Source organism: Notolepis coatsorum (genome assembly GCF_963971535.1).
Source record: "Notolepis coatsorum genome assembly, chromosome: 8".
Lineage (NCBI taxonomy): Eukaryota > Metazoa > Chordata > Actinopteri > Aulopiformes > Paralepididae > Notolepis > Notolepis coatsorum.
In genome coordinates this window covers 65128621-65272799 of record NC_140172.1, presented here as the reverse complement: position 1 = coordinate 65272799, position 144179 = coordinate 65128621, and the positions used below count along the sequence as shown (strand labels likewise).

General features: G+C 45.1%; 1 protein-coding gene across 1 annotated transcript; it reads right to left on the bottom strand.

Annotated features, from left to right (window-relative positions):
* Positions 1–32472: 32472 nt before the first annotated feature.
* Positions 32473–99600, bottom strand: LOC311233315 (rho GTPase-activating protein 35-like). The gene is made up of 8 exons (XM_084320264.1): positions 99317–99600; positions 98978–99043; positions 72970–76904; positions 69593–69734; positions 65695–65772; positions 53267–53398; positions 45596–45701; positions 32473–33602 (listed from the first exon to the last, which is right to left on the bottom strand). Exons 3-8 carry the CDS (start codon positions 76687–76689, stop codon positions 33170–33172), a joined length of 4611 nt encoding a protein of 1536 aa, XP_084176390.1. The 5' UTR covers positions 76690–76904; positions 98978–99043; positions 99317–99600; the 3' UTR covers positions 32473–33169.
* Between the last annotated feature and the right edge of the window lie 44579 nt (positions 99601–144179).

Sequence of the window (144179 nt, the reverse complement as noted above, 5' to 3'; positions counted from 1 at the left end):
TGGTCAGTCTCCAGGCTGAATCTCCTGCCCAACAGGTAGTATCGGAGAGAGTCCAGTGCCCACTTGATGGCAAGGCACTCCTTTTCCACGATGGAATACCTGACTTCGTGAGAGTTGAGCTTCCTGCTGATGTAAGCAATGGGCTGGAGATTACCCGGTTTCCCTTGCAACAAGGCGGCTCCAATACCCAGATCCGATGCATCCGTTTGGACTGTGAATGGCTGCTCAAAGTCAGGACTCTTAAGCAGGGGCTCACCGCACAACGAGGTCTTCAAACCCTGGAAGGCCTCCTCACACCCGTCCGTCCACCGCACTTTGTTGGGCTCGTTCTTCCTCGTGAGGTTCGTGAGAGGCACAGCAACAGTTGAGAAGTCAGGTATAAACCGCCTGTACCAGCCAACCAAACCCAGGAAGGACTTGACCTGAGTCTTGGTCGTGGGCCTCTGAGCGGACTTGATAGCATCAACCTTCCCCACCTGCGGTCGGATCAGTCCCTTCCCCAACACAAAACCCAGGTACCTGGTCTCCTGCTTGGCCAGTGAGCACTTGTCAGGGCGCAACTCTTCCTCTCCTTCCCTCCCTCAGATATCCACGTCTCTGAGCGGATCTCGGCCTGTCTGTCCGACATCTCCGCCTGGATGACGACCAACCACCTCAAACTGAACCTAAGCAAAACAGAATTGCTCCACCTGCCGGCCAAATCCTCCCCCCTGACCGACCTTTCCATCACAGTCGAGAATGCAGCTGTGACCGCGTCCCCGACCGCCAAGAACCTTGGTGTTGTCCTCGACGACCAGTTGAACTTCTCTGCTCACATCGCAGCGACAACCAGAACCTGCCGATTCCTCCTGAGCAACGTCAGAAGGATACGCCCCTTCCTGACAAAAGAAGCCACCCAACTCCTCGTCCAATCAACAGTCATCTCCCGCCTCGACTACTGCAACGCACTGCTCGCTGGCCTCCCGACCACTGCCACTAAGCCTCTTCAACTCATTCAGAACGCAGCGGCCCGCCTGATCTCAAACCTACCGAAGTCGGCCCATGTCACCCCACTTCTTAGGGACCTGCACTGGCTCCCCATTGCTGCACGAATCCGCTTCAAGGCCCTTGACCTAGCATACCGTGCGGCAAAGGGAACTGCTCCCGCCTACCTCCGGTCAATGGTCTCTAACTACACACCCTCAAGACCCCTACGCTCTGCATCTTCTGGCCGCCTCAGACCTACTCCTATCCAAGCTCCGGGAGGGTCATCAAAGAGAAGTCGCCTATTCTCAGTCCTTGCCCCACAATGGTGGAATGAACTACCCACCCCAGTTAGGACAGCTGAAACACGTCCAATCTTTCGCCGTCGACTAAAGACTCACTTCTTCAACCATTATCTGAATTAAAAAAAAAATAAAAAAAAAAAAATCTAACCCTAACTAACCATACTGTCATGCACTTGTCCTAATAAACTAACCTACACTGTAGCACTCAACACTTTGATGAACATTGTTACTCAGCTGATAGAGTTGTGCTCTTCCTGATGGCTTGTCGTACAGAACTTGTAAGTCGCTTTGGATAAAAGCGTCAGCTAAATGACTAAATGTAAATGTAAATGTATGGTGAGGCCTGCTTTCCTGATCCTCTGCAAGACCTCCTCGAGATGACAGGTGCTCCTCCCAGCTGTTGCTGTAGATCACTATATCATCCAGGTAAGCAGCGGCAAAGGCCTCTGTGCCCGACAGGACCTTGTCCATCATTCTCTGGAATGTCGCCGGCGCTCCATGAAGGCCGAAAGGAAGGACTGTGAACTGGAAATGACCAAAGGGGGTTCGGAAAGCTGTGATCTCTCTGCTCCCTGCTGTAAGGGGAACCTGCCAGTACCCTTTGCAGAGATCAAGAGTGCTAATGAAGCTGGCGCCTCCTAGCCTCTCCACCAGATCATCGATCCTGGGCATGGGGTACAAATCAAATTTACTCACCCCATTGATCTTCCGAAAGTCCAAACAAAACCTCAGGGTGCCATCCTTCTTTGGGACCAAGATGACTGGGCTGCTCCACTCACTGGAGGAGGGCTCAATCACCCCCAGTTCCCTCATCATTTCCAACTCCTTCCTCAGCACCGGTAACAGACGTTCTGGCACCCTATAGACTGGCTGACGAAGGGGCTTAGTCTCCTTCAAAGTGATGTGGTGGTGCACCATGTCCGTGCGCCCCGGAGTCTCCATGAAGAGATGGAGGGGCAAGATCCGAAGGAGCTCTTCTCTCCTTCCTGCTGAAAGGTGGTCCATGTCCAGCTTCTTCCCCTCCTCCCGACCGGGTAGGTACTGCTCCATGGGTTCCTCCTCTTCCTCCACTGCCTGGATGAAGAGCGAGTGCGGTACAGGTGTCACAGAGACTGGGCGGGGGTGCCATTTCTTGAGCATGTTTATATGGAAAATCTGAAGTGGCTGCCTCCTCTCTGGCATGTGGATCTTATACGTTACCGGCCCCATCTTCTGCTTGACCCGGTATGGGCCCTGCCACCTTGCCAACAGTTTGTGCTCTGACGTTGGCAAAAGCAACAAGACTTCCTCCCCAGGTTCCAAGCTCCGCTGTCTTGCCGACCGGTCATACCACTCCTTCTGCTTGGCTTGGGACTTCAGAAGGTTTTCACGTGCCATTGTGGTGGTCCTCATCTGGTGGTGTGTCGTCGGAGCGGAACCATTGGTAATAAGTGTCACTGTTTATCTCATACTTCCTCAAAACTGCTGCTTTCAAAATGTCATAGTCTCTGGTATGAGCTGGGTCCATAGCTACAAAGGCACACCTGGCCTTACCAGTCAGCAGAGGAATGAGGCGGACAGCCCACTCTTGTCGTGGCCAGCCATACACTGCTGCCAGTCTCTCGAAAGTGGTCAAAAAATGTTCAACGTCATCAGATTCCTCTAACCTCACCATCCTGGGTTCTCCACCTGGGACCCCACTGGCTCGTCCCATTGGTGGACCAGACCTGGTTGCCTCCAGGTCCAACTGAAGCTCGGTGACCTTGTCGCTGATAGCACTGAACTCCTGTTCTTTTATTTCTGCTTCTTTATCCTGCCTTTTATCCCGATCCATCTGGTACTGCATATGCATCTCAAACATCCGTGCCAACCTGGCGAAGCTGGCCTCCGGACCTGCAGTGGGGCCACTTTCCGATTGAAAGCCATCCTCGAAGGCTCCCCCTGTGGCACCCTCCTCTGCAGGCTCTTGCTGTTGCTTTTTGGGAGGCATCCCTGAAGCTTGTAGTCCTCTTTACTTCTGACACCAATTGTGAGGAGGCGGCCAAGCGAAGGAAAAATGCAGTCCGAGTCAGGTTGCCATCACCCAGTGGTTGGTTTTTTATTCTATTTGTTCTTTTGCTCCCCAGTGGGAAAAAACGGGAAAAAACATATTTTAACATAAATACAAAAATAATACAAAATGATTAAACTTTCTTTTAACAAATATAAACAACTAGGCCCTTGGCTAAGGGACCTAGGTCTTAGTACGGCTGTGTCTCGCTTCCAAGCCTGTCACTACTTCTCCCCGAGAGGAGCCTCCATCCCTGGCTTTATGCTGGAAGCTCCTCCTACAGGGACAAACCAAAAACAAACAATCAATTAATCAATACAGACATCAATTTACACATCCAATAACTCTGGACAACATGGATACATTACTCCATCATGTTCTATCATCACCAAACACTAAACAGTGTTTAGGGCGCTTCATAAACCTATTCCCCTCTCGTTATGAAAATCCCCCCCCTTGTACTCTACCACACTTGGTTCCTTCCGAATCTCCCCTCCAGAAAAGGCCCTGGCCTCTCCCAGTTCTGGTTGGGCAGCCAGAGATCCTACAAGGAACCAAGTGGAAGCACAGACAAACGGTATTTATCAACAAATGCATGTACTTTAATTCTACATAACATGTTATGCTTTAAACCAATGTGTCTGTATTACAAAACAACATAACAAAACAAACTAGGCCGAAGGCCTAAACTAAATGTTTGGCCGCATGACCACATGTGGGAACAGGTCAAACCACTTAAGGCCCATGTGCATCCCTACTTACAGGGCATGGGATAGCCCCATGACACTCTCTCTCTCTATCGCTCTCTCTCCCTCTCACTCGTTCTCTGCCTGTGAAAACCCGTTTGAGGAAGTGTCGGGTTACACTGCACTACAACCATTACTGCAGATCAATGCTATGTCGACGTCACAGAAACCGTCAAATCAGAACAGTTTAGTTGAGTGAGGGAAGATCTCGTGAACTCGAGACTAGATTGATGAGTCAATATGGTAATTAGAGACACAGACCCATTGATACTAACCTGTATTACTATAAAACCATGCTAAACACAGAAAAAAGACATTTATAATGCATGTCCCCTTTAAATCAATTTTTCCAGCCCCCCATCAACTGTCAAATGATGTCAACTGTCAACTGTTTGAACCTTCAGTTTTAATTAAAAAAATTAAATAAAAGTAGTTTGATAAATTCTTTTTTTTTCTTCTTTTTTATATCCTCAAACTAAATCCTCAATTTGAATAAAGTGATTCAAACTCCATCAGGGTTTTTCGAACGGACGTTCAAACGTTTTTAATAAAAAAAATAAAAAAAATTATTCTCATGTTTTTTTTATAAAGAAAAATGTATATCCTCAAACTAAATCCTTAATTTGAATAAAGTGATTAATCTGATTAAATTAGTCTTTTTTCTTTTATTAAATCAACTTTCCAGCCCCGTCAACTGTCAAATGATGGCAACTGTCAACCTGAATTAACATTCAGTATTCAATATTGTCTGATTCAATATTAACATTCAGTATTCAAGTAGAACAGCTAGCTAGCCATTGTGGACACTCACCTTTCCACAGCAAAACGGTAGGCAAGGCACCTTGGTTGAGAAATACAGGTTTCAGTCTATGTTGTTTAGTCTATCTGTTCAGTCCTGTTCAGTACTGTTTTAAGATGCACAATGAGATCTTCTTCTTCTTCTTTTGAATTTCCGGCAGTGTAGACGCATCGTGGCGTATTACTGCCCTCCGCAGTTCTTTTGATGAGCTCTTCTTCTTCTTCTTTTCCCGCAGTCTACTGGAATCCGTCATCCCCTACATTGTCCATTGGAGCGCAGCTAATGCTGCTACTTCCTGTCTGAGCCCCCCTCTGCGAGACCCTCCTTGCCCCCTGCGATCTTATCCTGGACTGCTTGGTCCCTCACAACCCCCTCATCCAATTCCCTGACCACCTCCTCCCATTTCAGACCTTCCATTTCCAAATGTTGAACCGCTATCCTAACAATCATCTTTACCCTATCTGTTCTACCCTTAGCCTCTCCCATACCATTAACTACCCCTGCCACGAAGGCCACAATACCAAATTTCTCCTCCCTTACCCTCTCTCTATCCTCCTGCTCTACCCTCTCTGCCAAGTGCCCTTCTCCAACCCCCTGCACCCTATCTTGACTTCCCTGTCCTACCCTGCTAGCCGCCTCAGCATACGATAACTTACCCTCCCTTCTCACTCTCTGAACCGCGACCTCCCTTCTTCATCACCTCACACCCCCTAAATGCTACACTATTGAGAGAAAATGGTGGTTTTTCAATGTATGTGATGTATAGATTGGGGGGAGTGACCACAGCTAAAACGGTGCCGGGTCAGAGAGGTCGAAGTGCATGCGGACGGTGGAAGCAGGAGACGGTGGTTCAGTAGCAGGGTGATTGTTGTGAGCCACACTGCCAGCGAGAGAATGTTTGTTGACATTCCTCATTAGAACATCTGAGATTAGAGTGTACTGTCTCGACGAGCAGGAGGGAGAGAGGTTCATCTTAATGCAACAGTGAATGAAACTGCATTTTAATGTGTGAAAGGTTAAACGCAGTTGTCATGACAACACGTCACATGACAACCAGAATGCGGGGCCGTCGTTGCGACGACGAACATCTATAAGTCGAACGGTGTTTCCGGGTGTTGAGCAGACTAAAATCTGACTGAGACTAAGAGGGAAGAAACCAGAAGAGACTCTCTCCTCTCGACGAGAGAGAGGGGGGGGGGGGGGGGGGAGAATGGCACATCACCAGTAGCTTCGGCTACCACGAGGATGGTTTTAGGCTAACGAACAGGCCTGAACACTATTGGACTGAACAGCAAAAGGACGATAATATGAACACACCGAAAGATCATTAGAAATATACTCTTCAAGGACAATACAATCTGTTAACATCTGAGCTGAGGTTTCTGTTTAGAGAAATAAAACCATGCTTTTCCTTGTAAGGTATTTCACGTTGTCGAAGTGTCGAATTCTTACGGAGGTGGGGAAGTATTATGGTTTACGGATTGCACTAACGGGGGGGAGATAAGGATCTTATCTACCAGTATCGGAGACGTCAGGACCATTAAAAGTACACAACGCAGAGGAATTGGATGGAGAGCCAAACAGACGAAGACGTGATACTGGCCAGTTTGATCAGAATCTTACAGTTGGTGCCGTTGGGACCCGGATTTGCAAGAGATTAAAACAACGGGAACAGTTGGTTGTTGATGACAGCCAGAAAGCAAGAGATAAGAACAACGGATAAAGACTTTTTCAATAATGGGGCGACAGTGGACAACAGTCATCAATGTGTGGGAGAATCATGATCGAAGCAAGGCCGGCCAGCCCTGGGAGAGAGCGGCGAGTCGAGCGGTCAGGAGGCGAACCAGCGCTGTAGGGGAAACAGCGCTCCGATCAAAAATGTGAGTTCACTGTGCAAGCCAAATAAAAACGAACAGATAGTGAATCCGTAAACGTAAACATTTCTAGTTCGACAGAGAGAATGCCAGCTGTAATAATATGAGCAGAGAGCCATGGTGAAAATCGAGGGTGTTATCTACAGAGAATGAAAAGCAAATGAGGCAGGCTGCACAGTTTTGGTTTAAGGAGGGTAAATGCGAGATGAGGAAAGGGGGGGGGGGGGGGGGCGCTTGAATCAGATCGAAAAATTGTTATGGCGGGACTGTTTTCATAACAGAAGGAAAGTCGAAAGGAGATTGTACCAGTGTGTATTATGTCCGATCAGGCAAGAGTATTAGTCTGAGAAAGCGTCCCCTGATAATGGATAGGAAAGAGAGGAAAGACAGCTGTGTTTTCAGGCCTTGGAAGGAAGGGCAGCGGCCGTTTGTTGAGAGAGTAGCCATTTGCACCGAGTCAAAATGGCCGCAGAGCCACGAGGGGTTTAGAATCAGGAAGTGACACGTCACCTACAATCCTCTAGACTGAGTTTTGGCCGCCATCTAGGGGGGCAGTGGGATAATACAGGCAAATGGAGGAGTAGGTCGCCACCTAGTGGCGGAGGGGGGGGGGGGGGGGGGGGTAGTGCTGGGGAGTTTCCATTACCCATAGGGGAATATTTAGAGTTTAATTCAATTAAGGAGTTTAATTGCGGAGGGGGGGGGGGGGTAGTGCTGGGGAGTTTCCATTACCCATAGGGGAATATTTAGAGTTTAATTCAATTAAGGAGTTTAATTGCGGAGGGGGGGGGGGGGGGGTAGTGCTGGGGAGTTTCCATTACCCATAGGCGAATATGTAGAGTTTAAGTTAATTAAGGAGTTGAATTTTTTCAAAATTACCAACTGCTTGTGTGTATACACGGTGGTGTATGTGAGAACTTTGTAAAGGAACTCAAAGTGTGGTATATAGAGCGACGGGACAGCTCCAGGGCGACGGTAGACAGCCCCGTAGGGTATATAGAGCGACGTGACAGCTCCAGGGCGACGGTAGACAGCCCCGTAGGGTATAGAGCGACGGTGACAGCTCCAGGGCGATGGTAGACAGCCCCGTAGGGTATAGAGCAACGGTGACAGCTCCAGGGCGACGGTAGACAGCCCCGTAGGGTATAGGGCGACGGACAGCTCTGTTGTATGTTAGATGATAGTACGAGTACGTATGTGAGTTAGGAGCAGGGAACCAACCTGCTCTGTTGTATGTTAGAGCGATGCTCGGTTGTATGTTATTATCATAATAATAAGATCGATATACAGGTTAATTAAATAAGTTTAATTATGAAATAAGAGGGAGTTCGATCTCCAGTGGGGCCTTCTCACACCTAATAAATAGGCAGAGTCTTGAGGGGACACGTCACCAGAAAGAACTGGCGCGCGCTGGGGGTCAACCGTGGGACAAACGTAGAGCGCCGAGTGGGTATCGTTTAGCTGCTGGTGTCACGCCGGAAGACAACAAAACAGGGAACAGCCCTGTAGGATTAGATATGGGTGTTGAGAAGGTGGGGGACTAATAGAGAACAAATAGCGCCATGGGCTGTAGGACACTCACACCGTCCAACAGTCTGAAAGGGCGTGGCCATGGCAGGGGCTTGCAGAGGAAAAAAAATATATAGAGAACGAGCTGCAGGCCCAAAGCCACGGTAGACTAATAGAAAACACAGGGTCGAGTGTACAGAAAGACTGCCGGTGTTGTGTTTCTGCTTTCAAGGGGGGAATGACACCGACAGCGATCGAGATGGCCAGGAGACAGACTGGAGGAGGAGGAAGCCGCAGGGGCCAGGCACGGCAGCCTGGTACACAGATCGTCCACGACGAGAGAGAGGGCCGACGGCGGTGGAGATGAGCCTCAACCAAGATGACCGACAGGGCGGAGATGACCGACGGGGCGGAGATGACCGACGGGGCGGAGACGGCCGACGAGGCGGAGTCCAGCGGTCGCAGGCGGTGTTTGCCCAGGGGAGAACGAGGCAGACATCGGAGGGGGTTTCCCTGCGGAGACGCTGTTTAGAGAGCGTTTTGAAACAACAGAGCACGGGCGGTGAATCATGAACAAACAGGGACTTCCTTTCAGAGTCAATCAGGAGATCGAGAGACGAGACAACAGCGAGAAGTCCTGTGTTCATTGATTAGGAGTATGAGATATAAATGGAGGATTCATATATAAGATATATGTATAGAAGGATATATATATATATAGAAGGTAGATAAGAGGGAGAACAGTAGAACAACAGGATATAATTATTGGGAGCAGACAGGGGGGCTCCAATGGTTATGAGTCGTTGGATGTTGTTGGTTTTGGTGGTCGGTTTCGGTTCCTTTTGTGCACGAAGGGGGGGCGCAAACAGACATCAGGCAGCAGGATCACTGGGTTGACCGTGGGCCGTCTTCGTTTCTTGTGCACGAGAGACGAGGTTGGTTTGCTTCAACCACAGGCTATTTTTGGCATAATTAATTAAAAAACCAAATAATGATTTATGATTCTGAAGGGGTGATAAGAATCAAGGGGGGATTGAGAGAAAATGGTGGTTTTTCAATGTATGTGATGTATAGATTGGGGGGAGTGACCACAGCTAAAACGGTGCCGGGTCAGAGAGGTCGAAGTGCATGCGGACGGTGGAAGCAGGAGACGGTGGTTCAGTAGCAGGGTGATTGTTGTGAGCCACACTGCCAGCGAGAGAATGTTTGTTGACATTCCTCATTAGAACATCTGAGATTAGAGTGTACTGTCTCGACGAGCAGGAGGGAGAGAGGTTCATCTTAATGCAACAGTGAATGAAACTGCATTTTAATGTGTGAAAGGTTAAACGCAGTTGTCATGACAACACGTCACATGACAACCAGAATGCGGGGCCGTCGTTGCGACGACGAACATCTATAAGTCGAACGGTGTTTCCGGGTGTTGAGCAGACTAAAATCTGACTGAGACTAAGAGGGAAGAAACCAGAAGAGACTCTCTCCTCTCGACGAGAGAGAGGGGGGGGGGGGGGGGGGGAGAATGGCACATCACCAGTAGCTTCGGCTACCACGAGGATGGTTTTAGGCTAACGAACAGGCCTGAACACTATTGGACTGAACAGCAAAAGGACGATAATATGAACACACCGAAAGATCATTAGAAATATACTCTTCAAGGACAATACAATCTGTTAACATCTGAGCTGAGGTTTCTGTTTAGAGAAATAAAACCATGCTTTTCCTTGTAAGGTATTTCACGTTGTCGAAGTGTCGAATTCTTACGGAGGTGGGGAAGTATTATGGTTTACGGATTGCACTAACGGGGGGGAGATAAGGATCTTATCTACCAGTATCGGAGACGTCAGGACCATTAAAAGTACACAACGCAGAGGAATTGGATGGAGAGCCAAACAGACGAAGACGTGATACTGGCCAGTTTGATCAGAATCTTACACTATGCTCCCCACCACAACTACAACACTTCAGCTTCACTCCCTCTCCACACTCCCCATAGTCATGTTCCCCGCCACACCTAGCACACCTCTGCCCCTTCCTACACGTAATAGCTATATGGCCAAACTCCTGGCACCTATAACACCTAAGAGGACTCTGAACAAATTCCCTAACCCTAAACATCCTACGCCCTACAAACACCTCACTAGGAATGTAGTGGCCGACTGTCATTCCTGGGTTGTTGACAGTCGTCCACGATGCACCCGCTATTGTGCCTTTTCACTCTGTACCAAAGTTGTAGATGTTGAATGAATTGAATGTCCACAGTTGCTCCGGTTTACAGGGTTTATTGTTGTCCAAGGGTAGATGATAGTGAATTAAGGGTTAAACAGAACAGTCGTCAATTGCTCCGTGTGGTCAGTTCCAACAGTAAAACAGTGTTTGAAGGTAAATCCTCCGCAGGTGCATGGCTCATAGTAATCACCTAGTGGGCTATATTGGGTGGTGAGCCCCCTAGTGTCCAAACATAAATGGTTCAGTGCATGGTTCTAATATATACATAATATAATATATATATAATAATAATATAATATATATATAAATATATATATATAACATAATATATATATAATATAATAATATATAAATCCACCAAGTCGGTTTCTGCCTCTACACACCGGCCCCTTAATTGTGCACCAAAACACAATTATAAAATTATATATGCATCAAAGAGGCAAAGAAGCCGACATAACCTACAGTCAATGCTAATGTCCTCAATAATAAACAATATGAAATCACAATTCTAAACATAAAGAAACTTGACTGGGTCCTGTGGTTTTCACCTGTTGTCCCTGAGCATGGGAAGAACAAATCAGTTAGTGAGTCAAGTAACAGTTAAGGTAACTCAATAATATTCAATTTTTTTTTTATTTATTTATTTTATATAACAAACAGAGCCATATAGCGCCGACAGGCATATAGCCAATGTCTATTTTTATTTTTATTTTTTTATAACAAACAGAGCCATATAGCTCTGATAGGCATACAGCCAATGTCTATTCAAAGTTCAACAGAGCCCTATAGCTCTGATAGGTATATAGCCAATGTCTACTGGTTGTGACTCTCCATCAGGGACATCTGGGCCCTCATTCATCAACGTGACGTAGAAAATGTTCTATTTCCATACTTAAGCACAGAATTTAGAATATGTGCATGCACAAAAAAAACTGGATTTATCACACGTGCGTACACAGGTCCTACACACACCTGTCTTGATAAATATGACTTTGATCCTACGTTTGAGCTCGTGCACTGTTTTAAGTATTTGCATACAAGAACCGCCCCGATTAACCATATACGGTAATGGAATACCCCCATGAAATGTGGAAAAATGGACTAAGCCGAGGGAAGCGTGTTATGCGACAGGCTGACAGACGTGTACACGTACGGTGATGTCGGATATGATATCTATTAACCATTGCTGCCTGGGCAGCGCAAACACTAATAAAGACCGTGCTGGAATATGACTGCCTTTTCCCGTTTTGTTTGATTAATACCCAGGGATTAAAGTTCTCCTCAATTTTATTCCAAATCGCGACGGATTTTCCGTCAATTTTCTACCTGCTGCATATGATTTCTAGAGGCATACAATCTATTTTGATGTCAGTATTGGGTAGCCTATATAAACAATAATACGAGAGCATATTCTCGAAGACACTCTGATGTCACGAGACCGCCGCCATCTTGGTATAGGGGGACCATACGGATTTCTAGTATCAAATGCATGTGTTGAGGTCCGTTTTTATTACATGTTTTATCACATTCTTGTTCATTTCATAACATTTTCATACGATTTGTTTTGAAAATATTGAGGCCAACATGGCATTTCACTATTTCGAAAGCCTTTCTGGTGATTCTAAGGCGAGATATGATTCAAAGAAGCTCCCCCTGATTGACTTGACATAATGTCCATACAAAACACATACAGACATGGCCATCTCTCGAATACCCAAATTGAAGCTGCTATGTTACGTTTTGTACTAATAACAAAACAAACACAGAAATCCAAATCGCAAGTTTTATACCATCACGGAGGAAAAAGTGGCTGGCGGCTAACGTTCGGCTAACTAGCTCTTGTGTTGTGGTCGTGGTAGCTACATGCTAAGCTAACGTTAATCACATCATATCGAACCGATAGGAGTTTCTTATCTAATCTTACGTGGTGGTACCACGTGTGCCACTACCCGATCAAACATCCATGTAAGATTAGATAAGATAAGCTCCTATCGGTTCGATATGATGTGATTAACGTTAGCTTAGCATGTAGCTACCACGACCACAACAGCAGAGCGAGTTAGCCGAAAGTTAGCCACAGCCACTTTTTCCTCCGTGATGGTATAAAACTTTTTTTGATTTCTGTTTTTGTCATTAGTACAACGCGTAACACAGCAGCTCTTTGGCATTGTGAAGGACTGAAGAAAATTCCGCTTGATTGTCTTTAATTTGCCGCTTTAACCATCCGTTTCTGCACTAAATGAACCGTACACAATGTACCAGGCTGGGCAGTTTCCCCCCACGCTGCAGTTGCGTAGCAACAACAGGCAGGAAGTTGACTTCGAGAATACAAGAACAATGAATCTCACTGCCATGTATGATGTAGCCTGCCTTTCAATACATGAACTTGAATTCCATCATGTTTGTGTGCGGGACTCACAAGGCTGTTGTCACAATGGGTGGTACTGGTACAGTAATAACAGTCTACACAATATCACGATGGACCATGCCATGTAGCCTATGTTCTATTATGACATGATCTGTGACGACAAATGTTCTAGAATGTTTGATTAAGATATCATACTCTGACAGCATGCCTATGATCAACAAAAACGCGAACTTGAATCCCATCATCATATTTACATAGTCTGTCCACTATCTTTATTACTTTGTTATCCCCCCCCCCCCATCTATGTAAAGCGACCTTGCATGGGTCTCTCTTGAAAGGCGCTATGTAAAATGAAGCTATTATTATTATTGTTGTTGTTATTATTATCATGTCTGTGTGCTGAGCTCAGTGAAGTTTCAACGGAGCGAGGTAATCTATTCTAATCAACAAATTGAAGTAGAAAGCATTCCGTTGTGGCCAATCTTATTTGGAAACATGACACAAAATAATAGTATGTCGCTTTTTATTTGAAACAATATTTAATGGCGTTTGGAGGTGGGTGTTCTGCTTCTGCCCCCCTTGCCAAACAAGCAAGCCAATCTCTTGTTCCCGCATGAGCCCGTTATAATTACACTACTGTCGCTATTTTACAATGAACTATAATGAATTACGGGTCATACAGAAGTTGAACACGCCAGTGTTGGAAGTAATGCACGGAAGCTTATTTCCGCATTGAAACTAATGCAGAACTGAGGAGCGCTTATGCTGTAGTAACGATGTTCTACCACTGGGCGTCAGCTACGCATACTCCGAGCTGTGCGTAAATATAAGCACGAAGTCAAGTTCAAGTTGAAATTGATGAATCCCACACTTTGCTTAGAAATGGTCGTACGCACAGGTTAAGCACATATCTGTGCGTAAGTCACGTTGATGAATGAGGGCCCAGGACTCTCTGCGGTAAGTCGGTCGGGAGGTCTCAGCCATTCTTCCCCAGGTTTCCTATACGCCGTCGTCTTTTGTAGTTTCTCCTCTTGGAAACTGGCATATTCAAAAGTGTTTGGCCATCACCGCCCCCGGTAACACCATGGGCTTCCATGGGCTTCACTTGATAAGCTTGTTTCTTCACAGCGTTGAACAGCTGCACCACCCCCCTGGTAGCAATTCTCTGTAGATTTCGTTCCATCTCTCTGTCTTTGACCAGGTCAGGTTTGTCTCTACACATCATCTCCCAGGTCCGCTTCTTGTCAACCTGTTTCTTTCTCTCCAGCTGCTCCTGTTTCTCCTTCTCCTTCAGCTTGTCCAGCTGTTTGTTCTTCAGTAGGATGGAGGGTTTACTCTCTGGGGTCTTCTTTCCCAGGATCTTAGCCATGGCTTTCACCCATCCAGCGTTTTGGTTCCCCTCCTCTCCTTCCTCTCCTCCGTCTTCATCCTCTGCCCCATCATCATCAGCTTCCTTGTCTTCTCCATCATCTGATGCTAGGTTGCTGCTTCCGCTTGTTTGGTGTAGATCAGTGTGAGACTGAGGGGCTTGGGTATGAGAGGTTGTTGGCAGCACATGCCGGCTTCGACCAGCAGGGGCAGCACATCTTGTCGTATGGCTTGTAGCAGTATGGCTTGGCCACTGGTCCACCTCTTCTTCCTCTTCTTTATCACTGTCCTCCTCCTCGTCTTCATCATCGACATCATCGACGCCGTCCTCCTCACCGTCCCCATCATCATCATCGTCTAGTTCATTCTGAGGAACTGTCTGAGGAACAATCCACTCCTTGGAGGGAACATGAGGCACGATCGCTTTGTCGTCCTCTTCTTCATCATCGACGTCATCGACGCCATCCTCTTCTTCATCATCGACGTCATCGACGCCGTCCTCCTCACCACCATCATCACCATTGTCATCTGGTTCATTCTGAGGAAGTGTCTGAGGAACAATCCACTCCTTGGAGGGAATATGAGGCACGATCGAATAGTGATCCTCATCTTCATCATCGCTGCCCTCTTCTTCATCGCTGTCCTCATCTCCTTCATCACTGTCTGACACAGCGACTTCCTCTGTCACTGATTCTTCTTCTGTGGAAACAGACTTTAAACAATCATTTTCATTGAAATTGCTTCGAACAGTGTCAACTGCTTCAGCTAAGAATGCATCTGTGTTGTCCTCTGCAGACTTTAGTAGGGCATAACTGGTATGTGCAAGTTGGTAATGTCCATCACTTTTCACAGCAGAGTTCGACATAATTTCCACAAATCTTTTGTCTTCAACAGACATCTTCTTCTTTTCCTCACAACTTGATAGTGCCCTTAATGTTGCATCTGCAGCTGCAATGACAGTTCTCAACTCAAGCTCCTCTTCTAAGGTATCTATAATGCTGCTTGTCTGGTTTCCACTTCACGATTTATTGCTGCTTGTCTGGCTTCCAATTCATGCTTCAAATCCCTTTGTTGTTTTTCAAGGTCATTTTTTTTCTTTAAATTGGCAAGACGTGCCATCATGGCAGCTTTTTCAGCTTGAGTCCTTTTAAGCATAGATGAGGTTGTTGACACTACTTCTATGACTGCTTGGCTGGCGAGGCACGTACTTTCCCATCTTGGCTTCAGACATTGTTATTTATTCTTTTAACTTTTTACAAATATAGTTTGTAGCTTTAAACGTTACAATCACATGGCGACGTGGTGTGACGTCAGAGCCTTCAAAGTGGGTTTATGTGCCAACGTTTCCACACGTCCAGAGTAACATTAATTGCAATGGTTCCAATTCTCCGTTGCACTGTCCACTGTTGTATTATATATCGGAATTAAATCATAGTTCATTGCGTCATTTAGTGTCCAGTTTCCACACGTCCAGACAATATTAATTGTGATGGTTCCACTTTCTAATACGGCGCATAGTCCGTTCTATAATCCACAGTATCACAATTTAATTAGTCCGACGCTAGAATGCTCCACAGCGTTCGCAAGGAAGCGCACACAGTAACAATGTCCTGAGTTGGTTCCATTCATAAATACAGCAGCGTTATCCGTTATCCAGTTCTTCATCAATGGAGGTTTTATTTAAAATCTTCTTACCTCTGCTTGTCCTTGGTGAGGGAGGTGATCCAACTTTATACTCACATATCACGTCCTTCTTTCACAGGGATATTTTTCCTCCTTTTCACTCGCGTCCTTCTGTCGTGAGGGTAACTTCAAACTTTTTACTCACGTCCTTCTGTCGTGAGGACACTTTCAAACTTTCTTCTTTTCACTCACGTTCTTCTGTCGTGAGGGAACCTTCAAACTTTTGTAGTGGCCGACTGTCATTCCTGGGTTGTTGACAGTCGTCCACGATGCACCCGCTATTGTGCCTTTTCACTCTGTACCAAAGTTGTAGATGTTGAATGAATTGAATGTCCACAGTTGCTCCTCTTACGGTTTACAGGGTTTATTGTTGTCCAAGGGTAAATGATAGTGAATTAAGGGTTAAACAGAACAGTCGTCAATTGCTCCATGTGGTCAGTTCCAACAGTAAAACAGTGCTTGGCGGTAAATCCTCCGCAGGTGCATGGCTCATAGTAATCACTTAGTGGGCTATATTGGGTGGTGAGCCCCCGTGTCCAAACATAAATGGTTCAGTGCATGGTTCTAATATATTAGAAAAAGAAAGCAATACGCTTGGACCAGCACTCACAGATTTTGGTATATTTAATGGCAGCCTGAAACAAACATGTTTCGGAACGATTATGTTCCTTCCTCAGTGTTGATGGAGGAACATAATCGTTCCGAAACATGTTTGTTTCAGGCTGCCATTAAATATACCAAAATCTGTGAGTGCTGGTCCAAGCGTATTGCTTTCTTTTTCTATTATACTCGACGGGATTTCAGCACCCAGTGTTATAATTTGTGAGCGCAGTCTATCTTGACTTTTCTAATATATACATAATATAATATATATATAATAATAATATAATATATATATAAATATATATATATATAATATAATATATATATAATAATAATATAATAATATATAAATCCACCAAGTCGGTTTCTGCCTCTACAAGGAACAACCCCACCCTCAAACTTAATCACTACCATCACTATCCTATCTGCTCCCCTCTTCATCCTTTCTGCACTCTTAACTATGCCATTACGCCCGTCCCCCTTTAACTCTTCCACCAGCTGCTCTACGCTATCCTCGACCGGTACCCCAGCTATCACCCCCTTACATCCCCCCTTCCTCTTCTCCCCTACTCTCGCTACCTTACTTATACCCACCCCACCAATGCTCCTCATCTTCCTAGCCCTCTCCACCTGCTCCTCCCTACCACACCCTACGGCCAGATTCCCATCCCACAAAACTCTCGCGTACTTTACCTCACCTAATTGCTCTTCAATGAGTTTGGGCAACTCGAGCCTACCTACTTTCCTCACTCCCCTCTCCCCCTCAAGCCTAACCACTATATGAATCACTTCTGCAACATAATTTCCTCCACCCTCGCCTTCTGACCCACTTGAGCTATCGTCCCTCACTTTCTTCCTCTTGCTCCCCTTCCCCTCACTTACCTCCCTCTTCTTCTCCTCCTTCGTCCCTTCTCCCCCACTCTCCTCCCCCCTACTCTCCATATCATCACCACCCGACCCCTTACCCTTGCCCTGGCTATTCTCGCCCCCATCGCTCTCGTTCCTCCCAGCCTGTTTCTTCCTCTTACTCCCCTTTCCCTCACTTACCCTCCTCTTCTTCCCCACCCTTTCTTCTTCTTCTTCTTATTTGAATTTCCGGCAGAGTAGACGCATCGAGGCGTATTACTGCCCTCCGCAATTCTTTTTATGGGCTCTTCTTCTTCTCCTTCTTATCCTTCTTCACCTTCTTTTTCTTCTTCTACTGGACCCCGTCATCAACTACATTGTCCATTGGAGTGCCTCTACTGCTGCTACTTCCTGTCTGAGCCCCCCTCCGCGGGACCCTCCTTGCCCCCTGCTATCTTATCCTGGGCCGCTTTGTCCCTCGCAGCCCTGTCCCTCGCAGCCCCCTCAGCCAACTCTTCACACACCTCCCTCCAGTCCAGACCTTCCAATCCCAGATGTTGAACCGCTATCCTAACAATCATCTTCACCATCTCTGTTCTACCCGTAACCTCTGCCATACCAGTAACTACCCCTGCCACGAAGGCCACAATACCTAATTTCTCCTCCCTTCCCCTGTCTCTTTCCACCTGCTCTACCCTCACTGCCAAATGCCCTCCTTCAACCCCCTGCACCCTTTCTTGGCTCCCCTGTCCTGCCCTGCTAACCGCCCCAGCATACGTCAACTTACCCTCCCTTCTCTCTCTCCGATCCGCGACCTGCTTCATCATCACCTCGCACCCCCGAAACGCTACACTGTGCTCCCCACCACAACTACAGCACCTCGGCTTCACTCCCTCTCCACATTTCCCATATTCATGTTCCCCGCCACACCTAGCGCACCTCATCCCCTTCATACACGTGGTAGCTATATGGCCAAACCCCTGGCACCTATAGCACCTAAGAGGATTATGAACAAATTCCCTAACCCTATACATCCTACGCCCTACTAATACCTCGCTAGGAACAACCCCACCCTCAAACGTAATCACTACCGTCCCCGTCACTGCCCTCTCCGCTCCCCTCTTCATCCTTGCTGCACTCTTAACTATGCCATTACGCCTGTCCTCCTTTAGCTCTTCCACCAGCTGCTCTACTGTAACCTCGACCGGTACCCCAACTATCACCCCCTTACATCCCCCCCCCCTCTTCTCCCCTACTCTCGCCACCTTACTTATACCCACCCCCCCAATGCTCTGCATCTCCCTAGCCACCTCCACCTGCCCCTCACTACCACACCCTACGGCCAGATTCCCATCCCACAAAACGTTCACGTACTTTACCTCTCCTAATTGCTCGGCAATGAGTTTGGGCCACTCGAGCCTACCTACTTTCCTCTCATCCCTCTCCCCCTCAAGCCTGACCACTATATGGATCACTTCCGCTTTTGCCACATCTTTTCCTGCACCCTCGTCTCCCGGACCACTTGAGCTATCGTCCCCCCCTTTCTTCCTCTTCCCCCCTTCTCCCCCCCTCTCCTCCCCCCTACTCTCACTATCCCCATCGCTGTCGTTCCTCTCCGTCCGCTTCTTCCTCTTCTTCCTCACCGTATCCCACCCCTCCTCCTCCCTCTCCCGTTCTTCCTCTTCCTTCTTCTTCTTCTTTACACCATCCGACTCCTTCCCTTTGTCTTCCACCATCTCCGAGGCCTCCTTCTCACTTCCCTCTCCGTTATCGGTCGTTAGCTCCATATCTGCCTGTTCCCTTTCGCTATCTTCCTCGCCCTTCTCACACCATTTACTTCCATCACGATCCTCCCAATACCCTGGGTAGCCGTTCACAGGCCGGGGCCACCAATCGCAAGGCCTTCGCTGTTCCTGATCTCTCACAGCCACTTCTTCCGCATCCCACCACCGTTTACTGCTCCCACGCATGTCTTCGCTGCACAGTTCCGACGGACGCAGACGCCCTTTCTATGAGAGAATTGTTGAATATATATAGAACACAAATGTTCTAGAATGTTTGATTATGACATCATACTGTGACATCACAAATGTTCTAGAATGGTCTATTATGACATCATACTGTGACATCACATTTGTTCTAGAATGTTCTATTATGACATCATACTGTGACACCACAAATGTTCTAGAATGTTCTATTATGACATCATACTGTGACATCACAACGGAACATGTTTGAGTGCCATTTGAATAATATAAATAATGTTTGGTAAGGCTGTCCCCAAAGCCTGTTTTTGGGATTCAAACTTCGTCAGGGTTCTTCGAACGACGTTCGAACCTTAGTTTTTAATTAAAAAAGTAAAATTAAAAAAAGAATTCAAATTTTCTTTTTTTATATATATTTGTTTATTATTATATATCCTCAAACTAAATCCTCAATTTGAATAAAGTGATTAATCTGATTAAATGAGTATTTTTTCTTTTATTATTTTGTTAGTGATGTAATCAAAAATAACACTTGGAACAAAAAAAAACGATAATATACGATTGGTAAACACTCTGATTAACCAAAACACTTAAAAGAAAACTGGATGAATTATTATAATAATATGTGGTTGGCACTTCTTTATCGTTGCTATTGTAGATAACTGTGGCAATGGAGATGATAAGGAATCAAATGTTGCCAGTGGATGGTAAGCTGTCTGAATCAATAATTAAACAGCATATTATGCATAAAAAAAAATTTGAATTAGATTTTATGGATATAAATCTAGAGCAAATGGAAAAGCTTCTCTTGTCCATACAGTGTGATAAACCTTGTGGTCATGATAACTAGGGATGGGTACCTTTCACATTTGAACCGATACCGGTACCGGTACCTGTGAATCGATACCGGTACCCAACGGTACCTTTTTTCGGTACTTTAGTCTCAAGAAATTTTATTTACCTACCTCAGTCGTGAAAAAAAAATCCAAACATCAAATAACTACAATTTCGACAGTTTTCGGCTTGCCATTGCTCTGACTGCTTTGTTGTTGAACAAGTCAAATCCTAGGTAAGCATATATTGTGCGTGTGAACGTTGACATAAAAAAAAAAGTAAAAAAAAAAGTAAATAAAGTAATTTCTTTTTGGTATCTCACTTGAATCGATACTCGGTAGTACCGACGTGTTTCGGTTCGGTACCGCAAAATCATGGAAGGTGTTGCTTTTAAACAGATTCAGCATTACCTCTCAGAAAACAGTATCAATTCTCAATTCCAACATGCATATAAGGAGGGTTATTCTACATGTACAGCTTTAACACAATTAACAGATGACTAGCTACAACAAATTGACAGGAAGCGAATGGTGGGTACTGTACTACTGGATTTCAGTGCAGCTTTTGACCTCATAGATCACGAGTTGCTGCTCATCAAACTAACTGCATATGGATTCAGAACTGCAGATGTTAACTGGATAAAATGCTATATATGTAACAGACAGCAATGTGTTGTGTTTAATGGTACCCTGTCCAACTTTAAATCCCTACAGTGTGGAATTCCACAGGGAAGCAGCCTGGGGCCCCTCTTCTATGCCATTTTTACAAATGATTTGCCATGGGTATTAGAAAATACATGTATGGTTATGTAAGCCGATGATACTACAATGTATGCATCATCAGACAAGACAGAAGAGCTTAATGAAGTCCTTCAGAGAGAATTGAACTTAGTGTCCACTTGGGTGTCTGAAAACAGGCTGAAGTTAAACATCTCAAAAACCAAGAGCCTAATATTGGGATCCAAGCATGTGTAACAGAGGCAACTCGCCCCTGCCACGAATTCGACCATGCCTTGAGTGGGAGTCAAACCCCAGGCGTCCGCACTGCGGGCGACATCACAAACCGTTGCGCCAAGAAAGGAATTCCCTTCTAAGCGCTCAGTTTGGATGCCTCTGGGGAGTGAGTTTTACACCCGTTACACTCACCCCCCCTAAACTCACACCACCCAAGGCATCCGGGTCTACGGCACCAGTGTAACAGAGGCAACTCGCCCCTGCCACGAATTCGACCATGCCTTGAGTGGGAGTCGAACCCCAGGCGTCCGCACTGCGGGCGACATCACAAACCGCTGCGCCAAGAAAGGAATTCCCTTCTAAGCGCTCAGTTTGGATGCCTCTGGGGAGTGAGTTTTACACCCGTTACACATGGTATAAGAAAAGACGTGAAGCTAAGTATATCTTTAGACGGAACAGCTATTGAGCAAGTTAGAGAGGCAAAGCTGTTGGGTGTCACACTTGATGGAACACTCTCATGGTCAACTCACACCAACAATGTTGTTGCCAAAATGAGCAGAGGTATTTCAATTATCAGAAGGTGTAGGTATTTTCTAGCCGATCTGATATTGAAGCAAGTGATAGTCATTAGTTCTTTCTCACCTTGTCTAATGCCTCAAGACAAGAGCTCAATAAGATCCAGCTCACTCAGAACAGAGCGGTCCGTCTGGCCCTGAACTGCTCAATGAGAAATAGTGTGGAGGGGATGCATACCAAGCTGTCGTGGTTGAAGGTGGAAGACAGACTGGATTGCAGCCTGATCTTGTTCATGAGGAATATATATATATCTCAAGAGAACCTATCTGTTTGTATTCACAGCTAACATGTACACATGATCGACATAAGTATAATACTAGGCATGCCTGTAGGGAAACATTCACAATGCTACTATACCAAAAGCCAATGCAGCAAAGAAAACTGTGTTATATAGAGCCATATCATATTGGAATAAACTGCCAGTACATCTTACTCAGATAACCAGTAAGATAAGTTTTAAAAATAATTTGAAAAGAGCATTGAGATAAAAAAAAAAATTAGTTTACATTAAAGAAAAACACAGATACTGTATAGTTTACACTGTAAAGATATGACTGTCTGAGAGTTTAATCCCTTTTATTGTATTTTCTGTGATCTGATACTCTGTTTGTGTACTGTAATGCTATTTGGAATTATTTGTATATGTAGGAATATTGGAATATATTTTTAAATGTATGCTACTATAATATTATGTATGTATGTACTGTTTTTGTTGTGTGTGGACCCCAGGAAGACTAGTTGTTGCTGCAGTGATGACTAATGGGGATCCGTAATAAAGATAATTCTAGAGTTAATACATGTAAAAATTTTCATTCATTGATAACCCAAAAAAAACATTATCTACTTGAGGAGAGAATGTGTATATCTGTGTGTTAACTTTGTCTACACACTTACCGCCCATAATGGGAGTATGTATGCGTTACTTATAAATTGTTTCTGCTTGGGGAGAGTAATACTTAGGGTTTCCAACCTGCTCTACTTCTAGAAACAAAACAGTGAACAAAATGTGTATTTTAGCAGCTTTAGGGCTACAGGCATGTAGTTCACCAGTTTGATAAGAATCTATTATTTGGTTAAATACTCTGTTACACTATAACCACTTGTAGGGCTGGGTGATATGGCCAAAAATGATATTGCGATAACGATATTGATAACAATATCATATCACACGATATCCATAATTATTAAAAGTATAAGTATAAAAATAAGTATAAAAAGAATATATATATTTTCTTTTTAAACAACAGATGTATGCAATTCTTTTTTTTTAATCCTCTCTTTCTCCGAGTTGTCTCTGTTTTCTCCTTGTCCCAATTTTTTGTCGTTGTGCCAATTCCCCCCCTCCCCTACCTGGTTGTTGTGCGCATGTTCCTCCTACTGGTCGGTACAAGGGAACCCTGAAGTCCACCACATGCTTCCTCCGGCACATGTGGAGACAGCCAGTGGCTCTCTTCTCACCTGGCAGCGAGGACTCTCATTGGTGAAGTGTAACGCATGGGAGGTCACGCTGCCTTCATCAATTCCTGCCTTTCGCTGAGCAGGAGCCCAGACCTGACCTGTCCACAACGCCAGATTACCACCCACGACTTGCCCTCCCCCTAACCCAGCCAAACGAGTTAGTATGACGATCAGCCCAAGCCTCAAGCAATGCTGACTCCGGGAGTCGAGACCGCAGCCTCTTGCATTGGTGACGAGCGCAATCTCCGCTACGCCACCTGACCGAATTTTTTTTTTTGCAGCAATTCTTTGTCTTTGCCGCCATCTTTACTGTTACAGCCCCTCACACTCCAGTTCTCAGGCTGCAGCTGGTTTGAAAGCGAAAGTAAAGGGGCTTCTCTGCTGGCTGTGGCTCCAGGAGAGTTGAACAGTTCTCTGCTAGTTTCTTTTCTATCTTTTGGCGCTTTTTTGGTGGACAAACCACCGCACATGTGCACCGTGACTGGAGACTAGCTCTGCTAGCACACATAGCCTACTGTTAGATTCCAATCAATCAGCCAGTATCACCTCTCGTCTGTTGGCTTGTGTTATCACCTCTCCATCCGTAGACTCCGCGTTGTGTTTATTTATTTGACGTCTCCTCATACTGGCTGTACAATCTTTGTCATTCCCCTTTAATGCACTCCGTAACCATAAGTATTCGACACTGGACAGCGTAGTACCTTTTCTTGAAAAACGTTGTTTATTACATAAACAAAAGCCTCAGCTCAGATGTTATCAGATTGTATTGTCCTTGCTATCGTCTCTTCTGCTGTTCAGTCCAATAGTGGCTAAGGCCTTGTCGTTAGCCAGCACCCTTCTCCCGTTAGCCGAAGCTAATGATGATGAGAGAGTGAGAGAGATGGTCATCTCTGATCCACGTCCGCTCGCGTCAGCTTCGTGTCTAAATCGTTCTTAGTCTGCCCTTACCCGGAACCACTGTTAGATTTATATGATCTTAGCCATAGCAACGACGGCCTCGCCCCTCTTCTGGTTGCCATGTGACGCACTGTCTTTGACCAAAGCTATTTGACCCAGATCACTATAGCAATGGCAAAGTTGATATTATTCCCCCTCTGTGGTTACACTGCTGCTATCGACACTGACCTTGATGCTGTGGCTATCAGCTGTTGATGTTAAACAGCACAGCCTCCTCTGCAACACACTCTCTGACTGCCAGCTACTTTTGAGATATATAGGCTCAGCTCAGTAGACGCTGTCACCCACCGATATATATATACATTATATGCATATAGAAAAACATAGACATCCTTAATCAACCTTCAGGATCAACAAACTACTTGGTTCTTCAATTAATTAGGCTGTTGTTTGAACGCTCTGTTTCACCCAGCTGATAATGGCCCTCTACCCAGTTTGACTGGAGACAGTGGCGGCTCGCCACTAGGGGCGCACGGGCGCCGCCCCCCCTTCAGGCCCCTGGTTATATGAGAGTAGAACAAGAAAAATTATCTTTTTGTTTTTTGTTTTATAGCCCTATAAATAATATAAACATGTTTAAAATGAATAATATTTACTCATTTTAAGTATGTTTGTGTTTCCAATGCACAATATAACTTAATTTTACAAAGATTAATAATAGTTTTCCTGAACAGGAGGTGACGATTCTGTCTGATATAGACCTTTTCATTACCGTAGCCGCAGGCATTTCTCCTCGCCGTATTTCTCTCTGGGCTAGGCGCAATAGACCTGTCTCAAACCCTGCCCCTTTTCTTGATCCTCCAATCACAGCTGTCGCTTACCTCGGACTTCCTCGTACAAACTTTGTTTGTACGAGGAAGTCAGAGGTAGGGCTGCAACGATTAGTCGACATAATCGACAATGTCGATTATAAAAAATCGTCGACGAGAAATTGTTGCGTCGATTAGTCATTAAAAAGTCATTAGTCATTAAAATTTTTTTTTTTTTTTTTTTTTTGTGCACTAACTATCTTTGTGAGAGTGGCTTCTCAGGGTTCCAGACAACATCATAACATGATGATCCCATAGCAAATTTTGGACATTGAAAACATTGTTCCCCTGCAGGAGATGATGATCAGACTAGACACACAATACATTACACACGCACTCCTCTCACTCACACACAGCGATCAGAGTAAGACACACACATACACACTCCTCTCACTCACACACAGCGATCAGAGTAAGACACACACACATACACACTCCTCTCACTCACACACAGCGATCAGAGTAAGACACACACACATTCACACTCCTCTCTCTCACACACAGCGATCAGAGTAAGACACACACACATTCACACTCCTCTCACTCACACAGCGATCAGAGTAAGACACACACACATACACAAATTACACAGTACACACCTCTCACTCACACAGCGATCAGAGTAAGACACACATACAAATTACACAGTACACACACTCCTCTCACTCACACAGCGATCAGAGTAAGACACACACACATACACACACACACACGGACTCCTCTCACACACAGCAAACAAAAGTCCACTTTAATTTGTATTATTTAATTTATTTATCTTGTTATGAGTGATTGCTGTATTGTTCTTCAAATACATTTTCATTTAAAGTGGCTTAAAGATCCAAATTCAAATGTTTCATGAGTCATTATTTTAATTTGCTATGGGATCATCATGTTATGATGTTGTTGTTTGGTCCTGACAAGAGTCTCAAAGTCTGGGGTGATGGTAGACAAGCAACTCTGAGGTCATGCTCAATGTCCAATCTGTTCCTCTGCTCTGTCTTCAGCTGGACCAGAGCTGAGAAGCCACTTTCACAAAGATAGGTAATTAAAAAAAAAAAAAAATCCTTTTTTTTTGTTGTTGTTTACATTGGTTTTCGATTAGTCGACTAATCGAAAAAATAATCGGCAGATTAGTCGACTACCAAATTAGTCATTAGTTGCAGCCCTAGTCAGAGGTAAGCGACAGCTGTGATTGGAGGATCAAGAAAAGAGGGCAGGGTTTTGAGACAGGTCCATTGCGCCTGGAGTGCGCGTGCCCGCCGTGCACTGGTTCATCGCTGTATCCGTCGCAGCCACGCGCTGTGCGTTGAATATGATGTATTATGATGGAACTCGGGCGCTGGTTTGAAGCGACCTAGCAAGCAGCCGAGCGTCTAAAAGCTCTCTGATTGGCCGACGCGGTACTTTCCGTAACCGCAGTTTGCAATATGAGTTCAACAAAGTGAGTTTATGCTGTTGTTGTGTTGTGTGATGCAGATATTTGTCTTGGAGCGTGATGGCAAGTTCTTTCAACGGTTAGGCTTAGGCACTCTTTCAAAGTTGGTTAAGGTTAGAGTTTGTCTTAGAGCAGGGGTTTCCAAACTTTTCAGGCCAGGGCCCAGAAAATAAGGCGTCAGAGAGCCGCGGCCCAATGCACATCGTCGGGCTTTTTTTTTTTTTTTTTTGCCAGGCGACCGATTTTTTAAGCCAAATATCACTTCAATCCTATTAAGTTAGTTCAAGTTAGTTATTCATTTATATGTGCTATTTATGAGAGGGCTAACTTGTTGCAAAATAATAATGATAATAATAATAGCCTCATTAAAATACTATTGTTGCTTCGGTTGTTTTCAGCGTTTTATGTGCATAATCTGTTATTTAGTTTGAAATGTTCGTTGAAATAAGTAGATTTTTCGTTTTTGTTTATTTATTAAGTTAATATAAAACCATATAGTCACATTTTAGAATACAATAGAATATAATTTTAGAATACAACTAGAAACACTGTCCTGGCCTGCTTCTAAGTTCAGTGGCCTGACAAAAAAATAAAAATAAAAAAAAATAAAAATAAAAAAAGATTTTTTTTTATTTTTTATTTATTTTTTTTAAATCATCTCGCGGCCCACCCGTGGCTGCTCGCGGCAAACACAAAGGCACTCACAGTACTTGTTGGCTATTAACAAGCTATATTATGGATGCAGTGTGGAGGGACATGCATGGACAATGGATGGACATCAACACAGGCTGGATGGACAATGCCATGGAGTGGATATACTTTATCAACAAGCCCTTCTGCCAACAACAAGGTAGATTAGCGATCTTTCTCCCTCTCTCTCTCTCAGCCACTCAGATAACGCTTCTCTCTCTCTCTCTCAGCCACTCAGCTAACGCTGGCTTCTCTCTCTCTCTCTCTCTCTCTCTCTTTCTTTTGGATTGAAAATACGTGGATTATGGCTTGTTCAATATCGTCTATGTTTGAATGAATGAATGAATGAAAACTTTATTAACAGATTGCAGAATGGGTACAATACAGTACGGCTCAATACACACAATTGTTAAGGGGATGCAGACCTGAGAAAGACGTTTGACTTGTTTACATCAGGGTCCCAGATTTTCGATTCATATCGATAGTTTAATAGCTAGCCTTGGCTCGTTTAACAATATGCAAAATATGTGTACAGCCCTGTACTCATACTGAAGTTATTCTTGGTATATAATACATATACTAGGTCTGATTGTGTAACGAATCGATTCCACGTAGCGCTGTGTGAGAGAGAGAAGGAGAGAGAGGGAGAGATCTGCGTGTGTTTGGAGACGGAGCGAGTTTTGTTTCTAACTTTTCTATTTATATATTGTGTTTCAAGTTGTGAATTAGACTATACTTTATTTGACTGGTTGTGTGTTGTTGTAGTAACAGCTGAGCGACTCGTTCATAAGAGCCGATTCATTGCCGTGAGCGTGAGTTGAATCGCTCACGTCTTGCCATGAGTCGGTTGTGTGGTACTGTACATGTTTGCAAAATGTTTTGGTATAGCGCCCCTAGTGGAGAGAGAACCAGCAGCCGCTACTGACTGGAGACAGACATACCTGCTCAAAATTATGATAATGGTATTATCCTCTTAAAGCTCATCTCTATATATCGGTTATAAACCAAATGAAAATCATCGATTTCCTTCACTACTGTGTACAGACGGTTTCAAACTGTATTTTACATTAGAAAGCAAACAAAATAAATGGACAAGAGAAAAATAAATCTCAATTTGGTCAGTATTGTCATTTGGACAAGCAAAGCCATTACTTTAAGTTGCAGGCAAGAAAGACAAGTCTGTCCACTGTCTCTGGGTTTAACAATTTTTTTTATAAAAATCCGATATTTCTTTTCCGATATCGATTATTAAAATATATCGCGATAATTATCGTTATATCGCCCAGCCCTAACCACTTGAATGTGTAAACACCATGTCTCATGCCTCACCAGTGTGAAAAATATGTATATATACCATTTTATATATCATTCTTTACATATTGTTTTCAAAGGCATTTGTGTTTTACAAAGGTGAGAGAGAGAGACACACACAGACAGAGAGAGAGAGACCTGGAAAGCGAACAGGCTCTTGGAATGGGTGTCTGGGAGGAAGTGAGGAGTCTTTCGATGTTGATTAAACGGCAAGCAACTAATGTCATGAGTGCAGAATTAAAGGACAATAAATCTAATCTAACTGAAATTGTGTAGCACAGACCTTTCTATGGATCAAAACCTCAATATTATTATGGTGTAGTTAATACTTCATGTATCCTTAATCCCTAGGCTAATGAGGCACTAAGATGTTAGTAAAAAAAAATAAAGAATGCATGCCAATGACAGGAAGTAACGGTATATATTATGTGTGTGTGCATGCACATCTAGGGGCGGGGGGTAGGTTTGGTCTCCCTGATGTTGACTCCTTAGCCACAGCCTTGGGTTGTTTAATACTGGACGAGTGTTTCATAACGGCCGTTGTGTGGGCGGATGCGTCTGAATGTCCCGGGCTGAATTTGTGTCCCAGTCCGCCCCTGATGAAAGGTGCTATACAATTAAAGTTTATTATTATTATGATTATAGTTACAAATGCTTGAATGTCGTTTATAATTCCGACACAAATCCAAAGAAATCACCCACTGAAAAAAGTTAACCAACGATTCTTTGTATGGTGGTGGTGCTGGGCCATACAAATCCTTTCAAATAGTACTGCAGGGATCCAGTTTTGCCCCATTGGAAACACATTCAATATTAAAAGATATATCATACTTCAGAGGTCAGAGGTACAAAATAAATAAATAATGCTACCCCGGTGCAGCTTTAATTACTTTCCAGTTTCCACCCACTCTCGTAAACAGTCAAAAACGTCTCTGGGTCACTCACACACAAACAGGAACCACAGTAGGTAAGAGGACAATTTTACAAGATTTAATTTATTAACTATTATACAGATCACATAAGGCCTTCATCTTCATACATCAGTCAGACAAATTTCCATGGTTTGCTGTCGATGCACAGTATTTTATCTTTCACCTTTATGCTATTTCATTTTTTGTATTGTTTCGTTCTCTCGCTAATCGTCATGTTTTAAAATAAGCGGAGAGGTTGAACCTTCTCCCTCATGTGTTCTTAAATCATGCACTAAAGTGGCCTTAAACCATTCACAAAATTGTAAAAATGGACTTTCAATCATTGAAATACACACTAGAAATGTTTTTTTTCTACCATTGACTAAAGGGCGGCATTTTAGACCCCCCTAACATACAAAGAAACAACCATTATAGAATAGTATGCACTTACTTTTTTTTTCTTCTTTTTTCTTTTTTAACTCGTCAAGTAGCAGATTTGTCAAGGTTGTGTCAAACATGAAGTGATGCAGCCGTGTTCTCAGAAGTCACATTTTAATGGGACAAGTTAGAGGGTTCTGTTTCCTTGCGACTGTTCTCTTTCAGTCACGATGCCTTCAGCCTACTGCTCTGGGCCGTGCGAGACAAATATTCCAACATGGCCGGCCCCAGCTTTGTTTTTTCTAAGCAAGATTTTCAGCTTATTAAAAACTCCCAATGGTGTAAATGATCTGTGACAGATACCAAAAAGTAAATGCTAAATCAGCATTGCCATCTTCAAATAAAATCGCCCCCCAAAATTCTTGCGTCTTGGTAATATCAGAGAAAATCATGGCCAATACGTTAGTTTTTTATCTGGAGGCCTCCTATTTCCCAAGGCAGGTCTGTGGTTCCCGCAGGCGCATTTGGAGAAGTTCCAGGGGTCAAGGACTAGTTTAATTTCCCCATCATTTCATTACCTAGGAGTTAGTCGTTTCATCTATATGAATGGCTGCTCTGATGTGAGGTTTCCCTCTCCCCACCTGTACGGTACAGAAAGGTTAGGTAATTATGGCAGACTGTGGTTGTACTGGGCAGCTCCCAGGTGTGAATGGAACTGTGTGAATGTGAAGCAGGGCGTTCCTGAAAAAGAGCAACTGTGCTCAGCAAATCTACCCTGGGTGAATAAAGGTTAATAATTATGCACTAATTTCTATATTAAAAATCTTCTTAGGATCCGTGGGTCAATGTGCATCTATTTTGGGGGGGGGGGGCCTGGTTTCTATTAGTTACAGCCCTGCTCCTCAGTTTAGTCTGATATCACTCAAGATGACAGGCCGACTTCCAACAGCATTGAGATTCCTATTAGTACCAGTAAGTGATGATCCCACGTTATTAACACGAGCGATGATATACCCAACCTTGGCGAGAGCAGTGACAAGACTCCCAAACACCCCATGTCCATTATGGTTAGTTCTCCCTCATCCCAGGTGATCTCCACAGTGCTTCCACCTCACATGGGTAGACAGTGGTGGTTTTACTATCCTGCATCTGGTACAGCATCTAGCACTGGAAAATGTTCTGCTTGTTTGTATGTCCATGACAGAGAGAGAGAGAGAGGACGACATGCGGGCACAAAACTAATTAACCAGAGCAGGTAACAGTAGATCCTTGGGTGGTCATTCCCACAAGTTCCCCCCTGTATTCAAGAAGCAGGACTAGGCAGCATTTGGAGAATCCTAAATCTTTGTCTCAGTTAACGGTCCTTAAATGTTAGATGTGTGCAAAAGCTTGGTTTGAGAAGACAACCACGACAACGCTTCCAGCGGCAGCCAATCATAAGTCCAGATAGTGGATTTCTTAAAAAGGGGGAACTACACCCAATTTATGAATTCATACACGTTGTTCCTGTGACCTAAGACGGTACAAAAGTAGAACGTGTACAACTCTCCCAAAAGCTAGAGTGCTAAAATATAAAGGTAGAACGTCTGAAATTCCTCTGTAGAGAATGAACTGGGGAAGATGTTAAAAGGTGACACAAGAAGAACCCAGGTGAATGTTCAGAGTATATGGGTTAAATTTCTGTCTCAGAACAGAGAACACTACAATAGAATAACTAATTTGGGTATAAAGGCTCAAAACAAAAGTTCTGTGGGACCACAAAATCAGCCTCCCGTTCATAGTCAGTGGAGCAACACCAATCTGCATCCCCATCACAAGTTTGAGACTTACTCTCTTTCCCAAAGTCAGAAACGAGAGAAGTAACTCATGTTCACAAATATTCATTGAACTTTCCTTGGCTATGGACATAACATATTGAAATTCTTAACTTGGGTGGCGTTCCCCTTTAAGAAAGACACCAGAGAGTTACGTTATGCGTGTTCTGGCATCACACAGTTAAAACTAAACAGAGCTCACCCACCGTGGTGGATAATATCCATGTCCTAATCGTTCCCACAAGCAATACACCCAAAATCTACCAATTATTAACTTTACCATCAAGTCAACCCCAGCTATATTCCAACAACCAGACTGGATCAAATGTCCTCTAAACAACCACTCTGACCAGCAGCAACCACTCTGACCGGCAGCAACCACTCTGACCGGCAGCAACCACTCTGACCGGCAGCAACCACTCTGACCGGCAGCAACCACTCTGACCGGCAGCAACCACTCTGACCGGCAGCAACCACCACTCTGACCAGCAGCAACCACTCTGACCAGCAACCACCACTCTGACCAGCAGCAACCACTCTGATCAGCAGCAACCACTTTGACACAACAACAGCAGCCAGAAATACAGTGTGCTCCAAACAAAGACTTTCTTATTTCTTTTGGACATGGCTGGATAAGCAACACATATGTATGTGAGCAGTATTCAGATTCCCCCATTAAAAAAGGAACTTGTTTTCACGAGCCCGACCTAATGCCACAGTCACACCAAAAAGAAAAAACCACATGGAACAAGTGATCATTGTGGCATTTTCATGGGATTCCAAACACTACACTATCAAACAAAGTGCTTGATTTCACATGGATAAAAAAAAAAAAAAAAAAAAAAAAACGTTTGATGTAAACAAAGTTTGATCTGCCAATGCTTTGTAGAGGCAATGAGTATGGCTGATTGAGTTGTGAACTTAAAACACACGCGCACACAAACACACGCACATGTCTCTCAACATTCCCCTTTTGAAAAAAGAAAACAGTGATCATTAAAGTGCATCCCTGGATGCCCTCCCACCCCCACCCCTCTCCTATACAGACACCCCCTTTCGTCCCTGCTGACCCCTCAGGAAGAGTCAGTGAGAGAGGGCACCAAGGCTGACAGGGAGCCCACCCCCTACCCCACCCTGGGGCAGACTGCTACCCATAGGACCTAGAGAGGAACAGTCTAGAATTCCAGTGGCAGTACTTTCATGAGCAAAAAAAATAAACATGTAAAATAACTATACACAAATAAAAACAATGATGGACATGGAGGTTTGGGCTTCAGCTGGACATGGAGGTTTGGGCTTCAACTGGACACGGAGGATTGGGTTTCTCGGTAGTGTTGAGGGTAAACAGGAGGCTGATAGAAGAGAACTTTCCCCCTGCTGAGGGTGTGTCCTGGTGTCACCTTCCAGCCTATCAGGAGGGTCTCAAGAAGGGTTTAGAGGGGGGAGGAGTCAGTCACAACAAAGGCTGGCGGCCTGCCTTGGCACGGTTCATCAGTGTGATGGTTACAAGTGGCAAAGTCGGGTTAAGTGGCTACATTTTCTTCAAACACTTTCTGTTCGCGGATTCACCTCTAGGTTATCCGTGACCAAAAATGTAATTGTGTGTGCGTGCGTGTGTGCGAGCGAGCGTGTTTCTGCATGTGCGTGTCTATGTATGTTGCATTGGAGCGATAAGGTCCAGCATAATCATCATCATCATGGGAGGGGCACACATGGTTTCTTTTTTCCCCTCAAGATTCTCACAGTGTCTCCTGTTCGGGCGGGGGCGCGTGGTGGTGGTGGTGCGGGTGGGGGTGTGGGTGTTGGTGGAGCGGAGGCAGCAGCGACTGCAGGGGCGACTGCGGGGTGGTGGGCGGCGACTGCTGCAGCGGACTGAAGTGTGCGGTCGTGTGTGGCGGAGAGGAGCGGTAGCAGGAGGCCCCGCCTCCCCCGGCGAGGAGGGTGGTGGTCGGCGAGCCAGGGAGCCCCGCCAGGCCCGTGGGCGAGTCGAGGAGCGGCTGGTTGTAGAAGAAGAAAGCACACTGGTGGATGAAGGCCTCGATGATTGTCTGGTAGGTGCGCGTGGCCGTCAGCGCGTCCATGGTGGTGAAGTCGGGCCGCATGAGGGTGGGCCAGAAGCAGATGGAGAGGTTCTCGCTGGTCATCAGGTTCAGCCTGTGTAGCTGGCTCACCCTGCAAAACACACACACACACGGTCATTGACATCTACATTTAGTTTTTGAGATATGTCGTACTGACCTATACATATGACCCCCCGCCCCCCTCCTCTCTTCTGAATGAACTACAAACTGATCTCGGCCTACGTGCCTCTTGTGTCAGTGGAAAGCGCACGTGAAGCTAAAAATTCTAACAAGTACCAATAAGAGTAGGCTACAGGACATTATAACAAGTACCAATAAGAGTAGGCTACAGCAGTGGTTCCCAAAGTCGGGGTCGCGACCCAAAGGTGGGCCGCGAGCAGCCACGGGTGGGCCGCGAGATGATTTAAAAAAAATAAAAATAAAAAAAATAAAAAATAAAAAAAAATCTTTTTTTATTTTTTTTTTTATTTTTTTTTTTTCTATTCTATTGTATTCTAAAATGTGACTATATGGTTTTATATTAACTTAATAAATAAAAAAAAACGAAAAATCTACTTATTTCAACGAACATTTCAAACTAAATAACAGATTATGCACATAAAACGCTGAAAACAACCGAAGCAACAATAGTATTTTAATGAGGCTATTATTATTATCATTATTATTTTGCAACAAGTTAGCCCTCTCATAAATAGCACATATAAATGAATAACTAACTTGAACTAACATAATAGGATTGAAGTGATATTTGGCTTAAAAAATCGGTCGCCTGGCAAAAAAAATAAAATAAAAAAGCCCGACGATGTGCATTGGGCCGCGGCTCTCTGACGCCTTATTTTCTGGGCCCTGGCCTGAAAAGTTTGGGAACCCCTGGGCTACAGGACATTATAACAAGTACCAATAAGAGTAGGCTACAGGACATTATAACAAGTCATTAGGGCTGCCGCGGTATCGATTTTTTCCTTACCGCACAAATTTGCGAAGCTATTGAAACCGCTGCGGTAACAAACAAAAAAAAGAAAAAAAGAAAAGTTTTAATGCATTTTTTTTTTTTAGTAGTAGTAGTCTATTCTTTATAGCATATAGCCTGCCTCTAGTCTAAATGTCTATCTTTAGAGGATGACTTTGCAGCATGAATATTGTTTGGGATTGGGCAAGCACGTTATTGAAAGTTAAACAGACAACATAGGCTACTGAACAGTTTATTGACGCTTGCAGTGAGGTACAACGTGAGGCTCACTCGAGGTAGACGGTGGACGGGTCTGTTGAGGAGCTGAGGCGCGCGCCTCTCTCCCCTTCCCGTCGACCAAGAGTGAATACCTGTAGTCCCCAGGGCTCTGTCCCGACCGGTGTGCGGATCCCCCCCGAAAGGATGGGTGAGCCGCGGCCGGGGAAGACCGGGCGAGCCCGACTTAACGAGAACCATAAAACCTGAGCACGGTGTGGCTCCAGCCCCTTGCGCGCCGCCGCGGTTCCCAACTCCCCTCTCCCTCACGGGGCGAGGCGGGGGGGATTCGAAGTCTCCCCTCTGGTCGTGCGGCGTTCACTCTGGGCAGGGGTGGTAGCGCCCGGCGGTTACCCCCCCCCCGACCCTTTCTTCTTATTATAATTATTATAAAAAACAGCAGTGATACAGTATTCAGCTTAACTCTGCGGTGGGCGTGATGTAACAGCGATACCGCGGTAATGCGGTAACCGCGGCAGCTCTACAAGTAATAATAATAAACTTTATTTGTATAGCACCTTTCATACAGAAACTGCAGCTCAAAGTGCTTAACAGAAAAAAGACAGGCATAAAATGAGCACATGCACACACATGTGTGTGTGATTGTGTCGTGTGTAGTTGAAGTATTTGCAAACAATTGTATCATATGTTGTGTATTGTAAATCGTGTCGTATTGTACTTGCTGAAGTATATATAATCTTACAATTAGTTATTTGATGGGGGATGGAAATGGATAAGCTTTGCTTCTTCCATCTCCTTTTCAAACAGTGTACAGTTTCTGGCTGTTATTTTTTTGGGGGGGGGGGGGGGGGGGGTGTTCTCTTTTCCCATTTCATTTATTTTTACAAATGTTGCTTTGCCCGACAATGGTAAATGTAGCCAAACTAACACTGTGGTTTGAAATAAAATAAAACTATTGAATCTTGATCCACAAAAAATTAAAAAAAATTAGCACAAAGTGCAGACATATAAAATCAGTTTTTCACATTAGGATCTAACATCCCAAAAGGCCACCTTGTTTATGGTTTGATTCAGTTTTAAATAGACAATAATAAAATAGACAGTAAAATAGTGCAGTGCAATAAAATAGTAGAATAGAGTAGATAATTTTTTTTTTTTTTTTTTACAGTGCAATAAAATTGTTCTGGATTACTGTTCAACAGTTCAAAGTCAAGTACCAAGTTCAAGTACCAAGAACAGAAGAGTAGACTACAGGACATTATAACAAGTACCAAGAAAGAGTAGACTACAGAACATTATAACAAGTACCAAGAAGAGTAGACTACAGGACATTATAACAAGTACCAAGAAAAAGTAGACTACAGAACATTATAACAAGAACCAATAAGAGTAGACTACAGGACATTATAACAAGTACCAAGAAGAGTAGACTACAGGACATTATAACAAGTACCAAGAAGAGTAGACTACAGGACATTATAACAAGTACCAAGAAGGGTAGACTACAGAACATTATAACAAGTACCAAGAAGAGTAGACTACAGAACATTATAACAAGTACCAAAAAGAGTATACTACAGAACATTATAACAAGTACCAAGAAGAGTAGACTACAGGACATTATAACAAGTACCAAGAAGAGTAGACTACAGGACATTATAACAAGTACCAAGAAGAGTAGACTACAGGACATTATAACAAGTACCAAGAATCTCATCAATCTATGAGAAGCGGTGCTCACGGAGAGCACGGATCATCATCAAAGACGCTTCTCACCCCAACCATGGACTGTTCACCCACCTGCGGGGTACTCGTTCTGGGGGCACGCTACCGCAGCCTCCCAGGCAGAACCAACATGACTACAAATTGTTTCATCAAAACTCTACTTAGCCCACTGCACCTCACTGTATTCCTGTGTATATAGCCTGTAGCTTATGTAGATTTAATTTGAATTGTTATATATATATTTTTTCCCATCACACATTGTGCCAACCATTGCACTTTACTGTACAGTTTTATTTATATGCATCTTATTGCAAATGACTGTTGCATTTTTTTATCTAGATTAATCTACCTGCAATCCTGGAATTAATCTAGATTAAAATGGCTAAAAAAAGAAAAAAAGTCTGCCGAAGGCATTCAAAATAGGTGTGTTCTACCCAAATAATGACCAGAGGAGATTTATCCTCTCCTCTTCATCTGAGGAGTCACTAGCTGTTCTATCTCCTTGTTCAACAGCATGGACATGTCTCTTCTTTTTGTAATTTTCAGTGTTTCTTTTAAAACCAGATTTATCGTAATTTTCTGTGCCCTTCCTTTGATGCCATTAACATTGTTACACTGATATTGACAGCCCTCTCCAGTGTCAAATCACTCTGTCAGTAGTTTCTTCTGTGCACCTTCATTTCTTAATCCACACACAAACCGGTCTCTCAATGTGTCTTTTAGTGAATCTCTAAATTCACAATGCTGCTGACTGGTTGCTCACACACAGACTGCTGCAGAAGCAGGTTTCTCAACAAATTCAGTGCAAGCTCAGTGTAACAGTTCCATGAATGAATGAATGAATGAACAAGTTATTTAACAGATTGCAGAATGGGTACAATACAGTACGGCTCAATACATACAATTGTTAAGGGGATGCAGACCAGAGAAAGACGTTCGTCTTGTTTACATCAGGGTCCCCCATTTTAATTTCATATTGCTCCACATTGTCATTAGCCCCTTTCGTGACTGTGATGCACCGAGTGAATCCACAGTCACTTGCCCCTCAATAGGAAACCAACCTAGATTTACCATGAAGGACTGGTTCTGGCCGAACCGTTCGTTATACAAGTATCACAGAGAAATTACAAAGGTACTCACAGTTGCACGAGGGTTTCGGACAGAGATACGGGATGGTGCGCATGCGCTGTGATCACCCAACGGCGGAAATAATGCTGTTTTGAGCAGTTTATACAAATTATTTAAAATGTTTATTAGCAACGCAGAGCTTTCAAACCATCCCGTATCTCTGTCCGAAACCATCGTGCAACTGTGAGTACCTTTGTAATGTCTCTGTGATTCTTGTATAACGAACGGCTCGGCCAGAACCAGTCCTTCATGGTAAATCTAGGTTGGTTTCCTATTGAGGAGCAAGTGACTGTGGATTCACTCAGTTACACCCCCCCCCCTCCACCCCGCCTACCCAACCACCTCCAATGTACAGTCCCCCCACCCCACCTACCCAACCTCCTCCAATGTACAGTTTCTTCGTCAAATGTATATACTCTCTTTTTTAGACTATTTTTGTATCACAAACAATACTGTATTTGTAAATCTGGTATGTCATAAATGTATAGATGTAGCAGTACTGTCTATCTGTATGTCGTGTATGTTATGATGAATTGAAAATGGGGGACCCTGATGTAAACAAGATGAAAGTATTTCTCTGGTCTGCATCCCCTTAACAATTGTGTGTATTGAGCTGTACTGTATTGTACCCATTCTGCAATCTGTTAATAAAATGGTCAATCAATCAATAAATATTTAACAGATTGCAGAATGGGTACAATACAGTACGGCTCAATACACACAATTGTTAACCCATTCTCCGCCGATGACGTGTTAACACGTCATTCTACGCCATGCGTAATCTGCAATGACGCCGTAAGGCGTCTTTGAGATCAATATTTCATATTTTTGTCATGATATTCATATTTCACCCACGGAGTCTTGGGTGATGCTGTGGGACTCGGCACAACTCTGCAACGCTTCAATACCGCCACCTGGTGGCCGATCGGCAAGTTGCCAAACAGGAAGTTGCCCAAACCGGAAGTGGTCCGTCCCCTTTTTTCGTCCGGCCACTCTGTGATCGTCCCGGGGCTCAATATAGACACCGTCGATATGAATATTTGCCATAACTCAATAATCAACATGATATTGGACGTGTATTAGTAATATACAAACCGTAAATTGATCGCATCGATCAACATCCCATAATAGCGATCTTTTTGCTCCACTCTCATCACCCAACGCTACGAGGAGACTGGGGTGAGTTTCAGCATTTTTCTTTACCATTTTCGATACAAACTGCTCTGATAAATATATCACCCATACTACATGAATGATTTAACGTCGGTCATTGAATTATAAACGACCCCCCCCCCCCCCTCCGTTCACCCGCAGATGACCAGTCATGACGTTTAGGACCATGTACAGTTGAAATTTTTTATATAACGTTGATCGGTATCAAACTGCATTTGATCATCTAATATATGCATTTAGGCCTATATCTCACGTTCTATGAAATACTGCAGAAAACGATAAAAACATATTTATACTCTAGACGGTATTTTAGTATGAATGTGTGAATGAAAAAGTAAAACGTTCCTACATCCTGAATGATAGATAATTGATGTTGAATGGGCCATAGTAATGTCAATTTAGCAATACAATTTAAACAGTTATAGCCCTGCAAAGAAGGTGAACATCTCCATAGACAAATGGCGCTGGCGGAGGATGGTTTAGGATATAAGCCCGGCAGAGAATGGGTTAAGGGGATGCAGACCAGAGAAAGACTTGTCTTGTTTACATCAGGGTCCCCCATTTTCAATTCAGTGACATTTATGACATTACACAACATTGACATCATGACATTTATGGCATAGTAGGGACATACTACAGGTATATAGTAATGTTACATTTGTGACATATATGATATGCAAATATACAGTAATCAATGTTACCCATAGATCCTAACAGAGAATATATATATTATGATGGGGAGGAGACTGTACATTAGGAGGAGGGGGTGGTAGAAAAAAGATACATACGGTGGGGAGGAGACTGTCTACACACACCTGTGTGATGTTGCTACGGAGTTAAGCTAATAAAGGTGACTCACAACCACAACAGGGGACTCACGTATTTGTACTGTGAAGTAACTGTTAACACGACAATGACAAATGTGTTGTTTCTGTTTTTCTTTTTGACATACTTGCGGCACACGGAAGAAGTTAACAACTCACCACTACAGCCTGCAGTAGCCTAGCCAGTCTCTTGAAACACCGCTATCTTCAAACTTCCACTCGAAACTTTCTTTTGTTGGGTGGTGGTGCTCATCCTTTTCGTCTGAGAAAACCGCGGTGGTTTTTCTTTTTAGTGGCCGGCTTACTCCTTCCATTTAACCGACGCTATTAAGCTAACGTTAGCTAATCGCTATAGCAGCGTTACAGTGGAAGCAGCTACTAAGCAGGTGGTGGCTGTGACGTCTGTAAACAAGGAGAGTTGACGCTAGAGATGTTCGATACCATTTTTTCCTTCCCGATCCGATTCAGATACAAAAGCTTTGGGTATCGGCCGATACCGATCCAATACCAGTGCATACATAAAAAAATATATAAAATTTAAAACTTTTTTATACAGCTACTGTTTTATATATACAGTTTTTTTTAGTAATAACTATAAAGTAATGGTATTTATTCAACAACAGGTGATTGTATAGATTAGTATCAGTAATTAATCTATACAATGAGTTCACCCACGGAAAGGTTGTTGGCACATTAGTTCCACACGGACATTATTCGTTGCTGCACTTGCTTCCACAAGGCTCCGTGTAGGTTAACTACTGTTGTGATTTTTGCACAATAAATATTCAACATTCTCTTTTGAGACTCCGCCTCAGACTCTTATCATTTGGCACTAAAAGCTAAACATTGTGTACGCAACATGTCCTTAATTGTGTACGCAAGGTGGTCGATCAGTGACGACGTGAGCTAGGTTAGCTAGCATGAGCTACCGGTAGATGGAAAGACTAACGTTACTGGTGAAAATGTGATTTAACTTGGAATACTCCTTTGCCAACTTGCTGTACTTTGCTTGCAGGTCTGCAGCCATTATTGCTGGATTATGAATAGCCCCAACTTTAGCCAAGGTAACCTTAAAGCTAGCTTTCGGTTAGCTGTTCAATGCTAATAACACCACCAAGCGAACCCATCAGAGCTCCCAGTCAACAGCGCTCTGTCGGGACGATGGCAAAGTATCTGGAAAGTCTGCTGTTAAAATGACAAATGGCATTGACACTTTAATTCACGGTCGGTTAAAAACACGTTTGTTTTATAATGCTCATTCAGCAGACCGCAGTGTTGTTGATAAATGACGTCATATGGTATCGGAGCGCAGAATTAGAGGGTACTCGCCGATACCGATACCAGCATTTTAGGCAGTATCGGCAGCATTTCCGATACTGGTATCGAAACAACTCTAGTTGACGCGCGAGGCTGCAAAAAAGACGACTGTCGTAGAACCAAAACACACCACCGTTTTTAATTATTTTACATTACTATTTTGTTACCCCGCCTGTGGCGGACAGACCGCTCAGACCTCGCAAATGTCACTCCAATAGCCTCCAGTCTGTCTCTCGGGTCGCTGAGTGATGACTGCGGCCCCGGTAGATTTATTTTTTTTGCTTTTTCATGATATTTGGCGCCTCTGATTGGCTAAATTTTGTTTAAATCTGTATGCATCTACAAATCATATTATACCAGGTAGCCAATTCCGTCAGACTGCGAATCAAATGGACGGATCTCCCCAATCAAATTGACGGAAATCCGTCTGGAGACGGAACGCTTTAACACTTTGGTTGCCTTGGGTTAAATTAATGATATACCATAGATTGCCAGCGCTATTTGTCTATGGAGAAAGTCCCCTTCTTTGCAGGGCTATAACTTTTTAAATTCTATTGCTACATTGCCATTATTAGGGCCCATTCAAAGTCCTATATGTATTGTTCATTGTGTAGCAACGTTAAACTTTTTCATTCACATATTCATAGTAAAGTATGGTCTAATGTATAAGTATGTTTTCATCTCTTTCTGCAGCTTTCTCCAGAACGTGATATATAGCCCCAAATGCATTATATTGATGATGAAATACAGTTTGATGGCAATCAGCGCGATATAAAAAATTCCAACTAGACGTACTTCTAGAAGTTACTACACGTCATCTGATGTTGACCGGATGGGCGAGGGGGCGTTTATAATTCCGTGGGCAGCGTTATACCAATCATCTAATGTGGGTCAAATGTTGATAATAGCAGTTAGTATCTAAGACGGTAACGTTACACGCTGAAACTCACCCCAGTCTCCGCGCGCCGTTGGGCGATCATCGTCGAGTAGAAATTTGATCATTATGGGATATATTTTTACCCGGTCCATCTCCAGCTTGTATAATGGTATATACGTCCAAATCATGTTGTTTATCGAGTTATTGCCAATCGATCACCGTGTAGCGGTGTCCCATGAACCATAGCGAGCGCCCGGGAGTACTACGGTCGTCATGACAACCTCTATTCAACATCCTGTATGGCGATTGCGCCGATCGGCCACCAGATGGCGCTCCTGAACCGCCAGAGAGCTCAGTGGGTCCTGCTGGTGGATCTCAGGCCAGCGGAGGGGGAATATGAATCCGATCGCAGATTTTTGAAATATTGATATAAGGACGCTGTACAGCGTCCCCCGGCAACTTTAGCATGGCCAGCAAAGACGTGAAAAGACGTGTCCCGGCACTCAAAGTGTTAATGCCTGCTTTACTACGGTTGTTTTGGAATTAGCTGGTGGGCTGTCTATAGCCTAGGCTTAGTTTGGTTGAGGAATGTTTTTTTTGTAATGTGGGTCCTGAGTTGGCCAAGTCTGAGTAGGCTACCACTGCCATAGAACAAAGCCAAAATCGCTTTCCATCGTTATTGCCCGCCATGCGTTGACCGCCAACATCGCTGTACAGCGTTTTTTTTATATCAATATTTCATTTTTTTGCCATGGCATTCATAATTCATCCACCCAACCCCCGGTGCCCTAGCGGGACCCTAGATGGGACTGCAACGGCTCAATACCGCCGCCTGGTAGATGGTCGGGCGAGTTACACTCAAAAACCGGAAAGTGTCATCGGTGCGTCGAGGAAATTCCTCCGGCAGTCACATCTCACTACGGGACTCCTGACAGACACTATAGTACATATGGATCGCTGCCATAACGCAATAATTTCGGCGTTTATTGCGCCATACAAACCGGAAATGGATCTAGGTGATCGGCGTCGAATAATTGGGATCTTTCTCCGCCAGTCTCATCGGCGCACGGTAAGGGGGCAGTAACGTTATTTTCAACCCCCTTGTTTGCAAACAGTCTGATCAATATATCAACCCAACCTACATAAAGCCGTTACTGACGATCAAGGAATTATAAACGACCCCCCCCCCCTTTCCTCCACGCATGATGAAGCATAATGTATACCGATCATATACATTTGAATTTTTTAATATAGCGTGTATGGGAAAGAAACGCCAATCGATATTATGCTTCAGGGCCTATAACTACTGTTTTTGGAATTACAGCAGAAAAGATTAAAAACATACTTATATTCTCGAAGGTATTAACACAACAATGTATGAATGAAAAAAATATAACGTTCCCACATCCTGAATGATAGATAATCGATGTTGAATGGGCCATAGTAATGTCAATATAGCAATACAATTAAAAAAATTATAGCCCTGCAAAGAAGGTAAACATCTCCATAGGCTTTCAACGGTGGCAGAGAGTGGTATAAGATGGGCACAACCCCCGGCACCCAATGTGTTAAAGGGGACATGGATTGCTATTCCTTGCACTATTTGGGCAACTTTACACAATTCCTGTGAGTCTATGGAAGACATCTGTAAGGTTTTCTTCAACAAAATTCATTGTTTTATATTTCTAATGAAGTACTCAAAAGCATAATTTTTCAGCCTCAGGATTTCAGGCTGTTATTGGATGGGCTCCGCCCATAAGCGCTTTCAGTGACAGTCACCCACACAGCGTGATACATACGAGAGAGAGCGAGAGAGAGAACGAGCAAGCGAGAGAGAGGAGAGATGCGTCCCAGACACACGCAGTCAAGTTTGTGTGTAAATGCGCCGACGAGGGAGAGATGGCGCGCACACATTTTTACACACGGTCCCTCTCTATCTCTCGCTCGTTCTCTGCCTCTGTTAAAACCCGTTTGAGGAAGTGTCGGGTTACACAATGCACTACAACCATAGAGGGGGCGTTACTGCAGATCAGCTACTTGCTACGTCGCATTGCGAGTCAAATCAGAACAGCTTAGTTGAGTGAGGGAGGATCTCGTGAACTCGAGACTAGACTGATGAGTCAATATGATAATTAACGACACAGACCACATTGATATAATCCCCAATTGCTAGGAAAACATGCTAAACACTGGAAAAGGCCATTTATAATGCATGGGACCTTTAAATACAACATTCAACAATCTAACTTCGTCCACATGTCAACAAGACCCGTTTGTAGATATGAATAATTTCTGACCAAAATGTATAAATCCATCTGTCTAATTTACCAGTAGGACAGAGTAACTGACTGTAGTTGGGGGGATATAATACTGGGAAGAAAAGTAGTTTTACCGTAAATCCTCTAATATTGGACGGTCTTGTATTTACCTCAGCTGCAAAGAGCACCAGGCATTTATTAGAGAGAGGTTTATATAAGAGGCAGGCCTTAATTTAAAAAAAATGACACTCATTGAGATAATCCATTCTATTTTTTAATACCTACATTGTCTGTCTACATTTATTTAGACTAACATTGGTATTTAAATATTGAGTGCAGTTGAGTAATTGTGAAACTGTGGTGGATTAACGTAATTCACACATTGAAGTTGGAACTGTCTATTGGTTGCAGGGACAATTTTGCCACACGGACAATTTTGCGTGTGGTACTTTCCCTTCTCGACTCTACCCGAGTCAAATCGAGTTGATAACATGCAGGCAATAGCTTTAGCTAACGCTATCATAGCATCATGATCTGTAATGTCAACTGGACAACGGCAGCCCCGCCTGCCAACGCCATATAGATAGCGAACGTTAACTAACGTTTGCAAACGAAGCCAACGTCATCCAGCAGACACCACAGATCTAGCTATGACGTTAGCTAACGCTAATGCTAATGCCAACGAGAGGGAAACGTTAATGTAGTCAGTGTAATGTAGTCAGTGTAATGTAGTCAACGAGAGGCAGCACTTAATTTGCACTGGCAAGGGTTTATCTCATTCTATATCACGGCACGAAAAATATTTGAGACCTTGTATTGGAAGCCGGCCTGTATTTGTCTGCATGTATCAAACCCCTGGCCATTATAAGAGGCCTGTCCTCTATTTGAGTACCCTCCACTATTAGAGGATTTACGGTACTTTTTTTTTTTTTTTTTTTATCTACCGGTACTTTTTCTCCCATTTTCTATTTTTCTCCCATCCCAATTTCGTATCGTCCAATTCTACCCACCCCTGTCTCGAACGCTGTTAGGCCATGCCTCCCACAAGCCGGCTGCAATGTGGACTAAGCCTTACATCACTTGTCCCCTCCGGTACTCGAGGAAGCAGCAGTCGCATCTTTTCACCTGCACAGCGCGATCTCTCAGCGTCGGGGGTCTGCGTTTGGAGGGCACGCCGCCCCAGTCGCTTCCTGATTCTGCTGTGCAGGCACACCAACCGACCTGTAGGAGTCGCTGTCCACAACGTCCGATCCACACCCATCAGCTTCCCACCCCCTAATACTGCCAATTGTATTAGTATGAACGACCAGCCAAGCTGATAGCAATGCGGAGAGCTGGGCTTGAACCCAGCATCTCCTGCATTGGTGGTGAGCGCCTTGCCCACTGCACCACCTAGTCGCCCAGGATTTACGGTATTTGTTCATTTCTCTCACTATGCTAACCTCTAAAAGTGAAGTTCATTTCTCTCACTATGCTAACCTCTAAAAGTGAAGTTAATTTCTCTCATTATGCTAACCTCTAAAAGTGAAATCCATTCCCAATTCCTGCCCGGGGAACCCTTGGAACCCGTTGGGGAACCCTGAGGTATCTACTCACTTGTGTAAGTGGCTTGTGACATATTTGAAGACATCATAATTCTCCCTGGGGAACCTCCTCAGGACGTCCTTCATGGTGTACAGCCTCTGCTCTCTGTCGTTGATCTCTGCACAGAGGGCAGATGATTCATGTCATATGTAGAAAAGGAGAAGACATACGCACATTGCAAAAAAGAAAGAAAAATGTAACCGGTGCTGGTGTTGTAGCAGAACACTTGGGATTAAAACATGTATTTCCATCTTCATTTTTTGATGTTTGCACAATTGCGGGGGGGGGGGGGGGGGGGGGGGGGGGGGTCGCATATTGAGACTTAAAAGAACACGCCAACATTTTGGGAAATTAACTTATCGTCTTCTCCAGAGAGAGACAAGAAGATCAGTAGAAAGCTATCTGGCTGCATTTTAGCCTAGCTAGCTTAGCACAATGAATAGAAGCGGACATGACCGCCTTCAGGAGAGGTGTTAGTTGGACAATGCTAACCAGTCATGTCCGCTTCCATTCATTGTGTCCTTGAGCAAGATTCGCACCTTGCATGGTTGCCTCCGCTGTCTGAGTGAATGGGTGAATGTGAGGAACAAAATTGTAAAATAACTTTGGATATAAGCGCTATATAAATGCACCATTTCATGCCACCCTCAGCAACACTTGTTCTCAACCTCCCGCAGGACTCACACTGCACGGCTAAGAAGGCTGCATCATTAACCCCTGAATGAACCCCTGCACCATTAACGGATAGGAGGCAGAGATTTATTTAACATGATAAATAGATCAATACAGTCTGTATTAACCCTTTATTCGCCAATGACGAGTTTCCACGTCATTCTCCGCCATGCGTAATCTGCCAATGACGCCGTAAGGCGTCTTTGAGATCAATATTTCAAAAATCTGTGATGGCAATCATATTTTACCCACGGAGTCTTGAGATCCCCTGTTGATCTCCTCTCAACTCTCCAACGGTTCAAGAGCGCCATCTGGTGGCCGATCGGCGGATCGCCCAAACAGGAAATGAGCGGCAGGAAGTGGTGCTCATCCATATTCGGTCGGGCCACTCGGGACTCGAGCTCGACACAATGGATAGCGATCCGTTGCCAATAACTCGATAAACAACATGATTTGGACGTATATACCATTATACAACCTGGAAATGGATCGCATTATATCAACATCCCATAGCAATCTTTTTGCTCCACGCTCATCACCCAACGCTACGAGGAGACTGGGGTGAGTTTCAGCCTGTTTGCTTACCATTTTCGATACAAACTGCTATGATCAATATATCACCCATACTACATGATTCATTTAACGTCGGCCACAGACTTATAAACACCCCCCCCCCCTCCGGTCACCAGCAGATGATGAGGCAAGACGTTTAGGACCTTGTGCAATTGAAAGTTTTATTATGACGTCAATCGGTATCAAACTACATTTGATGATCTTAATATATGTATTTAGGGCTATAAATCACGTTCTGCAGAATGCTGCAGAAAACGATAAAAACATATTTATACTTTAGACCGTATTTTAGTATGAATATGTGAATGAAAAAGTAGAACGTTGCTACATCCTAAACGATAGATAATTGACGTTGAATGGGCCATAGTAATGTCAATTTAGCAATACAATTTAAAAAGTTATAGCTCTGCAAAGAAGGGGAACTTCTCCATAGACAAATAGAGCTGGCAGAGGACGGTATAAGGATGTACATAAGCGTGGCAGAGAAAGGGTTAATTAATGGTGCGTTTCTTTTTCAAATGTAGCCAAGAGTAAAGAAGTGCTTCCTTCATCATACAAAGTTTACAGATTGCCTCATTAACATTAGCAGGCTCCCTATTAGCGTTGGGTTATGAAACATGGGATCAGGGATCAGAAATATTGCCAAATCCTCCGCCATCGTTGTGTAACCCGTTGTGTCGTCTAGAGCCCTCTTTCTCTCCATCACGTGAGGTGAAATCTACTCCGCTGCTCTGTGCTGCGATTCTGTGCTCTGCATGGAGACAGAGCGGACGCTTTCAGTTGATAATGTTGTCTGACTAAGTATTGATAACACGCTTAATATTAGACTAATTAAATTTTTTTATTTGATGAATAAATAATGGATTTTTATTCCTATTTAAAAATATATAAAATTAGGGCGGTTGGGTAGCGCAGCAGACTAAGCTCTCTCGCCTACCACCGCAGAGACACTGGGTTCGAATCCAGCTGTCAGCGGTACCTCCGGCTTGGTCAGTCGTCCCTACTAACACAATTGGCAGTGTTAGCGGGTGGGAAGCCGGTGGGGTGTGTATCCTGGTCGTTGTAAACAGCGACTCCTACTGGTCGGTCAGGGCGCCTGCTCAGCAGGGAAGGGATCTGGGGGAGGTAGTGTGATCCTCCCACGCGTTACACTCACCCAGTGAGAGTCCTCGCTGTCAGGTGAAAAGAAGCGGCTGGCTGACTCCACATGTATCGGACATGTGATAGTCTTCAACCCTCCCTAGGCCGGCAAGTGGGGGGAAAATGCACGCAACGACCAGGAAGGGAATTGGCATAACGACTAAATTGGGATGGGAGAAAAATACGGAAAAAAGGGGGGAGAAATAGATAAAAAATATATATATATATATATATATAATTTAAAAGCATACACTGGTAGGGGCCATGGGCAATTAATGTACTCATTGGATGCCACAGAGTAACACCGGTACCACAGACTACTGTGGCAAGCCTCGTTTTAACCAAATTGTGTACCATGACACAAAAGGTATCTTTTTCTCTTATCCTGCTGTAACTTGGCCTTTAGTTTTTGTAATCCGCTTCTGATGCATTATGACAGGGATATCTAAAAGGAGGCTTATTAAATGCATTAATATTGCTGTGGATGATAATGCATTTTGCTTATCAATTACCTAAGGAAGGAGACAACTGTTGCCAAGGAATGCAAGCCGTTCACTTTAAATCACTGCTCAGTGACATTCATCCACTCTTTCTCTGCTCATCTTCCCCTTCATAGCTAAAGTGAAGGAGTTTTCTTTCTTTCTAGGGGGTTGTCTGTGTATGAACTGGGCGTGGTAGGGTGCTCTGTGAACTTGCATCTAGGATTATAATTTGTTTAGGTACCTCTAATATAAAAAGACGAATGTCAGTATATTGTTACACTCTAGTGTCTCGCATAGCCAGACCTCTCTCTACGTCCACACTAGTTAGTGCTGGTGCAGCACAGGAGATAGGAGATATTATAACCAGAGTGTAACGTTAACATTGTTGTAATGTTGCAACCGTGGGAGACCGCAACAGGTTGAGAATTGTGCACGGAGGGTTGAAGCAAATGCTTTGTCATATTGGAGGTGCTTCCTTGCTGCACAGAATACTCTTGCTGCAGGTATTCCATCTGTTTTGTGAAGCTTTGACTGCCGTTTTGACAGGGTTGGGGTCTTTACTCTTGGCTACATTTGGGGGAAAAAACACAACATTATGGCTGCGTCCCAATTCTCCCCTTGGCCCTACCCCTCGTCTTGGAGTGCCCTTGATGGGAGTCACCCTTCAGAGCGGAGCCACAAGGGGTGATTGCACTATGAAATGGGACAGCACTAAGCACTCAGTTGCCAACAGCGTAATAACGCAACACACCCACACGCTGACTGTTTACATTACTTACAGGCAGCTTAAATCAGAAGGACCATGAAGCTTGCTCTGCATACCATGTAAATTATAACGAATGTCTTCAGTGTTTATGCTTGTATATAAAAAGGTTTTTGGTATCAAACACTTGACATTTTGTGTTGTTATTTTGTAGCACAAGTTTAATCAAATGTTAGTCAGGTTCTTTATATTCATACAGTATGTCAGTCAAATAGAAAATGTATGGGTGAGACTATAATAAAGCATATACAGTAGTACTACATGGTATTGCATGGTACTACATGGCAGTATAGCGTACTACATGATACAACAGAATATGACCATGGTAGTACAGGGTACAACATGGTATTGCAGGTTAATACATATTAATATTATATTGGTAGTACATATTAACTTTTTACTTTTAGGTTCTCTCGATATAAATTCTAGTAATTCACATGTATATGTAAAGAGAATACAAATCCACTGCAAATATTAACAATTGTAGAAAATACATTTTAATACATAAATACATAAATACATTTTTTATTAGTTTCTCATGACAAACCAATTACATAATCCAACATATATGTAAAAAACTAACATATTCCAGTTGACTGTATATTTTTTTAATGATTCGTTACGACAAAAACAATACTTCCATTTGTCTAAATTACTGGTACGGCTTAAGCGTTTTAGTTGGGTTACTTGTCTTGTTTTTGTCTGGAACTTGTTTTATGTATTTGTTATGTTTGTTTGGTGGATCAGGTCGCTCTTGTAAATGAGATGTCTCAATGAGATTTTTACCTGTATAAATAAAGGTTTGAAATTAAGCCTGCTGGGTGGCGCAGCGGTCTAAGCGCTCGTCACCAACATCGAATCTGGCTGTCAGCGTTGCCTCCGGCTTGGGCCGGCCGTCATACTAACTCAATTGGCAGAGTCAGTGGGAGGGGAGTCGATGGGTGGTAATCTGGTCGTTGTAAACAGCGACTCCTACAGGTCGGTCAGGGCGCCTGCACAGCAAGGACAGGAGATGTCGAGGGTAGTGTGACAGGGTATCTGCAGGTTTAGCCCAGTCAGATTTAAGGCTTTTTAAGACTTTTTAATGCCACTCAGAATTAAATTTAATACCAATTTCACGATAACAAAATGGCAAAAATCATGGGTACTCTCAGTACACTCATTCAAGGGTACTACGACTATGCCTGCACCTCATGGTACCAAAGCACCTCAAAGGCACTAAAAACAAGATTACAAACATCACAAAACAAACTGGTCAGACTACTGCTTAACCTCACTCCTAAAACCCACTTTACCCCTGCCCACATTCAAAACCGCTCTTAAAGAGCACCTACGGGAGGCTGCAATTCGAAACTGGCCACTGTAAATGTCCAACCCCCCCCTCTTCCTAATGTACAGTCTCATCCCCATCATATATATATAATATTTTCTGTTATGATCTCTGGGTAACAGTACTGTATATTATTTGCATATCGTATATGTCACAAATGTAACAGTACTACAGTATATACCTGTATGTCATGTATGTCCCTATGCCATAAATGTCATGATGTCATGTATGTTTTTACTGTATTTATTTCTGTATATTTTATTTAATTTTTATTCTATTTTACTCTACCTTATCCTAGGCAACTTGATTGATTTGTGTTATTATTCTAATTCGTGACCTGTCCTGTCTAAATGTTTAAATGTTGAGCGATTTGCAGTGTCAAATTTCCCACGGGATAATAAAAGTATTTCTATTCTATCTATTCTATGTTGTGTATGTCAATATGAATTGAAAATGGGGGACCCTGATGTAAACAAGACAAACGTCTTTCTCTGGTCTGCATCCCCTTATTATTGTGTGTATTGAGCTGTACTGTATTGTACACATTCTGCAATCTGTTAAATAAAGTTTTCATTCATCCAGTTGTTTTGTTTTTGTAGTTTGGTTGAATGAATACTTTATTTAACAGATTTCAGAATGGGTACAATACAGTACAGCTCAATACACACAATAATAAGGGGATGCAGACCAGAGAAAGACGTTTGTCTTGTTTACATCAGGGTCCCCCATTTTCAATTCATAGTGACATTTATGACATGCACAACATACATGACATTTATGGCATAGGGATATACATGACATACAGGTATATATTACCATTACATTTGTGACATACATGATATGCAAATATACAGTACTGTTACCCATAGATCCTAACAGAGTCAGGGAACATCGCTTGAAACACCTCTCCTAGTCCCTCATTTCCATTGTAGGACTGATGCTTTGCGACCGTATTTAGAACCCACAGTACCTCAGCTTCAAGGGTTGGCGTGGAGCCGAACGTTACCCGGACAGGTGCAGATGTAATTGGTGGTAGACCTACCTGTCCCTGAGCAGTTGATGTGTACGGTGTCGGCGTCGAAAATAAATTTGATATTGAAGTTGTCTGCAGGCGGGTTTTTGTAGAGGTAACATGCTTAGCGCTGTGCATGTGTGACTCGACTGCTTTTATTCCCATCGTTCCCAGTTTAAAATCCTTTTTTGAAGAGTTTGCAGCGGGCCTCGTACATGTCTTTCACTGGGAGTCCAACCACGGTGCAAACAGAGGGTTTTCGAGCCAGTTCTCATTACATTTGCACTTTCCCATGTTAAATTAACGAGTGCAAATAAATACAAATCAATTAAACTAAACTAAACGTCAGCGTTATCGCTACGGCTTGAATAACGTGTTACCTATGCTCCGGTGTTCTGAAATAGCTCCCGACGGCGACACACATTAAGGACCATAAATTGGTTCCGCCCCACTGCGTACCGTTTGCGTGAAAGAAAAAAAAAGCCTGACTTAATATCTCCCGTTAATAGTTTCCCCCCAGATTTCACAATGAAACATAAGATGACATGGCATGTTTTTAAGACCTCCGAAAGTCGGATTTAAGACATTTTAAGACAAATTAAGGCCTTAATAGTTGATAGTTGAATTTAAGACTTTTTAAGACTTTTTAAGGTCCCGCGGACACCCTGTGTGAGCCTCCCACACGTTACACCTCGCCAATGAGAGTCTGCGCTGGCAGGTGAAAAGAAGTGGCTGGCTGACTCTGCATGTATCGGAGGGGACATGCGATAAGATTCTTCAACCCTCCCTACGACCGACCAGTGGGGGGCACATGCGAGCAACGATCAAGACAGGGGAGGGGGGAATTGGCACGACTAAAATTGGGATGGGAGAAAAACAGAAAAGGGAGAAAAAGTGGATAAAAAAAAAGTTTGAAATGAAATTAAATCAGTGAAATGACATTGGTCCAAGCAATGGGGCTTGGTAGTTGAGTAGATTATATGCAGAGGGGGAAAAAGATCATTAAATTGTCAGCTTGTAGGATATAATCTTTACTCATGCGTGTGCTCCTAAATAGTTTTTCCAGTTCACAAACATCTATTTTTAGTGGCAATGCGAGGGAAATGCTTTGCACTGTCGAGTCCAGTCATGTTGTTACAGATGTGCAACACAAATATGTCATGAACTGTGTGTACAAGGTGGCTATTTAACTGGCAACAAAAAACATTTACATTTAAATTCACCCAGAGAAAGATTCAAAACAATGTCTTCCTAATACCAAGGTGGAATTGAAATCTCAGCCCAATTAACTAAATGTTCCCTCGAGTTTGCTCAGAACAGTAAATTAGCATTTCGCTATGATGCCCCTAGGTCATGGAATGAACTCCAACAGTCCTTACAGCTCGAGTGTCCCCTGTGTTGATCTCCAACCTTTGTCAATCAACTTGTACATGTTTTAATTGATTTGTTATCCTTGCTCTCGGCATCGCCTTGTTGTCTTATTGTTATGAATTTACATGATTTTTGTTTTGCTTATTTCTATATGTATACTCGATGTGACTGTAAATGAGGGAAACCTCAGTTGCCTTTCGAGTCTAAATATAGGTTTGACTTTTTTTCTTTTTTTACACTAAAATATTTCAGGCAAGCCCTACTTTTCTCCCAAAGGAAACACCAGTATTTTCCTATGTTGCGGTCACTACTCCCGCCAGCCAACAGTGCATGTTCTTACTGAAGGCGTCCAGTAGGTCCACCTGCAGGGCGCAGGGCACCAGGGGCTCCGGCAGCTCAGAGAAGAAGCTCTTCAGGCCTCCGGCCACCGTGTTGATGGCAAAGTCCTTCTCCACCAGATCCAGCCCGTGGTCTACAGCATGGAGGAGGAGAACAGAAGGTTATCGTTATTGTCCCAATTACACAAGGTAACCGACATTTCTTTTCACATATCAGGGCTGTACGCTAAGCTTTTTCACTAGGGGCACACTTGCCCCTAAATGAGAAATTTAGGGGCAAAAAAATTTTTTTAGGGGCACATTTTTAAATAACAATTTTACCATTATTTATATCGATTTTTTGATTTAAAAAAAAAAAAAATTATATAATTTTTTTTAATAAAATATATATATTATATAATCATACTTGTAGTTGTATTATCTGCGAGACATCGCCACCACGCAACAAGTCAAAATGCTCGCTATATGCAACCAGCTCTACTGTCTGTGTGTACTCGAGTAGCCTACAGCTACGGCCAGGATTCTCCGGAGCTGCAGCTGGACCCTATACTGTAGCCTCCAGCTACGGCCAGGATTCTCCGGCGCTGCAGCTGGACCCTATTGACTATATTCAGCGTGCCCTCAGCTCGAATACGCATCGACTCAGTGTTATAAGACATTGATATCAGGAGCTATCTGAACTATTTAGTTTAATGGGACGTTTCGTTTTGAACAGTTCGGGTTGGGTACCGTTCACATTTGAACCAGTACCTGGGGATCGATAATGGTATACGACGACAGGGCTTGAGACTAACACCGTCCCGTCGTCCCGGGGGAAATAAAATATGTATTTGGGATGAAGAAAAATCCTCCACGGGGCCGGGACACAGTCGGGACGAAGAGGATTTATTTTCCCCCACTTGGAAAATGTCAACTGCGCCGACTGTCAGTGCGCATATCACTGTCAAACGGTGCGTGTCTTCCGAGTGCTCGCTTTAGTTGACAGTGGCACGAGACCACTGCACGAGACCCGCGGAAATATCAGAATGTTTAATAGAATGTTTAATAAAAGTTCTCGTGGTTCCGGCCATCCTCTAGCCATCCTCTCAGTCAAGGGAGCACTCTCAAACATGCTGCACTATTTGAAGTGTATAACGTTAAACAGAGCAGAAGAAGATGGAATAACAGACACAGACTGACCAACAGGGAACTGCATCCAACCCTAGTACAAAGGCAGGTCTGCAGTGGTGGCTACTGCCACTGCTGGCTCAATGTTCTCGACGGTCACATTTTCATTAGACGGCTCACTAGGAGGTGGAACGCGTCGAAAATATGAAGCAATACTAACTTTACTTTTCTTCATAGGCATAGCTAAATCAGACAGTCAGCCAGTCTATCAGAGTGCTCAATCGATTTTCCCCACTCTCATACCCGAGTGCTCAGCTCGCGTGAGTGGCGTCATCACACGGCTTGGATAATTTAGGAGTGAAATGCGAATGCAAGGCTTGAAATCCCTACTCGCAAGCCCGCCCCCAAATATTATTTACCAATCGCAACGGCCAATTAAAGGGGCAATTTGCGACGAGCTCGTCGCACTGTACAGCCCTGCATATCCCTCCTAGACATTATACACAGAGCGTTACCACAGAGACGGGAAGAGTGAGTGCCTAGAGCATCCTGTTCCACACAGCACCGTGCCATTTGAGTCACACAATCTTACTTCTTCAGCTTCATGTTTTGGGGCGATCAAATGTGTTCTCATGTGTATACCCCCATCACTCTTACATTTTACATGTATTCATTTAGCTGACGCTTTTATCCAATGCGACTTACAAATGGTTAACAACAAGTCAGCAGGAGATGTACATCTCTGGCAGCTACGGGTAAGTGGCATTGTTCGTCAAATAGTGTCGAACTTGAGTGCATAGAAGCATAGAGAATAGCCTGCTTTGCTTTGGTGACCCCCCAGGAGTTGGTCTCAAGCGGCCAGAGGATGCAGAGCGAAGGGGTCTTGAGGGTGTAGTTAAGAGACCATTGACTCTTTCCACTAAGTGGCAGTGAAGCATAAATTCCATCAAATCTCAAATGAAGGAGAAGCAGTGTTGCATTCTGGGTAAATCATTTGCGGAGTTTTCTGAATTTGCCTCCAATGGCGCGCTAGTGGTGAGGTACTGTGTACTGTACTCTCTCTGATCCAGGGTTTCTGCAGGTTTCAACTACTTACATTAAAGATTTTTTAAGACCATGTGACGTACCTGGGTACGTGGGTTGGTCATTACCATTATTACTGTATTTATGACACCATCTGAACATCAGGTTAGTATATTTAATGTAGGGCTGGGCGATATAACGATAACGATAAATATCGCGATATATATATATATTTTTTTGTGACCTGCAACAGGGCAGTGGACAGACTTGTCTTTCTTGCCTGCAACTTAAAGTAATGGCTTTGCTTGTCCAAATGACAATACTGACCAAATTGAGATTTATTTTTCTCTTGTCCATTTATTTTGTTTGCTTTCTAATTTAAAATACATTTAGAAACCGTCTGTACACAGTAGGCTATGTGTGCTAGCAGAGCTAGACTCCAGTCACGAGTCACGGTGCACATGTGCGGTGGTTTGTCCACCAAAAAAGCGCCAAAAGATCGAAAATAAACTAACAGAGCCAGAACTGTTCAACTCCTCTGGAGCCACAGCCAGCAGAGAAGCCGGTTTACTTTAGCTTTTAAACCAGCTGCAGCCTGAGAACTGGAGTGTGAGGGGATGTAACACTAAAGATGGCGGCAACGACAAAGAATTGCTGCAAAATAAACATACATCTGTTGTTTATAAAAAAAAAAAAAAATTATACTTATAACAATTCGATAATTATCGATATCGAGAAATAAAATAAAATTATCATATCGTTATCGCGATATGATTTTTTTCCATATCGCCCAGCCCTAATTTAATGTGTTGTTTTGTATGTGATGTGTGTGTGAGCATGAGAGCTAATGCTGTCTCTTTTTCCTCTTCCTGTCAGGTGCCGCCCGTCCCTACACTGAAGAGTGCCGATTGCCTAATGAATGACAGCTGACGGCAATCACCTCGAGAGGGACGGGTAGACAAATACCTGACGGCACACACACGTCTGGGCGCCTCATTCTGTCAATTGCCAGTGACCAGAGTGGAGTGAGGTTGCCATTGTTAACCACTGTTGTGTGGGATATATATATATTGTTGGCCACTTTGGATTCATCCTACACTGTGAGCTATATGGTTAGAGTGGTGATTCATCCTACACTCTAAGTATTAGGGTTAAAGTGGTGTTCATCCTACACTGTGAGCTGCATGGTTAGAGTGGTGTTTCTTTGTTTATCCAGGTGAGCTTGTACCTTTAAGTATATATGTAGATATTGTTGGCCTCTGCGCCACTTCTCAACTATTGAGTATTCTCTTGTTGGCTTTAGGCCTAGTTCCACTGAGTGTGGACTTGTACCTTTGATACCTTTTGCTGGGGGTTTTCCCAGTACCAACCTCTGGCTGGTTGGTTAGTGCCTGTGGGCGCTTATTTAGTTTACTTTTATTATTATTACCTTGTTTGTTCTCCCCTTACCCTTCTCCCTGTTTGTTAATTGTTTGTGGGTTGTTTTTTCCCTTTGTTGCCTATTTAAATATCAGTGGAGGTTTCAATCCCTACCCTGCATAATAAATATAATTTACTATTTTTGGAACAACGTCTTGTGTTTATTATTACCTACCTGCCCGGGACTATTTTGAAAGCATTTACTGAGAGAGGCTGTTTTTGCTCATGTGCAGCCGGCTCCAGTTATTATTCTGTGTGGTCCTTAGACCTTTGTACATGACAGACCACTTTGAATAGAATTTAATACTTATTTCATGGCCATACTGGCAAAAAGGTATGAAGGAAATGTATTTAAGAAAGAACTAATTTCATATGAATTGTTGGCTGGAGAGCGACCATCACCGTACTGCTTAATTTGCAGCACGGACATTTCCCCCAAACACATTCAAACGTCATATAGAGAAGTTACCACAACATAGAAGTAACCTCCTAATTCAATACATTTTTAAAACCTGTCAATTATATTTTAGACCCTTTTAAGACGTTTTCAAAGACTAAATGAAAGACTTTTTAAGACCCTGCGGGAACCCTGTTAGTTTCTATGCAAGTTATTACACATATGATTGATGATCAGGGAGGGCAGGAGTTCCCACTGTGCAACACCTCTGGAGCAGTTTAGAGGTTATGTGTAGGGGTGCACCGATATATCGGTCGGGTATTGGTCGATAAGTGCCTTGTTGACTGCCATCGGCCGATAAGCTCAAATGTGCCGATGGCAGTGGCCGATAAATATCCATCACTTTGTGTCGAGTCAATCTGGTTCACACACACATTCAAACTTTGAAAAAAGTTTCAGTCAAGCGACCTGCCCACACAAGCTACTGCATCAAAGTTACTACTTATGATTAACAAAGGCATTCGTTTTGTGGCATTAACGTTATATAGTTACAAGTTCAATAACATCATATCAGTGAGCACAATTTGTAACAGAGAGACGTGTAGCCTATTTATTTATTTAAATATTTTATTTATTTATTCATTTTATTCATTTTATTATTATTATTTTATTTGTTGCCATGCCTAAAATAATAGTCAAGCATAGGGCTAAAATATTTTCATAAACAATATAATTTTTTGTTATATGGTTATAATAAAAGCTTTTCTATACATTTGTCTGATTGAAAACTTTATTAACAGATTGCAGAATGGGTACAATACAGTACAGCTCAGTGGACTGGAGGATGAAGACCAGAAAAAGACTTTAGGCTTTTTTACATAAGGGTCCTCCATTTTCAATTCATCAAAACATTTAGAGACATACAAATATACAGTAGTTTCATAAAAAAAAATAATAATAATATATATAAAAATATATAATTTTTTTTTTGGGCCACAAATTCGGTATCGGGCCGATTGTGTTAGTTGAACAATCGGTATCGGTGGCAAATTTTCATATCGGTGCATCCCTAGTTATGTGCTTTGCTCAAGGGCACTGTGGCAGAGATGGAGGGGATCAAGAGGAAAGGGATCCCTCTTCACCCAAGACTGCACTCCTATACATGGTACCAACACCATAATTAAGTTTGCAGATGACACAGCGGTGGTGGGCCTCATCAAAAACAACTATGAGTCAGCCTATAGGGAGGAGGTCCAGCACCTGACGGCGTGGTGTGCCGACAACAACCTGGCCCACAACACCACCAAGAAAACCAAGGAGCTCATTGTGGACTTCAGGAAGACCAGAGCCAGCATGCATGACCCCGTCCACATCAACGGGACGGAGGTTGAGCGTGTCTCCAGCTTCAAATTCCTGAGAGTCCACATCTCCGAGGACCTCTCTTGGAACCTCAACACCTCAGCACTGGTCAAGAAGGCTCACCAGCACCTCTTCTTCCTGAGGAGACTGAGGAAAGCCCACCCGTCCCCTCAAGATTCTGGTGAACCTTTACCGGTGTGCCATTGAAAGCATCCTGACTGCACTGCAGAGGGTGGTGAAAACAACCCAATGCATCAACAATACACCACTCCCTACCATTGAGGCCATGGTTACACTGGTGAATACAGCAACGTTTTTGTTGCTGAATGATTACGTTTGCAGTCCAAGTTCAAAAGAAACGCCGTTTTGGCAGGATAACGCGTTGTCCTACTGGCAACGCTGAAATTGTGTTTCCGTTTTGGATACTCGCCAAAACTCGCAGACAATGGTGCCATGTAATCTGCGCGAGCCGGATACGGAGCCGTTGTTGCTCAACGCCCATGCGCAGTAGAGACCCGCACGGTTATTTCCAGTGTTTACAGCAGAGCTGTCCCAAGGAGCTGCGGCTACAATGTGTTGTCAAGTTATTGTTATAAGGAGCCCAGTCCAAGCTACAACAGTCTGCATTCCCTTAACAATTGTTTCTATTGAGCCGTATTGTATTGTACCCATTCTGCAATCTGTTAAATAAAGTTTACATCCATTCATTCTGCTAGCATTAACGTTACCAAGCTGCTAGCCACAATGCTATACTGTTATACTGGCATATCCCAATCATGTTAGCACGTAAGCTAACAAACTTCGCTGCTAGCCACAATGCTATACTGTTATACTGGCATATTCCAATCACGTTAGCACGTAAGATAACAAAATCTGCGACAATCTTTTTGTGAGACTAAACTCCGCTCTTGGTGGTCAATTGTGTTGATGTTAGTTTTGTTTCATCAACAAATGAGGCAGAACACAGTGAATATATCCGTTTTGTTTATTGCACTTTCTTTGCTGAAAAATAAATGCTACGTTGGCTAAATGGCTCACGCGAGGCATTTAAAGATGGTAGATTGTTGATTTTGAGCAGGAAGTGTATTGGCACATTCAACTTTTCTGATTGGTTGAAAATTGCCTTCATGTTTGAACTACATCGCCATCTACTGCCACCTACTGCTTTGGCATTGTACTACATGTATATACATCACTGTGCTCAGGAGGCAAAAACAATGTCTAACTTGCCTGCCATTACGTTGCGTAGAGCTGCCGCGATAACCGCATTACCGCGGTATCGCTGTTGCATCACGCTCACCGCAGAGTTAGGCTGAATACCGCGTCACCGCTGTTTTTTATCATAATAATAAAGTTGGCTTGCGGCTTGCGGCTCTGCAGATATACCCTACTCGGTTCCAAGCGACCCTATTGGGTAGAAGTGGTACCAGAAAAGTCATGTGAAACATTGCAGACCACTGACTGGTCAGAAGAGAGACGCGTCACACTTTGTAGCCTCTGAACAAAAACAGAACGCCGCCCGGTGCCCGCCATCTTTACTGCCTCGCTAAGGATGCATTTCATTCAGGATTTGTTTGCGACAGAACCAAGTGCAATAAACAAAAAAGAATGGATTCACTGTGTATTCTGCCTTATTTATTGATGAAACAAAACCGACATCAACCCAATTTACCACCGAGCGGAGAGTTTAGTGTCACAACAAGATCGCTGATGTGTTAAGTTTGTTGTTGTTATTAGGCATTAGCCTAATACTACCGTCAGCCGATATACACGAGAGGTAACGTTAAACCCGGGTTTGCTTGGTAGAATACAAGTTTCAAGTTTCTTTAATAGTTGTCATACAGAAGTACAGAATACTTTCATACAAAATGCTTCTTACTGTTACGCTCCAGAGACTGTGCTAGACAAGATAGTATCAAATAACATCAAATAACATAGTATAGCATGTAATTTAGAAGAAGAAAATGAGGTCACAGTGTTCGGTATAGACATATGTACAATGTTCTGAGTTACCATATAATATACAATACTATGCAGTGTACTAATGTACAGTACTATATAGTGCAAAGCAGAAATGGGATGAGGTACAATTTAGGTACAATTTACAGTAAGGTGTACGAGTTGTAGTGCAATCCTTCATCAATAAATATAAAGTGTGGGGAGTGGGTGCTACAGTGTGTTTGTTTAAAGTTGGTGTGTGCTATAAAGTGTGTGGAGTGGGTGCTACAGTGTGTTTGTTTAAAGTGAGTGTGTGCGTGTGGATGTGTGTGCTATGTGCGTTTGGTGGTTGTTGTGTAGTGTTCATTGTTCGTTTAGCAGCCTGATGGCCTGGGGATAGAAGCTTCTTCTGAGTCTTTCTGTGCTCGCCTTGAGACTCCGGTATCGCTTGCCTGACCGCAGCAGTTCAAAGAGGCAGTTGTTCGGGTGACTGGAGTCTTTAATGATTCTCTTAGCCTTGCCCTTGCAACGCTTGTTGTAAATGTTCTGGAGGGTGGGGAGCCCCCCTCCAATTGTGCGTTCGGCTGAACGTGTCACTCTTTGTAGTCTGCTTCGGTCTTGTGCAGTGCTATTCCCAAACCAGGAGGTGATGTTGCCGGTCAAGATGCTCTCTATTGTACATGAGTAGAAGTTCTTAAGGATCTTCTGACTGACTTGGAACTTCCTTAGGCGCCTGAGGAAGTAGAGGCGTTGTCGTGCCTTCTTCACAACACTGTCAATGTGTGTGGTCCATGTCAAGTCCTCGGATATGTAGGCTCCGAGGTACTTAAAGCTGTTGACTCTCTCAACCGGTGCCCCGTCGATGCTGAGGGGGCTGTAGTCCTTGACCCCCGACCTCCTGAAGTCCACAATCATCTCCTTTGTTTTGCTGACGTTCAGGGAGAGGCTGTTTTCCTGGCACCATCCCGCCAGGACCTTGACCTCTTCCAGGTAGGCCCTCTCGTCGTTGGCAGAGATCAGGCCCACCACCACTGTGTCGTCAGCAAATTTGATGATTGTATTGCTACTCCGCTGAGCCACACAGTCGTGTGTGTACAGGGAGTAGAGGAGGGGACTCAGAACACAGCCCTGGGGGGCCCCTATGTTGAGGGTGATGGATGAGGAGGTGCAGTATATTCGACCAACTGGCGTGACCACATGACAACCTTGCAAACTGTCTTTGACCGCTTAGCTGGAGCCTCCCTGACCCTTAACCTTGCCAAGTGTGAGTTCGGCAAGGCTACGGTTACCTATCTTGGTAGGCAGGTAGGACAAGGCCAAGTGCGTCCGGTGGATGCAAAAATATCTGCAATCACAACTTTTCCAGTGCCTACTACTAGGCGGGAATTGCGTAGATTCCTTGGGATGGCTGGGTATTACCGTGGTTTTTGCCGGAACTTTTCTTCTGTCGTCACTTCTCTCACTAGCCTGTGTAGCCCGTCCAAACCATTCATTTGGACAGCTGATTGCCAAAATGCATTTGATAGTGTTAAAGCTCTCTTATGCAGTTCCCCTGTTCTCTCTGCTCCAGATTTCTCCCTGCCGTTCCAGCTGGAGGTGGATGCCAGCGGGGTGGGAGCTGGAGGGGTGTTATTACAGGAAGATCACGATGGTGTCAGTCACCCGGTTTGTTATTTCTCCCGGAAATTTAACAAACATCAACTAAACTATTCCACTATTGAAAAGGAGACTTTGGCTATGTTGTATGCGTTGCAACATTTTGAGGTGTATGTCGGTTCGAGCGTATTACCAGTGGTAGTATACACCGACCACAACCCATTGGTTTTTCTGTCGCGGATGTACAACCACAATCAGCGCCTCATGCGTTGGGCGCTCATAGTGCAAAATTATAACCTCAGCATAAAGCATAAGAAGGGGTCTGATAATGTGTTGGCGGATGCTCTGTCTCGTAGTTGAAATCTCTGTTGCTGTCGACTCGTTGTCTGTTGCTGTCGACTCGTTCTACTGTATATTGCTGTCGACTTGTTCTATTTTGCTGTCTACTCGGTCTATGTTGCTGTGGACTCGTTTTATGTTGCTGTCGACTCAGTCTCTCTTGCCGTCAAGTGTGGTTGTTGTACCAACTGCTAGTTTTTTTTATAGCTCTTTGTTTTGGAGTGCATGTTAACTCGGAGATGTTGAAAAAAACATGTTTAGTTGGTGTTAAGTGTCAAACATGTTTTTGTCTTATGTATGGGGGTGTTACATCCCAATGTATATATTCCCCAGTGTGTGTCTCCATGTGTGTGTGTTCTCCATTTTGTTTCCTCCCTCCAGCCATTGTTCCCTTCCCCATTGGTCCCTGCCAGGCTAATCCTTCCATTATTGCAACACAGCAGTGATTGGTGGATGGCTTTCCAGACTCCAACACTCAATCCACACCACCCAATCATGGATCACCCCACACCTGTTAAAACATGGCTTCTCACTTCAGTCTCTCTCTCTCTCTGGCATGAGGCTAGGCTTGTTGTGATTTTGGTAAACCTGTAACTTTGACAGCATTGCATTTCGTTTATTGGCCTTTGGTGCTTAGTAGTAATTTCCTTGTGTGTGTATGGCCACAGAGAGAGCATTGTTAGTTATAGTTTGTTTTTGTATATATTCTGCTTTTGTTTCTGTATAATTAATGTGTTTTTCTCTCTCTCAGGAAGCACAGATGGGGTGAGCTGCCATTTCCTTTGGACATTGTTTTCTCCTGTTTTGGTTAGGTAAGAGTAGTTTAGGTAATGTAATCTCTTTTACCATAGATTAGATTGTGTTTATTTGGAGTATAGTGGTGTTTGTTTGTTGTTTTGGCCTGGGCTCACCCCTGAGCTACATGTGCTTCCTTTGCATCTACCAATAAATATCATTGTTGTTTACAAACCTGGTCCATCTTTTCTGTCAACCAACTGTTATGTTACAGCCCTTTACCCTTAGACACACAGGGGTCGTAACACACTGGCAGAGGTCATAGTTCAAGCCCAGGTCCCTGAGCTTGGCTATGAGTATGGAGGGGACTATGGTATTGAATGCCGAGCTGTAGTCGATGAATAGCATTCTCACATAGTTCCCCTGCCTCTTGTCCAGGTGTGATGCTGCTGTGTGCAGCACATGGGCTATGGCGTCCTCCGTGGACCTGTTGGGGCGGTATGCAAATTGCAGGGGGTCCATGTTGATGGGGAGGGAGGAGCAGATGTAGCCCTTTACTAGCTTCTCAAAGCACTTCATGGCTATGGAGGTGAGAGCTACAGGGCGGTAGTCGTTGAGGCAACACAATGAGAGGTAACGTTAGCTTTGGCAGAATAGACGCAACGAGAGTCTGGTTAATGTTGTTATTGATTGATTGATTGATTGATTGAAACTGTGTTAAACTCTGGCTTGCTGCAAGCCCTCGGACATCTATGCCCACGGAGCTTTCAGTGTACACAAGCGAGCGGCCCCGCCTGCATCCCCACACGGAGACAAACGGAGTAGTACCTGGCTGCAGTGGAAAAGGAACGAAGTACCAGGTGCCTAAAGCGGATCGAGTCGAGTAGGTACTATGCAGTGGAAAAGCGCCATTAGACTAGAGGCAGGCTATAAGAGTAGACTACTAAAAAAAAAAAAAAATGCATTCAAACTTTTTTTTTTTTTTGTGCGCACTGTGCGGTAATAACCGCAGCGGTAGGAAATATTTCGCAAATTCGTGCGGTAAGGAAAATATCAATACCGCGGCAGCTCTAACGTTGCGTTCTGAAAAGCGAAACTGACCCTGACAACGAAACGAAAACTGGCCATTAGTGTAACTGCAGCCTGAGTCTATCTACCACAAACGGTGTCTGAGGAGGCACGCAGCATTGTCAAGGACACCTCTCACCCCAATCATGGACTGTTTGCCCCCAGGTCAAGCAGACTCAGGAACAGTTTCTTTCCCTCAGCTGTCATCTCTCTGAACTCTGTGCCACATGACAACATGACAGCACCCCCCCCCCCCTTATTTTCATTGTACTGTACTTGTGCTGTATAATGACAATACATTTTTATTAGGGCTGTCAGTTTATCGCATTAATTAGATTAATTACACCGCAAATTATCACGTTATGAAAATTAACTCAAAATTAATTAAAAAAAAAAATTATCGTTTTTTTTTATATAATTTTTTTTTGTATCTCATTCATTCCATGAGAATGTAGAATACACATTTACAGACTTTTTTTTAATATGGTCCATTTGCATGTTCTTGGTATCTGATTCTAGGGACATCTATGAATCTCAGGAAATGTATTCCCAGTGTCAGAAATACTGTGGGCTAGATCCACAAAGAATGGATTGCACGGTGCAAGTTGCACCCTTACTTACAATTCATTATGAATTGAAAATGGGGGACCCTGATGTAAACAAGACGAAAGTCTTTCTCTGGTCTGCATGCCCTTAACAATTGTGTGTATTGAGCCGTACTGTATTGTACCCATTCTGCAATCTGTTAATAACATTTTCATTCAATCAATCAATCTGCGCTGTGATTGATTGAATGAAAATCTTATTTTGAGTCAATTGTAATGAACCAAATGAGAATATCAATAAATTTTTTTTTATCTTTGACTGTGAATAACACCATGCTCAAATTGACCAGACCTGAAAAATCTAAGCAAATTAATAGATGGAAGATGATTAAACAGAAGGTTTTGTAGATACAGTACTGAATTCTGCCATCTGGACACATGCAATTTGAAATATGATTATAGAATATAAGGCATAAAATGGTTATGCGATTAAAATGCGATTAATTAGATTAATTAATTACAAATCCTGTAATTAATTAGATTAATTTTTTTAATCGCCTGACAGCACTAATTTTTATGTAATCTAATCTACCGGTAATCTTAAAAAAAAATAAAAAAAAAGTAATGGGATCAAGGGAAGAGATGGAGAGGAAATGGGATCAGGAGGAAAAGGGATCAGAAAGAAAAGGGATCAAGAGGAAAAGGGATCAAGAGGGATCAAGAGGGAAAGGGATCCAAGAGGAACAGGGATCGAGAGGAACCGGATTGGTATCAGAGGCAGGTGGCACTGAGGGGGGGGGCAGGTCTAAATATACACCAGCAGCACGTCATCACTTCCTCTGCGTCAAATGTATTGATTAGACACATAATGCCATGTCTATCGGTTAGACTCAGGCAGACTCACCCTGGTCAAACTGCCTCTGCATGCTCTCCATCTCCGACTTGTTCCCACTCACCCGGTACAGACCCTCTGTGTTCAGGCCTGGAGGGAGGGGGAGAGAGACCGAGAGAGAGAGAGGGAGAGAGAGAGAGAGAGAGAGAGAGAGGGAGGGAGAAAAGAAGGGGGAAGCTGATCAGAGCTTTTTCAGCCTTGTTAGAAACAGAGATGATACAGATACTGGAGGATATTACTGGCAGCACAACATTGATTATTTAATAATAATAAAACATCGATCTGTACTCTAACAGCCATACAGACAAGTTGTATTGTGTTGCTCTCACTGTCATATAATACAAGTTGTATTACCGCCTGAAGGTAGTGACTTGGTAATTGGGTAGGGTAGCCCTCCCTCTAAATATAGCTACTGCAGTAACTTACAGGTAGTAATAACTTGAAAGACTCTTCATTCCGTTTCTCAATAAAGTACTCGCCCCCCTTTTTGCATGTTCTGTCTTGGTGAACAATGACTTCATAATGCATTTCTGAGGACAACTCATGTGTGTTTAAAGAGTTTATACGTTAAGGACAACGACTAATCACATTCACAAAATCTTGGGTCATCTTCTAGGACAGGGGTTCCCAAACTTTTCAGGCCGGGACCCAGAAAATAAGGCGTCAGAGAGCCGCGGCCCAATGCACGTCGTCAGGCTTTTTTTCTAAAAAGATTTTGCCAGGCGACCGATTTTTTAAGCCAAATATCACTTCAATCCTATTAAGTTAGTTCAAGTTAGTTATTCATTTATATGTGCTATTTATGAGAGGGCTAACTTGTTGCAAAATAATAATGATAATAATAATAGCCTCATTAAAATACTATTGTTGCTTTGGTTGTTTTCAGCGTTTTATGTGTGTTACGAAGGATCAGATTAAACCGAATATATATATTTATTTATTGATATATATTGAATAGTATTTGTATATCGTTTGATATCCCTTGTATATTCCTTGTACATATACACGGAATATCCCTTTAGCCTACTATAGCCCATAATAGTTCATTCTCTTATTGGACAAAAGGACCAGGCGCCAGGGACCAGCCCCTGACGTCAAGTTCAAAGGTACCGACGAGACATGTCCGTACTAGCCCCGGCTCCGCTCAGGGATACGGCTACCGAAACGAGAGTGGCACTATTTGTTCACCGTGCATATAAATATGGCGCAAGTAGATGTAGAAGTCCTCTTATCCCTTAGTCCTTTACCCTTCTACCCAACTAAGTAACAGAACGTGAAGCCTCACCCACGATACCGCGTGCGGTGTAGTATGGCCTGTTTGGCCTTAGAATAGCATCGAGACCTCGTGCGAATTAATAGCTGAATTGTCAGAGTTTGGCACTGTACCGTCGAGTGCGACGTATTTCTATTGAGTAATAATAGTCTATCGTGTATGGTGCATCGTGCGGTTAGAGTTCTAAAGTGACCAGCATCTCCAACGCTTCCTCGTGTTATCTAGAGTCTTAACCAGGCTGGGCCGACCACATGGCGCCTTCATCCGAGGAGATCTAGACGAGGACCGAGGGACATGTACACTGGATTACCTACCCGACGACTGCTGAGCCCTATGCGGCTGGAATATATTTGCTTTGGTACTGTGATTTGTGGAGCGGATAATCGCCGACGCCTGTGAGTGTTGGATTTACCCCGAGAGGAGTCAAGTTGAGTCGGCGCTCAGAGAGACTGAGGTCGCCTAGCTTCTTCTTCACTGTGGAGCTACAGCCTACAAGAGAACCAAGGTGTATTCATCTGCGGATCAAGAGTCTACTGCACTGTCTTCTGTACTTGAAGTCTCCCTAGATATCGTTGACCAGACGGTCTACTACCGACGGCTCTCCTACCCCCCCTACCGGCCTACAACCGGGAGGACCCCTTCCAGAATATCCTGCTATATCATTAAGAGTACCATAGATTTAATTCCCTAAGAGCCAGGTTGTATACTTGCTTCCTGCGTAACCAGAGATTGGACATTCAGTGTTGATTTGCCTACGAGTACTCATTTGCCTTACAAGTGCATTCAAATCATAAATGTAATAGTAACTATCATATGTACCTTTTGCTATATATTAAATATTTGATTATTACCTTTGTGTGGAACCGATTTCATTGTGGGAAAGTGTTCATCATATTTAGATATCGTGTACTGTATGGCCAGTAGTTAAAGTACATAAAGCGGTAGTGGTTTAATGATACCATACTTATCAATACAGTCAGGGAATTGTACCCCTCAGTTACAATGTGCATAATCTGTTATTTAGTTTGAAATGTTCATTGAAATAAGTAGATTTTTCGTTTTTGTTTATTTATTAAGTTAATATAAAACCATATAGTCACATTTTAGAATACAATAGAATATAATTTTAGAATACAACTAGAAACACTGTCCTGGCCTGCTTCTAAGTTCAGTGACCTGACAAAAAAAAATTGACTTTTCTTTTTTTTTGGAAATAATCTCACGGCCCACCTTTGGGTCGCGACCCCGACTTTGGGAACCACTGTTCTAGGAGATAAGGTTCAGAGAAAGTATGGGAGACACTGAACAGAAGAGTAGGGCCCATTAAAGACAAGCTGCAGTTATTCCCACTCAACTCAAGTACGGTACGTCTACACGGCACAACTATACTAGGGATGCGGCCCCGATATGACTAAGGGCCCTTTCTCACTCACGTTTGGGGATCGAATCACTGCTCCCGGGAACGGGGGGGGGGGGGGGGGGGAGTGTTCTCACTCACCCCTTTTGGGATGCGAAACGGCGCCGATTTGTTTTACCCCCCGCTGAACGGGATCAGTTGGATTAGGTGGTCTCGGAATCGGGCCGTGCGGGGGGCGTGACACACACAACGTCAGATAACACCACACAGCAACAACTGGAGAATACCCACAAAAACTATATTTATGGGCAATTTGAGAGTTCAGACCTCAACCAAAAACAAGTGGATGAAAACATGAAGCCACGTTACAAACGCACAGCACTTCCCTGGCTCGCATTAGGCCTGGCAATTTTTGTTTGCCATGCTATTTTCTATACATTAATTAATTGTTTGAATGCATTTATTTCTATTAGACCAGTGGTGCCAAACCAGTCGGCCGTGGTCGACCAGTAGATCAATGACATGTAATATAATTGCCACGAACGATGGGATGTTAGCTGCTGGACAGGCTAAGCTAACTAGCGTTAGCTGTTAGCTTAGCGTTAACCCTGCAAAACGCTCAAAAGCGGACTCTACAACAGAGTTCCATTCGTGAGAAAAGAGGCAGAACACAGTGAATGTATCCGTTTTGTTTATTGCACGTTCTTTGCTGAAAAGAAAAAGTGCTACAGGCTATACTAGACTAGGCTAAGCTAACTAGCGTTAACCGTTAGCTTAGCGTTAGCCCTGGGAAACGCTCAAAAGCGAACTCTACAACACCATCCATTCGTGATAAAATGGGGTGGGTTATATTGACAAGGCTTGACAACAGAGGTTCAAATATAACTTCATATTTATTGCTTATTTATTAATTTTATATCAGAATCCAGGCTCCAGCGCCATGTTAACACTTCCCGTGTTTACATTTTCGAACGTGACATCGCCTACGGCAAGCGTAAACGCTCAAAAGGCAAACCGTAAACAGAACCCGGAACGAAACAAGACTGCAGTGTGTACGCAAACTAGAGGGGGGAGAAGGGGGGGAGTTCGCATCAGATCTCGGAACGGGCCAGAACGGAACGGAATAGAAACAAATAGGGTGAGTGAGAAAGGGCCCTAGAATAGCTAGATCGGGTATCGGGGACACAAAGCCTAGGTATCGGTATCTGGACTGAAAAAGTCGGATTGGTGCATCCCTAATCACACAAAAAAAAATTGGATGAGAAAGGAGAGGGACTTACCGGTCGTCTCGATGAAGCGGACACACTTCTCAATGAACAGTGGGATAGGTCTGTCTGGTGAAACCACGCTCACCAGGGGAACCCCGAAGTAATTGCTCTCCGGCGGCTTGGCGATAGACGGACGGGCCTTTGGTCTGGTTTTCTGGAGGAAGAGAGGAAAAACATATAGATCTAGGGAAGGGGATGTTTTTTTCTAAACACCAGTGTATAATACCAGACACATTTTAATTACAGTTAAATACATATATTTATACTTACCGTATATATATTTATCTGTACATACCTGCATATAATCTTTTTAGTATATCTGTAGATACTATATCTATACATATCTCGTACTAGTTACGCTGCTGGACAGTATGACTTACTACCAGTGTCTTTATACCTGTATCACTGTACATATTAATACTACAACTCTGTACATACATATAATTAGCACTATTATTACTCCATAGTACTAATTTAATCACCTGTACATTGTATATTACTATTGCACTTTACTGTTACATACTGGTTGGATGCCCAACTCTTTTTGTTGTACTGTACTTGTGCTGTATAATGACAATACATTTGAATCTAATACTGTCCAGCATCAACATGACCACACATTGCACTGACTGCGCAACATGCTTGCCTTCTTTCAATAACCGTGGCAGAAGACCGTGACAGTGAGCTTTCTCACCCTTCTAGAATACTGGTCCTCTATGGTAATGAACACGTCAAGCAGGGACACGTGGCTCAGTGGTTAGCACTGCAGCACTGTTGCCTCACAACAAGAAGGTCCTGGGTTCAGAGCCCAGCAGGGGGTATTTCTGTGTAGAGTTTGCATGTTCCCCCGTGTTTGTGTGGGTTTCCTCCAGGTACCCCGGTTTCCTCCCACACCAAAAGACATGCATGTTAGGTATATCCTGCCATTTCCCTTGACCAAAGTACTGGCATTACAACCTGAGTTGGTCCCCGGGCCCCGCACTGTGTGGCTGCCCACCGCTCCTAAATAGTTAGGATGGGTCAAATGCAGAGGAAGAATTTCCCCAAGGGGATTAATAAAGGTTCAACTTAACAAGCGCCTGACTGTTGCTCTGACAATCTTTCCTCTGTTGCACTCCATGTATAATCGTGAAGCTACAGCTGAAAAACCAGAGTGAAACCACCAGTATGTCCGTGGCACGGTCGGCATTTCAAACCCAATCAATCTGTGATAATGACCACCACATAACACAATTCTGGAAAGTGTGCAACATTAAAGTGTTGCAGTACTTTTTTCCTGTGGAAAATATGCCGTTCCTGTGGAGCGCCCTCGCATGAAGCCCCGGAGTGCTTCCAACAATAAATCCTTAGATACCAATAGATAGAGTTGAGCAAAATAGGATTGAATAATCAAACATCAATGTCGTCACTACATAGCTTCAACATGTAGTACAAGTAGAGTACAATGAAAAGAAGTTTGGCATCCAACCAGAGTGCAAATGTAACCGTAAAGTGCAATAGTAATATACAATGTACAGGTAATTAAACTGGGTATAAAATATATAAAGAGTGATACTGAGTAATAGCGCTAATCAGTATGTTGTACAGTGTTATAGTATTATTAATTATGTACAGTGATAAAGGTATAAAGAGTAGGTAAGGGCTATGTACAGATATAGTATCTATATATATGCAAAAAGGATTATGCATATATACTGGTCATGGTGAAATAATTTCAATGTGAATTAGTATTAAAACTCTCAACACATTAAAGGAACACGCCAACTTTTGGGGAAATACACTCCAAAACCTTCCTGTAAACATGTCCGTCTTTCGTGACTGTTGGGAACTAGGCTACACTGGCACACCTACTTCCAGTGAATTACGCTAAGCTAGGCTAACGGCGCGGCTGTTCCCTAAGCCTAATGCATGCACAGAGAAGAAAAGGGTATGTATCTGCTTAACTCCAGGGTAGATGGCAAATAAGCTAATTTGCCAAAAAGGTGGCATGTTCCTTTAACAATACGACGATAATGCAGATACAAAATTATCCATTGTGGTCACTATAATCAGGACATTTTCATACCATTACATCACATCCATATACAACTACAGTATGGTTAATTACATTGATGCTGAGAGGCATTCATTTGCTTCTGGGAGAGGTTTTGTTTTTCTTCACATTGAATCACTACTACATCCTTCCAGTCCTACCAGGTTTTTGATTCGCACTATGGAGTAAAAAAAAACTAACACTGTAAAAAGCATAGTAGTACATCACAGGTGTAAAGTAGCCAAGTGAACCTATGCAAGTAAAGTACAGTTGCCTACCAAGTACAGTTTTGAGGTACTCAAGTTTTACATCGTTGTAGACTTTACTCCACCTTTCAAAATTGTACTGGGTACTTTTTTTTTTATCCACTTTTTCTCCTCCTGTTTTTCTGTGTTTTTCTCCCATCCCAATTTAGTCGTTATGCCAATTCCCCCCTCCCCCTTCCTGGTCGTTGCTCGCATGTGCCCCCCACTGGTCGGTCTAGGGAGCCCTGAAGTCAGGTGCTTCCTCCGAGACATGGGAGACAGCCAGCAGCATCTTTTCACCCGCCAGCGCGGACTCTCATTGGTGAGGTGTAACGTGTGGGAGGTCACACTACCCTCACCATCTCCCTCCCTCGCTGTGCAGGCGCCCTGACCGACCTGTAGGAGTAGCTGTTTACAACGACCAGAATACCACCCCACCGGCTTCCCTCCCGCTGACTCTGCCAATTGAGCCAGTATGACGGCTGGCCAAGCCGAAGGCAACGCTGACAGCCGGATTCGATACCAGTGTCTCTCACGTTGGTGACGAGCGCTTAGTCTGCTGCGCCACCCAGCCGCCTGTACTGGGTACTTTTGAAGGAAAAAAAGACTACCAATCCTTTCTAACGTTCAAATACAAGAAACATCAGATATAATTTGTATTTATGATACAAATAAGAGGTTTAATAAATGTATGATGAAGTACTCGGAAGAATGGAGGATTTGTATTTTTATTGTGTACGTTTACTTTTACTCACAGGTGCACTAGGCAGTTTGGAGAGAGAAATGTACAGATCATCCAATTAGTTTACATAACATTTACTATAAATGTGATTCTTAGTTTAGAATTACTTACTAAATAGTTTTGAAGTACTGAATAGCAAATTATGCTTGCAAACTAGATTTGTGGGCCCTGCCATTGTAAATGCCAGTGAAACAGGCTCGAGCTTCAAACTTTATTATAAACTAAATGATTCACTGAGGACAATCGTTTGTTCAAATTTCTCTCCCAGAACTATATATTGTACCTTTAAGTAAAGCACTTGTCTACTTTAAAGACAAGTGGCATTATGTCTGCATAATAATGAGTCACTTTTTGGAGGAGGTATACACACCTTGGCTGTTCGTCGCAGGCTTTTTAGAATATTCCTCTTCTTGGGGTCCTCACTCTCCTCGCTAACTAGGCTCTCTCCTTTCAGGGTTCCATAGTCGTCGTCCTTGGCTTTCGGAAGAGCACCCATCTCATCATCGCTGCCTATGAAGCTGGTGCGGAAGCTGCTGAACTTGCCAAGGCGCTTGGAGCGGTCGCGGTACAGACGAGGCTTCACCCCTGCCGCAGAGAATTTCCTCCTTCGATCCAGAGAACTGCTGTCCGCTTCGCTGTCTGAGCCGTTGCCATTGGAATTCATCCGGTTGGCGTTGCGGATGGTGATGATCTTGCCCTGTGTGCTGTCGTGTGGCACAGAGTAGATGATCTCCTCATTGCTAGGGCGAGGTTTCGAAACGGCGTCCATGGGCTCGGCATAATCGGATGGATCATAGCCTCCGTCGCCACCGGGCACCCAGGTGACAGCAGAGGGCAGGGAGCGCCGGTGGCCTACCGTATCGGTGTATGGGTTACGGCTCACCTTCCGGAAGTCAAACGTGACGGTGGGTTTAAGTCTCACCTGGGGGGGCATCTTGTTGTTGAGCTTGTTCTCAAAGGAGCTGATGTCCGAGATGGAGACATCACTGGAGTCTATGTCGGGCAGGTTGAAGCTCCCGCCGTGAGAAGTGAGCGTGCCGTCGTAGTAGGGCGGAGAAGGCTCCACGTCGTCCTCAGAATCCAGGAACGTGGTGACGGGGCTGGGAGAGCTACAGCGGGGGGAGTAGACGATTTCATTGGTGCAGGCCTCAGCCACATTATCGTACATGTGGGTGGCCTCCACGATGTTGCGTTTCTCCACCACCTCAGTCAGGAAGGGCTGGAACATCTCTATCCGGTGCAGGCCTCCTACCACCCCTCCGGAACCACAAACCACACTGTTGAAACGACCCTCTATCTCATGGGCCAGCTCCTCCCCCTGGACCAGCTGTTCGCGAGCAGATTCATTGTCTGTCAGCTCTGCCTGGCTGTCTCCCACTGCCAGCAGCTGCACCGGGATGATGTCCTGGACCTCGCACAAGAACGCACACAGTGTCTCCAGGGAGGCCTTTCGGCAGGCCGAGTAAACGGCGATGTAGCCGTGCACTAACCGGGTCTTCCGCAAAGAGAAGGAGGCATGGTAGGAGAGGAGAGAGAGCTCTATAAAGAGCTTGTGACCAGCGACTGTCTGTTCTAGCATCATGGAGGTGCCACTGTTGGACGTGGGCCTGCAGTGCTGAGGCATTAGGAAGGGAGAGAGGAGCTGTTCGATATCATAGGGGTCCCCGCACATTAAGCACATAACGATGCGGACGTCAGGCTCTGGACTGGGTTGGTGAGGAGAGTCTCTGAGACCTGGAGGTTCGGGGGGCAGGGGCGGGGAGCTGCTGCTAAAAGATGCACTCCTCCTGATGTCCAGGAGGCCCCTCAGCACCTGGTTGATTTGAGTCTCATTGACGTTGTGACCATAGCCCACGCCGGGGGAGGCGGGGTCTAAGAAGCTACACTGCAGTCGCCTCGCTACCTGCTGTCCCTGTGTAATTAGGTTTAAGGCAGTTTCTCCACCAATGTCTGCATAGGACCCCACGCCCCTTTTAGTTACCAACAACAAAGACGTCGATAGCTGAGCTAGCTGGCTGTCCCTTCTACCTAGCGTGGACTCCCTGAGTCTCTCAATGCTTTCCACCACGTAGGTAAGGGACTCCTTTGAATTATACAGACACAGGCATCCGTGGGGGCTGAAGGTGGGAGTGTGGAAAGAATTCACTGGGAGTCGCACGTTGCCCTCGATGGGCCGCAGTGTCAGCTCATACATCTTCCCGTCCAGCACGTACCGGTCGTCGTTTGTGCAGAGAGCCCTAATCTCATTGGCAAATTCCCTGGCCAGCCCATCCTTTCCCAGGATCACAAGGTTAATTCTGTCGGCCTTGGTGTCCACAAAATGAGCTTTCATGTCGAAAAAGGGGTAGTATGTGGGGAAACGCGAAGCTAAGAGCTGTTCAATCTTAAAGTCTCCACAGTGAGGACTGCTTGGGCATGTCTCCTTCGTGGGGTGATAGACAAAGTGGATATGCTTCAAAACTAGAGCATCCCTCTCAGCTGGAAGCTTCTGCAGGGCCTTGAATCGCTGTTCCTCCCCCAAAAGTTCCTGGATGGCCCCCATCTTCTCCTTACTTGGCTTGGCATCCACCTCAAGCTCATAAAAGAGCTCAGAGTACTCTAGCAGCAGCTCTTGGAAGTCCTCCTTGGCACGGTCAATGATCTCCTTCTGGTGGCGGTTGTACAGATCCAAGTACTCCGTCTCCTCCAGCCATTGGTAGAAGTCTTCGTTCATGATGAAGCTGCGCGCCTCCTCCCAGGGTTTGCCAGGCGTGACGAAGGGTGAGGAGACCAGCTTCTGCTTGAACTCCTGCCTCATCTCTGCCCGTCTGCACTCGTTACGCAAATGTTCCAGGTGGGCATCAAAGATGGCCTCTGCCGCGGCGGTCTCCAGCAGGTCCGAAGGGATGCGCTCGTCCTCCATGTTGTCTATGTGAGACGTGTCCTCCCACGGTGAATCTTCCAGAACTACAAACCAGTGGGCAAAGTGCTGCTTGGACTCCAAGACCTTCTGCACTCCAGACCAACTGAGCTGGTCAATCTCACCCAGGTCAGGAACCAAAGAACTAAGTGCTAATGGAAGAGTGCTAAGATAGATTTTACGACGCCTCTCAATATGTTCCCGTTTCAGGCGGTAGACATGCTGTTGGAAGAGCTTTTTACATTTGGCTGTGCCTTCCAAAAAGACATATTCTTTGTACTCTGCTGAGGTGTGCATGCGTCGACTAGTGTTCAGCCAGGTTTCGTTGTGATTCTTCACTATACGGTTGACTAGCCATTCATAGCGATCCTTGGCAGAGGCAATCTGCTGACTCTGGAGCTTGAGTGCTTCAAAGTAAGGAATGATCTTGGGTTTGCCCCGGCCCTTATCAAGAAGTTGCACCAGAGTAAGGAAGGCAAGGTCAACATTGATATTAGAGCGTGCAGATGTCTCCACCACTGGCAGACTCTTTTTAGTGATGGCAAATGTATGTGAATCTTTAATATAACGTTCAACCCCCTCGTCACACTTGGTGAGGACCAGCACAATGGGCTTCTTGGTCTTGCTAAGCTGAACGTATAGGTTGGTGACAAACTTCAGCTGGTCATCAAAGTTGCGGTTCATGCCCCGGCTGACATCGACACAAAGCAGGACTCCATCCACTTGTAGCTTCCCCTCTGGCATCTGCTTCTGCTCAAAGTCCTGCTCCAGGCCCAGCTGGTCCGTGCAGAAGTACATCAGCTTCTCTGCCGAGGCCAGTTTGGTGGAGGCCGCCCGTTTGATGTAGGGCTGCATGGCAGTGCTGCGGTGCGGCTGAAACGTCTGGTCGTCGATGAACTCAGTTTGCTCGACTACATGCATTCTGCACTCTGGCCCCTCCTCCAGGACACGCCCCACCTCTCCCCAGAAGAGGAAGTGGTCATTGTTAACCACCCGCCCCCCAAAGTCACTGGTGCTTAGGACAGAGGTGTGGTCCAGGTAGAAGTCGTCGGCGCTGGGCCTCACAAAACGGTTACACAGGCAGGACTTGCCAACCCCACACTGCCCCTTCTCCTTCTCTGTCCCCGACAGACCCACCACAATAAGGTTGTAGATGGGCGGTTTGACATCTTGCTTTTTTGCCATCATCATAAGCTGCTGACTCTCATCCTGCCATAAACAGCCGACGTATAGGGGAGTAAGTGTGGACGTGTGTCCATAAAGTGGCTGACGCACGGGGGAGATCGACGAAGAGTTTTAATCTGAGATTTTAATTTCTCCTAGTGGCTCCAGCTTTAATAAACAGCAGTGTGGCGGCACGGCATGAACAACGGGCTTCTTCACTCATTCCCAGGACGGCTCTGACCCTGTGAAACAAAACACAAGAGGAGGAGACATTAGAATGAGACGTTAATCCAAAAAGAAGCTGTTTTTAATTCAATTGAAACATTTATTTCAGAGCAAAGCAGAATCGTCCTCTGTAAATAAAAACAAACCACAAAAGTGATGAAAGGAAAAACTGAATATATTTTTGACAACCAGGACTTAAAATAAAATTAATTTCTGAGGCAGCGTGAGAAGCGTGGTTTTTAAAAGCAAACAATTATAGAATAAATATTGACCTATAATCCTCAACCGTCAGATCACTAAGTACTGTACCAACATTAGTGACCCTGTATATCAGTTGTGATGTTAAATAGTTTGTTTTCCTTATTTATGATTCCAACTAAAGCAGTTCAGAAAAAATAGGTGTGTCCTTGTTTTCCTACTTCTGTCCCCACATTCACAAGTGATGAAAACGAAATTATTTGTCATTGTGGGGACATTGGTACAAGGTGAATGAGTTATTTTAGGGTTTTTTGGTTAGTGTTAGGTTAAGGTCAGGGATGTAGTTGTTATGGCTAAGGTTGGGGTAAGGAGTTAGCTCATTAATGCAAGTCTATGGAATGTTCCCACAAATATACAAGGATGTGTGCGTGTGTCCATGTCCATATAGCCTACTAATCAAAACCATACTCAAACAGTAATACAAATCTGACCATCCAAATCCAAAAAAGGATTTTAAGTACAGTAAGAAGCACTAGGCCAGACACTTTATGCTGTTGTTAAGTGATACATTGCATTACACACAACTGCTAGTTCATCATGGTATGTTCAGGTGTTGGGCTATGCCAAACTTGCCTGGTACCAGCCCCCTGAATTGTTCATTATATATTTGTTATGACATTCAGGGGATGTTCTTTGGAATGATTCAGAGGTCTGAATTAGGTCTAGATTGACATTCATCACATTTCTGTGGCCGGAGTCACTAAACTCAGTGAATACAAACATGGAAGAGAGCTGTGATGGAGGTGGTCAGTGGAGGGATAGTGGGTGATACTTCTCCAAGCACAAGCTGAATGAGGTATAAACTTTAAATTAGGGCCGTCAGTTTATCGCGTTAATTAGATTAATTCATTACGCAGCAAATTATCGCGTTATGAAAATTAATTAATTTTATTTATTTTTTTATCATTCATTCCATAAGAACGTAGAATACACATTTCCATACGAGTACTTTTTTTTAATATGGTCCATTTGCATGTTCTTGGTATCTGATTCTAGGGACATCTATGGTAGGGCTGGGCGATATGGCCTAAATATGATCTCACGATATTTTCTGACCTTTCGGCGATACACGATACGCATCACGATGTTTTTCTTTTTTTCCCCAAACAATTCATTATGAGGCTTACCAAGACAGTATTTGAGTTTACAAGCTAACATTAAAGACAAAATAAAATACCCATGCATTTAGCATTTTTATATTATATATTAGATTTAGATTATTGGATTATTAGATTATATATTGCATACCGGTATATTTAGCAATGAGATATTACCGTAATTCCTCTAATAGTAACCCCGGCTTGTATTTGTTTCAACTGTAGCGGGTACCAGGCTTGTATTAGGAGGAGGCATGTATAAGAGAGAGGCCTATATTTCTAATTTTCAAACAGATCATAATGAATAAATCAACATTTTGTGTCAGTTTGAACCCAGTAAAATGTACTGGGTTCATTTATTGAAACCAAGTACTGTATGAAATAGTAAACAGTGCAATTACAGGTGGTCACTGGTCATTTCAACGTTTTCAAAGTGAAATCAAGTAACTAGCTCAGTATGCAGCTCAGTATATTAGTAACCCGGCTTGTATTAGGAGGTCGGCTTATAATTGCTTAGCTCAAGAGCGCACCCGGCCATTAATAGAGACCCGGCTTGTATTTGAATACCGGTTACTATTAGAGGAATTACGGTATATGATTTAGATATGAAATATGATGAATTGAAAATGGGGGACCCTGATGTAAACAAGACGAAAGTATTTCTCTGGTCTGCATCCTCCAGTCCACTGTTGACTGTTGTTGTATTGAGCTGTACTGTATTGTACCCATGCTGCAATCTGTTAATAACGTTTTCATTCAGACTGCAAACAGAATCATTTTGATTGACAGTCGCGTCTGCCAATTATGTCACACCGCTTGCACCCGCCCTGCTGTTCTTAGCACCAATCGGCAAGCGCGTATTCATTTTTTACTTCCGCCATTGGAGAGCTCAATGACAACAACAATGGCAGCGGTAGCTTGCCGCGGCCGACGTTTAGCTTTTAGCTCCGCAGAATGACTAAACGACTGGAGGCATAATGATTTTACTGCAACGGATGTTATAATAAAAGCCTTTCCATACATCTGTCTGATTGAAAACTTTATTAACAGACCGCAGAATGGGCACAACTGAGTCAGCACGGGCTGAGATATGAACGACTAATGCTTGCTATATCTAGGTCGACCTCGGACGTTGCTATGTAAATACGCTGATGTTATTGAAAGTCTAACTATATAACGTTAATGCCACAAAACGAATGCCTTTGTTATCATAAGTAGTAACTTTTGATGCAGTAGTGTGTGTGTGGGGCGGCGCTGTTCAAAAGTGTCAACGTGTGGACCATATTGACGCGACACAAGCCTCTTGGGCAAAACATCACGATATCCACGATACGTTTAAAAAGTGTATCGTTAATGAACTGTACCCGATATTTATATAATATAGTCATATCGCCCAGCCCTAATCTATGGATCTCAGGGAATGTATATCAGAAATACTGTGTCTGTTACTAGGCTTTAGTAAATTGTAATGAACCAAATGAAAATATCAATTACATTTTTTTTTTTTTATTATTCTCTTTCTTCCCCTCCTTTTTCCCGATTTTTCTCCCATCCCACCCTTCCTGGTTGTTGCGTACTTTCCCCTACTGTTGGTCCGGGAGACCGGAGACTGTCACATGCTTTCCTCCGACGCATGTGCAGCCTGGGGCAGGCCAACCTGGCCGCGCAGGTTCTCACCGGGGAGAGTGTAGCGTGTGGGAGGCCACACTATCTCTCCTCAGTTCCAACCCTCGCTGAGCAGGCGCCCCGACCGAACTGTAGGGGTCGCTGTCCACAACGCCCAGGACCCACCCTTCAGCTTTCCCACCCCCTGATACAGCCAATTGTATCAGTGTGAGAGGCCAGCCAAGCTGATAGCAACGCCGGGAGCTGGATTCGAACAGGCGAATCCTAGTGTCTCCCGGTGTTGGTGACGAACGTAATCTCTGTGCGCCACCTGCCCCCCCTACATTATTTTTTTTAATCTTTGACTGTGAATAACACCATGCTAAAATTGACCAGACCTGAAAAATCTAAGCAAATTAATAGATGGAAGAGGATTAAACAGAAGGTTTTGTAGATACAGTACTGAATTCTGCCATCCGGACACATGCAATTTTAAATGTGATTATAGAATATAGAATAGCAGGCATAAAATAGTTATGCGATTAAAATGAGATTAATTAGATTAATTAATTACAAATCCTGTAATTAATTAGATACACATTTTTTATCGCCTGACAGCACTACTTTAAATATAAATATGAATATATGTACAGATGTATATGGAAGAGTATAGTATATTCATTAAATATAGGAAATGTATATATGTACGTACAATATAGAAGTTTTATTATATATTTATTTTAGTGTAAAGTGTTTTGCTTAGTGAATTATTTGCTACAGTTAGTTTTAGCAGTTAACGTTAGCTTGATTGTAATCAGCACTGTGTCAAGTATCAGTCTTGCACCTAGAGTCCCTAAATGTTGATTTGGTTGAGGAGTTGCAACTGTCTGCACTCCCCGCCCCATGAAATATGGGGAAAGTCAATCAATCATTCCGTGCTCGGGTTTATATTCGACTTGGAATTATATTGTGCTAGTTGAGACCGGTCTTGATCTCAAGACCACATTTTGAAGGTCTCGGTGGCGTCTCAGACTTGACTGTGGTCTTGGACAAAGCCACTGAATTTGATTTCAAGAGACCAGTCGAGACCACAACTGCAGTTTTTTAGCAATTAAAATCAATAAAAGACAGCTGCATAACACACTTTAGTCATATTCATTAAAGAAAGAGCGCCTGCAGGCTAAACAAATGAAGCCACCACAGACCTCTGCTGCTGTCCTAGGTCCTGCAACAACAGTGTGATCAGCTCAAAAACGTTTTAGTTTACTCTGCATTTTGGAATAGACATACTGTAAAGACCAAGGCTAGCGTAACAGATTATAAAATAGAAAAAATAATAAAAAAAATTGATCTATTCATATGCAGTAATAAAAACATAGGCTAATGCGTGACAATATTAGCCTTATCGCAGCCTCGGTGGCCCTCAGCATAATTTACAGGTGGCTTAGGAGGACAGACACATTTTTGCATAACATAAGCATTAGCTATATGCAAATACAATGACTTTCACTTACATATCTGTAGGTCTACTTGTAAATAAGTCCATACACTGATCTTTCTTTGAAACAATATCCATAAAACTAGCATTATCCAGCTCTGCCCGTTGCAGTAGAAACTAGGGCTGTCTTAAATACTTCGAAGCTTAGTTCGATGGCATGAGCTTCGAACATAAAAAAAATATATCGAAACTTAATTTTTTGCCTCCAAAATGCATCTCCAAGGGAATATCCCTTGGAGTTGTACACGACGGCGACGGCACACAAAACATTAATAAGGCTATGCCTATGCTGCTATGACTAATGTGTTACCAAGTTGGCTAATTTAATTGTAATCATCTGCTTTTGTAGGTGCATTGTCTGATATAATTATAAATTAAATATAATATAATTGTTTGCTTGATAGACGAAGGTTGCAACATAATTATGTCATGTCGTTGGCTGTGAGAGCAGCCCCACTGCACCCAGGCAGCGCAGCAGAGTGAAACCTTGTTGGCTGCGTCACAGTCACGAAAGGGGCTACTTAATTCATTAATCCAATCCACTTTATTTATAGAGCACATTTAAAAACAACAAAGTGTACCAAAGTGCTGTACAAGTCCCACAACATAAGATAAAAAAAATAAAAAATAAAAATAGTATAATAAGTATATATATATATTTTTTCTTTCCCCGAAGCTTCGAATTAAAATCGAAGCTCGGCCCGAAGCTTCGATTGCCAAAAAAAGCTTCGAAGGTCAGCCCTAGTAGAAACCCTTACTAGGTCAGTTTGAAATATTGATGATTTTCTGCCTCTTTCTTTAACACTTTCAATGCCAACGACGAGATATCTCGTTTGTTCATGCAGACCGTTCATTGCCAACGACGAGAGATATTTTTTTTTTTTATTATTAGCGATTTAAATTCATATTTCATCAATCTAGTCTCACGTTAGTGCTGCAAACTCTCTGAGCTCCATTGGGAAATACCGCCCCCTATCATCTCTCCCTGTGGTACTGCACCCCTTTGGAATGGATTGAATGAAACACATGGGGGGGGGGGGCGGGAAATCCTGCTTCCTCATTTTACTTCTCGGGCAAGAGGATCAAATTCATTGCAGAGCCCCAGAACAGCGTGGAATACATATTTCCAGTACCCAGCGTTGGATCAATATACACGATCGATATTTGGAATGGCAATCAGGAATTGGAATAATCTTTTTGGAGAACATCTGATCTGAGGTAAGGAATTTATTTTACCAGTCTTAGGATAATCAGAGCTTTTTTCACAGAGATATCAACATGTGCCCCATGTGTGTGTGTGTGCTGATCTATAGCGTGCATAAGTACACATACTATCAATAATCTAGCGTTTATTTGAAAACTATTCATAAATAGGCCGGAAAATGACAGTTTGTGTATTACAGAATATTCCAGTAAAGGTAAATTATCACAGAATCTTTATATTTTCCTGAAAACGGGCGTTTTTCAAAATGGTATAAAACAGAAATGAACCGATTAAAAAAACAATCCGTTTCGACAATGTTGACTGCAAACAAGTCATTGATAAGCGACGGCCAGATTAGACACAGCCAACAATTTAAGTTTATGCGTTTGCAAATATGAGAGCTCAATCATTAAAGTGGGTGGGGGCATTCAAGGGGGGTAAGGCGCGCCGCATGGCTGGCAATGAAAGTGTTAATCAACTCTGGTATAGATCCTCCTTAAATAACGCTTTTCTTGACTAGAATTGACATGTGCGGTATTAGATTAGCCACGTAGATTTTTAAAGCCTTGACAAAATGCACCCTTCAATTTAAATATGCAACTTTAGCAAGGTAATCGACCAGGGTATTTTATCCACACAATCAGGCAATTGATAAAGCACAAGTTATTTTCAGCCTTTTTTTTTTTTTTTAAGTATTATTAATAGCCTGATATACCAAAATAGGCTCTATATCATAATTTGTTGGGAGAAGTCATACAATGCTATATAAACTCTGACATTCAGTAGCACCCCCATAGCCCAAATGGAATGTAATTAGTTTCATAACCCCTTTTTCCACACTACTGTGACAATTTGACTGAGACTCAAAGCAAGCTCCTTCCATCAAATCATAGAATAGTCGACTACCCTAGTTGGGGTCACCCTTTACAGTCATGATCTTGACTTGGTCTCGCCCCCCTCAAACCTGTCAATGAGCATTTCTCCTCATTGAATAATTCATCTATTGGACAGGTGTAACATCAAGATAATAATCTACTGGACAGGTGTAACATATCAAGATAATCATCTACTGGACAGGTGTAACATAACAAGATAATCATCTACTGGACAGGTGTAACATATCAAGATGCTGATTGAAAAGCATGATCATCACTAAACAGGTGTTATTATGATGGGGACAACAAAAAGACACTAACATGTGCGCTGACTGCAGAAATGCCTACTAGAGCTGTAGTCTGAGTGTTTCGTTTAATTTTGTTCAGTATACTTAGACAAAATCAGTACAGTGTGTCCACCAATAGCGACCCCTATCCTAGCCTCAACTCCAACAATGTGCAATACTAAGTGGGGCTGTTTTGCCCAGAAGTTGCTGTTTAACTGCATTAATTTGGGCCTCACAGGGTTAACCTCTTAAGCCTGAGATATACAGTAAAAGTGTATATTTTCAGCATTACGTTTGTTTACCAATTATTTTAACTGTTATTAGTGAAATATAATATAAGATTATAGAAATCTCAGGGCATTGAGTCGGAAACCGGCGCATATTGACAGGAGGAAGTGGCACAGCCAAAAGTGAGTGTAGTCTTTTGAAGGAAGAGACTCAGGGCTTTCGAATTTCGAAAAACGTCCCCGCTCACACCAGCCCCTGTCAATCATCTGACTTCTGGATTTACTTTTTTATTTCTCTTATTTTTTGGGATTATCTCCCACAAACCTGAACGTTATTGCCATAAAACAGAACAGTTAGTTTCTCTACCTTTCTGTGAACGTCTTGCAAAAAACGGTGTTGCAATACGATGAAAAATGGTGGAGAAATTTACATTATAAAAAAGATGGCAGAATTCAGTACTGTATCTACAAAACCTTCTGTTTAATCATCTTCCCTTTATTCATTTGGTTAGATTTTTCAGGTCTGGTCAATTTTAGCATGGTGTTATTCACAGTCAAAGATAAAAAAAAAAATTAAATAGAATTGATATTCTCCTTTGGTTAATTACAATTTACTCAAGCCTAGTAACAGACACACTATTTCTGACACTGATCCATATATGTCCCTAGATTCAGATACCAAGAACATGCAAATGGACCATTTAAAAAAATATATATGTTTATTCTACGTCCTTATGGAATGAGTGACATAAAAAAAATAAAGTAATACAAAAAAAAAGTTTTATTTTTTTATTAAATTCTTTAATAAAATGTACACACATTGACAGGCAAAGAGCCGCATGAGCCGCGGGTTGGCCACCCCTGGATTAGGGGGACATATTTGTTCATTTTCAATGAATGTGCCTGGATCGTCACAGTTAACCGAGTGATACGGCCCAGGTAGTACCGATCATGAACCGGTGCCAGACTTGGTACTTGGTTCTCGGTAGCCAACGCTACCATAGATAGACCACCAGGTGCTCCTGGCTGGAATGAATTACTACAGTCTCATGTTTGGCCTCCTATCTAGCAAACGGCTCTTTAAAGTATCTTGGAGAATGCACTCCATCTTCACAACATGCCCCAGACCATGGCCCCTTCCTCCTCTCCCTCTACACCAAATCTCACCTTCCATCTCTCTCTCTACACCAAATCTTCCCTTCCTCCTCTCTCTCTCTACACCAAATATCCTGCCTCTGACACAAAAGCCCTCCTTACATTTATATTTAGCTGAAGCTTTTATCCAAAGTGACTTACAAATTGTGAACAAATCAGCATGTTGGGTATATCTCTGGCAGCTATGGATAAGTTATATTGTTCGTCAAACAGTGTTGCTACACTGAGTGCATAGTCGTATACATATATTAGCATGATAGGTAGTAGTATAAGGCTAGTAACATAGTACATAGTGGTAAGGTACATAATAGTAAAAGACCATGCTCTATAGGGGTGGACGGTATGGTCTAAAATTTATATCACGGTATAATTTGAAGCATAGACGGTAACGGTATATATCACGGTATCAGTGTTTCCGTTAGAATAATTTTTTTTGCCTGATAGGCAGGCTATATAAAGAATGACATCCTCAAGGCATGTAGATTTATAATATTTTAACTTAAAACTAGGCTACTTTTGCGTATAAAGTCATTATATTCCAAATAAAATAAGTCCCGAGTCCGTGCTGCTCCCATTGCAAACAGCCGGGCTGGATGCTGGATTTTGCTAGAAGCATATGTAGCTGCAGAGCCGCAGAGCCAGCGGCGCTTTCAGGTCTGGTCACAGCTTTCAGCCGTTGGGTGGGGGGGCGCTGTTGAGCGGACCTGACCTGAAAGCGCCGCTGGCTCTGCAGCTCTGCAGCTGCATGCTATTCGCAAATCCACTGCTGCCGCCGTCCTCCCGGCTCCCGCTGCAGCCGTCGTTATCATAACACTACACGCATATCATAATGTTTACAGCAAACTGTAGTTGATCACCAGGTATTTTTTTTCTTTTCTTTTTTGTCTTTTCCCCCCTCCATTTTCCTCCGATTTTCTCCCATCCCAATGTTAGTCGTATGCCAATTCCCAGTCCCTTCCTGGTCGCTGTGCACTTACCCCCCAGTCAGATCATCTGGGAGAGTGGAGGCTACCACGTGCTTCCTCCGACACACGTCCAGCCAATCACCGCTTCTTTTCACCTGGCAGCGCGGATTCTCATCGAGAGGGCGTAGCGTGTGGGAGGATCACACTATCCCCCTCAAGTCCTATCCGCGCTTAGCAGGCGCCCCGACCGAACTGTAGGAGTCGCCGTTTACAACGACCCGGACCCACCCCGCCAGCTTCTCCCACCCTCTAATACAGCCAATTGTATTAGTGCAGACGGCCAGCCAAGCTGGTGACAACCCCGGAGCTGTGAGCTGGATTCGAACAGGCGAATCCAGCTCACAGCTCCGGGGTTGGTGACGAACGCAATCTCCGCTCGGCCACCTAACCGCCTACACCAGGTATGTTTTATTAACGTAGAATAATTCATATAAGAAAAACGATAGGGACATCTCTTACCTTTCTCCACTGGTTAAAAATGCCAGGAACTGAAATTGAAACTTGCTGTGCGCCGCGGTGATATGTGTTTATTATGAAATGACAATTGCGTGTTGACACGCCCACTGCGCGAAGCCTCCTAAAAATAACTTTTTCCAGTTTGCACATATCTATTATCTATGACTAATTCTATCTATTTTTAGGGGCAAATGCGATTGAAATAGCCGCGCGTGGTTACATGATGTCATTGCTATTTTAGAGCTGCTCTACCGGTTACACGGTATAGTCAAAATCCATACCGTAGAGCAAATTAATACTGTTTATACCGTATACCGTTTATACCGTCCACCCCTAATGCTCTAGTATTCTACCTTTTCTACTCATACAATTTGCATTGTGTAATCGGCACAATTGCATAGACCTGTTCACTGTCGCTTTAAGGAGATCTTTTATCTTTTATTTTTAGAGCATTAACTCTTGGAATAACCTGCCTCAAAACCTCTGCTGCATTTACAGTAGATTCACTTTAAAAAATAATATTAAATAGTTTTTAACACCGTAAACTGTAAAGTATTCTTTTTTTTGTTTGTTTCTGTGCTTGCATGTAATTTTAGCCATCTTAACACATTGGACGCCAGACCCGAGATAAGTCGGGTTAACTCGCCATCGCTTGAGCGCCAATCACGAGAAAAGTCGGGTTTTAATCGTCATTTCTTTTATTCGCTATATCCATTCATAATTCATCCATCCAGCCTGATATCATCATTGGAAATGGCTCTGAGATCGCAAACGGCCAATACGCCACCTAACGCCTTGCGGCCGGTATTGCACATCATTGGAATCCCTCTGGTTTGGGCTGTGCATCGATCTAAGAAGTCCGGTCCGGGTTTTCCTTCTTGGGCATGGGGAGCGGTTATAACACACAGTTTGGGGACACTGGACACCATGGATTCATGTGTTTTGATTGATAAACGTTGGAAAGACGATAATATAGTTTTTAGCCCTGCAAACACCGCACCCACCCCCATTATGTGATGGCCTTCTTACCACAAGGTAAACAGCGACCTCTAGGCGCTCAATGAGTTAATTGTTAGTTTCATTATGCATTGTGTGTTGAGTACTGACTTTTAATAATTTTGTTTTTGCAATAATAATTGTTTTTGTATGTTTTTTTTGTGTGGACCCCAGGAAGACTAGCTGGTTGCTATGGCACCAGCTAATGGGGATCCTTAATAAAATAAAATCAAAATCTGTCCACATCAGACTCAGTGTGCGCTCGCATCAAGGGGGCAAAAGGAACGTAATCCTGGTCAGAACAATGCGGCAAACTACAATATATTTGCATTTGTTAGCCATGCTAGCGATCTAAACAATCAATCCATGCCAAAGCTAGATACTGTTATGTAAAACATGAAAGACTCACAGCCATGCTTTCTCCATAGAGGCCGCCATACGTTTTTTAGCGCAGCAGCTCACGCAGGTAGGGGGCAACTTAATCACGTGACTCAGAGTGTAAACCATCCAGTGAGCATGATTTGAATATCTGCATTTTTAGCTCTTTTAACAGAAAATCCAGTTTGACTTTTGTTCTGAAAGTGATTCAAAGAGAGTATCATAAAATCAGAAGCGTGATCATCACAATCACAGACCACTGTCCTGACCACAGGAAACCATGGTAACGCCACAAATCCAAGCCAGCTCCCAACCGATCACTCCTCCAAATGTTACATCAAGTTGGCTCTTTTGTGTTTTGGTGGGAAGGCTTTTTTAGTAAAATCGACAATATCTGAGTAAAGTGGCCCATGAGCTGGCTGCTTTCCATTAATGGGTTATGGCTGTTATGTACCCAGTTGTGTGCGCCTTACTGCATTCTGGACTGATTGTGTGGAACTGGAATTTAGGAGTTAAGCCCGACGGGCCCTGTACCGGGCCGAGCTCAATTTCATGTCATAAATAGATCAATACTAGGGATGTCCGATATTATTGGCCTACCGATATTATCGGCCGATATTGGCATTAAAATGTGATATCGGAAAATATCGGTATCGTTTTTTTTTTTTTTTTTTTTTTTTTTTAAACATTTCTATAACCTTTATTTAGCCAGGCAAGCAAGTAAGAACAAATTCTGATTTTATTTATTGTCAAAAGTATGCATAATGTGTTAATTCCACAACAAGAGATATGTAATGTTAATTACCTGAAATTATTGCGTTTTGGGGGGGGGGGGGGGGGGACCCTGCATATATCGGTATCGGTTGATATCGTTATCGGAAATTAAAGGGGAACTATCTTATAAATGGCCTTTGAGTGTTTAGCATTGTTTCCTAGCTATGTGAACTTATATTAATATGATCCACGTCTCTAATTCTCATATTGGCGCATTCTTCCAATTCTCCTCACAATATTCACCCTCACTGAACTGAGTCATCTGAAAATGTGATGATTTGTGATGTCAGAGAGACACCGCTGCATAATAATGTGGCTGTGTGGCATCAGGTACATGATGAGCTGCACGGTGGTTGGAGCCCAGGCTCAAAAACGGCTCGAGATCTTGAGGTAGAAAAATGCTGTTTTTGAGGACTTGATTAGAAATACAAAACAATGAATACAAAAAAATAAAAAATTACAGAGGTGTTCCATAGACTCACAGGAATTGTGTAAAAGTGCCCAAATAGTGAAAGAAATAGTAAAATAGTTCCCCTTTAACACTTTCACTGCCACACACGAGATATCTCGAGTTTCCGATAGTTATTTTGAAAGCCACTCACGAGATTTCTCAGATTTTTTTTTTTTTTTCACGATCTGAAATCATATTGCATCACGCGAGCCTACCCGAGTGCCGCCGGTGATCATATGTGGAAAAAAGCGCCCCCTATCGTCTCCCAGATGACATAAGGGATTTTGGAATGGACTCAATGAAAATGGATGGGGAAAAAATCCGGTACTCCACATTTTCCAGTCCACTGATCCAGCCGGGGTTACCACAGTTCATTCTGGAGCCTCTCAGCCCCGCGGAATCATGTGTACTACTGTATCACGTTGGATCCATACACTTGTAGATTTTTTCGAATGGTGATCAGGAATTGTAATATACCAGTTGGATACCATCTGATGTCAGGTAAGGAATCTATGTTATCAGTGTTAGGATAATCAGACTAATTTTGATGAAGATATAGGCTGTTTTGTGAAATGGGCTCTTTCGGTTTCACTGTAAAAGTCAGAGAGGAAATGAACACGGCGATTATCCGTGCGCGGCCCGAATGTGCTTGCGTGCACGTATAATATTGATCATCTAGCGTTTATTTGAAAACGATTCATAAATAGGCCGACGAATATCAACGTTCTGGAATATTCCAGTAAAAGACGATTATCATAGAATGGTCCAGAATGAACTGTTTTTTATCTCAAAACGGGTGCTTTTCTAAATGCTCTGAAACGGAAATGAAGCGATAAAAAACCAATCTGCCTTGACAGCACTGACTGGAAAAGTAGTCTTACTCTTTGATAAGCGACGGGCAGATTAGACACATAGCCATAATTTAAAACATAGATTAGGCGATATTAACGTTAACATTGAAGTGGACCGTGGCATCAAGGGGGTAAAAAGGAAAACCCTTACTCAAAGTGTTAAGAGTTGGACAATATCGGTATAGGTAAAAAAGCCAATATCGAACATCCCTAATCAATACAGTCCAAATTAATTATTGTTGCATTTTTTTTCAAATGTAGCCAAGAGTAAAGACCCTAACCCTACCAAAACAGCAGTCAAAGTGTATATTTTCAGCACTACATTTGTTTACAGGGGTTATGCACTGCTATTCCTAGCACTATTTGGGCAACTTTACACACTTCCTGTGAGTCTATGTAACACATGTGTAATTTTTATTCCAAAAATAATCATTGTTTTATATTTCTAATCTTGTACTCAAAACCAGCATTTTTCAGCCTCATGAAAGCAGGCTATTATTGGCTTGGCTCCACCCATTCTGGCAGAATGCTTTGAGTGACAGCCACCCACCAAATAGCTCCGCCCATCTCCCCGTCAGAGATTAGGTTTCAGGTTACATACAAATATGGTATGTCATAAATATAGAGATGTAGCAGTACTGTCTATCTATATATATATATAATATGTTACCATGAATTGAAATTGGGGGACCCTGATGTACACAAGACGAAAGTCTTTCTCTGGTCTCCATCATAGCAGTACTGAGCAGTACTGTAGCAATACAAATATGGTATGTCATAAATATAGAGATGTAGCAGTACTGTCTATCTATATATATGTTACCACTATTTGTAAAAGCCACAACCACGTTACCATATTTGTAATAATGTAAATCATTGTGTCGTTATACATATTGTGTATACACCGTTAGAAGCTAACATAGCTTAGCTTGGTAGCTATTGTGCTAACAACATATCCCGACGTCCGGCTCGCTGGCCGGCATGCACGCCCGACACAAAATGGTTCTCTCCTCTCTGTACACCCCCGTCCCCACGGGTACCCTGCCGGGGAGCCCATGGACGCGACAACGGCGGCAGCCGTAGGGTGCTCGAGCCCGCCGTAACGCTAGTGGTACACAATAGCTATGAGCTAACTAACGCTACGGCCGCCGCTGTTGTCGCGTCCACAAGCTCCCCGGCAGGACACCCGCGAGAACGGGGGCACACAAGGAGGAGAGAACCACCCCAAATCGAGCACTCATGCCGGCCGACAAGCCGGACACCGCGGTTGTTGTTAGCACAATAGTAGCCCACTGTGATGCACCGAGTGGGCCACCATTGATCAACATGCAGCGATGTGTAGCTTGCATGATGCGTGTGCAGTGCTTTGCCACACAGGTCTGAGAAGAGGACCTGCACATGATAGCAACCGGGAGCGTCGCGGAGCATTCAGCCTGCTGGCTACCTAGATCCACTTCAACCAGCCGAGCGTCGGGAGCTCCAGCAGCTTGTCGATGTGCTAATAGCCTGGAGCCAGCTACCGTTAGCTTGCAAAGGCTCCAGCACACCGACAAGCTGTTTAGCCAGCTACCGTTAGCTTGCAGAGGCTATTAGCACACCGACAAGCTGTGTAGCCAGCAGGCTGAATGCTCCGCGACGCTGGTTGAAGTGGATATAGGTAGCCAGCAGGCTGAATGCTCAACGACGCTCCCGGTTGCTAACGCCGGCCCCGGCTGGTGCTAAGTAGCTAGCGATCGCTCCCGAGTCCCGAGAGCTAACGCCGGTCTGTCTGTCGAAGACCGAGGGAACCGCATCAGGCTTCAGCTGATTAGTGATCTTCTGGACAAACCTTCCACCCTGCAGGTAGCAAGAATGGAGGCGGGCATTACTAAAACCACAGAGCCAATCACATCACCGTGCGCTATAAACAGCGCCCTGTGACGTGCACCAGGTCGTCAAATCAACATGACCTGATTTACTAGAGGCAAAGAGGGGATGGGCTGTAGCTGAGGAATTCGCCAATATAGTATTTAGGCCCAAAAACACATTGATACGAACTCCTATTACTATAATACAATGCTAGAGACTGAAAAATGACATTTATAATGCATAGCACCTTTAAGTGTTATGAGTTTACAAAAATCTCTGCGTATTGTATCAGAAACCGGCAGATATAGAGGCGAGGAAATTACGCAGTCATTCGTGTTTGTAGTTCTAAGAGAGAGGAGACCAAGGGCTTTCGAATTTCATAAAAGTACACTACCCATCTCACGCCAGCCCCTGTCAAACTTGGAGCCGTCTTGGGGCGTGAAATTATTTTTGAATGTTATTTTTGTGATTTTGTCTCACAGGTAGAACAAACCTGAACGTTAGTGCCATAAACTAGAAAATAGTTTGTTTCTTTACCCTTCTGTGAACGTCTACAAAAAAACACGTCTCAATCTGATGAAAAATGGCGGAGTATTTTTCATTACAAAAAAGTAACTGTACTTACAGTAGATTTCATTCACGGTCTTTGCTGCCCTGTTACAGGGGCCTGGTACTACTAAATCCAGATTGAACTCTGCCATTGGAAAGAGATTTGGCCCGATCCATAGATGTAAGACTTGGCCATAATAACGTAATTTATAGGCCTGATATTCTATATTCATATTTTAAATTGCATGTGTCCGGATGGCAAAATTCAGTACTGTACCTACAATAAAAAAAACTTAATTCATCTGCCCTTTATTAATTTGCTTAAAGCCCAACCTCCAGGTTAAACCCTACTGATCAATTATGGGTAGTTTACATCATTGGTATATAATTTCATTATTGATTTTTTTCCATTTGACACCGGAAATGCCACACTGAAAGAGTTAAAAAGGTCCACGCACGAATAACATGCACGCGCGAATCAAAAAAGCGTATTAAAACGCAGACGTCACTACAGGTGCATATTAATGAGCCGAATCTAAAAGCTAGCACGGCCGTGACGTCACTTCAGGAAATGCCTTGCCCGTCCGGGTCATAGTACTAGTTCAATGGTGGCCCACTCGGTGCATCACAGTTAGCCTATATAGCTCCGCCGTCCCTGCTGCCTACAGTTGGGACCACTACACTGACGTTAGCCTATGGTTCTCTCCTCTTTGTGTGCCCCCGTCCTCGCGGGTGTCCTGCGGAGGAGCTTGTGGACGTGACAACAGCGGCGGCCGTTGTTAGCTCATAGCTATCGTGTTTGTACCACTAGCCTTTACGGGCTCGAGCACCCTACAGGCTGCCGCCGTTGTCGCGTCCATGGCCCCCCGGCAGGGTACCCGTGGGGACGGGGTGTACAGAGAGGAGAGAACCATTTTGGGTCGGCCATTCATGCCGGCCAGCGAGCCGGATGTCGGGATATTTTCTTAGCACAATAGCTACCAAGCTAAGCTATGTTAGCTACTAACGTTATAAACACAATATGTGTACAACGACACAATGATTTACATTATTACAAATATGGTAACGTGGTTGTGGCTTTAGAGATGGGTGGCTATAATCACGGAGCAATAGTGTTAGGTGAAACAGATACATTTTCATTCGGCTAGTAGTAGCAAGCATAATTATATCAGTGCCTGCCACTAGCTGTGTGTGACTCTCAGCGCCCCCTGGTGAGCCCCCTGGTGCCCTGCACCTGTTGTGACGATCATTTCGATTACACACGCACGTTATGAACCATTGATTAAAATATGCACGTGCGTGGTGATTGTGTTGGGCAGACAAAATGTTTGATAAAAACACTAAAACTGGGTCAATTTCAATACTTTTTTTTCTCCATTCTTCATGAAAGTCACTGTTGGCCTAGTCCACATTGTTTATTGAACAAAAATACAACGTGAAGGTTGACCTTTAAGATCTTTTTGTACACGTGATCTCAAGAAGGTGCTGAATGAGCTCAGTTGCAATTCTTCACGTCTGGTCAATGTTAGCATGGTGTTACAGTCAATGATTAAAAACAAATTTAAAATTAAAAAGGATATTATCCTTTGGTTCATTACAATTTACTCAAGCCTAGTAGCAGACAGAATATGTCTGACACTGGGAATACATTCCCTGAGGTCCATAGATGTCCCTAGATACCAAGAACATGCAAATGGACCTTGTAGAAGTGGAACAATCTTCCATTTACTTGGGTATGTACTTTAGGCGAATGTTCTGAAAATATGGCTAGGGCTTAAGAGGTTAATAGTGAACACGAGATAATCCAACAAGTGAGCTAGCTGGCTTCTGTCATTGCTAACAGCTAACACTAGTGGATCAGGCGAATGTAAAGCATTCCCGAAAGTTAAATCACTGATGCTTGAAATGTGTGATCTTGGTGAAACATGGCAAACATTGCTACCATGTAACATCTCCAGTCTCTTTTTCTTCATCTTTCTTTTCTGTTAAGACTGTTATGCTACCAGGCTAGCTAGTGAACTGTACCCAGCATGCCATTCAGTGGTGTAACAGTTTACTCATTGGGCACCAAAAACTAGTATACTCAAGTTTCGTCGCCAACGCTTGAGCCTTTGATCCGCGTTCTAAACACTCACTCGGAGCTGCCCGTGTCTCCCTGGCACAGCTGCCTACGTTGGAATTGCAATGACAGTAGGTGGCAGTATCGCCTACCTTTTGAACTGGGGATATCAGTTGTCTTCCAGTACTGAGTTACCTCCGGCTGCTTCCGCCTCGGAGTGGATCAGGACATAGCAATCGGTCAGAGATTTGGTGCCTCAGACCTATTATTTCCTGTATCATTCATTTTGGAGTACCTTCTGACTGAGGTAAGGTCTATTTTAGGTAACCAGATGGTATTTTTTTAACCTAAAACATGCTTTTGTACCGATCACAGTGTCGTATTTTACCGGAACTAAAACATGCTTTTGGTAACGATCACAGTTTCGGGGTAAGACCCACCCCCCACCCCCCCCCCCCCCCCCCCCCCCCTTGATGATTTTGTGAAGACACATATGTATATGTCTTTGATTTGGAAGTATTTGGGGTTTCAGGCGAGCAGCCCGAACAATTAATAATAATTTAGGACCTGCTCAGAGGTCATCAATCGGCACGCATGCGATGCATGGATGCGATTCGTCTCTGCGATTAACCCATCCCGTCGTCCCTCCCCCCCAAGGGCAGCCGGGAGCAGACAGGCGTCAACGTGAGCCGCGCCAGGGGACCAATCCAAGTGCTCCTGTCCGTCTTCGTCAAGGACGCCACAGCGTTAGCGATCTTGTTGTTGTGCATGTTTTTCCATTGGGTTTATCTTATCGGGGGGGAAACCCTTGCGAGCACGGGGAGAACATGCAAACTCCACACAGAAAGGCCTGGGAGATCCCCCACCTGGGTAACTGGCATCATGGAAACCTGGTCCCCAAGCGGGAATCGAACCCTGGACCTTCTTGCTGTGAGGCGACAGTGTTAACCACTACACCACCTGGGCATAATGCATATAACGCGTCATATCTCGCGATCTATGAAAAAAGTGACTGGATTATTCTGGAAAGGGGCGATGTTTAGCATGGAATAGCGCACAAACTAAAGTATGTAGAGATTAACTGGTTAGTCAGTGTTGGACTATGAACAATGCCTGTCAAATGAGCCATACTATTGTCTCCATAGCTATAATACAGAACACACGATGGGTCCGCAAACATCGCTAAAATAGTCAATAACGCTGGCGCCATTGAGATGGGAAAACAGCGTGGCGGTCAATGAGTTAATAGAGTCCCCTCTCAATACATTACACTGTGTAGGTGCTGGTAAAAATAGAAAATATTCTTTTCGAAACAAAATGATATTCGCATAAACTATTAAAATGTTATATATATATTTTTATTATTTAACGAATATTCTAATATTCAAAAAACGATGCCCATCCCTACCTAATACAGTCATAACACAATAGAATAGTGATTACACTATGCCGATACATGAATGCTTTTACATGGCTACATTTGTTAATCTAAACACTCATGTCTGGCAGGACATGCCAGGGTCATCCAGCGCACAGGAAGTCTAGCATTTTATGTCACTAGGTGTTTGTTTGGAAAAATAGAAGACAAACGGCAGTTTGTAAGGCTTTTTCATGATGAAAAGGTATTGGGCATTGCAAAAACGCATGGCTGTTGTGGAATACAACTTTAAGGTCATCAGGGTTACATTGAAAGTACATAATAGCTACTGGAGATTACCAAAATAACAAATGTAGGGTATTTTCTTCCTTTTCTTGTGAAAGAATAAAGGGCTTTGCCATATTACCAATATCATATATCACAATATTGTTGATGATAGCACGATATGCCTATTATTTGGTCCTAATACAAACTACACCATGATGTGATGTATTTTTTGTGTCCGTTTCTTGCAACAAACAAGCTAAAAGCAATTGGTTTTGATAGCCTATCAGTGAGCTGGATGCAATCCTACCTGGAGGGGAGAGAACAGATGGTAGAGGTAAACGGTACTCTATCCCCCCCCCTCACAGTGAGCTGTGGTGTTCCACAAGGAAGCATACTAGGACCGCTACTCTTCCTAATTTATGCAAATGAAATGTCGTCAGCCTGTGACTGCAACTTGTTCCTGTTTGCGGACGACTCAGCCCTGCTGGTCTCCGACAAGAACAAATTGCAGGTTGAAAAAACCCTCAGCACGGAACTAGGCAAAATCTGCATATGGCTCGCTGATAACAAACTATCATTACACATGGGCAAAACAGAGTCCATTCTCTTCGGTTCAAATAACAAACTCAGCAAGACCGACGGCTTCTCAGTTACAGTGGGTGACAATATTGTCACAAGGAAAGACGAAATTACCTACCTGGGTTCCATCCTAGAGGCAAATCTTTCCTGTGACAAAATGGCATCCAATGTAATAAAAAAAGTCAACCAACGAACTAGATTCTTGTACCGGATCTCCTCTCTGGTAAACAAGAATACCCTGAGGACTCTGGCAGGAGCACTCATTCAAGGGTACTATGACTATGCGTGCACCTCATGGTACCAAAGCACCTCAAAGGCGCTTAAAACAAAATTACAAACATCACAAAACAAACTGGTCAGACTACTACTTGACCTGAACCCCAGAACCCACCTCACCCCTGCCCACTTTGCCAACCTAGGATGGCTTAGAGTAGACGACAGAGTACAGCAACTTGCAATGGGCCTGGTCTACAAGATACACTATACGACCGGGGTGCCCATGTACATGTCAAAATACTTCCCAAAGGTCAGTGAATACCACAACCACTACACCAGAGGAAGCTCAACAAATCATGTTAAACCCAGATTCGGCTCAAACAAGGGACTAAACACGTTTCGCAATTATGCCACAACAATGTGGAACGCCCTACCCAAAGCTGTAAAGGAATGTGAATCCCTGCCCACATTCAAAACCGCCCTTAAAGAGCACCTACGGGAGGCTGCAATTCGAAACTGGCCACCGTAAATGCCCAAAACCCCCACCACCTCCTAATAGACAGTCTCCTCCCCACCGCATGTATATATTCCCTCCCCGCCGTATGTATATTCCCCTCCCACCCACCCACCCCCTCCTAATGTACAGTCCCCTCCCCATCATATGTATATACTCTGTCAGGATCTAGGGGTAACAGTACTGTATATTTGAATACCGCCTATGTCACAAATGTATCAGTACTAAATACCTATATGTCCCTATGCCATAAATGTCATGTATGTTATGTATGTCATAAATGTCTATATGAATTGAAAATGGGGGACCCTGATGGAAACAAGACAAACGTCTTTCTCAGGTCTGCATCCCCTTAACAATTGTATGTATTGAGCCGTACTGTATTGTACCCATTCTGCAATCTGTTAAATAAAGTTTTCATTCATTCATTCATTCATTCATTCATCCATGACATGGCTTTCATTCTAAGTGGTCTATTCTGATCTGTAATTTCCATTTAAAAAAATTTACAATAACAATGATGATGATAGTGATTCAATGTTTGGTTACTTGTGTAAAAACGCATAGGAGCGCGGTTACTTGATTGATTGAAAACTTTATTAACAGATTGCAGAATGGGTACAATACAGTACAACTCAATACACACAATTGTTAAGGGGATGCAGACCAGAGAAAGACTTTCGTCTCGTTTACATCAGGGTCCCCCATTTTCAATTCATCAGGTATAACATAAAATGCAGCAGCCTGTATACTTCCACAGTCCTGTAAGATTCAATTCAATAGCGTTCCAGACACTTGTAGAATCTATGCCAAGGCGCATTGACGCTGTTGTGGCTGTTCGTGGCGTCACAACGCCCTATAATAACATATGTATATCACCGTTGTCGTTTCCTTGATTATGGCCGTTACGTGTAAGTTCCAGCATTATTCTAAAAAAGCTGACAGACAAGGAAACGACCAGCACAAACAACAGCTTAGCTGTCATACAACATACATGTGTACGCACTGTAGCCTAATTAAATATAAAACCCTGAAGTGGAAATACCGTAAACAAAGTATTAACATCTACTTAATAATAATAATAGATCGCATGTGAAATCATCAATCATTTGAAACATACGCATGATGTGTAATGGTATAGTCAGAGTCCCAGTAGGCAGTGGACACAGCTCAGCTAGGCCTGGTCGCCTGAATGAACGGACAAGTTCCTTGCGAATTAAAAACACGCAATATTATCCAATTGAAAATATCGGCGCACCGTCTACAGTAGTATTGTTGGCAATACTATTATCCCACACGTTAACCAAACGAAATCCGTTAATTTACTCGCTTTGAATCCTGCATAGGTGTTTCTTTCTTTTTACAAAGGATTAGCGCAGCTTTAGGGGTTAATGTTGACCACGCCAGGCCTCGACATAATGAAACTGCACACTCGCGATTTACTTTACATTTCCCTACTACGCCCTATATACCGCCACGTTGGACAAGAATGTCAAATTAACGTTGTTTATTAACACGGACACGCGTCTGGTTGTTATTCTAACACGCGTTGTTGTTGCAAATGGGCTAAATATACAAAAAAATAGTAGACCAACATACATACCGTCGCAGTCTCCCTGCTTTCTCCTCTCGCATCTGTCAGCTTGCCGCAGCCTCGCCGCCTGATGTGCTGCAGGGCAGAATAAAGAAACCAAATAAACCACAACGTCCAATTCTCTCAAATGATTACAGGCTATAATTACGTCGGCAGTGATTATTTTTATTTCAAAAATCGCTTTCAACTATTTCACGTAATTTCACGTTTCGTATCTGCGTTTTTCTTTGTGATAAAAAACACGGGGAGGCCAAAAGAATAAACAGCCCTAATATTAACAGGATCCGTCGTGGTTTCTTGCAGGGTTTCCTCGTGAGAAATAAAAGGCATATAGAAAATCTTGTTCACCGTCTTCTCGCTGCTTCACCACGTTGCTTTCCGCCTATGACTCTTGTCCATTGTTGTGCTTTACATTATGCTGTGGCTCGATCATTGCACGGGACAACGGTGAGTTTGTTGCAATGGACGTGCTGCTGTGTCTCATCCGAAATAGGCCCGACGGGTCCGAATCGCTCATGTCCTTATGAATGTATGAGTAAATTACGAGTGTTCAAAGTGTATTTCCAGCTTTCCAATAATGGCGGCGGCCGTCCTCCTCCTCCCCGGTCCTAATTCTCCTCTTCTTTCTTTGGGAAAAGGGGGCCGTGGAGACAGAGGCGACGGACGGACTCACCCAGCGGCGCGCACACACAACTACAGCGCGGATTTTAAAGGCGCGACGGTGCTGTCATACATACCCTCTAGAAAATGTAATGTGTATGTCTCACTGGAACAGACTGCCACTGTTTTAACCCAAATTACAAATACAAACAGTTTAAAGAAGAAACAGCGCTTATTCAGAAATAAATCAGTTTGGACTATAATATGATGTAATGTTCTGTGATATACAGTTGACTATACAATAATTGTGGTGCTTAAATTAAGCACTTAAAAAGTTATTATGGTGAGAGAACTTCCTATATTCTTTGTTTTATTATTATTAATCGTATTCTTATTATTATTGATAATAATAATAATAATCATAATATATATATATATTATTTCAATTGTTTTATTCATAATTGTAACTGTGTGAATATACATCTTATGTTGGTGCCTAATTTAAAGTAGGATGATATACAGCCATTTATTTTGACTGCAGCCTCTGGTTCTTTATATCAAATTTCTATCCATCTCATAAATGTCTGGCAGAATCCGAATGCTCTGAGAGTTGATTGATTGATTGAACATGTTATTGTGTGTGTAACATATATCGAAGGTTATCCTATAACCCTAGTTATATGATTACTGGCAAAGGGTCTTGTTGAAGTCAGAGGTTCTGTGTAGGATTGTTAGTAACTGTCTAACTGCATATATAACTGTTTCCACTAGAGGGCGCTCTAGGCAGAGCCACTCAGGAACACCACCAGCCGGCGAGTATAAATAGAGATGTCTCCTCCCACTCTTCCTCTTTCCCCCCAGCCTCTCAGTGAGAGGAGAACTCTAGAACTGCTGCTCATACCATGTGAATAAATAAACCACGCCAGTTAAAGGCTAAAGATAGAAACCATGCCTCTTGACCACATTATTGTCGCCCTATAGCCGGATTCTGTCAACAGGTCTTGCTTCGTGTATTGGACTATGCTCACGCCTATGGCGCACGTTGAAAAAACCTTTCACATGTACTTTACATCTACCTAGCCATGCCCACTTCCGTTAGTATACCGGTGAAGTGGCCGTGCTCACCCTTCCAAGTCTCAATTTCACGCAAAAAACAGCCAGGTGTCCTCCGGGCCGAAAAGCAAGACGCTTTGCCAGTAATCATATAACTAGGGTTATAGGATAACCTTTGTTATATTTCATACTGGCTCCACGTCTTGCTTCGCCTATTGGACTAATGGGCGGAAAGCAAGCATGTAACCCCGATAAATGTACCCCCTGAGGTGTATACTGAGCTGGATACAATCCTACCTGGAGGGGAGAGAACAGATGGTGGAGGTAAACGGTACCCTACCCCCCCCCCCCCTCCCAGTGAGCTGTGGTGTTCCACAAGGAAGCATACTAGGACCGCTACTGTTCCTAATTTATGCAAATGACATGTCGTCAGCTTGTGACTGCAACTTGTTCCTGTTTGCGGACGACTCAGCCCTGCTGGTCTCTGACAAGAACAAGTTACAGGTTGAAAAAACCCTCAGCTCGGAACTAGGCAAAATCTGCATATGGCTCGCCGATAACAAACTATCATTACACATGGGCAAAACAGAGTCCATTCTCTTCGGTTCAAATAACAAACTCAGCAAGACCGACGGCTTCTCAGTTACAGTGGGTGACAATATTGTCACAAGGAAAGATGAAATTACATACCTAGGTTCCATCCTAGAGGCAAATCTTTCCTGTGATAAAATGGCATCCAATGTAATAAAAAAAGTCAACCAACGAACTCGATTCTTGTACCGGATCTCCTCTCTGGTAAACAAGAATACCCTGAAGACTCTGGCAGGAGCACTCCTTCAAGGGTACTACGACTATGCTTGCACCTCATGGTCCCAAAGCACCTCAAGGGCGCTAAAAACATAATTACAAACATCTCAAAACAAACTGGTCAGACTACTGCTTGACCTTACTCCTAGAACCCAAGAACCCACCTCACCCCTGCCCACTTAGAGTAGACGACAGAGTACAGCAACTTGCAATGGGCCTGGTCTACAAGATACACTACACGACTAAGGTACCCTTGCACATGTCAAAATACTTCCCAAAGGTCAGTGAATACCACGATCACAACACCAGAGGGAGCTCCACAAATCATGTTAAACCCAGATTCGGCTCAAACAAGGGACTAAACTCGTTTCGCAATTATGCCACATCAATGTGGAACGCCCTACCCACAGCTGTAAAGGAATGTGAATCACTACCCACTTTTAAAACCACTCTCAAGGAGCACCTACGGGAGACTGCAATTCGAAACTGGCCCCTGTAAATATCCTAACACAACCCCCTCCAATGTACAGTAAATGTCCTAACCCAGTAATACACGAGACCCTCTTCTTGGACCAAGTAAGGTTTTGTCGATAATCCAATGTACAGGTACCCCTACCCACCTATCCCTTCACTTCCCGTCACTCAGCCCAGCTGCACCTCATCCCTCTGATTCACACGCTGTCAGGCACCTCACTCCTCACAGCTGTATCCCATCCCCCGTTGATGAGAACCCTACTTCTACTCGACGACGCTGACCAGAAGTCGTCGTGGTGTTAAACATCACTACCTAGGTACGACGTCTCGGCCTGAAGCTCTGCTAACCTGCTCTTGTGTATTCCTTGCTCTAATCCGTTTCTCTTGTGCCCCAGGATCCCCGTTCCAGTGCGCCTTCCTGCCTGGACGTCCTATACTACGCAAGAAGTGCTCTTGCTCTCTCTCCAGACACAGACCTGTGTCCTCTGCCCACAGCTGCAGCCGGAGTACATCTATCCTCACCCCCCCAAGAACATTCTAACCCCGTTCTATTGCACATTCCTGTTGTACTGCTGTCTGCTTGGGAAATACAATTAAAACCCCATGAAACGCTCCATTCTCCTCTCCTGTGTTCAGCGATTGGGCTGTGTTCCTAAACCCACTTCTCACAGAACACCACGACCAAGATGACAGAACCAGCTGCACACGAGATCGAGGAATGGAGGAGATTTCAGAAGCAGTCCGTGAGTATAATCAACGGCCAGGCCGCTCGAGTAGACCAACTCGCCCTCTCCATAGAAGCCATCACTGTTACAGGATCTCACTGCCACCTAGTGGTAGCCTAGGTAAATGTATGTGTTACGTGAATGTTATGTGGAGGTTGACCAGTGTACAATGGCGCTGCTTGATGACAACAACGAATAGTCAATTACACCAGACCACCGTCTCATCTCGTTATTGAAACATGGTGTCAGAAGCGGGGTTTAGCTGTGAATAAAAGCTGCAAGATTGACAGCTAATGGACAGAATCCCAACACAGATGTGACTGAGTGCAGAGGCGCTTTAGTTAGTTAGTAGCTCATGGCTAGCTAGCTTTTAGCATTTAGCTTCGGTGGCTAACTGACGTTACGGAGGAATTGTAGCCATGGCTTATTACAACACCATTCCCGCTCCCACTCCAATGAAGCTCAGCGGAGACTGGAGCACAAACTGGGACATCTTCAGGGCTGAATTGGAAGATTACAGTTTAGCAGTGGAACTGGGAGATGCACCGGAGGCTGTCCAAGCAGCTACTCTGAGGAGCTTAATGGGGATAAGAATGCCGACATGTATACAAGCACAACCTGGAATTGATGAATGAGCAGCGGACCAATGTAAAAAACATTCTGGATGGGAGGGGAAGAGAGCAATGCCCTGCTTATGGCAAAGTGTGCAAGGCATGTGGTACAACTAACCACTTTGCACGGGTGTGCATCAAAACCAGGGGAACAGAGGCACATGTTCACGCCATGGAAAATCCAATGCTAGTACAAGAGATGGATGGGACTGAAGATGATCTTTTCTCAACCGAATGCACCCGGGCCGTAGGAGCAAAAGGAAAAAAGTGGTACGTCGCTCTCCATCTGAATGGCATTAAGCAGAAATGCCAGCTAGACTCGGGAGCCACGTGTGATGTTATGAGTCTGAAGGACAAGTTGCGAATCGCACCCAGAGTCAAACTCACACCAAGCAGCACCAAGCTCAAGCTCTACTCGGGTCAGTTGATGACCTTGATGGGACTGTTCGTGACAGAGTTTGTTGTGAGTGACCGCAGGCACACTTTAGACTTCGAAATAGTCGAAACCGGTCAGCAGCCTTTGCTTTCGGGATCCACATGTGAGCGCCTCGGACTTATGCAGTTCACCGTCCCGGCAGACCTGAATGCTGTGGACAGCACCCAGGCGGTACCACTGAAAAGAGACGCTCTCATTCAAAAATACCAGGATGTCTTCACTGCGCCAGTAGAATCCATTCCAGGGGTGGTGCACTTTCAGCTAGATGCAGCAGTTCAGCACGTCCAGTGTGCTCCCCGCAACGTCCCGGTCGCCATGAGGGCGGCAGGGAAGGTTCAGCTCGATAAATACGAGGCGGAGGGCCACCTCGTCCCAGTCACAGAGCCAACTGACTGGATCAGCAACATGGTTATCATCAAAAAACCAGACAAGCTGTGAATATGCATAGATCCAAAGCATCTCAACCAGGCTCTGCGGCGGTCACTGGAGAATTATCCAGCGCCTTTCCTACAGAGATATTATTATTATTATCATTATTATAGGGGCACTTATTATACAAGTATTATTTATCATCTGGTGCCACCTAGTGGGCGTTTACTGCAACTGTAGGATGCCTGGGGACTGAGATTTGGACAGGTGAGGCCGATTCAGCGTCGCTGTGACGCACTATTTAAGCGACACACGTAGCCATATGCCTGTAATGAGAAAAGCCCCGTGGGCGATCTAACTGGCTAACGGTACGTTGCATTGTATCATCTCTTGTATGCACTGACTCTGTTCATAACTATCATTTATGTATGTAGCGCATGTGGCTAATGGATGCCGTTTTGTTTCCTGTTTTGTATAGGTAAATAATCTACTGACCGATGCTAAATGCTGACAGCTACTACTAACTGGCTAAATGCCACTACTACTACCAAGCTGCTAAACGCTAAATGCTGCTAACTAAGGACTAATGCTACCAGCTACGAGCTGCCTGAATTGACCATCTGGTGGCTATTAGTCAATGACAGTGGAATATTGGAGCGTTTGGATGGGATATCCTAAATAAATAACGTTCAAGCAAGAGTCTGAATTGTTTCCTTTGGTCCGGTATAAACAGTTGATCGCCTGCACCCTTTCAATGGGGAGATCTAGTTGACACATTGACAGTGACTGCTAGATAATTGAACAGTCACACTATATCATGCCCACTCTGGAAGACATACTCTACAAGCTCCCCAAGGCTAGGGTCTTCACCCTGGTGGACGCGAGGGACGCTTTCCTCCAGTGCAGGCTGGACGAGCCCAGCAGCTACATGACCACGTTTTGGACACCCTGGGGTCGCAAGCGGTGGTTGAAACAGATGGTGAGAGAGTGGAGATACTTTCTTCCAACTCCCAACATAGCTGAATTGGGGAAGCGGTACAGGCACCTAGACGAGGAAAGAGCAGCACTAATGGACAGGTGGTCGACCCTCCTAGAGCCTGGAGGAAAGGGTGGCGTTGAGCTGGTCGACGAGGATGAAGAGGAGGAAAAGGTACACGACGTTGAAAGGGATGGCGACGTAACCAGCCCACCTGGCGTCGCCAGGGACGCTCCTCAACATGCCACTGAAGCTGACCCCTCCCCGTCCGCCGACGATAAAGGGGCGGTCGCTCATGCCCATTCACCTCCCCAGTGTAACAGCCGTCAAGCAGAGGGCGCTTATGGAAGCCCTCCCTTGCCTCCCGGCAGCCGTGAGGAGGCCTCCAACGCCGTCCATCTCCAGTATGGAGTAGGGACCGCAGGAAGTGGGCCTCTCCATCATGCTGGAAGGCAATCACCCCCACGGGTAAGACAACCCAGCAGGGAACCCCGTTTCAGTTCATCCGTCACCATCTATATTCATGCCAACCCCACTGACACGCCTCAGTCACGAGGTGACCGCGCCACGTCACCAGGTGATGAGGGCGCAACGCAGGAAGGTCTCACTCACCACAGAGACCACTAGGGGGCCCGACCTAGGATCAAGCTCGCCGCCATCAATCTACCCAAATTCTGTGGAGACAGAAGGACCTATTGGCGCTGGCGGGATAACTGGGAGGACCTCCAGGCGCTGGCAGAACCCTCAGGTTTACCAGTGTGTAAACTGTATCACCTACTGGACAGTGTGGAAGAGCCACTGAGGAAGAAGCTTGGGCTGGATCGCTGCAGAACCGCGGATGACATTTTCAGGCTCCTAGACAACCGCTTTGGGGACAGGAGCGTGACCGCAAGCCTGATCCTCAAGGACCTGGAAGAAGTACCTGCAGTGCGAAGCAACCAGCCTAGGCCGATGATAGACCTGGTCCAGGCAGTGGAAACCGCACTGTATGACCTGAAGGACCTCGGAATGGAGGATGTTATCAAGAACCACTTAACTGTCGCTGCCATAGAGAGGAAGCTGCCTATAGGCATGAGAGAGAAGTGGATCTCCTACGAGCGTGACCCCGCAAATGGCGTCACGCCCAGAAGCTACTTCGACAGGCTCTTGTCATTCTTGAAAGGACAGGAAAGGATCCTCGAGAGGCTAGCACAGCTGGAGATCGGAACCACCCACGCTGGCGATAGACCAACCCAGCGTGAGATGCTGAGCGACAGAGGTAGTGAAAGACAGTCATTCACCAGAACAACAGTGAGTGATGTCAGGAGGGAGTCTCAGAGGGACCCGTGCACCATGTGTGGAGACAAAGCACATGGAGGGAGACTTTATTTCTGCCCGGCCTTCAAGAAGGCTTCATTGACGGAGAAGAGAGCCCAGGTGAAAAAGGCAGGGATGTGTGCCAAATGTCTCGATTATTACGGGGTTGACAGCGGGTGCAGGGAGAGATTCTTCTGCCATGAGGAAGAGTGTGTGGAAGAGGACGGCCCTGTCGAGCATCATTTCCTTCTCTGCCCCAAGACGCAAGGGAGGAGTGAAGCAACCGAGGAGCCACGAGCTAGGAGAGGACCCCAAGGCCTGACAGAGAAGCAGGAGGAAGTCATCGCTGGGTTTGCGCTCCAAATGGAAGCATTCAAAAAGGCCTTCACGAACAAAACAACCTCCAAAGTGTGCGCCAGCAAGAGCCTGTTGGACAAAAGCGGCATAAAAGAATACCCAGTCCTCATGATGCTCATGGATGTCACAACAAGAGGAGGAGACTGTGTTGGAGCGTTGATGGACCTCGCCTCCGACACCAACTATATCACTCACAGAGCCACCAAGAGACTCGGGCTGACCGGCGAGCCAATCACACTGGTCGTGTACGGTGTTGGGAAGATGGCAGTCAAAGTCGATACCAAGAGGTATGTGGTGGCGATCAAGGTATGGACCCCGAAGGGGACCTCAAGGTGCCATGAGATGCTCTGCTATGGACTTGAGGACATTGCCAAGGTGGACCGAGTGGTGGACTCTGAGCAGCTGGAGCTGTTCTTCCCACGTGTCCAGCCAGGAGAACTGACCCGGCCCGAGACCATCGACCTACTCATCAGCGCCCGGGAAGGTCGCTTAGTCCCACAAAGAGTGGGGAGAGTCGGCGATCTGGTGCTGTGGGACGGCCCGCTGGGCAAGACTGTGAGTGGTGCGCATCCAGACCTCTTTGAGGGGGTAAAGTTGACGGCACGCCAATCATTGACCCACTTCGCACACTCCATGGGGACGAAGGCCGTCGAAGTGAAGAAGCACCTTGCGGTAGACCTGACCGAGAGTGGCCGCCCACCTGGTGCGAAGGAGCAACCTGCATCACTCCCTAACGGCCATAGGATCTCACAGTCGGCACTCCTGAGAACGGAGAAAGCCTCAGGAGGGACCTCGCATGGCGTTGAGCCTACACCAGACAGGCCCGGTCTGGTCAAGGTGGGAGGCGTAACGCCACAGAAGCCAAACCAAAGACACTGGTCCAAAAACGCCCCAAGAGGGACCCCGAGTGGAAAGGAGCCTACACCAGGCAGACCCGGTCTGGTCAAGGTGGGAGGCGTAACACCACAGAGGCGAGACCAAGGACACTCGTCCAAAAGCGCCTCGAGAGGAACCCCAAGTGGAAAGGAGCCTACACCAGGCAGACCCGGTCTGGTCAAGGTGGGAGGCACAGCGCCACGGAGGCGAGACCAAAGACACTGGCCCAAAAGTACCTCAAAAGGGGCCTCAAGTGCAAGGAAGCCCACACCAGGCAGGCCCGGTCCTGCAAAATGGGATGCAGTTACGGGCAAGGAACTCCAAAACACGTCCGATGAACTATGCCTGGCTGGGCAGGAAGGAGAAGTCCACAGGGCCAACCACGAGGGCGTTGCTGGAACCCTTTCACAATTGAGGAACAATGACCAAGTCAAGGACGTCGAAAGTCGCCTGTTTCTGGCGCAATTGAGGACGCCGAGGATTGCCTGTTTCTGGCACGATTGAGGATGTCGTGGATTGCCTGTTTCTGGCGCAACTGAGGACGTCGAAAATCGCCCGTTGCCGACATAACTTACGTAGTTTTCACGGACGCCGTTGAGCTACCACTGTAGATAGAACGAGAGTTGTATCTTTTCTTTTGTTTCCCTTTAAATATAAGTACATTTGTATGGGTAGAACTATTTGTATGGTTTGGGTAGTTTTCTGAGCCCTTACGGCCAGAATACTAGGTGGGAGGTGGAGAATTATCCAGCGCCTTTCCTACAGAGATATTATTATTATTATCATTATTATAGGGGCACTTATTATACAAGTATTATTTATCATCTGGTGCCACCTAGTGGGCGTTTACTGCAACTGTAGGATGCCTGGGGACTGAGATTTGGACAGGTGAGGCCGATTCAGCGTCGCTGTGACGCACTATTTAAGCGACACACGTAGCCATATGCCTGTAATGAGAAAAGCCCCGTGGGCGATCTAACTGGCTAACGGTACGTTGCATTGTATCATCTCTTGTATGCACTGACTCTGTTCATAACTATCATTTATGTATGTAGCGCATGTGGCTAATGGATGCCGTTTTGTTTCCTGTTTTGTATAGGTAAATAATCTACTGACCGATGCTAAATGCTGACAGCTACTACTAACTGGCTAAATGCCACTACTACTACCAAGCTGCTAAACGCTAAATGCTGCTAACTAAGGACTAATGCTACCAGCTACGAGCTGCCTGAATTGACCATCTGGTGGCTATTAGTCAATGACAGTGGAATATTGGAGCGTTTGGATGGGATATCCTAAATAAATAACGTTCAAGCAAGAGTCTGAATTGTTTCCTTTGGTCCGGTATAAACAGTTGATCGCCTGCACCCTTTCAATGGGGAGATCTAGTTGACACATTGACAGTGACTGCTAGATAATTGAACAGTCACACTATATCATGCCCACTCTGGAAGACATACTCTACAAGCTCCCCAAGGCTAGGGTCTTCACCCTGGTGGACGCGAGGGACGCTTTCCTCCAGTGCAGGCTGGACGAGCCCAGCAGCTACATGACCACGTTTTGGACACCCTGGGGTCGCAAGCGGTGGTTGAAACTCCCCTTCGGCGTCTCGGTGGCACCGGAGGTGTACCAATGGAAACAACACAAGCTCCTGCTGGGACTCAGCGGGGTGGAGCCCATAGCAGACGACATCCTAATCGTGGGCTGTGGAGAGACAGACGAAGAGGCAGGACGAGACCATGACGCCAAGCTGCTGGCTCTCATGGACAGATGCAGACAGGTCAAGCTGCGGCTTGGCATGAAAAAGCTCCAGTTCAAAGTGGCAGAGGTTCATTTTCACGGGGACATCCTGAAGGATTGAAAGCTGATCCGGAGAAAGTGAAGGCAGTCAGAGACATGCCCCCCCCAACCGACATGAAGGCCGTGCAGCAGTTTGTTGGCTTCGTCACGTACCTGGCCAAGTTTCTGCCACGCCTTTCAGAGGTCTGCGAGCCACTGAGGAGGCTCCTGGATAAGGACGCAGTGTGGCACTGGCTCCCAAAACATGACGCGGCAGTGCAGAAAGTGAAACAGCTGGTTACTACAGCACCTGTGCTGCGTTACTACGACGTGACGAAGGCGGTGACAATCCAGAGTGACTCGAGTCAGCATGGCCTGGGCTGTGTCCTGCTGCAGGAGGGCCAGCCTGCTGCATTCGCCTCAAGAGCGCTCACACCGACGGAGCAGAATTATGCCCAAATCGAGAAGGAATGTCTCAGCATTGTGTTCGCGTGCCAACGCTTTCATCAGTACCTGTATGGGCGCAACAACATCACAGCAGAGACTGACCACAAGCCCCTCGTCGCCATATTCAGCAAGCCCCTACTGAATGCCCCGAAGCGCCTGCAGAGCATGCTGCTGGCACTACAGAGCTACACTCTCACGGTTGTGTACAAGCCCGGGCCGGAGATGTATGTGAGTGACACGCTTAGCAGAGCCACAGTGTCAGACACACCCACAAGCTCAAGGCACGGTGTGCACACAGTCTGCAGTCTGGGAGCAGAACAGATGGATGTAGAGCACATCAACCAGGCCGACTATCTCAATGTCACAGACAAGAGACTCATACAAATCCGACAGCACACAGAGAAAGATGAACAGCTCCGGGCAGTGAAATCAGTGACATTGAGGGGCTGGCCTGACTTCAAAGAAGAGGCTGCACTAGAGGTGAGAGAATATTGGGTTTACAAGGAGGAGCTTAGTGTTCAAAATGGAGTGCTGTTCAAAGGCGACAGGGTTGTTATCCCCAAAGTGCTGCGTCCCGAGATGTTGGCACGGGTTCACTCAAGCCACATAGGGGGCGAGGCCTGCTACAGGCAAGCATGCGACACGCTGTACTGGCCAGGGATGCGAGCTGACATCATAGACTTTGTGGGAAAGTGCACAGTCTGTAACGAGTATGCCATTGAGCAGCAGAAAGAGTCAATGATGTCCCACGAGCTGCCAACACGCCCCTGGCAGATTGTAAGCACGGACCTCTTCCAACATAATGGCAAAGACTTTCTCTTGATGGTCGATCATCACTCGGACTTCTGGGAAATCGATCTACTCCCTGATCTTTCAGCCGAGACCACAATCAAACGCTTCAAAGCCCAGTTCGCTCGCCACGGTCAGCCTGATCGGGTCATCTCTGACAACGGCCCTCAGTTTTCTTGTCACCAGTTCAAGCGGTTTGCAGCAGAGTGGGAGTTTGAACACATCACCTCATCTCCACGTCATCCCAAGGCCAATGGGAAAGCTGAAGCCGCAGTAAAGATAGCAAAGAACTTGTGCAGAAAAGCGCACAGAGAAGGTGGCGACGCCTGGAAAGCGATCCTGCAGTGGCGCAACACGCCAACGGAAGGCATGGACAGCAGTCCAGCACAGCGCCTGATGTCGAGGCGTCTGAAGACGGCGCTACCGGTGGCCAACAGGCTGTTGGAACCATGTGTGGTGACAGGGGTGTTGGACAAGCTGCGTCACAGGAGGCAGGTCTCCAAAGCAAGCTATGACAGCTCAGCAAAGGATTTACCAGAGCTCATGGTAGGTCAAGCAGTGCGGATGAAGCCGTTGCCTGGTGACCGAACAGGCATCTGGAGTCAAGTCAAGTCAAGTCAAGAGTTTTAATTGTCACGGCATACAGGTATACAATGAAATGCGGGTGGTCTTGCCCGCAACGATGTGCAATACAGTGGTACATATAATAGAATCATAAGAAGGAAACAACATTGTGCAGTAACAGGTAGCAGGTAACATGGAGTGACATCTCGGTATCTGTACATAGTTATTTACAGAGCATGTGGGACATGCTAGTTAGCTTTGGTAGTGCAATACACTGTTCCTGTTATTCTAATTTAAAGTGTCCTTTCCTTTGGCCATAAGTGTGCGTGTGTGCGACATGAGTGTGTGCCCGCTCATGTTAAAGTGTTAAGTGGCTGCTCGTGTGTGAGCGTGCACAGTGTGCGTGTCGTGTGTGTGTTCATGTGTGCTTGTGTGTGGACAGTTCAATGTTCTGAGCACTCAATGTTCATTGTTCATGGCTCTGATGGCCTGGGGGAAGAAGCTGAGCCTAAGCCGCTCTGTCCTAGTAGCTGGGGTTCGCAGGCGTCTGCCTGACCTCAGCAGCTGAAACAGGCTGTTATTGGGGTGGTGAGGGTCTTTCATTATCCTGCAGGCTCTGGATTTGCACCTCTTGTTGTATAGAACCTGCAGGGGGGGTAGTGCAATACCCGTGGTACGCTCGGCTGAGCGCACCACTCTCTGTAGGGCCTTCTTGTCCTGTGCCGTGCTGTTTCCATACCAGGCAGTGATGTTTCCGGTCAGAGACGGGGATCCTGCGTGCAGAAGGTTGCCCCACGGTCTTACCTGGTCGAGGTGCAGGGATCACTATACCGCCGAAACAGAGTTGATCTTCGTGTGGCAGAGCCAACCACACCACAGAACACGGAATACCATGTGGAGAGCAGCTTGCTGAGGAATGGGCCCCCCGTGAGCCAGGCGGGACCAGAGATACTGGTCGAAGACCTGGGTGGTAACGAGGCATGCGCTACCCCACCCAGGCAGGCAGACAGCCCACCTGTTCATCCGATAACCACCCCAGCAAAGCCCCCAGAGATGTCACGCTACGGACGGCAGATCCGGGCTCCTAACAGACTTGATCTGTAGTCTTTATTGTTTGCTAAAGGATTGTTGTATAAGAAAAAAAAAAAAAAAGGATGTTTATTATTTGTTATTAATTAAGATGGAACATGTTATGTTGTTTCTTGTAGTGGAGCCTAGTCAGTAGGTCTCTGTCTCTGTTTAACTGTTATTAAAGAAAGGGAGATGTTACAGGATCTCACTGCCACCTAGTGGTAGCCTAGGTAAATGTATGTGTTACGTGAATGTTATGTGGAGGTTGACCAGTGTACAATGGCGCTGCTTGATGACAACAACGAATAGTCAATTACACCAGACCACCGTCTCATCTCGTTATTGAAACAATCACTGCTCAGCTTACCGCTCTCACACTCGGCTCCGCGGAGCGAGAAAGACAATACGACCGTTTCGAGGCATACGTTGCAGCTCAGCAAGCTCCACCAGCCTCTCCCCCCCACTGCTGCGATTCCCCCGCACAGGGAGCCTCATGTGAACTTTGGAAATTACTCAACAATCAACTAGGCTGCAGTAAGAAACTTTAAATCAGGTTCTCAAACATAAACATAAAGACGGACAACACGCTCATCACAGACAAGCTGGATGTAGCCAATTACTTAAACACTTTCTTCACAAACATAGCCACAACACTGGTTAACAAACTACCCTCCCACTCAGGGCAGTATGGGGTAGAACACATAGTAGCATACTACAAGAACCTAGGCATCCACAAAGACGACTTCAAACTGGAAATGGTAACTACAGATGAGGTACTCAAAAAACTGAGCACCCTCCAACCGATCAAGGCCACTGGCCATGACAACATCCCCTCCAAATTCCTCAGAGACTCAGCAGCAGCCATCACCCCAGTCATCACACACATAATAAACCTCTCCATAAAACAGGGACACGTCCCCAAGGACTTCAAAATCGCGAGAGTAACACCCCTGCACAAAAAGGCCAGCAAATCTCGAAAGTCATGGAAAAAATAGTATACGAACAGATAGAAAAGTACCTTGTGGAAAAAAATCGAATCTACGAATTCCAATCTGGCTTCAGAACATCCCACTCCACTGACACATGCCTTCTCTATTTGAACGACCACATCAAACAAGAGGTGGACGCGGGCAAATACTGCGGCATGGTCATGCTGGACCTACAAAAGGCCTTCGACACTGTCAATCACACCATTCTGATTGACAAGCTAAAAGCAATTGGTTTTGATAGTCTATCAGTGAGCTGGATACAATCCTACCTGGAGGGGAGAGAACAGATGGTGGAGGTAAACGGTACCCTATCCCCCCCCTCACAGTGAGCTGTGGTGTTCCACAAGGAAGCATACTAGGACCGCTACTATTCCTAATTTATGCAAATTACATGTCGTCAGCTTGTGACTGCAACTTGTTCCTATTTGCGGACGACTCAGCCCTGCTGGTCTCTGACAAGAACAAGTTACAGGTTGAAAAATCCCTCAGCTCGGAACTAGGCAAAATCTGCATATGGCTCGCCGACAACAAACTATCATTACACATGGGCAAAACAGAGTCCATTCTCTTCGGTTCAAATAACAAACTCAGCAAGACCGACGGCTTCTCGGTTACAGTGGGTGACAATATTGTCACAAGGAAAGATGAAATTACCTACCTGGGTTCCATCCTAGAGGCGAATCTTTCCTGTGACAAAATGGCATCCAATGTAAAAAGTCAACCAACGAACTCGATTCTTGTACCGGATCTCCTCTCTGGTAAACAAGAATACCCTGAAGACTCTAGCAGGAGCACTCATTCAAGGGTACTACGACTATGCTTGCACCTCATGGTACCAAAGCACCTCAAAGGCACTAAAAAACAAATTACAAACATCTCAAAACAAGCTAGTCAGACTACTGCTTGACCTGACCCTGCCCACTTTGACAACCTAGGATGGCTTAGAGTAGACGACAGAGTACAGCAACTTGCAATGGGCCTGGTCTACAAGATACACTACGCGACCAAGGTACCCATGTACATGTCAAAATACTTCCCAAAGGTCAGTGAATACCACGACCACAACACCAGAGGGAGCTCCACAAATCATGTTAAACCCAGATTCGGCTCAAACAAGGGACTAAACACGTTTCGCAATTATGCCACATCAATGTGGAACGCCCTACCCAAAGCTGTAAAGGAATGTGAATCACTACCCACTTTCAAAAACACTCTCAAAAAACACCTACGGGAGACTGCAATTAGAAACTGGCCCCTACAAATGTCCTAACCCAGCTGTACAGTAAATGACCATGTATGGCTTTGTCAGTATTCCAATGTACAGTGTTCAGTGTCCCCCCCCCTACCCAACCCCCCCCCCACCTCCAATGTACAGAGCCCCACCCACCCACATAGATGTAGCAGTACTGTCTATCTGTATGTCATGTATGTCATATATGTTATGATGAATTGAAAATGGGGGACACTGATGTAAACAAGACGAAAGTTTTTCTCTGGTCTGCATCCCCTTAACAATTGTATGTATTGAGCTGTACTGTACTGTACCCATTCTGCAATCTGTTAATAAACTTTTCAATCAATCAATCAATGTCCCCGCGCCGGAGCGTTATGACGGAAGCGTCTCCAAATGCCGAGCTTTTATCTTTCAGTGCTCGCTAGTTTTCGGACAACAATCACACACATTTCACAGCGATAGGTCTAAGGTAGCTTACCTGTCGGCCCTGCTCACAGGTGCTGCGCTGGAATGGGCCACCGCTCTCCACTTCAATAATTCTCCCCTCTGCGAGTCATACTCTGCGTATATCGACGACATGCGCAAAGTCTTTGACCACCCTCCAGGTGGCTCGGATAGAGCCTCCGGCTTGTTTACGATCCGCCAAGGAAGTCGCAGTGTGAGCGAATACGCTATCGATTTTCACATCCTGGCAGCCGGCTCAGACTGGGAGGACACGCCAAGGTCTGAGCGACGGTTTAAAAGACGAACTTGCGTCCAAAGAGAGACCAAATTCCCTAAACGAGCTAATCCATTTGGCCAGGGAAATGGACATGCGTCTCAGTGAACGTCGTCGAGAGAAGGCTAGCACCGCTCGTCCACCTATACCCTGACCAACTCGCTCTCCCCGCGCCGTCCACGCTGAAAGTAGTTCCCCCGAGCCCATGGACCTAGACCGCTCACGCCTCCCCCCAACGAACGCCGTCACAGGCTCGCTACGGGGGCATGCCTATACTGCGGCCAACTAGGTCACTCCGTTGTCTCATGCTCGCTTTGCCCAAACGACGGAGCTCGACAGTAACGCTGGGCGTCTGTTCGAGTCTTGATATCGCTCCCAGCTCCGGTCCAAACATGCTATTCAGCGCCACGCTGTGTCTCAACGGCCAAACACTCCCGCTGTCCGCCCTGGTCGACTCAGGGGCAGACGAGAACCTCATCGACGCTGGGGTAGTCTCCCGCTACCACATCGCAACGGACGCCCTGCCGATACCCCGTGACGCCTGCGGGTTAAACGGAAAACTGCTCACGCGAATAACTCGCCACACCGTACCCCTCCGCCTTCTGTTATCCGGAAATCACAGCGAGAACATTCGTTTTCATGTTACCAGATCTCCCCACAATCCCATTGTCCTTGGCATGCCTTGGCTCAAATTACACAACCCCGTCATCAACTGGCCTACCGGCTTAGTGACCAGCTGGAGCGCTCACTGCCTACAATCAGCTCGGCCGCCACTAGGAGTCGCTGGTTCTCACCTCCCCAACGAAACCATTGACCTGTCTGCTATTCCTCCTTTCTACCATGACTTAAAGGCAGTATTTAGCAAACAACAGGCTCTCTCCCTGCCTCCCCATCGCCAATACGACTGTGCTATTGATTTACTCCCAGGAGCGCCACTCCCCGCTAGTCGCCTGTTCAACCTCTCACGCCCAGAGAGGGAGTCGATGGAGAAGTACGTCCACGAGTCCTTGGCCTCAGGCATTATCACTCCCTCCTCCTCTCCTGTCGGTGCAGGATTCTTCTTTGTTTCCAAGAAGGATCGTTCCCTTCGCCCCTGTATCGACTACCGGGGTCTCAACAATATCACAGTCAAAAACAAGTACCCCCTGCCTTTAATTGACTCTGCTTTTGAGCCCCTGCAAGGTGCCACCATCTTCACAAAGCTGGACCTCAGGAACGCCTATCACCATGTCCGCATCCGGGAAGGAGACGAATGGAAGACGGCCTTTAAGACACCACTCGGCCACTTCGAGTACAAGGTAATGCCCTTTGGACTGACCAACGCCCCTGCTGTTCTTCAGGCCCTTGTCAATGACGTTCTCCGCGATGTACTCAACCGCTCCGTTTTTGTTTATTTGGATGACATTCTGATCTTTTCCTGCTCCATGGAGGAGCATGTCCAGCACGTCCGCCGGGTCTTCCAGCATCTTCTGGAGAATAAGCTGTTCGTCAAGGCGGAGAAGTGTGAGTTGAGGGCGGCAAGATCCGGGCGGACCCCGAGAAGATCAAAGCGGTGTCTGACTGGCCCCGTCCCACCAACGTCAAGCAGCTCCAACGCTTCCTGGGGTTTGCCAACTTCTATCGGCGCTTCATCAGGAACTACAGCCGGGTCGCGGCACCCCTCACCCAACTCACCTCGCCTTCCGTGCCCTTCGTCTGGTCCGACGAAGTGGACTCCGCCTTCGGCGAGCTGCGCCGGTGCTTCACCACCGCACCCATCCTCGTCCAGCCGGACGCGTCCCGCCAGTTCGTGGTGGAGGTGGACGCCTCCTGTACCGGAGTGGGGGCGGTCCTTTTCCAACGCTCCGTTGTCGACCAGAGACTGCACCCCTGCGCCTTCTTCTCGCGCCACCTGACCCCAGCCGAGGTCAACTATGACATCGGAAACCTGGAGCTCCTGGCGGTCAAACTAGCCCTGGAGGAATGGAGGCACTGGCTGGAGGGATCGGAGGTCCCCTTCCTGGTTTGGATGGACCACAAGAACCTCGCCTACGTCCAGACGGCCAAGCGCCTGAACTCCCGCCAGGCTCGCTGGGCGCTGTTCTTCGCCAGGTTTAATTTCATCCTTACCTACAGGCCTGGTTCCAAGAACACCAAGCCAGACGCTCTCTCCCGGCAGTTTGTCCCCGAGGAGGGTCCCGCGCACCCGGACACCATCCTCTCCACATCCTGCTTGGTGGCCGCCGCCACCTGGGAGATCCAGTCCATCGTCAGGGAGGCTCAGCGTGCCCAGCCGGACCCAGGTAATGGTCCACCTAACCGGCTTTTTGTCCCTGACCTTGTCCGCTCCCAGGTGCTCCAGTGAGTTCACGCTTCCCGGTTCGCTTGCCACCCTGGGATCGACCGTACCCTGTCCTTGCTGAAACAGCACTTCTGGTGGGTCTCCATGAGAGAGGACACCCGCGCCTTCGTCCTGGCATGCACCGTCTGTGCTTGTGCAAAGGCCTCCCATTGACCGCCCGCCGGGCTCCTTCGTCCGCTCCCTGTTCCCGGTCGGCCCTGGTCGCACGTCGCCCTGGACTTCGTCACCGGCCTTCCCCTCTCACACGGTAACACAGCCATCCTCACTATTGTTGATCGTTTCTCGAAGGCTGTGCACTTTGTTGCTCTTCCCAAACTCCCCTCTGCTGCAGAAACCGCAGATCTGATGGTACTCCACGTCTTTCGCCTCCACGGGATCCCGGTGGACATCGTCTCCGACAGGGGCCCTCAATTCATCTCCCAGGTCTGGAGGGCTTTCTGTCGGGCCCTGGGGGCCACGGTCAGCCTCTCCTCCGGGTACCACCCGCAGACCAACGGCCAGTCGGAGCGGGCCAACCAGGACCTAGGATCCGCCCTCCGCTGCGTGACAGCCCGGGAACCCTCCGGCTGGAGCACCTTCCTGCCGTGGATCGAATACGCCCACAATTCCCTGTCTTCAGCGGCCACAGGTCAGTCCCCCTTTGAGTCCTCTTTGGGCTACCAACCCCCGCTGTTCCCTGCCCAGGAGGAGGAGATCGCTGTTCCATGGGTGCAGGACTACCTCCGCCACTGCAGGAGAATTTGGGAGGACACAAGGGCCGCGCTTCTCCGCTCTACAGACCAGAACCGTCGCTTCGCCGACCGCCACCGGACCCCGGCTCCCGACTATCAACCAGGTCAGATGGTATGGCTCTCGTCTCGGGACCTGCCGCTCAAATCCGTTTCCCGTAAACTAACCCCCTGTTTCATTGGTCCCTACAAAATCCTGTCCCTCATCAATCCCTCTGTCGTCAGACTCCAGCTCCCCTCCCATATGCGGATTCACCCCTCCTTCCATGTCTCCCAGCTGAAGCCGGTGGTCTCCAGTCCCCTGTCTCCCCCTGCTCCGGAGCCTTCTCCTCCGCTGGTCATCGACGACCACCCGGCCTACGTGGTCCGGGAGTTGCTGAACGTGCGGCTCCGCGGCCACGGCTACCAGTACCTGGTCGACTGGGAGGGCTAGGGCCCGGAGGAGCGAAGCTGGATCTCCCGACATATGATCCTGGACCCAGACCTCGTCCAGGATTTCCATCGGACCAACCCTGACAAGCCTGGGCTGCCGGGAGGCACCCGTAGAGGGGGGGGTCCTGTCATAGTCACAGCACGAGCGTACTTCACTCCCCCTCCTTTTCCCCTCATGTTCACCACACACTCTTCTTCATCCTCCTTTCCATCCACCACGCACTCCTCCTCATCCTCTCTTCCTCCACGGAAGCCTCACACCCTTATATGGCCAGCATCCCTTCACTTCCCGTCACTCAGCCCAGCTGCACCTCATCCCTCTGATTCACACGCTGTCAGGCACCTCACTCCTCACAGCTGTATCCCATCCCCCGTTGATGAGGACCCTACTTCTACTCGACGACGCTGACCAGAAGTCGTCGTGGTGTTAAACATCACTACCTAGGTACGACGTCTCAGCCTGAAGCTCTGCTAACCTGCTCTTGTGTATTCCTTGCTCTAAGCCGGAGTACATCTATCCTCACCCCCCCAAGAACATTCTAACCCCGTTCTATTGCACATTCCTGTTGTACTGCTGTCTGCTTGGGAAATACAATTAAAACCCCTTGAAACGCTCCATTCTCCTCTCCTGTGTTCAGCGATTGGGCTGTGTTCCTAAACCCACTTCTCACACACAAGGTCAAAACAAGACAAGCTATCTCTCGATCTACTTCATTCTAAGACAGTTAGAGTAGAGATAGATGGTGTAATGCGCTATGTCACTCCGCTGCTAAGAGCTCCTAACACTCCTGTCTTTAAAGCTCCAAAGGAAGCTGTCTTGCCCCGTCTCTGTGCTACAGAAAGACGCCTGTCCAAAGATCCCAAACTGTCTGATAAATACCAAGAGGAACTGGATAAGCTTGTGCAGTCTGGCTATGTGCAAAGGATTCCCAGTGACCAGGTGGACCGATCACATGAAACCTGGTATTTCCCACATCACATTGTTGAACACAACAATAAGCACAGAGTTGTATTAGACTGTTCCTTTGAATACATGGGCCAAAATCTGAACAAATGTCTTCTGCCTGGCCCAACACTGGGTCCTTCTCTCCTTGGGGTCCTTCTCAGATTCCGTCAACATGCCATTGCCATTTGTGGAGACATTAAAGGTATGTTCCATCAGGTGCGCCTTCTAAACGATGACAAACCATTACTGCGTTTTATATGGAGAGGGATGCAGCCGGACCAGGAACCCACTGTTTTTGAATGGCAAGTGTTGCCCTTTGGAACAATGTGTAGCCCATGCTGTGCCACTTATGCAGTTCAAAGGCATGTCCAAGATCATTCTGATGGCAATGAGGAGATCCTTAACTCTGTCCAACATTGTTTCTATGTTAATAACTGCCTCCAAAGTCTCCTTTCCTCTCATGAAGCCAAGGCCCTCATTGACAAAATGAGACCCCTCCTTGCTGATAGTGGGTTTGACATCAGACAATGGGCTAGCAACGACCCAGCTGTAATACACCACCTCCCACCAGATGCAAAGTCCAAAACCAGTGAACTGTGGCTTTCAGAGAATGGAGACCCCAAAGAGCTGACACTAGGCCTCAAATGGAACTGCTCTATTGACATACTGAGTTACAAGAAGTTCAAGTTCTTTAATAGTTGTCATACAGAAGTACAGAATACTTTCATACAAAATGCTTCTTACTGTTACGCTCCAGAGACTGTGCTAGACAAGATAGTATCAAATAACATAATAACATAATATAGCATGAATTTAGAAGAAGAAAATGAGGTCACAGTGTTCGGTATAGACATATGTACAATGTTCTGAGTTACCATATAATATACAATACACAATACTATGCAGTGTACTAATGTACAGTACTATCTAGTGCAAAGCAGAAATGGGATGAGGTACAATTTTAGGTACAATTTACAGTAAGGTGTACGAGTTGTAGTGCAATCCTTCATCCATAAATATAAAGTGTGGGGAGTGGGTGCTACAGTGTGTTTGTTTAAAGTGGGTGTGTGCTATAAGTGTGTGGAGTGGGTGCTACAGTGTGTTTGTTTAAAGTGAGTGTGTGCGTGTGGATGTGTGTGCTATGTGCGTTTGGTGGTTGTTGTTGTGTAGTGTTCATTCATTGTTCGTTTAGCAGCCTGATGGCCTGGGGATAGAAGCTTCTTCTGAGTCTTTCTGTGCTCGCCTTGAGACTCCTGTATCGCTTGCCTGACGGCAGCAGTTCAAAGAGGCAGTTGTTCGGGTGACTGGAGTCTTTAATGATTCTCTTAGCCTTGCCCTTGCAACGCTTGTAGTAAATGTTCTGGAGGGTGGGGAGCCCCCCTCCAATTGTGCGTTCGGCTGAACGTGTCACTCTTTGTAGTCTGCTTTGGTCTTGTGCAGTGCTATTCCCAAACCAGGAGGTGATGTTGCCGGTCAAGATGCTCTCTATTGTACATGAGTAGAAGTTCTTAAGGATCTTCTGGCTGACTTGGAACTTCCTTAGGCGCCTGAGGAAGTAGAGGCGTTGTCGTGCCTTCTTCACAACACTGTTAATGTGTGTGGTCCATGTCAAGTCCTCGGATATGTAGGCTCCGAGGTACTTAAAGCTGTTGACTCTCTCAACCGGTGCCCCGTCGATGCTGAGGGGGCTGTAGTCCTTGACCCCCGACCTCCTGAAGTCCACAATCATCTCCTTTGTTTTGCTGACGTTCAGGGAGAGGCTGTTTTCCTGGCACCATCCCGCCAGGACCTTGACCTCTTCCAGGTAGGCCCTCTCGTCGTTGGCAGAGATCAGGCCCACCACCACTGTGTCGTCAGCAAATTTGACGATTGTATTGCTACTCCGCTGAGCCACACAGTCGTGTGTGTACAGGGAGTAGAGGAGGGGACTCAGAACACAGCCCTGGGGGGCCCCTATGTTGAGGGTGATGGATGAGGAGGTGCAGTTGCCTGCTCTCACCACCTGGGGTCTGCCAGTCAGGAAGTCCAAGACCCACTGGCAGAGGTCATAGCCCAAGCCCAGGTCCCTGAGCTTGGCTATGAGTATGGAGGGGACTATGGTATTGAATGCCGAGCTGTAGTCGATGAATAGCATTCTCACATAGTTCCCCTGCCTCTTGTCCAGGTGTGATGCTGCTGTGTGCAGCACATGGGATATGGCGTCCTCCGTGGACCTGTTGGGGCGGTATGCAAATTGCAGGGGGTCCATGTTGATGGGGAGGGAGGAGCAGATGTAGCCCTTTACTAGCTTCTCGAAGCACTTCATGGCTATGGAGGTGAGAGCTACAGGGCGGTAGTCGTTGAGGCAAGCAGGCTTGGATTTTTTGGGTACAGGGATAATAGTGGACTTCTTCAGGCAGGTGGGGATGACAGCCTGTTCTAAGGACAGGTTAAATATGTCAGTGAATACTGGGGCCAGTTGGTCGGCACAGACTTTTAGGACGCGGCCGGGGATGCCGTCTGGACCTGCTGCCTTCCTGATATTCACTTTTTTAAAGGTCCGCCTCACCTCATGCTCTGTTACCCTGAACACTGCGCCTCCATCAGCAGCCGACCCCCCCCCCCCCATTGCCGAGGCTTGTGAGCTGGTGTTGTTATTACCAGCATCAAACCTCGCATAGAAGGTATTGAGGTCATTTGCTAAGGAGATGTCACTGTTCAGTTTGAGGGAGGCGCCTTTGTAGTCTGTCATCGTTTTGAGCCCCTGCCACATAGCTCTAGAGTCAGCTTGTTCAAACTGGAGTTCAATTTTATCCCTGTAGCGTCGTTTGGCCTCTGACACAGTCCTCCTTACGTTGTATCGCGCCACCTTGTGGTCATTCATGTTGCCTGCCTCTAGGCCGTCGTTGTATGCTTTGGTGCGCTCTCTCAGAGCTTCACGGACGGATTTGTCTACCCAGGGTTTTTGATTTGGGTAAACTTTCATTTTGGTAGTGGGGATTGTTTCTTTCACCCTAGTACAAACATAGTCCAGCACTGTCTCCGTGTAGGCATTCATGTTATCTGTGTCGCGGAACACATTCCAGTCTGTGTTGTGAAACACTGACCGGATCGTATCCTCTGACGTCACATCCCATTTCTGCACCTCTCGCGAGACTACGGGAGTACTTTTAATTCTCTGTCTGTACTTCGGTGTAAGAAAAATTGATGCGTGATCTGACTTACCGAAGCCACTATCAGAATGAGCCTTGTAGCCACCTTTAAATTGCGTGTAACAGTGATCTAGGATGTTACCGCCTCTGGTGTTGCAAGTCACATGCTGATAGAAGTCGGGCAATACCTTTCTCAGATTGGCGCTATTGAAATCTCCCAGAACTAAAATGGCGGCGTTAACATTCGCCTCTTGGATTCTATTTACCTCGTTGTGTAGTCTGGAGAGCGCAACCTTGTTGCTGGCTTCAGCTTGCGGTGGAATATACACTCCGACCAGGACGATCGCCGTTAACTCCCTCGGGAGGAAGAAAGGACGACACTTGATGGTTATATATTCCAGTTCTGGGGAGCAGTGGTTGGATAGTTCCTTCACGTTAGATGGGTCACTCCAATTTTTGTTCAACATGAAGGCAATACCTCCTCCACGTTGTTTACCGGATTCTGCTGTTCTATCCTTGCGGTGAATGAAGAAATGATCGGCCGGTAGGATGGCGTGGTCTGGGACTTCTGGCGCCAGCCACGTCTCGATGAAGCAGAGAACGTTACAGTCCCTAACGTCTCTCTGGAATTGAATCCTTGCTCGGATGTCGTCTAGTTTATTGTCTATTGATTGTACATTGGCTAGCAATATACTGGGTAGTGGTGTCCTGTGCCGCCTGGTTCTCAGCCTGTTACGGACTCCAGCTCTCTTTCCTCGCCGTCTGGGTCCTTTGTCCCTGGGGGCGAGATCCGGTCCTGATGTCCTCAAGATCTCAACGGGCCATTGTTGCGGTTCAGAGAGCTGATCCAGAGAGTAATCCAGTCGGTAAGTTTCCCGTAATCCAATGTCTATTAGTGACTGACGGTCATACACATTAATTGCACCTACTGTTGGTACAGACAAAACTCTTAAAACTATAAATATTAACAAAAGTATGCACAGTCTCGACGGAGCGCACAGACAGGCAGCCGGACGTAGCGGCGCCATCTTTAGGCAACAAGTCCATTATCTACCATCAGCCTACAATGAGGAACATTTACAAGGTACTGGCAAGCCAATATGACCCCCTGGGCTATTTGACTCCTTTCACAGCTCGGGCAAAAATTTTAGTGCAGGATCTATGGAAGCAGGAAAGAGGATGGGATAACGTCATTAAAACGGAAAGCTTGTTGGAGAAATGGCAAGCATGGGAATTGGAACTGCAGAATCTCCCTGACATTCACTTTCCTCGCTGTTATCTACCCCCCTCGATCAATGCAGCCATTTCAGAATCCCACCTGCATGTTTTCTGTGATGCCTCAGAGCGTGTCTACGGTGCTGTTGCCTACCTTCAGACCACAGACAAACATCACCACACCCATGTCAGCTTCATCATGGCCAGGTCTCGTATAGCCCCTAAACGCCAGTTATCCATTCCTCATCTTGAATTGTGTGCAGCCCTATCAGGTGCACAGCTGGCTAACCTCCTCAGTTCTGAACTCACTATCCCACTACAGTCAGTGACCCTCTGGACAGATTCTACAACTGTCTTATCATGGCTAACATCCGACTCATGTCGCTACAAGGTGTTTGTTGGCACAAGAGTAGCTGAGATTCAGACACTGACCGACACAAAGAGTTGGAGATATGTCGACTCAAAGAGCAATCCAGCTGATGATTTAACACGGGGTAAAACCCTCCTTGAACTTTCTCAGCCAAACAGATGGCATCAAGGCCCTCCATTCCTCTTGATTCATACCGAATTCTGGCCAGCCAATCCAGCTGTGCTTGCTGGATCAGAACCTGTGGAGGAACTTAGGAAGTCAATGTTCTGTGGCACAGTGATGTCTAACACAAACCTCCATGATCCGAACAAGTACAGCAGCTGGGATGATCTCATAGAGGAAACAAATAATATGCTTCATGGGGCGGCAGATCACAACTCAAACTTGGCCCAATGCTATATAAACTTAGAAAAGTATCTCCTGCAAAGGGCCCAATCCGAGTATTTTCCTGAGGAGTTCAATGCCCTCAAAACAAACAAATCCATTCCAAGAAGTAGCAAACTACTCCCCCTGTCTCCTGAATATGACCCGGATCTTGGTCTCATTAGAGTGGGAGGTCGACTTCGAAGGGCTGCTGAGTCCCTCGACCAGTACAGCATCCATCCGATTATATTGGACCCTAAACATCCCATAACCAAACTCATTATTAAGCATTATGATGAGAAACTGCTCCACCCAGGTTGTGAGCGCGTTCTTTTTTTTCTTTTTTTTTTAACTTTATTTTTTAGCGTTTATCGCTTTTTCTGGTCAAGCATGACCGACAGAAACAGGTTGAAACGGGATGTAGAGCAGGGGAAGACATTCTGAGAAATGACGGCGGGTCCGGGAATCGAACTCGTGTCCCCCAGATCCGTGACGAGCACGGTTTTCCCCGACGCAGAAATAGCGCCGAGATATGCGGTGAGCTACTGGAGCTCCCCTGTGAGCGCGTTCTTGGGGAACTGAGATGCAGGTACTACCGTACTGGATCCTGCACGGTCGCCAAGCCATTCGCCAACATCAGCACCAATGTCGAGACTGTCAGAGATAGAGAGCAAATCCAGTCATTCCCAAAATGGCAGACCTTCCTCCAGCCTGTCTTAGACTGTTTAAGCCCCCCTTCTGGTCCACAGGCATATAGACTGTTTTGGGCCTTTCACTGTCAAAATTGGTCGCCCACAGAGAAGAGATGGGGACTACTCTTTAAATGCTTAACAACACAGTGTATACATATTGAGCTGCTTGACCGTATGGATGCATGCATTTTTTTTTTATTTTTTTTTACTTAATTTCTTTTTCAGTTTTGATTTGTAAACAACATAGACAATACATTTCGACATACAAAACTATAAAGACATAATATAATTTTTTTTTTAAATAAAACAAAAACAAATAGAAGATTGACAAAAATGAGAAAAGAAAAAAGGGTGACATGGGTCCTTCGGTCTATTCTATTTTTACATTGTTTATTTACATTTCAATTTATTTTCTTGTTTCCTTTTCATTCTTCTGTGATGTCGTTCCTTTTCTTTCTATATTCCTCCCACTTTTCCCATTTTGACTCAAATTTCTCCTCTTGCAGCCTCAGCATATGTGTGATTCTCTCCATTTCCTGTATCCCCTCTATTATCTCTGTCCATTGTTCCTTCGCCTTCGCCTGTACCACAGTTTAGTCAATGCTTTCTTGGCTGCTACTAATAGTATCTTAATCAAATATTTGTCTTCTCCCTGAATTTCTTTCTGTGACAAGTTCCCTAGGTATAGTACTTGACCTGTCTGGGGTATTTCATATCCTACTATTTCATTTATTATCCCTCAAAGTTTCTCAAGTTTCTCAAGTTTCTTTAATAGTTGTCATACAGAAGTACAGAATACTTTTATACAAAATGCTTCTTACTGTTACGCTCCAGAGACTGTGCAAGACAAGATAAGTATGAAATAAAATAACATAGTATAGCATGTAAATTAGAAGTAAAAAAAAAATGAGGTCACAGTGTTCAGTATAGACATATGTACAATGTTCGATGCAGAATAGACGTAACTGAGTTACCATATAATATACAATACTGTGCAGTGTACTAATACAATACTATATAGTGCAAGGCAGAAATGGGATGTGTTGTGGTTTGTAACCGACCCCAATCGCACAACACAAGACAGGTATGATGGTTTGCCAAGAAACAGATATTTATTGAACAACAGGGAAATACAGGGAAAAGGGCACTGTCCCTTTAAGGGAGAATCACAAATACAGGAATATAATATGAGGGGAAGGAAAGGTGCCTTTAAGAGGCGGGCAGGAAAAGGGAACGCCAAAGGGAAGGTTAAGGGAACGCCTTGGGACAGAGGAACTAGAGACTAGGTAAACCAGGGACAAGGAGAACTAGGGAGAGAGGACTAGGGACTAGGAGAGCTAGGGAACAGGAGAAACGGGGACTAGGGGAACTAGGGACAAGGAACTAGGTGGAACTAGAAGGGGAGAACTTGGGACCAGGAACTAGGTGGAACTAGAAAGGGGAGAACTAGGGAACAGGAACTAGGTGGAACTAGAAAGGGGAGAACTAGGGAACAGGAACTAGGTGGAACTAGAAAGGGGAGAACTAGGGAACAGAGGGGACTGAGGCCCGCGGAGGCGGGCTGGGAAACAGGGAGGAACTGGGAGGACTGGTGGAAATCATCTGGGCCGCTCTGCAGGACAGAGGAGATAGTTAATGCACAAAGGGGAAAAAACAGAGCAGGTGCAGAACAGTCCAAATAACAAAGTGAACAAAGTAATAATATCTTCGTGTGACAAACACACAGGGGGAGATGTAAAGTCCAAAAATACTATTCTAAGTGAGAACCAAAAACAGAGGCATTACGCTGGGAGATGAAATGTCCAAACTAACTAACAGAGGCAATACGCTGGGAGATGAAATGTCCAAACTAACTAACAGAGGCAATACGCTGGGAGATGAAATGTCCAAACTAACTAACAGAGGCAATACGCTGGGAGATGAAATGTCCAAACTAACTAACAGAGGCAATACGCTGGGAGAGTGACATCACAATCAAAACTCACCCAGGCGTATGCGTAAAGGTACAGGAACAGCAGCGGGAACGGGGGCAAGAGGCATTACGCTGAGTGAGTGACATCACAATCAAAACTCACCCAGGCGTATGCGTAAAGGTAAAGGGGCAGCAGCGGGAACGGGGGCAAGGGCACTACGCTGAGTGAGTGACATCACAATCAAAACTCACCCAGGCGTATGCGTAAAGGTACGGGGACAGCAGCGGGAACGGGGGGCAAGGGCACTACGCTGGGTGAGTGACATCACAATCAAAACTCACCCAGGCGCATGCGTAATGGTACAGGGACAGCAACGGGAACGAAGGCATCGCCACCGGGGCGGCTGGCTGTCCGAGCCGAGGGAGAGAGTGCTGGAACAGTGGCGGTGACGAGGGCATCGTCCACCGGGTAGCCGCTGTCGGAGCCGAGGAACAGAGTGCTGGAACAGTGGCGGTGACGAGGGCATCGTCCACCGGGTAGCCGCTGTCGGAGCCGAGGAACAGAGTGCGCGCCACACCTTGGTGTGCGCGTCGGAACAGGGAGCTGGAACAGTGGCGGTGGCGAGGATGTCGTCCACCGGGTAGCCACTGTCGGAGCCGAGGAACAGAGTGCGCGCCACACCTTGGTGTGCGCGTCGGAACAGGGAGCTGGAACAATGGCGGTGGCGAGGATGTCGTCCACCGGGTAGCCACTGTCGGAGCCGAGGAACAGAGTGCGCGCCACACCTTGGTGTGCGCGTCGGAACAGGGAGACGCCTCGGGGTGCGTCTGCGAGGAGGAGTGTGCCAAGCACGAAGGTCTGGAAGATGCGCGTCAGTGCGCTGGTACAGAGGAGCGTGCCAAGCTCGAAGGTCTGGAAGATGCGCGTCCGTGCGCTGGTACGGAGGAGCGTGCCAAGCTCGAAGGTCTGGAAGATGCGCGTCAGTGCGCTGGTACGGAGGAGCGTGCCAAGCTCGAAGGTCTGGAAGATGCGCGTCCGTGCGCTGGTACGGAGGAGCGTGCCAAGCTCGAAGGTCTGGAAGATGCGCGTCAGTGCGCTGGTACGGAGGAGCGTGCCAAGCTCGAAGGTCTGGAAGATGCGCGTCTGTGCGCTGGGACGGAGGAGCGTGCCAAGCTCGAAGGTCTGAAGTGGAACACTGGAATACCTCCCGTAGAGGATTAGAGAGCGCAGTACAGTGTCTCCCTCCAGGCAAACGGCGGCAGGTGGCGAAGGCTCTTGAAGATGCGCGTTGCGCGCTGGTGACTGGAGAGCGTGCCAAGCTCGAGGGTCCGGGAGATGCGCGTTGGTCTAGATGTGCGTCAGGACGACAGCTGCGCTGGGGTCTGCAGTGGAACGCTGGGGTGCCTCCCATGGAAGTTACAGGGAGCGCAGAACAGTCTCCTCCACAGGCTACGGCGACAGCAGACGAAGGCTGGAGCAAACATCACAAGGCTGGAGAGATCCATCTTACAGCATTGGTAGACCAGAGGATCTCCCGAAAAGAGTCTAGATGTTAGGAATATGACTCGGCATGAATACAACACGACCCCACGCCAAAACGAGGGGAAGCGCCCTGGTATTTAAAGCCCACAGGGGGACTAATTAGCCTGCCACCACAGGTGCGAGAGATAATAGAATATCAAACAGGTGTGGCCACTAAGGGTAAGGAACGAGAGGGTGGGGGCTAGAGAGAGTGAGTAGGGAATTCCTAACAGTAGGCCTAAAGAAGACAGAGAATAGGGAATTCCTAACAGTAGGCTTAAAGAAGACAGAGAATAGGGAATTCCTAACAGTAGGCTTAAAGAAGACAGAGAAAAGGTAGTGAGCAGTGGGCAAAACCTCACAGTATCCCCCCCTCCAACGGGAGCCACCCGGCGACCCAAAACAAATACAGACAGAGTGGCAGGGGGCAAAACAAGACGGTACTGGCCAAGCCAGCAGGGGAAGCCACCACAAGAGTGGGGCTAGCAAAAGAAACAGGGTCGCCGAGGGGTAACTAGGGTAGCAGAGGGGCAACAGGGGGAACTGGTCTAGAGGAACTGGGTCTAGAGAACTAGTCTAGCGAACTGGGCAAGAGAACTGGTCTAGAGAACTGATTTAGAGAACTGGTCTAGAGCAACTGGCCTAGAGGAACTGAGGGGCGAGCAGGGTAGCTAAGGGGTAACCATGGAAGCACCGGGAAAGGGCTAGCAGAGGGAAAGGGTAGCTGCCAGGGCACTGATAGCTACAGGGCCTATGCTAGCTGTACTGCTACATCAACATAGAGGCTGCGCTAGCTGCCGGAGCTAGGCTGGCAGACAGGGCTGGACCAGCATGAGAGCACAAGCTAGCTGGAAGGACAGTCCTAGCTGTGTGAGAAAAACTGACCTTGCTAGCTGAAAGGGCAGTCCTAGCAGTGGGATAAACTACACAAAAAAGTGGAGGCCATGCAGAGGGACCGGGTTAGCTGCTTGGGCCTGGCTAGCTACAGGGCCTATGCCAGCTGCAAGGCTGCATAAACATAGAGGCTGTGCTAACAGCCGGGGCCAAGCTAGCAGACCGGGGCCATGCAGAGGGAAACTGGGTTAGCCGCCAGGGCAAGGCTAGCTACAGGGGGGTCAAACAGGGCAAAACGGGAAGCAAACAGGGGAGCTAACCGGGGAGACTAACAAGCTAAACAGGGGAGTAACAGGCTAACAAGGGAGCTAAACAGGACTAACAAGGAAGCTAAACTGGGCTAACAGGGAAGCTAACAGGGCTAACAGGGGAGCTAGAGGGGAGACTAACAAGCTAACAGGGGAGCTAACAGGGCTAACAGGGGAGCTAGAGGGAACAAGAAAAAAAAAGGCAAACTCAACATACACAGTCTGTGCTGGCTGGGGTCGTAGACTTGGTGGGGTCGTACTGTTGTGGTTTGTAACCGACCCCAATCGCACAACACAAGACAGGTATGATGGTTTGCCAAGAAACAGATATTTATTGAACAACAGGGAAATACAGGGAAAAGGGCACTGTCCCTTTAAGGGAGAATCACAAATACAGGAATATAATATGAGGGGAAGGAAAGGTGCCTTTAAGAGGCGGGCAGGAAAAGGGAACGCCAAAGGGAAGGTTAAGGGAACGCCTTGGGACAGAGGAACTAGAGACTAGGTAAACCAGGGACAAGGAGAACTAGGGAGAGAGGACTAGGGACTAGGAGAGCTAGGGAACAGGAGAAACGGGGACTAGGGGAACTAGGGACAAGGAACTAGGTGGAACTAGAAGGGGAGAACTTGGGACCAGGAACTAGGTGGAACTAGAAAGGGGAGAACTAGGGAACAGGAACTAGGTGGAACTAGAAAGGGGAGAACTAGGGAACAGGAACTAGGTGGAACTAGAAAGGGGAGAACTAGGGAACAGAGGGGACTGAGGCCCGCGGAGGCGGGCTGGGAAACAGGGAGGAACTGGGAGGACTGGTGGAAATCATCTGGGCCGCTCTGCAGGACAGAGGAGATAGTTAATGCACAAAGGGGAAAAAACAGAGCAGGTGCAGAACAGTCCAAATAACAAAGTGAACAAAGTAATAATATCTTCGTGTGACAAACACACAGGGGGAGATGTAAAGTCCAAAAATACTATTCTAAGTGAGAACCAAAAACAGAGGCATTACGCTGGGAGATGAAATGTCCAAACTAACTAACAGAGGCAATACGCTGGGAGATGAAATGTCCAAACTAACTAACAGAGGCAATACGCTGGGAGATGAAATGTCCAAACTAACTAACAGAGGCAATACGCTGGGAGATGAAATGTCCAAACTAACTAACAGAGGCAATACGCTGGGAGAGTGACATCACAATCAAAACTCACCCAGGCGTATGCGTAAAGGTACAGGAACAGCAGCGGGAACGGGGGCAAGAGGCATTACGCTGAGTGAGTGACATCACAATCAAAACTCACCCAGGCGTATGCGTAAAGGTAAAGGGGCAGCAGCGGGAACGGGGGCAAGGGCACTACGCTGAGTGAGTGACATCACAATCAAAACTCACCCAGGCGTATGCGTAAAGGTACGGGGACAGCAGCGGGAACGGGGGGCAAGGGCACTACGCTGGGTGAGTGACATCACAATCAAAACTCACCCAGGCGCATGCGTAATGGTACAGGGACAGCAACGGGAACGAAGGCATCGCCACCGGGGCGGCTGGCTGTCCGAGCCGAGGGAGAGAGTGCTGGAACAGTGGCGGTGACGAGGGCATCGTCCACCGGGTAGCCGCTGTCGGAGCCGAGGAACAGAGTGCTGGAACAGTGGCGGTGACGAGGGCATCGTCCACCGGGTAGCCGCTGTCGGAGCCGAGGAACAGAGTGCGCGCCACACCTTGGTGTGCGCGTCGGAACAGGGAGCTGGAACAGTGGCGGTGGCGAGGATGTCGTCCACCGGGTAGCCACTGTCGGAGCCGAGGAACAGAGTGCGCGCCACACCTTGGTGTGCGCGTCGGAACAGGGAGCTGGAACAATGGCGGTGGCGAGGATGTCGTCCACCGGGTAGCCACTGTCGGAGCCGAGGAACAGAGTGCGCGCCACACCTTGGTGTGCGCGTCGGAACAGGGAGACGCCTCGGGGTGCGTCTGCGAGGAGGAGTGTGCCAAGCACGAAGGTCTGGAAGATGCGCGTCAGTGCGCTGGTACAGAGGAGCGTGCCAAGCTCGAAGGTCTGGAAGATGCGCGTCCGTGCGCTGGTACGGAGGAGCGTGCCAAGCTCGAAGGTCTGGAAGATGCGCGTCAGTGCGCTGGTACGGAGGAGCGTGCCAAGCTCGAAGGTCTGGAAGATGCGCGTCCGTGCGCTGGTACGGAGGAGCGTGCCAAGCTCGAAGGTCTGGAAGATGCGCGTCAGTGCGCTGGTACGGAGGAGCGTGCCAAGCTCGAAGGTCTGGAAGATGCGCGTCTGTGCGCTGGGACGGAGGAGCGTGCCAAGCTCGAAGGTCTGAAGTGGAACACTGGAATACCTCCCGTAGAGGATTAGAGAGCGCAGTACAGTGTCTCCCTCCAGGCAAACGGCGGCAGGTGGCGAAGGCTCTTGAAGATGCGCGTTGCGCGCTGGTGACTGGAGAGCGTGCCAAGCTCGAGGGTCCGGGAGATGCGCGTTGGTCTAGATGTGCGTCAGGACGACAGCTGCGCTGGGGTCTGCAGTGGAACGCTGGGGTGCCTCCCATGGAAGTTACAGGGAGCGCAGAACAGTCTCCTCCACAGGCTACGGCGACAGCAGACGAAGGCTGGAGCAAACATCACAAGGCTGGAGAGATCCATCTTACAGCATTGGTAGACCAGAGGATCTCCCGAAAAGAGTCTAGATGTTAGGAATATGACTCGGCATGAATACAACACGACCCCACGCCAAAACGAGGGGAAGCGCCCTGGTATTTAAAGCCCACAGGGGGACTAATTAGCCTGCCACCACAGGTGCGAGAGATAATAGAATATCAAACAGGTGTGGCCACTAAGGGTAAGGAACGAGAGGGTGGGGGCTAGAGAGAGTGAGTAGGGAATTCCTAACAGTAGGCCTAAAGAAGACAGAGAATAGGGAATTCCTAACAGTAGGCTTAAAGAAGACAGAGAATAGGGAATTCCTAACAGTAGGCTTAAAGAAGACAGAGAAAAGGTAGTGAGCAGCGGGCAAAACCTCACAGGATGAGGTGCAATTTAGGTACAATTTACAGTGGGTGTACGAGTTGTAGTGCAAATCCTTTATCAATAAATATAAAGTGTGTTTGTGTGGTTTAAGTGAGTGTGTGCGTGTGGGTGTGTGTGCTGTGTGCATTTGATGGTTGTTGCATAGTGTTTATTGTTCGTTTAGCAGCCTGATGGCCTGGGGATAGAAGCTTCTTCTGAGTCTTTCTGTGCTCGCCTTAAGACTCCGGTATCGCTTGCCTGACCGCAGCAGTTCAAAGAGGCAGTTGTTCGGGTGGCTCGAGTCCTTAATAATTCTCTTAGCCTTCCCCCTGCACCGCTTGTTGTAAATGTTCTGGAGGGTGGGAAGCCCCCCTCCAATTGTGCGTTCGGCTGAACGTGTCACTCTTTGTAGTCTGCTACGGTCTTGTGCAGTGCTATTCCCAAACCAGGAGGTGATGTTGCCAGTCAGGATGCTCTCTATTGTACATGAGTAGAAGTTCCTAAGGATCTTCTGACTGACTTGGAACTTCCTTAGGCGCCTGAGGAAGTAGAGGCGTTGTCGTGCCTTCTTCACAACACTGTCAATGTGTGTGGTCCATGTCAAGTCCTCGGATATGTGGGCTCCGAGGTACTTGAAACTGTTCACTCTCTCAACCGGTGCCCCGTCGATGCTGAGGGGGCTGTAGTCCTTGACCCCCGACCTCCTGAAGTCCACAATCATCTCTTTTGTTTTGCTGACGTTCAGGGAGAGGCAGTTCTCCTATCTCCTCCCAATAGTTTCTTATTTTCTGACATTCCCAGAATATGTGTGTGTGGTTCGCTACTTCTTGCCCAAATTTTTTCCAACATGGCTTTTGTGTTGGCGTGTAATTACCCTGTATTTCTGGTGTTATAAAGAATCTAATTATGTTTTTCCACCCAAACTCCCTCCATATCCTTGATCCTGTGGTTGATTGTTGTATCTTACATGTGTTATACCATTCCTCCTCTGTTATCTCTATTTCTAATTCTTTCTCCCACTTTTCTTTTATATACATGATTGTAATTCCCTTACTGTCCATTATTGCCTGATATAGCGCTGATATAACCCTCCCCTTCCTTCCTTCATATAATTTTACCATTATCTTAATTACCCCATTCTGTTATTTGTCTCTGTCTTGTTTTATTTCTTTGTTATAGTAATCTCTAATCTGTAAATATCTAAAGTGGTCTCTATTCTCTAGTCAGAATCTTTCTTTAAATTTTTTTAGAGTCTGCATCTCCCCTCCTTCTATCATTGTACATATTGCTGTTATCCCCCCCTTTCCCATCTTTTGAACCCATGGTCGTCTATCCCTGGTTTGAATTTGTTGTTGTGTGTTATCCATCTCAGTCTCTTGGATTATTTTTCTAGCTTGTATTTCTTTACTATTGTGTTCCATACGTTTATAGTGAATTTGGTAATTGGGTCTAGTAGTTGTTCCTGTCTTCTGAACAGCTCCCTATCTCCTATTAGTGCCTGCACGTTGAATCCCTCTGTTTTGGTTTCTATGTCTTTCCATTTGGCTTCATAATTCACATTGCACCAGCATGCTACTGTTCTAAGCTGTGCCGCATAGTAATAGTCTTCTAAACTGGGTACTGCCATTCCTCCTTTGTCCTTTGGTAGTTGTAGAGTCACATATCTGATCCTTGGCCTCCCCCCCCCCCCCCCCCCCCCCAAATCAATATATTTTTTTTTTATATATTTCTTTTATTATTGCAAAACAAAAATTATTAAAAGTCAGTACTCAACACATAATGCATAATGAAACTAACAGTCAAGGTGGTTAAAATTACATGCAAGTACAGAAACAAGACAAAAAAAAAAGTCTATAATAACATTTTAACCGTATACAGTGTATATCCAGCTAAATTAACAATTATATAAATGTTTATATAGGACATACCCCTAATACCTATTTTCTAAAACCCTACACACATATGCTCCAGCTCGAACCCCCCCCTCCCGGACCCCTCCTTAGATAGTACCTCCATTATCCCTCACTCCTAACCAGACACTACCATTATAAGCTAGCTTTTATTCTCTCCACCACTTCTACCCACATTGACATTTTGGATTCGTTGAGACCCAGAATTCTTGCTGTAGATATTTCTTGATATATCACATCGAGATATGTAAGAGACCAAACTTTCCGGCAAATTTTTTCCGGTTGAAACCAGCGTGATGCGATCAGTTTTTTAGCTACTGTGAATGTGATACCCGATAAGACCAATCTCTTTAGCTGTGGATTTACTGCAAACTCAAAAACATCATTTAAAAGCAATACAGAGGGGTGTACTGGTATATTCCAAGATACGAGTTTTGATAATTGATGGGTCACATCTTTCCAGAATGCCTTAACTGGTGGGCAGTCCCAATACATGTGCATAAATGTCCCTTCGTCTCCATTTGTACATTGGGAGCATTTTGAGTCCTGTTTCAGGCCCATTCTGTTCAGTCTTATAGGAGTCAAGTATGTCCTGTGAATATAGTTAAGATTGATTTGTTGATGGTCCGGGTTCCTTGATGTAAGACGGACATTTGCCCATGCTTCTTGCCAATCAAAGTCACTTTCCAGGTCTGGAATATCCCTCCTCCAGACAGTGTCTAGTTGAAGGGTTTCATACGAGGACGTTAGTAATTGATAATAAAAACCTGATACAAAACCTCCCAATGTTTCTCTTTCATAGAAAAATGTGTGGTATCTGTGGTGTTCAACTGGTATGTGTAATGGAACACCGTGAGACTTCAAACATAGGCGTAACTGTATGTAAAAAAAGCCATGTGGACTCGGTGAGGTTAAACTTTGTGCATATTTCTCCATAACTACAGAAGCCCTGGTTATTAAAAATATCCCCTAATGAGTGTATGCCTTGCTCTTCCCATATAGGGAATCTTATAGGACGTTTTCCCATTAAGAGTGCATTGTTATTGAATATGGGAGTGTGATTATGCCATTTTTGAGGGTTAGGATATTTTTTTTGTGTTTCCCGCCATGTTCTGATTGCATGGGTAATTATGGGGCCAAATTTCCGCTCACAGTGCTTGATTGAAAGTTTAGTGTGTGCTATGTCCTTCAGTCTCTGTGGGGCTACTATGTTTTCTTCCAATTCTCTCCAAGATACCAAAGCCTGGGGATCAAACCATATTGTCAATGGTCTTAATGTGAAAGCCTTAAAATATTGTAAAAAATCTGGAACTGCCATGCCACCGTCTGCTTTATTTCTCTGTGCGGTGGATCTTTTTATGCGAGGTGGTTTGTTATTCCAAATAAATTTGTATGTGGAGGAGTGTAATCTTTTCCAGTAGCCCTCTGGAGGGGGTAACGGTAGCATTGAGCTGATGAAGTTGATTCTTGGTAATACATCCATCTTAACTATTGATACTAGGGATGTCCCGATCGCCTTTTTTTGCTTCCGATCCGATCCCGAGCATGTGATTTTAAATATCTATCGATCCGATCGTTTCCGATCCGATCTTTCACATTAGTAATCAATTTTGACGCATTTTTGTCAGAAACTGGCAGAGCGAGACAAGCCCATCTGTTGCCTATAATAGTCCGGGGCGCGAGAGCGGAGGCTTTTGTTATTACATTCACCCTGAGAAATGTGCTTCTGCTTCATATGAGAAATATTAAAAGTTTCAATATATGTTTGCACATTAGTATACATTCAGTGTTCGACTTACGTAATGGTCCATTCTGGTCTGAAACGCCGACGATAAACCTCAGTCACGTAACGTTATCCTCCAGGTGAAAATTTAGTCTGAAAACTTCGCCTCCAGCCTGCTGCTTCATGAGTTTTTCCTCCACGCGGAATCTCCTCCTTGCAAACATTAAAATGCTTAGTTCCAAACCTCTGACATTAAGTCTAGCTGCTCAAGTCAGTGGATATTAACCGTGTTTCGGGAGCGACGTGTTGTTGTTGTGGTTGCGTGTAGCGTGTAGCGTCTAAATTAAAGGGAATGTTTGTTGCAACGGTGAAAATTAAAGGGGAATGTGTTTGTTGTGGATAATTATTCTGCTCTGTGTGACAATAAATACATTAATGATGATATATTATATGTAATTTAAAACCAAAACTAAGGCCTCCGTATGCGTTTAAGACGTGGACATGGTCATGTTTGTTGAATAAAATTTTTCTTTTTTTGACTGCCGATTTTTATTATTATTTTTTCCCGATCCCCGATACTCTGAAAAGCACGTGATCGACGCCGATTCCGATCACGTGATCGGATCGGGACATCCCTAATTGATACCCTTGCCTGTACTGAGTTTTTAAGTTTTGCCCACCTGTCCAGGTCGTCTTTGATTTTGTTCTGTATTTTTGTGTAATTGTGCTTCACCGTTTGTCTTATGGTGGGAAATATTTCCACACCCAAGCATCTAAAATGTTTTACCATGGGTATCGCACCTGGGAGGGTTGTGTCTTTTTTTGCATGGATGTTAAGTGGAAGGAAAGCCGACTTCGGCCAATTTATTTTAAATCCCGATAAATCACCAAAGTTCTCTATCAACTTGAGTAGATGCGGCAATGTGGTGTTGGGGTTTTGCATGAACAATATTACGTCGTCCGCATATAAACTAATTTTATGTTGTGTGCCCTTGATTACGATTGGTTCTATGTATTGGGATTGTCTTATATATTGTGCTAAAGGCTCTAATGATAGATCGAATAGTCCGGGACTAAGAGGGCAACCCTGTCTGGCTGAGCGTGATACCGGAAAGATTTCGGAGATGAATGTGCCTGTTGTAATCATGGCCGATGGGTCCTTGTATAATACTTTAATCATATCAATGAATCCTTTTCCTAACCCCATCCTTTCTAATACTGCCCATAGAAACGACCATTCCAGCCTGTCAAATGCTTTCATAGCATCCAGGGATAGCATCGCCTTAGGTGTGGTGTCCTCTTTGTCTGCATCTAGTACGTGCAGTATTCGTCTTATGTTATCATTGATCAGGCGACCTCTTATGAAGCCAGTTTGGTCCGGATGAACTAAAGACGTCATATGCTTTTGGAATCTGATGGCTAATACCTTAGAGTACAGTTTGACATCGGTTCCGAGGAGGCTTAAAGGTCTGTAACTACCGCACTCGGTGGGGTCTTTGTCTTTTTTGAGAAGGACTGAAATTAGTGCGATATTGTGGTGTTTATGGAAGCTCCCCTCCTTGACTGAGTATAAGATCATATTTAGTAATAAGGGTCCAAATATGTCCCAACAAGAAAGGTACATTTCTGATGGGATACCGTCTCTTCCCGGAGCCTTACCATTTTTCATTCCGGATATGGCCTTCTTGAGTTCTTCTAATGTGATCGGTGCTTCTAACTGTTTAGCGTCGTCCTCCGAAAGTTTAGGGAGAATAATTTGATTAAGATATGTGTCCAATTTGTTTTGATCAAAGGTCGTTTCTGAATTATACAAGTCGGAGTAGAATTCTTTGAATGTATCGTTTATTATTTTGGGGTCTGTTACAAGTACTTGTTGTTTTCTAATGGCAGTTATATCTGCAAATTTTGCATTAATTCTTAATCGCATGGCTAATAGGTGACTAGGTTTAGAACCTTGGAAATACTGCTGTTGTCTTGTGCTGCGTATTTGCATTTCCGATTTTTGTCTGTATATTGCATTGATCTCTGTTTTTAGAATGTTAACTTGATTTTCTAGTCTAGTTGAGTTGTTGTATTTTAAAGAATTAAATAACGTTGAGTAAAGCGTTTCCATTTCAGACAGTTTTGTGCATTGATTTTTGCGCAATATGGAGGAAAATCTATCCGTGAAATCCTTGATCATACCCTTTACCGACATCCATATTATTCTGGGGTCTTGCACCGCGTTTGCATTCTCCCGTAGGAATACTGTGAGAGCTTCTTTGAGTTGTGTAATGAATTCCTTGTTGTTAAGCAGCATAGTATTAAAACGCCATCTTGGGGCCCGGGAAGATAGTATACCAAATGTTGCTTTTAGGATTAAATAACAGTGATCTGAAAGCGCATTGGGTATCATTTCCACTTCATATTTATCAAATAGTCTCGGGGATGCAAAGACGTAATCAATTCTGGATAATGTGTTGTGTCTCGCCGATCGACAGGAGTACTTTCGGGTCGTGGGATTAAGTGAACGCCATAAATCAATTACCCCTGTAGTCTTTGACCAATCTTTTAATGCTTTAGATGAATTTTTTTGTTCGCTGGAAAAGGCAAGGTAAGATTTGTCCATCCTTGGATTCCAAATGGCATTAAAATCCGCACCTATTATAAATGAGTACTCGGGATGGTTTAACATTTCATCGGTTAGTGAAGTGAAGAAACCCACTTCGTACAAATTTGGGGCATATACCGCTGCCAACGCTATTTTCCTGTTATTATGTACAATCCTAGCTATAGTTATACGCCCCTCAGCATCCGACCATACCCCTTTTAATTCGATATTTAATTTACGTCTGACGACTATGGCTACACCTCGAGTTCTCGTACCAAAAGAAGAGTGACTAATATTATGGTATATGTTATCCGCTAACGTATCTATGTCTTCCTCTAAAATGTGCGTTTCGCTTAGTAGAGCCACGTCCACATGTTCTTTTTTCATCAGTGTGAGCACGCTTTTGCGTTTGTGTTGTTTGTTTATCCCACCGGTGTTCCATATCATTATATTCAAACTAGCCATAATCTATGCATGTTTTTGTGTAGTTTTTGGTAATGCTTCTGGAGTGTGAAGCTACAATAGATGTACATCCAATTAATGAGGTCCCGTTGAGAGCCGAGCTTAAAAACATATATATATACAAATAAAAATCCCCTATTTTCCCCTCGCCCAGAGAGTCGTACAGGCCTGTGTTCCAAAAACACATCCTCCGCGTATGACTTTCTCCCTTAGTCCACCGGATTGCCCAAACTGAGCATTGTAATCCTAATCTTCCTATGCTAATTGCCATAGGATCTAACATTTTCATTCTAATACAATAGAATGTCGCTTTTGGTCTTGCACCTTCCCTTACTGTAATGAAATATTGTGAAAAATGAAAAAAAAGAGAATAAACTTTCATCGACATATTCATTTGAACCCTCTACTAACATGTAGGAAAGTCAGGAAAAAGGAAAAGATTGTAGAGAAATATTGACACCTTAATGTGAAGAACAATGGAAAAGAACAATGTAAGTTAAAAGAAAGAGAGAAAAAATAGAATAATAAAAAAAAGAAGATAAAGATAAGGAGTGAGAGATAGAATAATACTCAACGTGGAGAAGCCACTAGAACCGAATTAAGTGATTAGATAAAATAGAAAAACAGAGCCTTTTAGAGCTTCAATGTGCCAGTCTCTTCATCAGTGGAGTGATTACTTAAATTGTTAGAATAACCTTGTTGTGTTCATACGTTTAGGTGTGGTTGATTTTTAAAGTATTATTAAGGACTGATTGAACTTCAGTCAATTGATTATATGCTATGTTTATACACACCGGATGTTTAATGTTAGAGTTGCAGGCCTTCGTTGTCATGGTGCATTATATTCTAGAAGGTTGTGGAATACACTAGTACTAATAGACTGTTGTTGTGTTCCAGAATGATCTAAGAGACCCAGGGCAGTCGAGCGATAAACCCAGAATATTCCAGATTGATCTTATTGCCAATGATATGTTCTTGTCTCCCCGGAGACCAGAGGTCTGAAATTCTAATGTATTACGAATCGTATTATACACAATACGCATTGGTATAGACGGCCTGCATATCATCTGCTACTTTGATGAACACAATAAAAGTCATTCTAATACTGATATACACAGAGAAAGAGGGAGATGAATCGGCTTATCTGTTTTCAGACAATGTCGTTCTGCCTTGGGGTATCTGCTCCATATCGATTCCAATAATCCTCAGCCTCTTTAGGTGTGTGTAATCCAATCCTGCGGCCGTCCCTGCCCACGATCGATAACAGCGCCGGGTATGTTAGCCTTGGCCTGTGGCCAGACTTGAACAATTTTTGCATCACCTCCTTGTATGGTAGACGTCGAGCGATGGCGTCTTTGCTTAGATCTTCGTAGATATATATTGAATGATCACCATGTTTCAGCTTCCCACGTTGGATGCGAGCAATTTTGATGATGTCATCTCTTATTGATGTCTTCCGCAGAGTAACAATGATGACTCTTGGCCCGTTGTTTCTTTGCTCCCGAGAACCGATTCTGTAAACTTGGTCCACTTTCGGCACTGTGTTTGGAAAGTTGTTACCCAAAATCACTGATAGCACTGTTGGAAAGTTGTCGTCTGCGCAATTGACTGCTTCATCAAGCCCTACAATGCGGATGTTATTTTGCCTGTGGTAGCGTTGGGATTCGAGTAGCCTCTCCATCGCTTCATCTTTAACCTCTTGTATTTCCCTCCGGCATGCTTCTTTCACACTTTCTATCTCTTTTGCCATCTCTGTCATGCCAATGCAGATGGTGTTTTCGTTCACTTTGACTGCCTGTGTAATATCTGTCACCGAATTCTCCACTGTCGTGATTCGCTCGGACTGTGCAGCGACCGCTTTCTTAACTTCTTCTAATTTAGCATCGATGTGATCGAATTTAGCATCGACGTGTGCTTTGAGCTCCTCGATGTGTGTAATCTGTTCTTTCATCAGGTTAGTCAGTGAGTTGAAATCGGGTGGTATGGTTGTACTGCTTGTGTCAGTTGGTGGTATAGGTGCAGTGACGATGACGATGGATTTGTCTGCTATTATCTTCTCAAGATCAGCTGCTATATCTCTCACGGAGCTTGTTCCTGTCGCTCCTGTTATGTTGACAACTATTGTCTCTCTGTCAGGGACAATAGTCGATGGTCCCGGTGTATTTTCCTCTTTATTCTCCTCGTCGGGGCTTGTCGCCAACGGATCTGTACCCGCGTCGCCTTGAACGTTTCTTCTTGATCGTGTTTCGCTCTGCGCCGCTGAAGTTGCCGTTTCTTGTTTCTTTCCCGTCTTTCCCTTATCCTTAACCATGTTGTCTTTTGATATAGTTAGTAGAAGGTCTTATCAATACATACGATGTGGTCTAATCTCTTTTGGTATTGTCCAAATAATGTTTTTAAACAAAATTAACGTTGATGGGAGCGGAGCTATTGCCAAATGCGTGCGCTACATATTGCAGCTAAACCGGACGATCTGCAGCTAAACCGGACGATCCCCCCAAATCAATCTTGATATCTGTCTATCCCATTCTCTGAATTGTTTTTGTGGTATTAATATAGGTAAAGACTGAAATAGGTATAATAACCTTGGTAATATGTTCATCTTAATGATTTCGATCCTTGAGCTGAAATCTAGGGGCATTACTGTCCATCTTTCTAGGTCTCTCTTGATTTTCTGATTAATCTGTGTATAGGTTGCCTTGTATAACCCATCCACCCCTCTTGTAATGTTCACCCCTAAGTAGGGTTGGGCACCGAGAACCGGTTCTAATAGGAACCGGTTCCTAACTTCCGGTTCTGGAATATATATTTGCATTTCGATTCTTAATTTCGATTCTTAAAAACAATATATATATATTTAAAAAAAGAAATTTGACAATGTGAATAGTATGCAAAAAATATAAGATTTTTCAAAAAGAAAAAAAAATCTCCTGCGAAATAAGCTGTGACCTGTTTTGACCTGCACCTCAAAGAATCGGAATCGAGAATCGTTTAAAACAGGAATCGAAATGGAGAATCGGAATCGGAACCAGAATCGTTCAAATCCAAACGATGCCCAACCCTACCCCTAAGTACTTGATCCTGTCCATGTCCCATTTAAATTTGTATTTTTCTTTGATCTCTATCGTTGGAGTGTAGTTCAGTGCTAAAGTCTGTGTCTTCGTCACGTTTAGTCTATACCCTGAGTAATATCCATATTCTGTCAGTAAATCCATCAGTATCGGAAAGCTTGTGTCTGGTTGTCTCATATATACTATCACATCATCTGCGAACAGTCCCAATTTGTGTTCTGTTCCCCTTATCTCCACCCCTTTGATGTCTTTAGTCTGTCTAATTAGTTGAGCCAGTGGTTCGATGAATACATCGAAGAGCGTCGGCGAAAGACAACAACCCTGTCTGGTAGCTCTCTCTAGTTTAATCCCGTCCGTCAGACTACCATTTACCTTAATCCTTGCCGTCGGTTCTTGATATAATGCCCTAATTGTTTTCATAGCGTTTTTGTCTAATCCAAATTTCTCCAATACTTTATATAAAAATATCCAGCCTACACTGTTGAATGCTTTTTCTGCATCTAGGCTAACTAATACTGCACTTCCTCCTTCCTTTTGTATCTCCTCTACTATCTGCATTGTCTTCCTTATGTTATCCTGTGTCTGTCTTCCTTTAATGAATCCGGTCTGGTCTTTGTCTATAATATCTGTCATAAATGTCTCAAAATCTTTTGGATATTATTGATGTATACATCTTGTAATCTACATTAAGTATGGACACTGGTCTGAAACTGCTACATAGTTCTCTATCTTTCCCTTCTTTTGGAATTGTAGTAATTATGGCTTCTTTCCATGAAGATGGCATTGTGCCTTCTTTCATCGTGTGTCTGAATGCTGCTTCTAATATGGGGCTCAGTTCCTGTCTGAATGTTTTGTAGAATTCAGAGGGGAATCCGTCGCTACCCGGTGACTTACTGTTCTTTGCTTTACTGATCGCATTCCCCACTTCCTGTTCTGAAATCTCTGCGTTTAATATTTCGTTATGTTCCTTCCCTATCGATGGTAGATCTAAATTTTCTAAGAATGTCTCTATCTCCTCTTCTCCTGCCGCTATTGGTTGCGTGTATAGTTTCTTATAGTATTCTTCAAATGTCTTCTCTATTTCAGCTGGTTCTCTTAGTATCTTGTTTGTGTTCGTGTCCCTTATTGTGTCTATTGTGTTCAGTTTTTGTTGTGTCCTGATTCGTCTAGCGAATAAAGTCTGGTCGCTCTTGGTCCTCCTTCATAGTATGTCTGTTTCATGTACCTAGCTTTCTTCTATATTTCTGTCAGCAGTTCTTTGTTTATCTTTCCTCTAACGTCCTTTACCTCTCTAAGGCCATGTTTAGACGGAAACGCTAGCAGGTGAATCCGGAAACATATTTTTTTGGATGTGCCTTTTGTTTATACAGCAACAGCGTTTTTGCGGGGAGAATCCGCGAAAAAGTGAGACCACCTTCCTGGGTGGAAATCCTAGAAATGATACACCTTCGCGCTATCATCTGAACAGTCAAACCGCATAAAAATATGAC

What these genes read in the sequence shown, in the direction of transcription:
- LOC311233315 (XM_084320264.1), bottom strand. Translation starts at nt 76,689, where the DNA reads ATGATGATGGCAAAAAAGCAAGATGTCAAACCGCCCATCTACAACCTT. An exon ending in GCCTGCGACGAACAGCCAAG is followed by an intron (nt 69,735 to 72,969) that starts GTGTGTATACCT and finishes CTCTTCCTCCAG; the next exon opens with AAAACCAGACCAAAGGCCCG. An exon ending in GCAGAGGCAGTTTGACCAGG is followed by an intron (nt 53,399 to 65,694) that starts GTGAGTCTGCCT and finishes TCCATGCTGTAG; the next exon opens with ACCACGGGCTGGATCTGGTG.